The following is a 118,409-nucleotide window of genomic DNA, read 5'->3' on the forward strand; positions in this document are numbered from 1 at the left end:
ATAGCACAGAAGTTCTCAATTAACTTATTTGTGTTTCAAATTACAGTTGATAAATTAAATATTCAAATCATGATAGAAAAGTTTATAAAATTATGAGAGGCATAGATAGGGTTGATAGTCAGAATCTTTCTCCCCAGAGTTGAAATGTCTCATACTAGAATGCATGCATTTAAGGTGACAGGGGAAAGTTCAAAGGAGATGTGAGGGGCACGTTTTTTACACAGAGTGGTAGGAGTCTAGAACACACTGCTAGGAGTGGTGGTGGAGCTAGATAAGATAAGGGCATTTAAGGGGCTTTAAGATAAGCACATGAATAAGCAAGGAATAAAGGGATATGGACCATGGCCAGACAGAAGGGATTAGTTCAACTTGGTGTCGTGTTTGGCACAACATTATGGGTTAAAGGGCCTGTACCTGTGCTGTACTGTTCCTTGTTCTATGTTCTATGGATAAAGAAGCATTGGTTGAAATGGGGATTTTGACTAGGTTAAAGGTTATATCTAGTTTCATTTTGGTTAGAAAGAAGATGCAAGCCATGTCTCACTGATTACTTAAGGATTGCTGTGACATGGTTTGGAATAGCCCCGATAACTTTAGGTGATCTTTGGGTGACTTTTCTAATTTTTGCTGAGAAATGTGCAGTTTTGTACATGGACACATATTACCATTTCCTGATATGACAATCCCAGATTATTTAACATTTGACAATAAGTTGTATGTAGTGCATTGAGGCCAGGCAGCCTCATGTGCCAAGATTACCTTAATGGTTTTTATGATTTTCCATCCCTCTAAAATTAACCCATAATTCTTCTAAACATATTCCCATCAGATGGGATTTCTCCCTGAAACTGCAACTTTTTACATGACTTTTATCAACAAGAAAGCAGATTTTTAATCAGTACCATGTCCTAAAGTGTGAAACTTTACCAGAATTTACCAAAAGAGATTTACCAGAATGTTGCCAGGAATGGAGGGTTTGAGTTACGGGGAGAGACTAGAGAAGTTGGAACTTGTTTCACTGGAGCACAGGAGGTTGAGAGATGACCTTATAGAGGTTTGTAAAATCCTGAGGGGCATAATAAAGGTGAATGGCAGGTGTTGTTTCCGTAAAGTGGGAGCATATTTGAAAGTGAGAGGAGAAAGATTTAAAAAGATATAGGCGTCATTTGTTTTTTTACACAGAGTGATTCCAGAGAGGAAGTGGTGGCTGCAGGTACAGTTACAATGTTTAAAAGACATTTAGATAAGTACATGAATAAGAAATCTTTGGAAGGATATGGGCCAAATTTAGTTTGGGATAATGGTCATCATGGACTGATTGGTCCAAAGGATCTGTTTCCAAGCTGATGACTCTAAGTTATCCTTGGTACACACATGCTCACCTTGTGGATTGTCAGACTGATCCCAGGGCTGTTTTTCCAATGTGTTTCTTTTTTTTTAATATCTTGGTACACTGAAGAGAACAATGCATAGTTTTCTTCCCCTCTAAGTAGTAATGATCTCAACTTCACGCTCAAACTCCATTGATAAAAGTGCTTTTTAAATTCACTCTTGGGGTTTGGATGTCGCTGGTTGGCCAGTATTTATTGCCTATCCCTAGCTGCCCTTGAACTGAGTGGCTTGCTCGACCATTCCAGAGGGCAGTTGAGAGGCAACCAGACTGGGTGAGGATGGCAGATGTCCATCCCTGAAGGACATCTGTGAACCAGATGGTTCTTTCTGACAATCAGCAATGGTTTCATGCTCATCTGTCATGGAGGGATTTGAATTCAGATCCTCAGAACATTAGCTAAATTTCTGGATTACTAATCTAGTGATTAAAATCATTAGGCCATTGCTTTGTCAGTAGTTAACAGTTAACACATCAAGCATAGTCAGTGCTTATATAATACTAGTTTAGTTTTTGTTTTCTATGTCAAAAGGAGTAAGCGACCATAGTCTTCCAAATTTCTACATCTGAACATCGGTGGTTAACTTGGATGTGGTAATTCTGGTTGAGTCAATCTTTAATATTGCCATGTTGCTCATCTTCTGTTAATCCTTCCGAATTCAGCATTCCAACCCTTCAACACAGTTAAGTGTCCAAAAAAACTCCAACACTATTGTTTTGATATTGTCTGAATTCTTCTTTCAGCCTCATTTAGTACTTCCTTGGTAATTCTTTTCTCCACCCAGCTTACCTTCAGCTTTTTTAAAAGCATTACATTGCAAAACTGCTGATTTTCTTTTCTTCTCACTACAGGACTGTACAACTCTCAAAATTACTTCAGCTTTTGGAAATCTTGCAATTACATTTTACCTGATTTGCAAACTGAACTTTAAAAGTATTAAACATGTTCAAAATTTTCTAACTTACAAAGTGAAAAATTATAGAAAGTACTAATTTCAAGTTTTAAAAATTGTTAAAATATTTGCTAACAGAAACAACGCAAGTGCATATTAAATGACATGTCAATAATGGGCTCAGTTGGCAGTTGTGGAGCTAAGTCATGTATGCCAGAAAGATCCCAACTGTGACGGCTGGTAAAGGTACTGGTACATTAGAAAGTAGACAAGGTAACAATAAAAGATATTTAAACTGACTTCAGAGGCACCTGGTTAAGAAGGGGAGAATACTCGTGCCCATGTTGAAAAATGCACATTGCTGTGTTTGAGTAAGGATGCATTCAGACTCTGGGGTCAGCTCATCTGTTGACATTTATTTCTTCAACCTGCACATGAAAAAAAAGTGCAGGGTGACCAGTACCTGCACCACAACTCACTCCAAAATTGGCATCTTAGAGTCATATAGAAACAAAGAGTCATACAGCACAAAAACAGATACTTCAGTCCAACCAGTCCATGCTGAACATAATCCCATAAATTAGTCCCACCTGCCTACACCTGGTCCATTTCCCTCCAAACCTTTCATATTCGTGTATCCATCCAGATGTTGTTTAAATGTTATAATTGTAGCCAGATCCACCACTTCCTACAGAAGTTCATTCCACATGCGAACCACCCTCTTGAGTAAGAAATTTAATTCTCATGTCTTTATTAAATCTCTCTCTTCTCACAGGTGGATGAAACGAAATATTACAGACTGCAATCAGTGGAAAATCAGGTGGTTTCAAAATTGGTCAATACTTTCTTCATTTCAAAGTCCCCTTTAAATTTACACATTAATTATTTGATGGACGTAATATCTGTCCAAATATCTATGCTGTGGCTTTCTTAAATGGAGAATCTTGTAAACTGAATTTCAAAACTTCAGCTGTAGGTGTAAAAGGAATCCTCTGTTGGGTTACCTTCTTGCCAATTGTCTCAACCTAGAAGCAAAAAGATTCAAAAGCAAGATTCAACAACAAGATTCAGAATGATCTGCGTTCTGTTTCCTTAACATTTGAATCACTTGAGAAGTATCTAATAAACATGTCTCTATAGATACTAGAAGAATAGCTTTCCTATTAGAGGAAAAGTCAACTTCTCTTTACCTGGAATCCCAACCTCTGGAGTTTGGAATGCAAATCATCAAGAACACGTCTGCCATCAAAGATAAATGCTGGTTTTAGCATTTTCTCGTGAATACGTTTGTAATCTAGCACCTGAGAAAATGAAGATAAACAAAAAGTAGTTAAAGACTGATGGAAGGAAATTTCTGCATCTTCATACCTTTAGAAATCTCTCGCACGAGCCAATCATACTCAGACTCTGTCGATATGCTGCTCGTAAACTTTCATCCAATTCAATTAATGTTTTCTTGCTTCCTATTCCAATCATTTTGTTCTAGTATCTCACGTTTGTGCCACAAGATCACAGGCTGAGGTGATAACTGTTCCCTCCACCAATCTTTAGCATTCATGTTGTATATGTACTAGATGCAGTGGGTGTTATATTTATCTGACTTGTTCTTTCTGATCCTTGTTTCTAATGCAACCTCTCCCAAATGATTCAGCTCAGAAATTAATACATTGTTACTTGCTCTATCCTATTTCTTTGAACCATTGTGAGTTACTACAGAAACACCTAGACTATGGGGACCAAGAGAATTTATGTAATTGCAATATGTGGTTTGAAAAATATTTTTTAAACATTTTAATTTTTTTCTTTCAATAGCTAGGATAGTTTAGTGGTTCTACTGCCTTTTATCAATTAGGAACATACATGATTCACAAATTACCATTTGCTCCATTTCTCTTATGCATCTCCCAGAATTGACAACATACCTAGTCCTATGATGTGCCCCTTTCTCATCACCTTTAATATTTCTATTTTACATGTACTTATTTATGCCCTTTTTAAAAGTAATTATCAGTTCTGCTTTCATCACCATTTCAAGTACATGCATTCCACATTTTGCCTCTTTTAATGATAAGCTTATTCACAGCTCTTGTTAACTATTCAGCAACCAGAAAGATTTTCTGTACACAATTCCAGCAAGGCAGTACGGAAACTAATGCTTGTGTGTCAGCCACAAACACTACACATAATCAAACTGGACCCTAAACATTTGTTCTGTTTTCTTTCCACAGCTGCTGCCAGTCCTGCTGATATTTTCCAGCAACTTATGTTTATATGTCATGTTTTATTCTTTATTTTAAACATTGAACACCATGCTGAAGTCCTTAGGCAGGCTTTTGACCCAGCCAGCCTGGGAAGCCAACAACCAAGCCTCCTCTACTCCTCAGCTCCCAATCCAGAAACCTCCCCCACATCCAAAAAAGCCAATGCCATTTCTAAAGGTGAGTTCACTAGGAAAAAGGAGCTTGGGGCATTACTGTTTTCAAAATTTGGCTCAGTGATTCCTCGCCTCTTTCCTCATTTACACCTCTTTTTACTGATGAGTTCATAGAAACATTACCCGGAGCACTGTTTATTTCTTCTGACATTTTCTTGCTAAACCTGGCAGTTACCAGCAAGGAAGAAAACCATTCATCTTGGCCACATCAGCATTGTACCAGAACAATTCAATTGATGCCTTTTCCCTATAGCCCTGCAAATATTCCTCCTCAGGTAGAGACTGAATTTTCTTATGAAAGCAGCAGTGCATTCCAGATCCTAACCACAGGCCAGGCAAATAGTCCTTCCCCATGCTGCCTTGCTTCATTCCCCAATCATGTAAAACCAGTGCACTGTGGATCTCCATCCTGCTGACAGTGGGAACAGTTTCTTCTGATTTACCATATCCAAACCTCTCATGATTTTGAATACTTCTCTCAAATCTTCTCTATACCTTCCTTTCTCCAAGGAGAACAATCTCAACTCCTTCAGTCTATCTGCCATTCCTGAACTGTGGAGCCATTCTCAACCATTCCAAAGTCTGGTGTCCATGTCTGGACAGAATAATTCAGTAGAGATTGAACCATTGTTTTTATACAGCTTTAACATAAATTCATTGTTTTTTGGTGGAGTGTATCTAGTCTGGCCTGGGTAGCTTATGTTTTATTTCTAAAGTTTCTTAATACTTATTTCCAATATGTATTGCTGTAAGCAGGGTCTGATTACAAGATTACCTTTCTTCAGATTTTCTTACCTTAAACTCATCCCATTCAGTGCAGATGACAATGGCATGAGCTCCATCACAGGCTTCATATGCATCAGTGCAGATAGTGACTGAGGAAGGCACTGTGTGATAAAACAAAGATTCTTCTATTATGGGAAATATATATACTGCTGGACTTAGGTTTGATGGCTACTTTTCTGCATTATACGAATCTCTAACCATTCTTGAACTGCTACCTTTGTAACTTATTAGAAGTTCTAAAATGTTCAACCAAGGCAAATTTATTTTGATGAAGTTAAGTAATGCGCCAATAATGTACAGTGTGTGTGCTAAATAATGCAGAATAATGCATTCATTAAATAATGCACCCTCTGCAGCTGTCCTCTTTGGTTGACAACTCCAATGTTCCCAGCTGTGCTTGGGCTCCATTGTGGACACTACCAGGGCAGCAGGCAGATCCACAAAGGAAGCTCTATGGAAGTCTGGAGAGAAGCAAGTTAGGAGACTTGGGAGAGTGAGGTTTCCCACCTTAGGGAGCAGAGTGGGGGGTGCAGGTTTTGAAGTCTAGGCATGTAAGAAGGAAGGGGAAATAATATTCTTTGGGGGTTCTGCCAACAGGCAAATGACACCTCCCAAGATTGTACTCTTACTTGGAATTTTGAAAGGTTTTTTTTAAAAAAAACTGGGCTGCCCACTCTCATTTGATAGAAGTCTGAACGTAGAATATGAAGAAAACAGCTTTTTTTTAAACCAAAAAAAAGCCATTTGTGTCTTAATAAATGAAAGGAGAAATTTAAAAAAGAAATATGTTTGTTATTTTTACCTTCATCTGAAGCATCATGAATGATACTGGGATGTGACAGATCCTTGATGATCTGTTCTTTGGGAACTTTGGGATCATAGATCTGAAGATTTGCACCTTCATCCAGTAGGTATTTGCTGATATAGATGCTGGAAGATTCTCTAAAAGAAAATAAAATGACGTTAACAATTAAACAAACACAGAGAATGCTTGAGAAAACCAGCAGGTATGGCAGCAACTGTGGAGAGTGGAAGTGTATTTTTTTTAGCCAATAATGGGGAGGCAGTGGTGTAATGGTCATGTCACTGGACTTGACTCCCCAGGTAAATGTTCTGGGGAAATCAATTCAAATCCCACCAGTGCAGAAGGTGAAATTTGATTTCAATAAAATTCTAGAATTTTAAAAAAACTGTTGCAAAACCCCATTTGGTTTGTTAATGTCCTTTAAGGAAGGGAAATCTGCCTTCCTTACCTGGTCTGACCTATATGTGAATCCAGATCCACAGCAATATGGTTGACTCATAATTTTTCTCCAGCCAATTAGGAATGGGCAATAAATACTGGCCCAGTCAGTGACGCACACATGCCATGACTGAATAAAAACAAACTAGTGAGGAATGGGTCAAAAGGTGTTTTGTTCTTTTGAAAGAATTGCTATTGAACTAGTTCATCCACTGGAGAAATATGTTAGTGGGGAAAGCAATGGAAGTCTACTCTTTCAAAAGATAAAATCACCACAGTCTTATCACACCACAGAGTGAGAGAAAACACTAATGGTGGTTTAACCTGAGGGTCATCAAGCTTCAGGTGAGGGGAAGAGGTTGAGAAGGAGAGCACTTCATGATAACTTCAGCTAGTGCAGGAATTGAACACATGCTGTTGGCATCACACTGCATCATAAACCAGCCATCCAGTCAACTGAGCTAAGTGATGCCATCATTATAGTGAGATATAAATATGAGAAATGAAATTCCAAAGACTAACTACCCTCTGAAAGAAGAAATTCCTCTTCACCTTCATTTTAAACACAATAGGACATGCTATATTGTGAAACAATGCCCTTTAGCCCAGATTACCAAACGCAAGAGAAACATATTGTTAGTATTTAACCTGTTATGCCTCCTCAGAGTTTTATTTGTTTCAATAAGATTACCTCTTATTCTTTAAATTACAAGTAAGAAAGGCCCAAACTGCTCAAACTTTTCTCATAAGCCCTGTATCCCGGAAGTCAAGATAACAAAGTGTGATAATAAAATGTGAGGCTGGATGAACACGGCAGGCCCAGCAGCATCTCAGGAGCACAAAAGCTGACGTTTCGGGCCTAGACCCTTCATCAGAGAGGGGGATGGGGTGAGGGTTCTGGAATAAATAGGGAGAGAGGGGGAGACGGACTGAAGATGGAGAGAAAAGAAGATAGGTGGAGAGGAGAGTATAGGTGGGGAGGTAGGGAGAGGATAGGTCAGTCCAGGGAAGACGGACAGGTCAAGGAGGTGGGATGAGGTTACTAGGTAGATGGGGGTGCGGCTTGGGGTGGGAGGAAGGGATGGGTGAGAGGAAGAACAGGTTAGGGAGGCAGAGACAGGTTGGACTGGTTTTGGGATGCAGTGGGTGGAGGGGAAGAGCTGGGCTGGTTGTGTGGGGCAGTGGGGGGAGGGGACGAACTGGGCTGGTTTAGGGATGCGGTGGGGGAAGGGGAGATTTTGAAACTGGTGGACTGACCAGTGGATTCTCCAGCATCTGCAGTTCCCATTATCTCTGATAACAAAGTGTGAGGCTGGATGAGCACAGCAGGCCAAGCAATGAGATGCTGCTTGGCCTGCTGTGTTCAACCAGCTTCACACTTTGTTATCTTGGATTCTCCAGCATCTGCAGTTCCCATTATCCTGGAAATCAGCCTGGTGAACATTCCAAAGCAAATATATCATTTGCCAGCACAGTGGTTAGCACTGTTGCCTCACAGCACAGGGATGCACAGCAGGGAAGTTCAATTCCAGACTTGGGTGACTGTCTGCAGAGTTTGCACATTCTCCCTGTGTCTGCATGGGTTTCCTCCCACAGTCCAAAAATGTGCAGATTGGGTGGATTGGCCATGCTAAATTGCCCATAATGTCCAGGGATTTGCAATCTAAGTGGGTTAGCAATGGTAAGTGCAGGGCTAGAGTAGGGCAGTAGGTCTGGAATAAGATGCTCTTTGGAGAGTTGGTGTAAACTAGATGGGCCAAATGGCCTGCTTCTACACTTTAGTGGTCTATGAAAGCCAAAACTGATTACAATATACTAGGTGTGGCCTCAGCAATGCCATATGCAGTCGTAGCAAAACTCCTACTTTTACAATCATTGCCCCATTTAACAAAGCCAAAAACACAATTTACCTTCCAAATTACATGCCAAACCTATGTGCTACCTTTTTGCAATTCATGTACAAGGACACCCAAATTTCTTTGTGCTATATCATTCTGTAGTCTCTGTCCATTTAAATGATATTCCACTTTTCAAATCTTCCTTTCAAAGTGGCACCTTATATTTTCCCACATTATATTCCATCTCCCAAACGTTTGCCCACTCACTTAATCTATCTATATCACTTGCAAACTCTTCATATCCTCCTCACAGCTTTCTTTCTCCTTATATTTGGAGGTAAACAAATATGTCTACATTACAGTGAGTTCCTACATCCAAGACATTAAAATATTTCACAAATAGGGGCCCAGCACTGATCTCTGTGGTACTCCACTCATCCTCATTCGAGTTAGTATGTCACCCCCAACGCTAAGGTCTTTTGTAACAACATTTTCTGCAGCACTTTATCAAATGTTTTTTGGTAAATGCTTTTACATCACATACATCCACTCCCCTCTATCTACCATGGTTATCACATCAAAGAGTAATTTTAAGAGTGGTTTTCTAAATGACTGCTAATACTTCCTTAATAACGGATTCTAACATTTTCCCAATGAGAAATGTTTGGCTAATTGGTCTGTAGGTTGCTGCTTTCAGTTTTCCTACTATCATGAATTACAAAAAAACCCCACCTACATGGACTTTTCTTTTCCCAAAGATAATCTCACAACATGTACAGAAATAAACCTTTTTTTCAATGTTGCCATGTTAATTTCAACTTGAAGTATAAGGTCCTATTAGGTGGATAATATTTTGAGAATATATTGACATATTTTTGATAGCAAGTATTATCATCCATTTGTTTTATACATTACAATGCTGCACATGCAGCTTTAGAAATACTGAAACATATCAGAATATTAACATTACCGGGTGTCTCCCGTATCCTTTTTGAAGGCAAAGCCTAATAGCGCAATTTTTTTTCCTGTCACGGTATTGAATAGACAGCCAATAATGCGGGAAGCAAATCTCCTGCGCTGATAATCGTTCATGTCAATCACCTATATGAAATCAAAGGGACAAAATGGCAAACAAACAAGCACTGTTTCAAAACAATACATCAGACATTCTTTCAGTGCTTCTCTTTTAATATTTTAGGTTGAATATCGATGAATTAACATAACTCAACACAAAACAACCAAGAAGAGATTTGGTGAAATCACCTACTGAAATGTCAATATCAGAGAGCCATAGGTATTTGGAATATGAGTAAGTCACTTGGCCCTTCAAGCCTAAATTGTAATTCAATACTCATGGACTGGAGGCGAGGCCCCATTGCAGACTGGAGGCAAGTACCCGGCACACGGACTGGAGACAAGGCCCCATCCCACAGCCTGGAAAGGAAGCCCTGGCGGTGCTTTGAGATGAGGTTCGGTGAGGCCTGGGGAGGAAGGACTGTAAATTGAGTACTTTTTTATTTCTTTATTTTTCTATTTTGTTCCTCTGCTAGATTTTTTATTTCTTAAATTTTCTATTTTATACTAAAGAATCTATACTTAAATATCTGTACTTAGGTATTTGTGTACCTAAGATGGCACCATAATTGGCAACTTGTAGACTTGTCACTCAACTCAATAAGGCTAATTCATTGTTACCATGACTCTTGACTTTGTTGCCCATCTATAATGTATCTAACTCAGCTCGAGTATATTCAATTACCTATTCTCCGCTGTTTTCTAGGAAAGAGAATTCCGCAGACTAATGAATCTAAAATAGATTATTCTCTGACGAAGGGTCCCGACCCAAAACATCAACTTTCCTGCTCCTCTGATGCTGCCTAGCCTGCTGTGCTCCTCCAGCTCCACACTGTGTTATCTCTGACTTCAGCATCGATAGCTCTTACTATCTCAAAGATTATCCTCGTCTCTGTCTTTAAAGGGAGTATGCTAATTCTTAAACTGGTTTTAGTCTCTCCATGTGAGGAAACATTCTCCTGATATCCATTCTGTCAAGTCCCCTTAGGATCTTACACACCTCACTAAAAATCATCTCGTTTCCTCAACTCCCATGGGTAAAGGCCAAGCCGGCTCAATCTTTTTCAAAAGATCAGTTCTTTACTCCAGTTAAATGAATCCTCTCTGAACTGCTCCTAATGCAATCAAAATTGTCTCACTGAGGTCCTGCATAGCTAAATGTCCCTTCTTATTGCAGCAAACACCAACATTCCATTTGCGTGCAGTAGATATAATGTATTTGGATTTCCAAAAGTCACTTGATATGGTGCTATGTGAGATTGCTACAGAAGTTAAGAGATAGTAAAAACTGCCATTGCTGGAGGATCTGAATATACTGCAACCCTCTTGTAACAGTGTATCCCTCTCCCACTGCAACCCCCTTGTAAAGTATACTGAATCTGCTGTTCCCGTTGTGGCCTCCTCTACCTCGGGGAAACTAAGCAGCGGCTTGGGGAATGCTTTGCGCAACACCTACACTCAGTTCGCAACGAACCACTACATGTCCCAGTTGTGAACCATTGCAACTCCCCCTCCCACTCCTTGGATGAACACGTCCATCCTGGGCCTCCTACAGTGCCACAATGATGCCACCCGAAAGCTGCAGTAACAGAATCTCATATTTCACTTGGGAACCCTGCAGCCCAAGAGTATCAATGTGGACTTCACAAGCTTCAAAATCTCCCCTACCCTGACCGCATCCCAAAACCAGCCCAACTCACCCCCACTTCCCTAACCTGTTCTTACTCTCACCTATCCCCCCCTCCCACCTCAAGCCCCACCCCCATCTCCTACCCACTAACCTCATTTTGCCTCCTTAACCTGCCCGTCCTCCCTGGACCGACTTATCCCCTCCCTAACTCCCCAACTACAGTCACGTTTAGTGGCTCCATCCCCGCCTCTTTGACCTGTCTGTCTCCTCTCAACCTAGCTTCTCCTTTATCCATCTTCTATCCACCTCTCCCTATTTATTTCAGAATCCCCTCCCCCTCTTCCATTTCTGAAAAAGGGTCTTGACCCAAGACGTCAGCTTTCCTGCTTCTCTGATGCTGCTTGGCCTGCTGTGTTCATCCAGCTCCACACCTTGTTATTACAGGACAGAACAGCTCAGTCTGTGGGAGGATCTGGGTATTGGGACTTTGTGGGGCGGGGAGACATGGTGATATATTAGCATAGATGAAGTTTGGCTAATTAACAAGAAAAGAGAGTCAGGATAAATGGGTAATTTTCAACTTGGCAAAAAGTAGCTTGTGATTGCTGCATGGTGACTGCTGGGCTTTTATTATGAATTTGATTCAGTCACATCATAAAACATATAGTCACCATCTGAAAATTCACCTAAGTGAAATGTGGATATCTATTCTAACAAACAGATGGTGACCTTGTCCAGCGTGAATTTGTTTTAATGAATTTGGAAACACATTTAATTATATTCCCTCTTGAAATGAACAGGGAAATCAAAATCCTGAATAACATATCTTAGTATTGGAATAATTTGTCATATGTAATTGATGTGCACACCAAAAATAGCTGTCATGCACAAAGTTAATTTTATAATTTCTTTGATGTGTGTCAAGAATTTACCTGCTGCCAGTATTGAGCCACATCTGGCAAATTTAATGCTTCACACAAATATACAAGATTCAGGACATCTTTCTGGAAGCAGCTCCCTCCAAATCCTGTAAAAGAAGAAAGGTTTTCTTGATTAACAGCCACTTACAAATCCCAATTAAATTTTGTTAAAAAAAGATGGGTCTCTGTGTTACAAAAACAAATTACTGACCAATGCTGGCTTTGAGAAATTTGCTTCCAATTCTCTGATCCATGCCAATAGCACGCGCTACCTCCTCAACATCAGCACCAGTTGCTTCACACAAAGCACTGATTGAGTTAATACTGCTGATTCGCTGAGCAAGAAATGCGTTGGCAGCCTAATTATAAAAAAAATATGATAATTAACCTCGTGCATTTTATCAAATTGCCAGAGGTTATGCCAAGGATGTGCAGAACTGGGGACAGGTTGTATATATTTCAGTGTGGCAAGACATATAGGCCTGGGATGTAGGGAAAGTCTTACTAGGAAAGGTTGAGAGAGGTAGGGCTTTTCTCTTTAGAATGATGAAGGATGAGAGGGGACTTGATAGAGGCATAGATAGACTGGACAGCCAGAGACTTTTTCTTAGGGTGGAGGTAGATATTACAAGGGGTCATATTTTTAGAGTGAGTGGAGGTAGATATAGGGGAGATATCAGAGGTAAGTTCTTTACTCAGAGAGTGGTTGGGGCGTGGAATGCATTGCCAGAGAGGGTCGTGGAGTCGGCCTCTTTCAGGGGATTTAAGCGACTACTACATAGGCATATGGATGATAGCATAAGGTAGCAGTGGAGGTTAGAATTAGGGTAAAAGTTCGGCACAACATTGTGGGCCGAAGGGCCCGTACTGTGCTGTACTGTTCAATGTTCTATGTATAGTTTCTGAAAAAGGTACAAAATAACAATGTCCTAACTGTGTCAAAAAAAGAGACACAAAGGCTTAGTATGTTCAGGCTCTTCCTCACCAAGAAGAAGCCTAATTAGACAAAGAAGGGAACAAAAAGATTTACATCTATATTGTGCTCTTCATGCCCTTGGGATATCTCAAAACGTTTCAAACAATAAATTACTTTTGAATTGTGACTAATATTTCACAGGTAATTGCAACTCAAAGTATATCTCACAAACAGGAATGTAATTACATTTTATTGTGAACTTGAAGCATTCGGCAATCTAACATTATGCACATCAGTAAGTACATAAATAAAACTAACAAAATTAATTTCCTGAAAACGCTAATGTGTAAGTTTTTATCAATTTGGTATTTTAAAAGAAAGCAATGACCTTCAGAACAGCCACACAAACAATTCATATTTATATTATTTTTATTCATTCAGGGGATGTGGGCCTCACCAGAAGGCCAGCATATATTGCCTAAAGAGCAGTTTAATAGTCAACCACATTGCTGTGGGTCTGGAGTCACATAGAGACCAGACCAGGTAAGGACTGCAGTTTCCCTCCATAAAGGGCATTAGCGAACCCAACAATCGACAATGATTTCATGGTCATCATTCAACACTTAATTCCAGATTTTTAATGAATTCAAATTCCACTATCTCCCTGGCAGGATTCAAACCCAGGTCCCTAGGACATTACCCGGGTTAACAGACCAGCGCTAATATCACTAGGCCATCACCTAATGTGGTGTGTGTTTTTTCTTCAGCATGGGAAGCAGATGCTTCTTCAAGCATTATCAGACAAAGTTTAACAATATGTTGCGTTTAAATCAGAAATGCGTGTACCAGTTTGGAAAGCTCTGATGACCATGTGTTGGTTGTGATGATTTTGTCTTTTGGTACCCAATGCTCATACACAGCACAGAGTGCCTGAATCGCCTCCTGACCCTCTGGTGTTTCATCTCCACCAATCAACACTCGGTCTGGGTTCTTCAGGTCATTAATAGCCGTCCCTTCAGCCAGGAATTCTGGGTTTGACAGCACCTACATTGAAAATAAGTCAGTGTTCGGGTTATTTCTGAAATGTGCCAGTCAACGGTTTGAAAAGTAAATGCAAGACTGAAGACCAACTGCTTTGTTTCCATTTCTGCTTCATTTAGTAAAAATGTACACCTGCAATTTAATTTTTTTTTCTATTTCCATGTGTAGTGCTGGGAGGAAATTGCCTCCCACCATCGATGTCCATATTAGTTAATTTTATGCTTTTACCTGTGTTAAATACACTGCAAAGCTCCATCTGGTACAAATCAGCACAACAGTTATTAAGTTGCTATACAATCCATTAGAACAATGCTTGAATTCACCTGCAGGGACAAGTTTGGCTTTGTGTTTGAATGGAATATCCTGCGAATGCTCTCAGCAGCTCGCACAGGCACGGTGCTCTTTTCTGTAACTATTTTGTGTCCATTTGATACTGCCACTATTCTCCGAGCACAGGATTCGATGTATCTCAAGTCTGCAGCTCGACCTTTACCCATTCCATATGTTTTGGTGGGTGTGTTCACCTAGTACAAATTAAACAGAGCATGTGTGGTTATGGCCTTTCCTGTAATTTATAAAAGAAAAATATAAAAGTTCCTTTAATTTGAATTTTTCAAGACCACTGGGTATCTCCAAGAGCTTTATAATATTTTTAAGTCATCACTTTTGTAATATAGAAGATACAGCAGTCAATTTACACACAGCAAGCTCCTACATCAGCAATGTGAAAGAGACCAGATCATCTATTTCCTTTGTGATGTTGATTGAAGGATACAAATATTGACCGGGATACCACCTCTCTTGAAGTACTGCCCTGGGATCTTTTGCACCCACTACAGAAGAGCAAACAGTGCTTCATTTGACAGGCCACCCTAAAGGCAGCACATCCAACTGTGCAACATTTGCTCAGCACAGCATGGAAGTGTCAGCCTTGACATTTATGAAGAAGTCTTGGAGTGACACTTGGACCTGGAGTCTCGTGGCTCAAATACAAGAGTGCATTCTGAATCACGGCTAATATCAATTTACAAAAGTCAATGTGTCCACAAGTTTTCAATCAGTTTGACATGATTAAGATGTTTCTTCTTGTCACTGATGTTATTCGTATTTCATAAGTTTCATTTTATTTGTTCATGGAATGTGGACTTTGCCAGACAAGCCAGTCCCTAATGGTGATAACAAAGTGTGAAGCTGGATGAACACAGCAGGCCAAGCAGCATCTCAGGAGCACAAAAGCTGACGTTTCAGGCCTAGACCCTTCATCAGAGCTCCTAGGATGCTGCTTGGCCTGCTGTGTCCATCTAGCTTCACGATTTATTATCTCGAATTCTCCAGCATCTGCAGTTCACATTATCCCTAACAACGATGGTGAGCTGCCTTTCTGAACTGCTGAAGCCCTCAAAGTTTATGAAGATAGATTGTGCTATTAGGGAGGAAATTCCAGTACTTTGACCCAGTGACAGTAAAGGAATAGCAATGAAGGTAGAGCAGTGGATGTGGTGCATAGAGATTTTAGCAAGGCATTTGATAAGATTCCACATGGTAGGTTCATTCAGAAAGTAAGGAGGCATGGGATTCAGGGGAATTTGGCTGTTTGGATACAAAACTGGCTGTCCAATAGAAGACAGAGGGTGGTAGTAGATGGAAAGTATTCAGCCTGGAGCTCTGTGACCAGTGGTGTTCCCCAGGGATCTGTTCTGGGACCTCTGCTCTTAGTGATCTTTATAAATGACTTTGATGAGGAAGTGGAAGGGTGGGTTAGTAAGTTCGGTGATGACACAAAGGTTAGTGGAGTTGTGGACTGCGTGGAGGGCAGTTATAGGTTGCAATGGGACATGGACAGGATGCAGAGCAGGGAAAAAAAGTGACAGATGGAATTCAACCCAGAAAACTGTGAAGTGATTCATTTTGGAAGGTCAAATTTGAATGCAGAATACAGGGTTAACAGCAGGATTCTCATCAGTGTGGAGGAACAGAGGGATCTTGGGGTTCACGTCCATAGATCCCTCAAAGTTGCTACCCAAGTTGATGGGGTTGTAAAGAAAGCGTAGGGTGTGTTGGCTTTCATTGGCAGGGAAATTGAGTTTAAGAGCCGTGAGGTTATGCTGCAGCTTTATAAAATTCTGGTCAGACCACATTTGGAATACTGTGTTTAGTTCTGGTCACCTCATTATAAGAAAGACCTGGAAGCTTTAGAGAGGATGCAGAGGAGATTTACCAGGATACTGCCTGGACTGGAGGGCAGCTCTAATGAGGAAAGGTTGAGGGAGCTAGGGCTTTTTTCATTGGAGTGAAGAAGGATGAGAGGTGACTTGATAGTGGTGTACAAGATGATGAGAGGCACAGATAGAGTGGATAGTCAGAGACCTTTCCCCAGGGCGGAAATGACTGTAATGAGGGGGCATAGTTTTAAGGTGAATGGAGGAAGGTGTAGGGAGATGTCAGAGGTAAGTTCTTTATACAGAGGTGGGTGGGTGTGTGGAATGCGCTGCCAGCAGTGGTAGAGGAGTCAGATACTTTAGAGACTTTTAAGCGACTCTTGGATAGGCACATGGAGGATAGTAAAATGTATTGGGATAATTACTTTCTTAGATGACATATAATACTACTCTCAGAACAACACGGTGGTCAAACAATCCATTCTAACACCTTTGAAAACAAAACAAACTACAAATCTTAAAACAAAATAGCAGAAACTGAAAACATTCTTGCAGGAAGTAGACAAATTGACATTCTGGCTGTAGGCTTTTAAGAAAAATGGAACACTGAAACATCATCAGATTTTAAATAGGATCAGAGCATAAAAGGGAAGCACATACATAGATACCCAGGGGAGCACAAGAAAACAGAGGTGAATTGTTCCATACTGTGCTTCGAAAGAAAACAGGAGGTGGCAGAGTAGTCATTATATTATCGTGAAGCACTGCTGTGTGCATCCAGCTCCACGCTTTGTTATCTCGGACTCTCCACCATCTGCAGTTCCCATTATCTCTGATTATATTATCATGATTTTTTAACGCAGGGTGTGGTTTGCATGTGGAATGAACTTCCTGAGGAAGTAGTAGATGCGGGCACAGTTACAATATTTAAAAGACACTTAGATAAGTACATGAATAGGAAACGTTTGGTGGGATATGAGGTAGGAGCAAGCAGGTGGGACTAGTTTAGTTTTGGACTAGTTTCAGCATGGATGAGTTGGACTGAAAGGTCTGTTTCCATGCTGTATGGCTTTATGACTATCTTGAGAAGAAACAGTTTTTTTTAATAAACTATCTTCTAATCAACCTGTTCAGAGATGTTAAGCTTAACAGACAGGGTGTGGAGATGTGAATAAAACTGTTTGAAATAGGAGCTGCAGGAGGCAGCATGACCTCTCAAGTCAGCTAGAAGGCGAGTCTGAAAATGGAGCTAAATACTGCATTGTTTCTTTCTTTTGTTATTTTATCCCCCAATTTGATCTGATCATGTTTAAATATCTTTCCTTTTTCTAGCCTTGTTGAAAAGTTACACTCAAAATGGTAACACATTAGAATACAATACAGCTGAATGTGATACTGGCCATGATTATATTAGCCTGCCAGCACTCACTAGAGGAGTTAACACACGAAAGACAGCCATTTGACTTGCAGTACAACTGCAAGAATCATCACCCATCAATGAATTTTTAAGGATACATCAGTTTGCTTCACTGGTGCTTGCATATTCAGCATTTTATATTTTTGTTACTTCAAAGCCGGCTATTTGGAAGTACTGAAGAGTGGCACAATGTCATCTATACCATTGTGTATCCACTTCTGATTTATCCTGTCTTCCTGTACAGAAGTGCAAGATTTCAAACAGGGAAAAAAAAACTTCCTGGTACAATGAGAACCATGCCCCACACATTCAAACCAGACACATTTCTTCATGCTCTCTGAATTGTCTGTGTATCTTGCTGTTTACTTTCTGCTGTCCTTTCACCTACAGCATAATCCCGAAAGAAAAAAAAAATTTTCCCCTCTTTGTCCTAAACTCTAATAAAGTAGATTTGATTTTCATATCTGTACATTCCCCAGGATCTAGCACTGTAATTGCTATGGAATATTTGATTAATAGAGCCACACATCCTCCCTTTTTCCACAGTTACCACTCCTAAATATTTCACAATCTCCCTGCACGTAATCCTCAATGAGTTGAGGCTTGCATCCTTCATTGGAATCTAATAAACCCGCAAAAATGAATGGAGTGATAAATAGATGGCTGAATGTGATCCTGTCTATCTTTTTATGGCCTGCCAGCACACACTAGATGAGTTTACACACAGAGGATAGCCATTTAGGTATGGCTGCAAGAATAATTGCATTCAGGGCAGGAAGGGAGAATATTGAAAGATGAAGTTACCGAAATAAATATAAGATCAGCTTCTTGAATTGCAGCATCAATGTCAGTTAGGAAAAAAAGGTTCTTTCCTCTGCATGATTCTACCACTTCCTTCAAACCAGGCTGGAAAACAAAGAACAACTAGGATTGTATATCAACTGAAATGGCAAAAATGCAAAAGCTTTGTGAAGCAACTTTTACAATTAATTCGATAAATGTTTCGATGTTGAACCTCATAGATTGGAAGTGAGTTTGAGTTCCAGGCCTCTATTCTTGCATGGTTCATGTCTACAACTGAAACACAAATCTCAGGACACATGTAGGCAATGATACTGCATGTTGGTCCACCAACATATCCAGCACCAATGCAGCAGATCTTCTTAATTTCAAACATGATATCTGTGGGAAATAAAAAATATAGTCAGTCCAGAAATTAGAGTTTTGATTCTGTACTCAGAAATTCATCACCTTTATCCAGTGTCCAGATGTTATCTAATTTTCTCACACAATTTTACCTTATTAAAAACTGTGTTCTATACTGCATGCACTATTTGTAACATCTTGGGGATGGTAAATTTCTGCTACAACAGAACATGTAAATTTGTACTTCACCCTTTCCGCAACAATATCTTAAACTCTCAGGATTGGCACCTTCTAAACATCGCAGCAGTTTTATCTCCCTGGCGAGTTTTGAGAAGAGTTTTATCTCCCCTTCTATTCACTTTTGTGGGATGTGAGCGTCAGTGGCTGGCCAGCATTTCTTGCCCATTCCTAGTTGCCCTTGAGAAGGTGGTGATCAGTTGCGTTTTTGCACCGTTGCATTCCTCCTGCTGTGGGTTGACCCACTATGCTACTAGGGAGGGAATTCCAGGATTTTGACCCAGTAACCATGAAGGAACAGCAATACAATTCCAAGTCAGGTTGGTGACTTGGAGGGGAACTTGAATGTGGTGGTGTTCCCATATGTCTGTTGCCCCTGTCCTTCCAGATGGAAATGGTTGTGGGTTTGGAGGGTGCTGTCTGAGGATCTTTGGTGCATTTCTGCACTGCATCCTGTAGACAGGACGCACCACTGCTACTGAGCGCGGAAGGTGGGGGGAGTGGATGCTTGTGGATGTAGTGCCAAACAAACAGGCTGCATCATCCTGGATGGTGTCAAGCTTCTTGAGTGCTGTTGGAGCTGCACTGATCCAGGCAAGTGGGGAGTATTCCATCACACTCCTGACTTGTGCCTTGTAAATGGTGGACAGCTTTCAAGAGTCAGGATGTGAGTTACTCACTGCAGTATTCCCAGCTTCTGATCTGTTCTTGCAGCTGCTGTGTTTATTTGGTGTGTCCAGTTGAGTTTCTGGTCTGTTATCTACTGATTTGCTGAAACATACAGTCTAGGAAAATCCTAAATTAGTCTGACAAAAATGACACTTAACGGCAAAAATATTTTATTCCAGTATTACCGTTACAAACTTGAGGTTTGCTGTAAACATTATTTCACGTGTAAAGTTCTAATCCTGTAAATAGTTTCAGCATCTTAAGAATGAGATTTGAACATACAATCCAATATCAAACAACATCATTGCGGAAGCTAAGGCTACAACAATAGAATCTCCATGAAATCTAAACTATGTATCCATGATACAGAAATATACTTCAGCACTTTTGAAGGCTGACTGTGAAAGTTTCTTGAAACAAGGCTAAATACAAATCTTTGAGATACAGTCTTTTACATACAGCAACAGATATCAGACAATACAAGGTAACAGCCCATAATAGTACAAACTAATTAAAAAATATACATCTCTGCATCAGTAAGTTGCTTATATTCTCATTTATAAAATAACTAAATCTATTCTGCTTAGTCTAATCTTATATGTCTGTGCAACAGCTATCTCAGAATTTTCAGGGCAACCTGAACTGCTCCAGGCACCGAATGCCACAATCTGTAGTGCCATAGAAATGAAACAAAGGAACCTCCACTCACTTCAAAGACCTGTTTCGCTCAGTGCACCTGTAGTAACATACCTCCACCTATTCAACAATAGAAGCCATCACAGCTGATGAATCTGACTTCAAAATTTCAAGCCTCTTCACTTTCAAAGCGGAATTCTCAAGCAAGCCAAGCCTGCAGCGATGATGGAACTGATTTCATTTTCACCTTTGTACTTAGCATTTATCCTTATACCTGTATTATAGTGATCAAATTTATCCTGGTTACATAATTTGCAGAAATACTTCTGGAAAAAACTAACGTCTTATCTTGTTTAAAACATAAAGCTGTGCTGCTGGTTACTTTAAAAAATTCAAATAGTTGAAAATTAAAATTGAGTTGATACAAATTGTCAGTTCACAGACCACCTTTGAGGACACGCCTGGACTGTCGTCATGACAAGGCCAATTATAAACCTTAAGTTACACATTAAAATGACAGACACATCTAATATAAATCTTACAAATCAGCAATCTACGTAGCATTTCAGTTATTAAACTTAGTCACTAAAACGCTTTAAAACTCTGTCTTCCTTAAGAAGGGTTTTAGCTTCTCTCCTAAAAGTGAGCCTAATTCTTACCACAATTATGTGGTAGGCAGAGGAAGGCGCAATTCAGCCCTTGAAGCCTGCTCTACCATTTGATATGATCATGGATGATCTCACTTTCCTAACTACCCTCCATAGCCTTTCAACCCATTTCTAATTAAAAATCTGTCTATCCCTTCCTTAAATTTACTCAAGTCCCAACATTCACTGCACTCTGAGGTTGCAAAGTCCACAGGTGATTCACGACCCTTTGAAAGAAGTAATTACCTCTCAGCTCCGTTTTAATTCTGCTACCCCTTATCTTAAAACTATGACCTCTCTTTCATTCTCGTGTAGGGCAATCTAGAAAACATCCGTTCTATTTCCATCTTGTCACATTCAAGGTTGATTCCAAAATTGATCAGCACTTGTTGAAGAGTCTTGATTTTGCTAAATTGCTACATCAACCATCAATTTAAGAAAATCAAACTCATAACATGGCTCATTTATGCTTTCTGGACCCAAGATATATTCATGCGTTGGGACTCGTTCTCTGTAAACAAAGGAAATATATTTAAGCCTATAAATAAGCATTTATTGAGTTACCCTAGCACTGAGCAGTCTATGGTTGCCCTTTGCTTCTTCCATGTTAACTTACAAATCTATTGTCACCTGTCTCTCCTCCATACAAGTCATTGCAAAATCACTTGAAATTTGTCATTCTTGTATTTGTGCTGATGACTGCTTAAAAAGTACTTTCTTAACCCCAAAGTGGTGTACTGAGGTTATGAAGGGTTCTGTATATAATGCAAGTCTCTCTTTCAAGATGGGAAATGATGAGCAATTTTTCTCGTAGAAGTTATTCGATAGTACTATATCTGAAACAACGGTGGAATTGGATTGCATTGGAACTTTTAAAATGACATGTATTTAAAGGGAATTAATTTGTAGGCCTTGGAGGAGGTATGGTACTAAACCCTTCATCTCCGCTAAATTGAACAGCTCCCTGTGTACTATAAAATTCAATCAAAAAGTTCATCTATGCATGCACTGCCCTAATCTATTAGAACAGCTATCAGCAGCTGCTTCACCAGTGACAGTCGACGGCCTTTCCTCCATCATAAAGTCAGAAGTGGGGTCATTCACTCATGATTGCACAATACTCTACACCATTCCTCTGGTACTGAAGCAGTCCATGCTGACGAGCAGCAAGATCTGAACAACTAACAAGCTTGTGCTGTTAAGTGGCAAGTAATATTTATGCCTCACAAATGCCAGGCAATGAGCATCTCCAATAAGAGACAGTCTTAATTATCATTCCTTGACACTCAGTGGCATCACCAGTCTGAATCGCCCACTATTAACACCCTGGAGGTTACCATTGACCAGAGACCGAGCTAAACCAGCCACTCCAATACTGTAGCTGCAACAGCTGGTCAGAGACTAGGAATGCTGCAGTGAGTAACTCAACTTCAGTCTGCCCAAAGTCTGTTCGCCAACCACATGGTGCTAGTCAGGTGTGTAACAGAGTACTCCTCACTTGCCTAGGTAAGTGAGTTCTAACATCACTCGAGAAGCTTGATGCCATCTAGGGCAAGACAGCCTAGTTGATTGGCACCGCACTCACCATCTTCACCACCAAATGTACCATGGCAGCAATTTGTACCATGTACAAGGCAATAATTTTCAAACTCCACAACTACCACTAGAAGGAAAAGGGCAGCAGATACCTGAAACCACCACCTGCAAGTTCACCTCCAAACCACAAACTATCCTGACATGGACACATGGCACCGTTCCTTCAGTCAAAGTGTCAAAATCGTGCATCTGAAGTTTATTCCTGACCGTCATTGGTAAAGCAGCTACAGATGGTTGTTCTAGTAGATTAGGATAGCACATGCCTAAATGTTTGAGAGATAATGGGAACTGCAGATGCTGGAGAATCCCAGATAACAAAGTGTGGAGCTGGATGAACACAGCAGGCCAAGCAGCATCTCAGGAGCACAAAAGCTGACATTTCGGGCCTAGAACCTTCATCAGAACAGGGGGAGGGGGAGAGGGTTCTGAAATAAATAGGGACAGAGGGGGAGGCGGATCGAAGATGGATAGAGGAGAAGGTAGGTGGAGAGGAGACAGACAAATTAAAGGGGTGGGGATGGAGCTGTGGAGGTGAGTGTAGGTGGGGAGGTAGGGAGGGGGTAGGACAGGTCAAAGGGTTGGGATGAGGTTAGAAGGTAGGTAATGGAGGTGCAGCTTGAGGTGGGAGGAGGGGATAGCTGAGAGGAAGAACAGGTTAGGGAGGCGGAGACAAGCTGGGCTGGTTTTGGGATGCAATGGGGGAGGGGAGATTTTGAAGCCTGTGAAATCCACATTGATACCATTGGGCTGCAGGGTTCCCAAGCGGAATATGAGTTGCTGTTCCTGCAACCTTCAGGTGGCATCGTTGTGGCACTGCAGGAGGACCAGGATGGACATGTCATCTCAGGAGTGGGAGGGGGTGTTGAAATGGTTCACGACTGAGCGGAGGTGCAGTTGTTTATTGCGAACTGAGCGGAGGTGTTCTGCAAAGCAGTCCCCAAGCCTCCGCTTGGTTTCCCCGATGTAGAGGAAGCCACAACGGGTGCAATGGATACAGTGTATCACATAGGTAGATGTGCAGGTGAACATCTGCTTGATGTGGAAAGCCATCTTAGGGCCTGGGATGGGGTTGAGGGAGGAGGTGTGAGGGCAGGTGTAGCACTTCCTGCAGTTGCAGGGGAAGGTGCCGTGTGTGGTGGGGTTGGAGGGGAGTGTGGAGTGGACAAGGGAGTCACGGAGACAGTGGTCTCTCCAGAAAGCAGACAAGGGTGGGGTTGGTGGGGTCGGATTGTAGATGGTGGAAGTGTCGGAGGATGATGTGTTGGATCGGGAGGTTGTGGATCTATCCCTTCCCTACCTCCCCACCTACACTCACCTCCACAGGCTCCGTCCCCACCCCTTTAACTTGTCTGTCTCCTCTCCACCTACCTTCTCCTCCGCCCATCTTCGGTCCGCCTCCCCCTCTCTCCCTATTTATTTCAGAACCCGCTACCCATCCCCCTTTTTTGAGGAAGGATCTAGGCCCGAAACCTCAGCTTATGTGTTCCTGAGATGCTGCTTGGCCTGCTGTGTTCATCCAGCTTAACACTTTGCCTAAATGTTTGAATTTTTTGATAGAATTGTATAGTCTCCAGGACAATCAGCAATGGACCAGCAAAGCCCACAGCCCGTGGGCAAGTAAAACCGGAAAACGCGTTATATTTGCTGAACCCATAGTCTCTGCCTAAAAGAAAATGTGGACTTTGGACTTAAAGGGAACTATAACACCGAGTGCGGGGAGGGGTCTGTCCGGACTTCTCATGGAATTCCCATGGTTAGGAAGTTTCCACTCAGAGAAAGGAACACGTCTATTTAAGGGAGAGGGGAAAAAGTTTGCTCGTGAAAACGTCTCAGACTTTGAAAAACATTTTGATCAGAGGTGCGGAGATTTTGTGAACACAAGAGACAGGAGAACAGCTCGGCCCCATTCAGATGGCACAAGTAAGCAGTTTAGATCGTTATTTCCAATCTTTCTGATAGATCCAGAGACTCTCACGCGTGGGCATTAACAGACCTGAAAAGGAAGCCAATGTTATTCGGGCGAGGGGATAGTACCCGAGGATGAAAAGTTTACCTTCTGTCAGATTCAAACGGTCGGGAATAACTCGATCTGCAGTTTCTAATTCGCCTGGATGCGTCTTCCGTGTCTTACGGCGCTCGTTTGACTCTTAACCAATTGTTGGCGTATTTAAAAAGCATTCGTCAATCTGTACAGTCCAGCCCCTGGCGTGCCAAGATCAGGGCTTCTCACTGATCAAACTTGAACTCGACTGAGCAACTTTGAGATAAGTTGATTCAGCCCGAGAAAGAATGGTTTGTGATCTTGGAGTTACAGACGGTGAGGACATTGAAGTTTTGCAGTAAGTCTTTTCAGTTCTCCCGGTCTTTCCCTTAAAGCCCAATTTTCTCCAAGTATCCCCTTGTCTTTGCTTTTGTGTACATTGCTGTCGTTGGTTTCGCTCTGGACTGTTCGCCTTGATCAAGTGGATTAAGATTTGCGACAGCTGTACGAAACTCTGGTTTTACACCCCCTAGCGTACAGTGCACCGTGTACAGTTCTGGGGAAACAGATCTTTTGTATGAACTGCAGATGCTGGAGAAGCCGGGAATAACAAGGTGTGTGGAGCTGGATGAACACAGCAGGCCAAGCAGCATCTTAGGGGCAGGAAAGCTGACATTTTGGACCTAGACCCTTCTTCAGAAATGGGGGAGGGGAAGGTGTTCTGAAATAAATAGGGGGAGAGGGGGAGGCGGATGGAAGATGGAGAGAGGGGATAAGTGGAGAGGAGACAGACGGGTCAAAGAGGCAGGGATGGAGCCAGTAAAGGTGTGTGCAGGTGGGGAGTTAGGGAGGGGATAGGTCAGTCCAGGGAGGACGGACAGGTCACGGGGACGGGTGTAGACTAGTACGTAGGAGATGGGCTTGAGGTGGGAGGAGGGGATAGGTTGTAGGAAGGACAGGTTAGGGAGACGGGGGTGAGCTGGGCTGGTTTGGGGATGCGGTAGGGGGAGCAGAGATTTTGAAGCTTGTGAAATCCACATTGATACCATTGGGCTGCAGAGCTCCCAAATGGAATATGAGGTGCTGTTCCTGCAACCTTCGGGTGGCATCATTGTGGCACTGCAGGAGGCCCATGATGGACATGTCATCTAAGGAATGGGAGGGGGAGTTGAAATGGTTTGCGACTGGGAGGTGCAGTTGTTTAGTGTGAACTGAGCGTAGGTGTTCATATTAATTTTCGGAAGGAGTGTTCTGTGGCTTCGTAATGTTATCAGGAGCCCATGGACTGATGGTTAGATTGTGAAGAGAGAATATTTAAACTAGGAAAGTACCAGGATAATTATTAATTAATTAGAGTCAGAGTTGTACAGTGGGGAAACAGACCCTTTGGCTCCACTCGTACATACTGACCCAGTATCCTAAATTAATCTAGTACCATTTGCCAGCATTTGGTCCATATCCCTCTAAACCCTTCTTATTCATATACTCATTCAGATGTCTTTTAAATGTTGTTATTGTACCAGCCTACACCACACTCTGCATGAAAAAGTTGCTCCTTAGGTCTCTTTTAAATTTTTCCTCTCTCACCTTAAACTTATGCCATCTAGCTTTGGACTCCCCTACCCTAGGGAAAAGACCTTGGCTTTTCACCCTATCCATGCCCCTCATGATGACATAAATCTTTTATAAAGTCACCCCTCAGCCTCTGATACTCCTGGGAAAATAGCCTCAGCCTATTATCATCAGGGTAGGGATAAATTGTTTTGACATATTGGAAGGAATTGATAGGGTTGAGAGAGAGAGAGAGAGAGAGACACCTGTTCAGTTGATGCAGGAATCTAGAGTGGGAAGTACACAAAACCTTAAAATCAGAACCATATAAAGCATATAAATTAAAAAAATCAGCTCCATTCACCTCTGAAATGTAAATTCTGTAAATGCGTGATTGGATAATTAGAATTTAGATTTTTGGGTTTGACTTCAGTGACCAGTGAAAACATCCAGGTTTCACCAACATTTACGATGACATTGTTTATGAATGAGATACTGGGCTGATTTTATTACTGTGCATTAAGAGTTCCACAAATCTTCACTCGGCCTCTTTTCTCAAACAGATTTACATGGTGTTTTACATCTTTTTACATTGTTTTTCATTGTGTCTTAAGATTCATTGTCACAATACCTGGTGTGACTTCATCACTACCTGGACAATTCAAATCCCTGAATTTGACTAATTGGAGACTTTACTACATGAGACACAAAATGTACCTGAAATTCTCTTGGACACTTTATTCCCTGGAGCAGTGACAAACTGTGCAAGCAAAGTTGAATTCAGCAAGAACAAGGTGGTGGGTAATGGAATGGGATGTGATTCCATACCCAAATTGAGACTGTAGGCAATCTCTGACATTGTGAAAAGTGGTCAAGGAAAACATTCAAAGTGGTTACAAGTGGGAACGGGAAGAAAAATCTATGGTAGGGAATAGTCAAAGGATTGGAATGGGTCCTGGAGAGGGTCTGACTGAAGGGACAGTCTTGAGGTATTGAATAATCTATTTGTTCCCTCTTTTCCCACTTGGAGCCTTCAAAGCATTAAAAGCTTACACGTACCTGGACTTCCCCTAACCACAATGCAACTTCTTGACAGATCACAAAAGAGGAGTCACCGTCTCAATGTATCGTATGTAACTTTGACACCAGCTGTTTACGACTGCATGGGGAAGTCCTGTGTGATGCTAAGTCCAGGTGGGGCAAAGTGACCAGCACAATTCAAATTACTCCCATCTGCCATCAGACATGACCTCTCTGATTTCAGAGTTAGACAGTTGGCTTCTCCTTAAAATCACAATGGGGGCATTGAACAACAGCAGGTATATATTCACAAGGGCCTCTGCCTGCCTTTTGGTAAAGTTAATAGTTAAAAGTTGTGTGTGGACCCTGTGGAGATTGGAGAGGTGCTGAATGATTATTTCTCATCTGTTTTCACAGAGGAACAGGAGAATATTGTAGAGGAGATGACTGAGTTATGGGCTACTAGAATTGAAAGGATTAACGTTAGTAAGGAGGAGGTGTTATCAATTCTAGAAGGTGTGAAGGTAGATAAATCCCCTGGGCCAGATGGGATTTTTACGAGGATTGTCTGGGAGGCTAGGGAGGAGGTGCCGGAGCCTTTGGCCTTGATCTTTGAGTCCTCATTGTCTACAGGTTTAGTACCAGAGGAGTGGAGGATTGCAAATGTTGTGCCCTTGTTCAAGAAGGGCAGTAGGGATGACCCAGGTAATTATAGACCTGTGAGCCTTATGTCTGTTGTAGGAAAAATTTTGGAAAGAATTATAAGAGATAGGATATATATTCATCTAGCAAGCAACAATTTGATTGGAGATAGTCAGCATGGATTCGTCAAGGGCAGGTCATGTCTCACAAACCTCATTGAGCTTTTTGAGAAGGTGACCAAGCATGTGGATGAGGGTAGGGCAGTTGACGTGGTGGACATGGACTTCAGTAAAGCCTTTGATAAGGTTCCACATGGTAGGCTATTGGAGAAAATACAGAGGCACGGGATTGAGGGAGATTTAGCAGTTTGGATTACAAACTGGCTTTCTGTAAGAAGGCAATGAGTGGTGGTTGATGGAAAATATTCAGCCTGAAGTCCGGTTACTAGTGGTGTGTCTCAAGGATCTGTTTTGGGACCACTGCTGTTTGTCATTTTTATAAATGACTTGGATGCAGGCATTGGTGGATGGGTTAGTAAGTTTGCAGATGACATTAAAGTCGGTGGAGTGGTGGACAGTGTGGAAGAATGTTGCAGGTAGCAGGAAGACTTGGATAAACTGCAGAATTGGGCTGAAAGGTGACATATGGAGGTCAATGCAGATAAATGTGAGGTGATTCACTTTGGGAGGAATAATAGGGAGGCAGAATACCGGGTCAATGGAAAGATTCTTGGTAGTGTAGATATGCAGAGGGATCTTGGTGTCCATGTACGTAGATCCCTGAAAGTTGGCACCCAGGTTGATAGTGCTGTTAAGAAGGCATACGGTGTGTTAGGTTTTATTGGTAGAGGGATTGAGTTCCGGAGCTGTGATGTCATGCTGCAACTGTACAAAACGCTAGTGCGGCCTCATTTGGAATATTGCGTGCAGTTCTGGTGCCCCGTTACAGGAAGGATGTGGAAGCATTGGAAAAGGTGCAGAAGAGATTTACCAGGATGTTGCCTGGTCTGGAGCGCAGGCCGTATGAAGAAAGGCTGAGGGACTTGGGTCTCTTCTCATTGGAGAGAAAGAGGCTAAGAGGGGATTTAATAGAGATATACAAGATGATCAGAGGATTAGACAGGGTGGGCAGTGAGAGTCTTTTTCTGAGGATGATGACTTCAGCTTGTACAAGGGGGCATAGCTACAAATTGAGGGGTGATAGATTTAAGACAGATGTCAGAGGCAGGTTCTTTACTCAGAGAGTGGTAAGGGCATGGAACTCCCTGCCTGCCAATGTAGTTAACTCAGCCACATTAGAGGCATTTAAACAGTCCTTGGATAAGCATATGGATAATGATGGGATAGTGTAGGGGGAGGGACTTCGATTAGTTCACAGGTCGGCGCAACATCGAGGGCCAAAGGGCCTGTTCTGCGCTGTATTGTTCTATGTTCTATTGGATGCTGTTTTTTACATTGAGAACAAGGAAATTAATTACAGCCAATCTATCTAGTGACTCTTCATCTACTATCTAAACTGGATGTTGACATAACACATTTCGTCCACAATGGTTTTTACAGCTTACAGAGAAAGGAGACATTCGTGCTGTCACTTTGAGTTGGATTAAACACATTCCTTTATGGTTAATGCTATCCACATCATCAAGAAGGCTGCAGCTTAACCGTCTGAACTAGGAAATTAAAACTCCCATTCTGTTCCCCAATGCTGATGCTCAGAAATATCTGATCAAATCTTGTAAATGACCCTGAATCCCCTCTTTTCTGAGGTGCAGCTTAGATCATCAGTAGAATTCTCCACAGGTAAGTGGTTCTAATTATAAAGCTGCAATTTCTTTAAACAGCCATTATGCCCCAAAGACATACAGCTAGAATCTTCACACTTTCTGTGCACAGGACTTAAACCCAGTGTTTGGCCCTTAATCACTGCAGTAATTTTCCCTTTTCTCTAATTTTGATTTAATTGAATTGTGCATAGGCTGAGAATGAGGTGATTCCTGTAGGTGCACTTAAAATAAGGAGCCAATCTGATGAAGTTACAACACAGGATTGCATGTTAATCATCAGAAGTAGCATACTATGCATAAAGCTAAACTGTCCCACAGCTTATGGATCAGATAAAAATTCCAATGTCCTGTAGGGCCTGGGATAGAAAGTAGGGGATGAGTGCTACTTTTTAAAAAAAATTCATTTGTGGAATGTGGGCATCGCTGGCTGGCCAGTATCTATTGCCCATCCCTAGTTAGCCTTGAAGAGGCTTTGTAGCAACTAGTACAACTGTCTTTTAAATGTTGTAATCGTACCAGCTTCCACCACCTGGGTCCCTAGAACATTAACTGAGTTTCTGGATTAATAGTGATAATACCACTAAGCCATCGCCTTCTGACTGGAACACAGCAAGGTCTACTCAACCCAAGTACAGTGGGCACCCTAGGGCCTTGGGCCCCGCATATCAGGCCCTGATCACTACATTTTAATAAATCCCCTTCTTAGGTAAGAAAGGAATTCTGAACACACAATAATATCTACATTCCCTTGTCTGCTTTCCTTACCTGTTCTAGCCAGTTTATATGATGACAGTGAACACGTCCCTTGATTATCATCCTAGTTTGGTAGTAAAGGTAAAATTGCTATAGTCCTGAATGTGAGTTTGCTCGCTGAGCTGGAAGGTTAGTTTTCAGACGTTTCGTCACCATTCTAGGTAACATCATCAGTGAGCCTCCGACGAAGCGCTGGTGTTATGTCCCGCTTTCTATTTATATGTTTAGGTTTCCTTGGGTTGGTGATGTCATTTCCTGTTCTTTTTCTCAGGGGATGGTAGATTGACTTGGAGCCAATGTGTTTGTTGATGGAGTTCCGGTTGGAATGCCATGCTTCTAGGAATTCCTAGAAGCATGGCATTCCAACCGGAATTCCATCAACAAACACATTGACTTGGAGCCAATCTACCATCCCCTGAGAAAAAGAGCAGGAAATGACATCACCAACCCAAGGAAACCTAACCAGATAAATAGAAAGCGGGACATAACACCAGCGCTTCGTCGGAGGCTCACTGATGATGTTACCTAGAATGGTGACGAAACGTCTGAAAACTAACCTTCCAGCTCAGCGAGCAAACTCACATCCAGAACCTCAACCTGAGCTATAAATCTTCTCAAAAATTGCTATAGTCCTATTGGAGCATAAGTCTCTAATGAGAAAGAAAAAAGTGATGGTGGTTTACTCTGAGGGTCACGAGACCTCCAGCAAGGGGAGAGGTTGAGAAGTAGAATCTTCATGGTAATCTCAGCCAATGCAAGAACTGAACCCACTACCACTCCGTATTGCAAGCCAGCCATCCAGCCAACTGAGGTCACCAACCCTCCAGATGGCAGTAATGAAGATACAGCTACATAGCCACTGCTCTGAAACTGAAAGTAAAGTTTGGAGAGTGCACATGTGCAGATAAAAGTAGAAATCCTGAAACTGCTAATGGTGATTTTACACTTTCACATCATGTATGTTGTTGAAGTCCCTGCACACCTGTCAAATAGTAATCACAGAACTGATAAGAGCGTAGACCCAAAACGTCAACTTTCCTGCTCCTCTGATGCAGCTTGGCCTACTGTATTCATCTAGCTCTACACCTTGTTATCACTGAAAGGAGCTTCAATTTTTAAGCTATTAATTCCGCTGTATAGGCCCTTTAAAAAAGTTCAATAGTGTACTACTTCATAACTATGGTTTAGTAGCCTCATTAGCCCTAAAGAACTAATTTTATTTTTGGAAATGTTATTTTTTTCTGTTATGATAAACTAACATGCTTAACTTTTTAATAAAACATAATATTTCACTAGCTAGCTGAAGCCACGTGCATGTCCTGACCATTTCTTTTTCAATCTGTAATATTTAAGTTAGAGAAAACTGGTGTATTTTATTTCCTGATTTGCTGACTGTTAAAATAATACAGCATAAATGGGACACTTACTGTAATTGTTAACATCACTATTGCTGTATACTTGGAAATACCCTTGACCTGGCACAAGATTGAAACATGCCAATAAAGAGGAAATCCATTCTTTTATGTTTTCTCCATGATCAACAGTGAATGCTTGCATTTTTGCTAATGTCTGTGAAATTTGGCCTTTTTATAAGATTAGCTGTAAGTTACTCCTGTGAACATTTGATTCCTTCTTATCCTTTGTCTTAATCTGTATAGAATATGTTTCTATCTCAAAGTTTGTTGTATCCTTTTCCTTTACTATTGTATTATCTGTAATTATGACTGACTACTTCACACCTTTCATCTTTGATAAATTCATTGTATCTTGCAATAATTATTTGCCAATTCTATTCTTTTTGAGCCATCTTTCAGATATTACTATTCCTGTGTCCTTAATGAATTATGTGCCTCCTGTATATCTGTTACAGTTATGAAAACAAGTGTATTACAGTATACACAATTTGTTTTCATTAATTGTTCTGTAAAATGGAGCCTGTTTTGCACACCAGTTTTCCAACCTGAATTCACCTTTGTGGTCAGACTGTTCCTCTGGCAATTAGCATATGGCCCAGATAATCTCAACATCACCATCTCTGAGATCCTAACTTTTGATGCTCCCACAGTAGGACTTCTTCCCTTTCTTCTCTATGTCCTGCATTTCTGAGCTTCACTTTACAGTTCCAACAAGTAGGTCAAATATGTTCCTAGGCTCTTGATCAAGATTCCAGAAAGCTTTATCCCTAGATCATCAAGGACAGCATAGGGCAACATGGTGGTTCCTGGTTAGTACTGCTGCCTCACAGCACAAGCAACCTGGGTTTGATTCCACCCTCAGGTGACTGTGTGGAGTTTGCAGCTCTCCCTGTGTCTGCACATTTCCTCTGGGTGCTCTGGTTTCCTCCCACAATCCAAAGATGTGCGGGCGAGGTGGATCGGCCATGCTAAATTCCCCATAGTGTTCGGGGATGTGTAGATTAGGTGGATTACAGGGGAATGGGTGTGGGCGGGATGTTCCAAGGGTCAGCGTACACTTGTTGGGCCAAAAGGCCTGTTCCCACACTGTAGGGATTCTATGAAGTACACAATTACTACTTTTTAAAAAATTTTTCTCCTCCGACAAAGCAGGGTTGCTAGGTTTGCAGCTCATTCCGTCGCACTCCTGCCTTCCTCCAGCTGTGCTTTTCTCCGAGATGTAACTGCACTTTGAGGAACCAGCCAGAATTCCTTTTCTCCCCTGATGTGGCAGTGTTTGTTCAAATTATGCTTGAATTCAGTAACTTGCACAGACATTTCCAGCAAATGTGGCATTCTAAGACAGTTTCAATGTCCACAAATTACCAGATATCAATGTCTTGGCACAAAACCCATGTTGAGATTTCTCTTTATTTATTAATTAACAAGAATTTATATGTAGAACTAATATAATTATTTGAGGCATGCACTAATTGAAACATTAATAATCGGAGCTTGTTAGAAAAAATGGCAATCATGAGGAATTTTGAATTAATACAGACTGGAAAGATCAGGTGGGCAATGGTAGCAAGCCCATAGAATGTTTTTGGATAGTTTCATTGAACAGAATGTTCTGAAGCTAACCAGAGAGCAGGCTACTCTAGACCTAGTACTGTGCAATGAGATATTGTTAATTAATGATCTCATAGTGAAGGTGCACCTAGGTAATACTGGTCATAATAGAATTTAATTTTTAAATTCATTTTTGAGAACAGTGAGTCCAAGACAAATATTTTAAACTTAAGGGCTATCATGATGGCATGAAAGTATAGCTAGCTAAAGTGAACTGAGGAATAGGTAATAGGGTACACTGCCGGATCTTTAAGGGGGTATTTCAGAAAACATAGAATAGATACATTCTAACAAAAAGTAAAAACCCCAAAGGAAGAACTCACTATCAGTGGTTATTAAACACTGTATAAAATGTAAAGCATACAAGCTTGGATGTCATGTTGAGGTTGTGCAGGACACAAGTGAAGTCTTTTTTGGAGTAGTGTCCAGTTCTGGCTGCCCATGTATAGGAAGGACATTATTAAACTGGAGAGGATTCAGAAAAGACTTACCAGGATGTTGCTGAGAATGAAGGTTTAGAGTTATAGAATTAGGCTAAATAGACTGGGACACTTTTCACTAGAGCATAGAAGGTTAACGGGTGACCTTATAAGAAGCTTATAAAGTCATATGGTGCATAGATAAGGTGAACAGTAAAGGTCTTTTCCTAAGGTGGGGATTCAAAACAAAGGGCATATTTTTAACATGAAAATAGTTTAAAAAGAACATGAAAGACAACTTTTGTTTTTTTTTAGAAACAACAGAGTGGTTAGTGTTTGGAATGAACTACCAGAAGAGGTGGTGGATACAAGTACAGTTACAATATTTAAAAGGCATTTGGATAAGAACATGAATAGGAAAGGTTTAAAGAGATAAGGGGTAAATGCAGCCAGATGGGACGGGTGACGGGTTTAGCTTGAGAATATGGTCATCATGGACTATTTGGAACGAAGATTCTGTTTCAATACAGTATGACTGTAATTGTGCAGTGATGGATAGCCAGTCAGAAAATTGGACAGAATATTATAAAAAGAATTGACTAAAAATGATTAGAAATGGGAGGAAATTATCACACAAGATAAAGACGAGCTAGAAATTTTTTTTTAAAAACTACATTTTTTGGAACTGCAAGATGTTAACAAAAAGTGAGCATTGGTACTATGCAAAGTGGTATTTTGGTAAATATTCAGATGACAGATGAATTGAATTGGTATTTTGGATTGATCTTCACTAACATTTGAGAAATGTCTATACATGAGAAACAGAAGGGAGGGAGAAACTTAGGAAAATTATGATTTTCAGAGAAGTGGTACTTTAAGTTGCAGATTGACAAGTCCCCAGATTGTGAATGACTTCATCCTACAGTCTTAGATATGGCTAGTTTGTGTAGCAGGTTCCGTATTGGCATGGACAGAAGATTGTTTACCTTTTCTTGGCTTGGCAGAGTAGGCATAAAAGTGTCACATCCTGATTTGCAAGATGTAATGAGTGGTATTCACAGGGATCTATGCTGACACCTCCAATTTTTTACAATTATTTAAATGGCATGAACAAAAGGACCAAAGTAAGGTTGCGAAAGATTTGCTAATGGCACAAACTTAGCAAAGAAAGTAAGTTGTGAAGTGGACACAAAGTGGCTACAAAAAACGGTTTTGGTAGGTTAATAAAAGCAAAATACTGCAGATGGTGAAAATCTGCAACAAACAGAATGCTGCAGAAACTCACCAAGTTTGGTAGCATCCGTCAAAAGGGAAACAGAGTTAATATTGAGAATAACAAGGCATAGAGCTGGATGAACATAGCAGGCCAAGCAGCATCATAGGAGCAGGAAAGCTGACGTTTTGGGTCTGGGGGTTAGCATTGAGTCCTGTATGGGTCTGCTTTAGAACTGAAAGTTGTTGGAAACTTTTTTAAAAACATACCTTTGACAGAAGTAGAGGCCCAATTTAAAAGACAAAGGAGTTGTCAATTGTGAAGAATGAAAGAGATGTACATCTTATAAATTAAGGTGTGAAAAGGGAGGGAACAGATCCATTACACAGAGAAAAGTAAATAATAACCAAAAGGCTGCGTGGGGGTGGGGAAGGAATGTCAGAAAAATGAATGATAGATACAATGGAAGGCTTTTTAAAATTACAAGTTTATATCTAGTTTATAATTGAAAATAAGTACAAATACACTAATTAATAAACATTGCTGACTAATAGTAGAAGATAATAGAAAATACAAAGTTTTATTTCAAGGACATGACAGAATTGAAAATGAGAAGTAGGAAATTATGCTAAATCTGTATTGAATCCTTGTCAGACCACAGATATAGGGTGATCGGAAGTGCAGGCAGTACTCAAAAAGTATAGGTTACAAGGATACCAGAAATGCACGGAGGATCAGGTGGAATCTTTCTGCTCCAGAAAAAAGGTGGCCCTAATAGAAATCTTTAATACTACAAAAGATTTTGATAATATGGATGGAGAATGTATCCATTTGTGGACAAAAGATTAACTGAAGAATATCGATACAGGATTGTTACCAAGAAGTCCAGCAGGGAAGGGGTGCCAAACTCACAGCCTTCTGGAGCATTCCATATTGCCCAATGTCTGCTTTACTCATAGGTCCCTATAATTAATCACATAACAGGACACAAAAAGCATCAAAGAACAAGAAAGGAATGATGTAAAGGAAAAATGTCCATGTAATAAAAAAATTTGTTTTACTTCAAGCCAGAGAGTTTTGATTTAATTTGATTTATTACTGTCATGTGTACCAAGGTACAGTGAAAAGTATTGTCTTATGTGCTTTACAGGCAGATTGTACTATACAAATGCACCAGGCTAAAGAACAGAATGCAGGATACAGTGTTAAAGTTGTTGAGAAGGTGCAGAGACAGCAACATTAGAATTAGAATTACTATTGTCTCATGTAGTGACATGCAGTTAGAAGTATTGTCTTGCATGTTAACCAGGCAAATCATTCCTTATATAAACACATCAGAGTAATGGAACAGAATGCAGAATAATGTGTTACACTGCAAAGAAAGGTCAACTCTAATATACAAGAGGTCTATTCATAAGTCTGATAACAGCCAGGAAGAAGCTGTTCTTAAATCCGTTGATATGTGTTTTTGAACTTTGTCTCTTCTGCCCAATGGAAGAGAGTATAACCGGGGTGGGTGGGTTTTCATGATGGACTGGACTGTGTTCACAACTCTAATTTCTTGTGATCTTGAGCAGAACAGTTGCTATACAAAGTTGTGAGGCATCCAGATAGGAGGTCTATTGGTTAGAGGTAAAGGTGGTGGGCTGAGGAAGACTGAGGGATTGAAAGGATGGAGAGTGTGCGGGGAGAAAAAAAATAGCAAGCATTTTTTGTATCAGTGATAATGGGAGTGCAACTCCGCCGCCCCCCCCCCCCCCCAAGTGGTTGAGAACGCCCTTGACTGCGTCTCCCGCGTTTCCCCCAACACATCCCTCACACCCCGCCCCCCGCCACAACTGCCCAAGGAGGATCCCCCTCATTCTTACACACCACCCCACCTACCTCCGGATACAACACATCATCCTCTGACACTTCCGCCATCTACAATCCGACCCCGCCATCCAAGACATTTTTCCATCCCCACCCTTGTCTGCTTTCCGGAGAGACCACTCTCTCCGTGACTCCCTTGTTTGCTCCACACTGCCCTCCAACCCCACCAAACCCAGCACCTTCCCCTGCAACCACAGGAAATGCTACACTTGCCCCCACACCTCCTCCCTCACCCCTATCCCAGGCCCCAAGATGACTTTCCATATTAAGCAGAGGTTCACCTGCGCACCTGCCAATGTGGTATACTGTATCCATTGCGCCCGGTGTGGCTTCCTCTACATTGGGGAAACCAAGCGGAGGCTTGGGGACCGCTTTGCAGAACACCTCCTGGAGAATCCAAGATAATAAAATGTGAGGCTGGATGAACACAGCAGGCCAAGCAGCATCTCAGGAGCACAAAAGCTGACGTTTCGGGCCTAGACCCTTCATCAGAGAGGGGGATGGGGTGAGGGTTCTGGAATAAATAGGGAGAGAGGGGGAGGCGGACCGAAGATGGAGAGAAAAGAAGATAGGTGGGGAGGTAGGGAGGGGATAGGTCAGTCCACCAGTTTCAAAATCTCCCCTTCCCCCACCACATCCCTAAACCAGCCCAGTTCGTCCCCTCTCCCCACTGCACCACACAACCAGCCCAGCTCTTTCCCTCCACCCACTGCATCCCAAAACCAGTCCAACCTGTCTCTGCCTCCCTAACCTGTTCTTCCTTTCACCCATCCCTTCCTCCCACCCCAAGCCGCACCTCCATCTCCTACCTACTAACCTCATCCCACCTCCTTGACCTGTCCGTCTTCCCTGGACTGACCTATCCCCTCCCTACCTCCCCACCTATACTCTCCTCTCCACCTATCTTCTTTTCTCTCCATCTTCGGTCTGCCTCCCCCTCTCCCCCTATTGATTCCAGAACCCTCACCCCATCCCCCTCTCTGAAGGGTCTAGGCCCGAAACATCAGCTTTTGTGCTCCTGAGATGCTGCTGAGCCTGCTGTGTTCATCCAGCCTCACATTTTATTATCAAGCATTTTTTGTATAATTGTTATGAGACAGAATATTTCTCAAATACATTACAGACAGAAGTATAACCGCTAGTGTAGACCCTGATTTTTTGAGTTAGACGCCTTTTAAAAATACTGAGTTCAGGTGCTTCAATGGAGTATTTCAGGGTAATCTCCTATCAGTTTCACAATCTGGTTTTTTCAAGGTGAAAAGGTTTCAAGTGACTGCAGTTTCAGGTAGTGAAACTTTCAAATAAGAGGTCTGGACAGCTGACACCTCTACTGCTCTGTATTGGAGAGCTTTTTCTTAAATTAAGGAAACATGGTGGAATATTCTCTGTGACTTTAAATTTTCTTTGAAAAAAAACTTGTCATTGTATACAATGGTCCCTATAATGTGGGTGAATGGAACATGGAGATGACATAACATGGGTGTTTTGGGGAGCTGCTGCTAGACAGGACAGAGGTAGCTCAGATGATGCATGGAGAACACGAGGTCCAGAAGGCCTTTGTCCCAGTTAGAACAAAAACAAAGTCCCATTACTTGAACATCCTCTGCCTCTGAACTTTCTCCCAGGTTAGCTGGCCCAACTCGAGTTAGCAGCTGCAATGGTTCCTGCTCTCCACTGAATCAAAATTCCATCTTTCTTGGCATTTTCTCCTGGGGTGGGTTTGCCAACCTTGAATTATTTCAACTCCTGAATATCCAGGCCATGTTTATGGTTGGTTGAAACAGAAACCAATTTGTACTGAAATTTTAGAAATTGTTTGACCTTATATAGCAGAATAGGCCAAAATATGACACCAAACTAATGCATTTCTTCTGCACTGTCAAAATAGTACTTAAAAATTACGTACAAAAACAGAGGTTGCTGGAAAAGGTCAGGAGGTCTGGCAGCAGCTATGAAGAAAAAAAAAATCAGAGTTAATGTTTCAGGTCCAGTGACCCTTCCTCAGAACTGATGGCAGCTGGGAATATGTTGGTGTACATTCAAAATATAGGAAGGGGGACGGGGTAGGGTGTAAATGATAGGATAGAGCCCAAAGAAAGAGGATAGCAGTTGGATAGAGAAAGGAGTTGATAACGATCCGGCCAGGAGGGTGAATAGTTGTTAATGGGAAGTTAGTTACGAACGGTAACGGCAGGCAATGTGATGACAAGGCCTGGTGTGTGGGGTTAAAAATTACATTGTGGGTTCAAAAAATATTTAGCTTCCAGAGTTCCTGAAGTCAGATTTGATGGTTTTACATTTGTATGAACAAAATAAGACTTTATTGAAAAGAATTAAGTTATGATTAAAGTGGGAAATTGTAGCTTAATAGTCACCAAAAGAAGTCCGATTCTTTATTTCAAACCAGTACCTTCCGTTTCTATAGACAGAAAACAACAAATTTCATTTCCATGTTTATAACCATTTAATATTGAACAAAAAAGTGCATAGTAAAAGCCATCTTCCCAATAATAATGTTTAAAACTTTGAACAGCACTAATTTAGAATTAGCAGAAATCAAGGATCAAGCAGTCAATGTTAACAGGTACATGATATCACCTTTCGATAAGGTTAGAAATCTAAATTACATAATTTCAACAATGAAAGAATCAATCCTCCTGTAACAATTGATAGTAGTAAGACAATATTAGATACATTATAACATTTAATTTAGGAAGTCTTCCCCAAAGGTAATATTGCCCTACTCCCTTGTGTGGGTCTTCACATCTTGTATCTTAGAAAATGAGCAATCAAGTTGCCCATCCTCGTCTGGATATTTAGTGATATGAAAAAAAAACTAGGCTGCCCCAACCTTCCAAATTTTACCTGTCTTGTTACTGGGATAGACAAACAGGATGCTGGAAGAACACAGCAAGCCAGGCAGCATCTGGAGGAAAGCAGAAGGCAGGCAATGTTTTGGGTATAACCCTTCTCAGGACTGGATGTGGGGGGGGCGGGGGTGTAGGGGTTGCTGCAGATAAAGGAGGGGGGAAAACGGGTCGAGGCAGAATGATGGTGATAGGTCGACACTGGTAATAGGTGCGATCTGGTTCATTGATGGGCGGGATGAATCCAATTGGTGGCTGGAAGGATGGGTCAGAAGGTGGAATGGAAGGAAGTTGGACTTGCAGGGGAGAGGTGGGAAGGTTATTTGAAATTAGAGAACTCAATGTTGAGTCCTTTGGGCTGTAGGGTGCCCAGGCAGAAGATCAGGTGTTGTTCTTCAAATTTGTGTTCAGAGTTGTTGTGACACTGGAGAAGGCCAAGGACAGACATGTCGGCGGGGGGGCCTTTTCGGGCTAGGCGAAGAAGGTGTTCAGCGAAACATTCACCTAGTCTATGCTTAGTCTCACTGACATACAGAAGACCACATCAGGAGCATTGGATGCAATAGACTAGGTTGGAAGGGATGCAAGTAAAGCTCTGCCTCACTTGGAATGACTGTTCAGGGCGCTGGATGGAGGTGAGGGAGGTGGTGTGTGGGCAAGTGCTGCATCTTTAACAGTTACAGGGGAAGGTACTGGGGTGTTGGAGTGAATGTTGGGGAGTGTGGCACAAACTAAGGAATGGCCAAGGGAATGTTCCTTGCAGAAGGCAGAGAGGAGTAGGGCATGGATGATGTTCCAGGTGGTGGGGGTCTAATCAGAGTTGTAAGTGTTTGTGGATGATATGTTGGGTACGGAGGCTGGTGGGGTGGAAAGTGAGGACAAGGGGGACCCTATCTTTATTATGTTTGGAGGGGTGGTATGGTTAAAAGCTGTGGAGTGGGGGATGGAGGAGGCATGGTGGAATCCTGGCTGGAAGGCAGGGGTGGAGAATGAGCTTTGTTTGAAAAAGGTGGACATCTGGGATGCTTGGGCGTGAAATGTCTCCTCGTCAGAGCAAATGCGACAGAGATGGAGGAATTGGGAAAACGGGATGAAGTTTTTGCAGGATCCAGTGTGGTAGGAGGTGTAGTCTAGGTAGCTACAGGAGTCTGTGGGTTTATAGTAAATGTTGGTCCGTGAACTCTTGCCAGAAATGGAAATGGAGAGGTCAAGAAAAGGGAAGGAGGTGTCTGAGATAGACCAAGTGTGTTTGAGGTTGGGGTGGAAGTTGTTAGTGAAGTTGATGAACTGCTGCAGTTCAGCCTGGGAGCAAGATGCAGCAACAATGCAGTCACTGATGTAACAGAAAAATTGGTAAACAGTACTGGTATATGTACTGAAGAGGGACTATTCGACATTACTGACAAACAGGCAGGTATGGCTGGGGCCCACGCGAGTCCCCACTGCAACCCCCTGGATTTGAAGAAAGTGGGAAGAATTGAAGGAAAAGTTACTGAGGGAGAGGACTAGTTATGGACTGAGCATCCATAGTAAACATGAAGCACTGTGGGCCAGGAAACTGGATATTACCAAAAAAGTGGAGAATGTGGTTTGTGTCCCAGATGTAGGTTGGGTGTGTCTGGACCAAGGGGGAACGAGAATGGAGTCAAGGTAAGAAGAGATGAGTTTGGTGGGGGCAGGAGTACGCGAAGTGGATCTTGGGGAGCAGGTAGAACCGGACAGTGCAGGTCTGGGGGACTATAAAGCTGTAGGCGGTGGGCGTCGTGGAGTGGGGGGTGGGAAGAAGGTCACCAGAAGCAATGAGGTCATGGACAGTGTGAGAGATGGCATCTTGTTGGGCCATGGTGGGGTGGTGGTAAACGGGGGAGGTATGATGTTGCGTTGGACAGTTGGCTTTCAGCCTATGCAATATAGAGGTCCGTCCTCCAGACTACCACCGCCTTGCCTTCATCAGCGGGTTTGATAGTGAAGAAGGGATTGGTGCAGAGACAGTAGAGTGAAGCATGTTCAGGGTGGGGGGGGGGGGGGGAAAGAGAGGTTGGATTGGGTTGAGGGTGTTGGATAAATCAAGACCGTCAATGCCACGTTGGCAGTTAGCAATGAAGTCCAGGGTGGCCAAGAGCCCACCAGGAGGTGTCCAAGAGGAGGAGGAACGTTGGAGGTGGGAGAAGGGGACCCTGAAGGTCGTTGGGAGTCTTTTAATCAAAGAAGGCTGTAATTGGTTCTTGATTCTCGACCCTTGACTTCGCCTATGGAGTTATAAAAGAGATTCTTCAAATTGAATATGTACTTTCTGCTTTTTGGAGTTCCTACCGTTTAATGGTTAGTTATTAACTAAATGTTTCAGTACAAGTTTCCAGTAAAACAATAAAACAGTTCTTTGAAATCAAGTTAAGTGTTTTCCATTAAAAGTTGCCATTCAAATTTAACCAAAACAAGATACTAGAAACAAAATGACCTTCATGTTTTTAGGCAGCATCATTCTTACAGTAAAATGAAGAAACATTTGTCTCAGAAATTTATAGAAAATCATGTTAAGATAGTCTAGAGGTTTGTTCAATATCAGTCACACCATTTTGACTAATAGATAGAAACCTTTACACAAACTGAAAATTCTCTTTTCCAGCACGAACCTAAACTACACTCTGAAACAGAAGAATTCTGAGATTTCAGGTGAGAGTTCATGACTTGAACAGCTGACCCTTGCAGAAATAAGTTACTTTAAAAATAATTCAACTACAGGTTTAAAAAAAATGAAGCAGCATTAATTTGACATGTCTGGGAGAGCTGTTAAATTTGGGGGACCGAAATACAAAATAAACGGCTGGTAATGTTTTCTTAAGATACTGACACAATCAAAATGGTTTCATTTTCATAATTCAGCACCCATTCCTGTACCGGTAAATTGTAAGGTACATTTGATTTGTGCATTACACTTTGGAAACAAAGCACAGAACTGAGCACATTCAAACAGGAATTCACATCTGTTTTCAAATGCTTCAATAGAAACCAATATTGTGGATTATAATTTCACATTATAATGGTTGAAAAGTATGACTTGTTACCATATTTTCCAGAAAGTTTGATCCTCAAGATACACAATTATTTCGGTTAAAAAGAAAGTGGCCAAAGTCAATGACTCCTCACCTGTCTTTTTAAAATATTATGGCACTATGAATACAACACTGGTTTATTGGCATTGTCTTTAATTTAGAATCCACTGATTAAAAAATTACAAGTTTGTTATAAATTACAAAAGTAAATGAACTTGGACACCTCAAATGTAATTTGAGCAAATGATCCATGTATCATTAATTACTCTATTGAAGGATTTTAATAAACTGGAGATATCTCTTTGATACGAGGAAAATAATAACTGGTTATAACCAGCAGTGGGTGCAGATTATCCCATATTGATTGCTAGTAAGTGATTGTTTAATGCATTTCTACTCCTCTCTCAATCTATTTAACTCATTGTAGATTGAATACTGTTACAAAGTAATTTTGTTTCAAATAAGCTGGGTCTTCAAACAGTGGGAGAGAAAGTATGATTTTACATTTTCCTCAAGTATGATCATATATGATTGTTCTATCATTCTACATATCAAATGAACAACAGTAACCTGAACCACCACCACCAGCAGACATTTTAGCATTTCTCCAACTTCATTCTCTCGCTAAGGTTTTGATCCATCAGATTGAACATGGTTGATGTGGTGGTAATTCAATCACAAGGATCATCACAGCTAGGTTCAACAAATTCAACATCTATACACATGAAATTCCTTTAGCGAGTTCAAAATAAAAACATGCTCTTTCTTCACTTATAACAAATGTATCCAAATTTCTTGCCTAAATCAGTTATTGCAAACAGATCAAAGGGTGAACTTGGGACTTGAAAAGCTGATATTTAAAAAACGTGTGCAGGAGGTGTAATCAAAATGGAGGACAGAATTGGACACATCGTTGACTCCTGAAATATATAAAAGCGTCTAAGCAGAAAATAAGGTGCTGTCTCTTCAACGCCATGGCACTTTCCTATCCAATCATAGTTATAACACTTCTCTTTTTTTCCTTCCTTGTCACTGTCCAAGGCCCCAGAGACACCTTCCAGATGAAACAGAGACAACAGGAACTGCAGATGCTGCAGAATCCGAGAAAACAAAGTGTAGGGCTGGATGAACACTGCAGGCCGAGCAGCATCTTAGGAGAAGAAAAGCTGATGTTTCGGGAAGGGTCGAGGACCGAAAGGTCAGCTTTTCTGCTCCTAAGATGCTGCTTGACCTGCTGTGTTCATCCAGCTCTACACTTTGTTATTCCAGATGAAGCACCTTTCTTCTTGTACTTCAATCTAGTCTACTGTATTCACATCTGACAATGCAGCCTGCTCGACATTGGTATGGCCACATGCAAACTGGGAGACCACTTCGTAAAACACATCTGCTCCGTCCACGAGAATGACCCTTACCTTCTGGTTGTTTGACACTTCTATACATCATCTTGCTTGCTTTTGTTTTGCACTTACCACTTTTAGCAAAGTCTAGTGCAAGCTGGAGGTACAGCACCTCATTTTCCAATTAGGTACTTTATAGGTTTCAGGACTCAACAACTTAAGATGACAAACTCTGTCCTCCATCTACTCCCATTTCAGAGTTATGGACTTTCTCAGAACTAATCAATTTTCTGCCATTAACACCTACTATCTGTCTATATTACATCTCTACCACCATTAGCACACCTTTTGCATCTTGCTCTAGGATATCTTTACCATCTATCCTACTGAATCCTCTCTGCCCCTTTCAATAGCACAAACCCATGATATTTCCCTCACTTCTGGAGAGTCCTATTCAACTTGAAATAAGTCTGTTTCCCTCTCCATGAATGTTGCTAGATCTGCTGCATTTCTCCAGTACTTCATTTTCATTTCAAATCTCCAGGATTTGCAGTATTTTGCTTTTATTTTGTTAATCTGTCTGGCTCAGACAGGTCATATCGAGCCATCAATATAACTGAGTACCACATGTGGTAGTACCAACACTTCCCGTAAAAACTGATATTTTAAACTTGTGTCTGAAGCAGTTCAACAGAAAGTTTAAAAAAAATCATAAACGTGAAATAAAAGTAAACTATATGTAACACACAATCTGGCACCATGCTAATATGAATCTTACGATATTGGACTATGTTTGAAATAAGCTCTCTCCCAGTTGAATATTACAAGTTGACAGCACCTACTGAACAGTGTTGGCACTGGAAACGCATAGAAGGAGGTAGTGCATCCTCATGACAAAGATATTGTATAATTTTAAAAAAGTAATACATTTGCAATATATGTTGGCACGAAGATAAATTATACTGACCTCAGAATACCAGAACATTTAATTTAAGCATACTGATAAACTTGAAAAGGGGTCTGGAATGTACTGCATCATACAAGAAATCAATAAAAATATTCAAGTAGTTTGCAAGTGTAACTGTTACAAAAGGATTGTTGGATAGAGACCTGTAAGAAGTATGGATAAGATCCACCGTCATTAAAAACTTAAAGGAACAACCAAAACAAATGTTTTCGTTAGTAATGCTCAACCAGCTTACCCAAACTCCACACCCCTCTCATCCCATAACCGCTTCAATGCTGACACAACTACAAGTTAATGGTTTAGCTCTATTAGGGCCACAAACATCTGATTTGGTTGGTCCTGTTTGTGTTATGTTATGGTCCAGTGCCAGATGTGCATGTATCTCACTGTCGCTATGCAAGTTAAATGAAAAAAAAATCATCTGCAGTGTCCTCAGTTGGGTAAAAATCAACTATTCTGTCGGAATGCTGAGCCAGCATTCAATGTTGTTTTTGTAAAAGGAAAATGACTTCATTAGTTTCAAATATATACTTTTGAATTTGTTTAAGTGCTACAATTAACTAACTGTTCAACTGTAAGTTCAATATTCTATTTTTACTACTTAAGAAAATATCAGTAAAATATGAGTAAACTAAGAATTTTGAGAGTTATTCAGGCCACAATCAATGATTTGGTCATTGGTTTCTTGACTGAATCGCAAGATATGAAGAAAGTTAATCCACTGGTGGAGCAGGGGGATCTTGTCTTGGATTCTGGAAAATAAATTGAACTGTATTATTTACAAAACTCCAGCAATATTGGCTTATTTGACTATTTTAAAAGTATATACTGTTAAATGGTTCCAAATGGATATATAATCCGACAGCAAAATGTTGCAATATGAAAAAGTGGAATTAATATTCTTTATAATATCACTAGAATGCTGCAGGGCAAATAAATAGAAAACATTTGACAAGTGCTCCTAAATACCATTACAAATTTAGATTTTTGCAGTAACGTGCAACTTGATTTAATTCCGACAAAACAGTTGCAGCAGTACTGAATCAATGAAACAAGACTAATTTACAGGTCATTAAAACACACAGAAACAAGAATGTGAGCAACATGGTGGATTAAAATGCATGTTTTAAAAAAGGTGAGCTCTGACAGTGGTGGCACTTAGCAGCACTGGCCCAATTTAATTATACAAAAGAATCTTGCCCCTGTAAAAATGACTAAATTTAGGTAAAAGTGTATATAGGGACTACAGTAGTTTCCTTTGTTCATACAACGAAGAAATAGAGAGAAGAAAGACTTGCATTTATAAAAGAGCCTTCCACAACCAGAGGATGAGCCTAAACTTTTTTTTTTGACAATGAAATACATTTTGCCAGGGCTGTTGTTCAAGTAAAGTGGTAGCCGATTCTAACAGCACAATCTCCTGTAGCGATGTAATGCTATCCAGATAATCTGTTTACGTGATATTGATTGGGAGATAAATATTGCCCAAACTGTGTCGTGGGATCATCGGGGTTCAAGTGAAAGCAAAGAAGGTGTCTTAGTTTAATATGTTATCAGAACCTCTGACAGTGCTAAATCCTAAGTACTCTCTGGAATGTTCTAAATTTTTGTCCTCAAATCCTTGAAATAACAACTTTCAGACTGAAATGTGAATGTTCGTGGAAATTGATCAGAATGAGTATTAAGTAGGAGCAGCACTTGAATGAAACTTTAAATTTTTCCAGTATGCCCAAGCATCATAATTGTGGATTTTGCTTGCTCCCTCCCAGCTGGTACACTGCACCTCAAATTCTGGAACCTATTGTGAGGCATCAACGTCAATTACGTTTCATACAAATAGTTAACACTCTACTGGAAGTTTTAAATGACACAAATGGATTGTTTTTCATCCCCCTCAGACAGTTGAGTGTCTTTGGAATTCCCTTCCTCAAAACAGTGGATGCAAAGTATTTAAATATCTTTTAAGGCAGAGGTTGGTAGATATTTGATTCCCAGGAGCTTGAAAGATTATTTGAGACATGCAGGAATGTAAAGTTCAAATCAGCAACCATGTTATTGAATGGCAGAGCAGGCTGATAGGACCGAGTGGTCTACTCTTGTTCATCTATGGTAATATACAAATACCTTGCAGAATTTGTGGTTGCTGCTTCCTTCAGACCTCAGACTGGATGTGAACAAATTCCCAGACACATCTTGCCAAAGAAATCTTAATTCAACAATAACCAGTCTTTTTATTTCCCTGCAGTTTCAGAAATACTGCCATTGGAACAACTTAGATCATGAAACACTGGGTACATCCAGACAAATGTGGTGTCACACATAAGATGCAGCTGTGAATTTAGGTAATTTGTATGTCATTTATGTAGAACAAATAAAAGGTAACTTTGTGAAAAGTAATCTGAACCAACTTACATTCTGTGGGCCATGTGATTTTCCACCTGTTTGATATCCTCTCAGACTAGCAGGTCTCATCAAGAATAAAACAAGGGCAATAATCACCCAAGCCATAATAATCATAGACAATGTTATTCCACTATCATTGGAAGCATTTGGTCCAGGCACTATAGAATCAGAACAGATTAAATTACTGTACTATCAGAAATAATGGGAGAATTTGAGAGTTTATTCATCTATTTGGACGCAACAGACTTTACACCAAACTCACTATTTCTACACATTTAAGGCAAAAAACATAGATAACAAAGTGTGGAGCTGGATGAACACAGCAGGCCAAGCAGCATCTTAGGAACACAAACGCTGATGTTTCAGGCTTAGACCCCTCATCAGAAAAGGGGAATGGGGAGAGGATTCTGAAATAAATAGGGAGAGAGGGGGAGACGGATCAAAGATTGATAGAGGAGAAGACAGGTAGAGAGGAGAGTATGGGTGCGGAGGTAGGGAGGGGATAGGTCTGTCTGGGGAGGATGGACAGTTCAAGGGGGCGGGATGAGGTTAGTAGGTAGGAAATGGAGGTGCGGCTTGAGGTGGGAGGAGGGAATAGGTGGAAGTAAGAACAGGTTAGGGAGGTGGGGATGAGCTGGGCTGGTTTTGGATGCAATGGGGGGGGAGGGGAGATTTTGAAGCTGGTGAAATCCACATTGATACCATTGGGCTGCAGGGTTCCCAAGCGGAATATGAGTTGCTGTTCCTGCAACCTACGGGTGGCATCATTGTGGCACTGCAGGAGGCCCAGGATGGACATGTCATCTAAAGAATTGGAGGGGGAGTTGAAATGGTTTGCAACTGGGAGGTGTAGTTGTTCATTGCGAACCGAGCGTAGGTGTTCTGCAAAGCAGTCCCCAAGCCTCCGCTTGGCTTCCTCTACATTGGGAAAATTAGTTCTTCCAACTATTACCTTTATTACAAACAGATAAAAATTAGTTTGGCCTCCTTTGTATGCATATCAGTAAGTGCTAAGTATTTAGGATTTATTTTTACTGTCTCACTCCCATAAAATTCTAATGACCAAATAGTGCAAAAAAACTGCATTTCATACTGGGAGCCCACTGTGAACAACACCTAAAATTGCTGGCACAAGTCATTTAAATATGAATGAAAAAAAGGCATAAATACTGAAATATGAAAGAAAATAATAAATGTGAGATGATTCACTTTGGGAAGAATAATAGGAAGGCAGAATACTGGGTCAATGGAAAGATTCTTTGTAGTGTGGATGTGCAGAGGGATCTTGGTGTCCATGTACGTAGATCCTTGAAAATTGCCACCTAGGTTGATAGTGCTGTTAAGAAGGCATACGGTGTGTTAGGTTTTATTGGTAGAGGGATTGAGTTCCGGAGCCGTGATGTCATGCTGCAACTGTACAAAACGCTAGTGCGGCCTCACTTGGAATATTGCGTGCAGTTCTGGTCGCCCCATTACAGGAAGGATGTGGAAGCATTGGAAAAGGTGCAGAGGAGATTTACCAGGATGTTGCCTGATCTGGAGCGAAGGTCTTATGAAGATAGGCTGAGGGACTTACAAGGTGATCAGAGGATTAGATAGGGTGGACAGTGAGAGTCTTTTTTCCTAGGATGATGATGTCGGTTTGTACGAGGGGGCATAACTGCAAATTGAGGGGTGATAGATTTAAGACAGATGTCAGAGGCAGGTTCTTTACTCAGAGTGGTAAGGGCATGGAATACCCTGCCTGCTCTCTTTACCCTGGGGGTATTCATTGAGCTAGGGAAGTTCACATGTGCTGAAGGCCAGTGGCATTGAGCACCTGTGGCAGGATCAGTTGGGGAAAGAGCTCACCAGAATACATGACCTGAGATGAAGGTGTCTTGGCCTAAACATGAGAAGGTAAGAGAGCCCCATCATTATTGCTGAAAGTGTGGACTTGGAGAGATGTACTTTCAGCCTCTCTTCCTATATAGTCTGACCATTCTATGGTCCAAACTGGAGAATCAGATCACCTCCAGGGATGTTATTCTCAGAACTGCTGATGCTGAAGTCCGAGAAAACACAGTGTAGAGCTGGATGAACACAGCAGGCCAGGTAGCATCAGAGGAGCAGGTCAGCTGACATTTTGGGTCAGGTCCCTTCTTCAGAAAGGGGGGAGGGGAAAGGGGCCCTGAAATAAATGGGCAGGGGGGTTGGGCTGAAGGTGTCAGAGGAGACTGACAGGGTGAGAGGCCTCTTTGACCTGTCCGTCTTTTCTCCTGCCTGTCCACTCCTCCCACCTCACCTGACCAATCTCCACCACTACCTACCTGCTATCACCATCCCACCTACCTTCTTCAGCCCAACACCCCCCCACTTTAATTTCAGAGCACCTTTCCCCTCCCCCATTTATGAAGAAGGTACCCGACCCGAAACGTCAGCTTTCCTGCTCCTCTGATGCTGCCTGGCCTGCTGTGTTCATCCAGCTCTACACTGTGTTTTGACAAGAAAGTAGAGTTGAGTTCACAATTTGGCATGACCTTATCAAACACCACAGCAGGTTGATGAACCAACAAACAATAAAGAAACTGCCATGCACTCCTTTGTTACTTGGCCAGTAGAAATGATTGGTTTCACAATTCCCTAACTATCAAGGAGATAACCCAAAAATTTAAGTGTCTGGATTTCAAGGAACAAACAGAAATACAACTGCTTTCCAAGGTCTGTCTTCTTTAATTTGCTGAAATTCCTTGAATCCTGCCTCTTTGACCAAGCTGTTGGCACTAAGTAAATGTCTCAAGTCACTTCATTGCTGCAACATTGCTCTCTTTACCCTGGATTTAGATAAAGGAGAGGTCTTGCATTTTGATAACATGAACAAAGGCAACCAAATTTCTATTACGCATATTGGCATTTCACAAAATTATCGATAGATCAATTTAAATTAAAAGAAGAACTTACATTCTTGCAGACACTCATTGTCTGTGCAATAGGATTGTGACTGTCGCAGCTGAAATTCAAGAGAAAACAACAAAAGATAAAGGATTGCAGACTTGTAAACCACAAATTTGAGCGTTAATGACTTGACTATTTACTGTCTTTTCTAATACAAAGAGGTTTGCTTCTAGTTTTTCTTCAGAAACAAATCATTGTGCCAATTATAAGACGCATGCCAATGATTCTTAATGTTTTCCAGCCCAGTCAGGGTCTTATGAAATAGTATTCAAAGGAGGGGGCAAGAGGAAAACAAACACCTCACACAGCAGTCAAGGTGCACCATCACCCCCCCATTCCCCAAAAACAATTAGTACAAAAATAGATTAGAAAAATCCCAGAAAGCCAAGTTAAGAAACTGACAAATTAATTGAGAGGAAACCTGCCCCTCCTCCACCTAATAGAAATGAATACCAGAAGCCATGTCTCTAAGATCTCTACCTGCAAAAGAAATTTGAACTTTTATAAATGGCAGGTAAAATTAGGTGTTCAATTGAGTTTGTTGGATTTCTCTAACTCTAAGCATGTAGAAAATGATGTATATTACAAATGCAATCAAAAAGCATGGAGATTAACACAGTTACACTCATCTGTATTGAGAGGATAGAAAGGTAGATTGGCATTGCTTGGATTTAACATTGTGCCAACCTAACTCAGATTCTGTTAAATATCAGTACAGAAATCAATGCTTCTGCTATATTTATTTACCCAGGTTCACAGAGGAAAAAGGATTGCTCTTAGTTGTGGTTAGCCAGGCCCGCAGTTCCAATGCTAAAACTAGCAATAATGCCCAAGAATGAGAGAATGAATCAGGTGGTCTCACTTCTGGTTTTTACTCAATCATATCTTGCAAGGGAAATGAATGAGAAGGCTTGGTCTCGTGCTGTGATGCTCTCCATGTTTATGGACTCCATTGATAATGCTCAATTTCATAAAAAAGGGCCAGGTATCAAAGGACAGCCCATAGAAATCATACTCAAGCAAGATTCTGGACCTTTTGAGGAGGACGACGATTCTAAAAAGGAGAGAGGTTAGCTTAAGACACATTGCCATGGCCAGCCAGCATTGTGGTAAGGGCACAATAAAACTTCTTAAAGGAATATAATTGCTACTTTTTTTCAAAATTCAGTTATGGAATGTGAGTGTCATTGTCTGGGCCAGTGTTTATTACTCATTTGAGTTTGGCAAGGGATTTGAGCCGTCTTCTTGAACCACTGTAGCCTACTTGGTGTAATCACACCCACAATATTGTTCGAGAGAGTGTTCCAGGATTCTGACTGTTACAATGAAGGAAAAAGTGATAAATTTCCAAGTCAGTATGGCGAGTGGCGGAGGCATATTTTCAAGTGGTGCATTCCCATGTATCTGTTGCTCATTTCCTCCTGGGCTGTAGTGGTAATGGGATGGAAAGATGTTGCCTAGGAGTCCTGGTGAATTTCTGCATAGTATCTTGTAGATAGTACACTGCTATTACTATGTGATGAAGAGGGATTGAATTTGGTGCTAGTCAAGCAAGCTGCTATGTCCTGGATGGTGTTAAGCTTCTTAAGTGTTGTTGGAACTGCAGTAACCTAGGCAAGTAGGAATTTTCAATTACATTCCTGACTTTCACAAATGTTTCTTGCCACTTATCAGCCCATTTATGGATGTTTCCAAATGTGGCAAGTCATGGACAATGACCTGCTTCAGTATCTGAGTCTTAGCAAATGGTGCTGAACATCGTCCTGTCATTATCTTCGCTAAATCATCAGGTGTTTGCTCATGGACAAAGCAGCTGAAAAGATCTCAGAGGAACTCCTGTTGTGATGTCCTGGAGATGAGATGGCTGACCTCCAAACAACCACAATGATCTTCCTTTGTCTGAAGAGCAGAAAATGTTTCCTGACTCTTATTGACTTCAGCTTTGCTAGGGCTCCTCGATGTCACACTTGGTCAAATGTGGCCTTGACATGAACAGCACCTACTGTCAACTCTCCTCCATTCAGATCTTTGGTCCATTTCTGAACCACGGCTAGATTGAAGTCAGGTAAAGAATGATCCCAGCAGAACCCAAACTGAGCAGTGACCAGGCAATTACCAAGTAAGTGTTGTTTGATGGTACTGTTGATGACTCTTTCCATAATTTTATGAGGTGGTGGTTATTGGCCAGGTTAAATGTTTTCCTTTGTGTCTCCAGGATATCTGTGCAATTTTTTACATTATCAGATAGATGCTGACATTCCAGTACAACAATAACAACTTGATTGGGAGTGTGACAATTTCTGCAGCACAAGTCTTCAGTACTATTGCCAGAATGTTTTCAGGGTGTGTAGTTTGCAGTATCTCATGCCTTCAGATGTTTCTCAATACCATTTGGAGGGAATCTATTTGGCTAAAGATTGGCTTTTGACATATCAGGGACAATTGGAGGATGTCCAAAAAGTCTGTGCCCCAAGAGTTGCTTCAACCTCATCTTTTACACTGACATGCTTGTCTCCACCATTCTTGAGGATGGGGATATTTGTGGATAGTTTCTCCTCCAGTAAGTTGTTTAATTGTCCATCATTCGTGAATGGAAACAGTAAGATTGCAAAAAGAATTTCTGAAGCATTAGTTGTGAAATCACTTCATCCAGTTCATTTACTTGCTGTTTATTCTGTTACACATGCAAGTAGGCTACAGTTGTAGCTTCACAAGCCTGTCACCTCGCACGCCTTCCTGCATTTTCCATTGAATCAACATTGATCCCCATCTTGGCCATAACGGTACAGGTAGGAGGCATTTTATGGCTATGAGGTTGCAGATTGTGCTGGAGTACAATTCTGCTTCGGCTGATAGCCCATAATATCTCATGGATGCCCAGCCTTGAGTTGCTGCATCTGTTCTAAATGATTCCATTTAGCAGAGGTAACATAAGATGGAAGGTATATTTCCCTAAAGGAAAATCACCTGCAAAGATGGATCAATTTTCCCTGAAATAGCTGTGTTTCTGGTACCGTCCTAATGCCCAAAGTCCAAATGATGTCAAACTGCTTGACTAGCATCCAATCTTGTATGGGGTGCAGCTGTACATTGGGATGATCACCATTGTCACATGACAAACTCTGTTCCTTGCTAATTATTCTTCACCCAAACGCAACAAAACTAGTCACAACTGGTCACCTTTCGGCTTCCACATCCTCAATTGCAAAGACCATCAATTCCACCTCCACAACATGAACCTTCCATGTCCATTCAGTTTTTACATGTGCCTTGTCATTTCCAGCTTGGAACACTCCAGTACTTCTGATGCTTTCACCGCCCCTCACATCTTTTACAGTCTCCAACATGCGCAAATTTGATTTACACATCCCATTCCGTAGGCAGTCCAGATTGAACATTATACTTTCCCCCACTAACCCACGTTGTTTCCCCAAGCCCAAACATTAAAATTTAAAGAAAGAAAGACCAAGCACAGGTGTGGCCCAGTGACATACAGTTGGCTAGCAATTATCTGTGGAGTCTACAATATTAATTCTGGACCTTACGAAGTCTCATGATATTAGCTTAAGCATGAACAAGACTTTCCTGTTATCACATACAACATTCCCACCAACACCACCCACACCCCTTTCCCTTGACTCAATCAGTTCTCACTTAAAAGTCACTTTCAAGATGCCCCAAGAATGGCATGGGCAAAGATTGAGCTCAGAATAGGATTTCAGTAGTCCAACCTGGTAGTGATCTGAAGGAAGCTAGGAAGGGAACCAACAAGAGAGGACAAAACCTATACAACCTTTTCCTTACCAACCTCCTGGACACACAGGCACCTGTCCCTAACAGCACTAGTAGAGTGACCATTGTACAGCTCATTTAAGAGGGTGTTTTGATTAAAGATACTGACTTGCTGTAATTCTTTACCACAGAAAACTTTTGACACTGGGTCGTTAAGTATATTCAAGGCTGAGATAGACTTTTCTAACCATTATGGAAATCAAGAGTAATGGGAAACGGCAGGAAAGAGGAAGGTGATCGGATCTAAAAATTAGGGCCAGACCATTGGAGAGAGATGTTGGAAGCACTTCCACACACAAAGGTTCGTAAAAGTTTGGAACTTTCTTCCACACATGACAGTTGATGGTAGATCAGTTATTCATTTTAAATCTGAAATAGATAAACTTTGTTAAGCAAAGCTATTAAAGGATATGGGCCAAAATGCAGGTGCATAGAGGTAGGCCACAGATCACCAAATGATCTCACTGATTAGTGGAACTGGCTTGAGAGATTGAATGGCCTACTCCTGTTCCTATATAAAGCAGGCATGATCTCCTTGAATTGCAAATTGGATTCAATGGAAGGAGGCCATTTGGCTTGTCTTATGGCCTTGTACTATGCAACTATTCATCAAGGCTTCTGCAGTAACACCTTTTAAATCCACAACCTTTACCTCTAGGAAGACAAGCACATTGGAACACCACCTGCAAGTTTCCTCTAAGCTACACAATTGACTTGGGACAATTTTTGTTCTTTCACTGTTGCTGAATCCAATACTGGAACCATATTAGATAAATTGCAACAATTCAGTGAGACAGCTCACCACCTCAGAGGGCAATTAGGAATGGATAAGTGGCACCTTGCCGCTGTTACCCACAATCCATGCAAGAATAAATCAAATTTAACACTGTATAGAGTGAACAACAAATCAATTTCTTTTAAGAGACAGTAGGAACAGCAGATGCTGGAGAATCTGAGATAACAAGGTGTAGAGCTGGATGAACACAGCAGGTCAAGCAGCATCAGAGGATCAGGAAGGCTGACGTTAGGCCCAAAACATCGGCCTTTCTGCGCTCATCCAGCTCTACACCTTGTTATCTCAGATTCTTTTAATGCATTTTATGCCATTCCTTTAATTTCAACACAATGCCTGAGGGGTTCTACACAATTTGCAGTCCCCTGCTGCATTGAAGCGCTGGACAATGGCCTTTCCCAAGTCAGCATTTATCCTGTCAGTAGTAATCCTAAATTTGCAGGATGAGCCAAAGTAAGAAAACAAACATATTAAGCCTGTTCTATTGAAAGGTCAAACGTTTGGATGATGTCTTAAATTCTTCTGTGTTTTCCAGAGAGAGAGAGATGTGTATTTACATTATGTTGTAATTGGTGACAGAGTCTAGGTTATGTCTGATTTAAAAGTAATGCAGTTCACTAGACATGTGATGTACTATTTGTCAGCAAAATAAAGCTGTTGATCATGTGCTGTGCAAATATCACATGGTTGACTAAACGACAAAAGCTGCAAGGAATCGGGCTTATACGGGCAGCCTGAACAAGTTGGTCCGAGGTCAAGGTTCTTTTAAAACCGAGAGATAAGCGTCTATCCAGAGAAAACAAGCAGCTGTTTAAATGAGTGAAAGATTAACTACACATGCAAGATGTTACATATGTGATGTTTGCTGGACAGTGTTGAAGACTAATCACACAGGTTGCTTCTATGGAACAGGAGCGTAAGAAAGCATGCCTCAGAGCAGGAGCGTTCTGATCTGTGACTGGAATTTCAGACAGTGGGCTGTTTACATGTTTTGGTCAGATCCTCAGACAAGCCCACAAAATCTGAAGTGACCCAGTTTATAAGTATTGCACAGGTAAATTTCTGATGTATTACAATTTTTGAAGTATTTTTGTAATGTACCTTGCTTTGATATATCCTGTTGTTAGAACTGCCTTGGGTTATTGATACCTGGAGTAAACCTGATGGATCAGGTGAAGTCGAAGTGAAATCTTACAAAGCCTGTGCCCCAAATGGTGCTGTGTCCCTCAGCACATCACCCTAGTCCTTCCAATGTGCCAGACTGCAACACTTTGTCTTTGAACACTGAGGTTTGGCACTGTCCCACACAGAAAGCAATTAGTTGAATGATTAGTGAATCAACCTTTTGATGGGACAAGTACCAAAAACCCCATTGTGATGCCTAAAATTTACTTGGTGGATGGGTAAAGTTAAAGAACTTTAAACTTAGCAGTTTTACATTTCTAAACTTGGGAAACAGAATGGTAATTTCAGCCAATGGCTGGCCATCATTTATTGCCTGAGAAGATGGTGGTGAGCTGCCTTTTTGATCCCCTGCAATCCACCTGCTGAGGGTTGACCTACGATGCCATTAGGGAGGGTACTCCAGGATTTTGGCACAGTGACACTGAAGAAATGGTGATATATTTTGAAGTCAGGATGGTGAGTGGCTTGGAAGGGATCTGCTGCCCATGTCCTTCTAGATTGAAGTGGTCATGGGTTTGGAAGGTGCTGCTTGAGGAGCTTTGGCAAATTTGTGCAGTGCATCTTGTAGGTAGTACACAGTGCTGCTACTGAGCATCAGTGGAGTGAGCAGATGCTTGTAGTACAAATCAAGCAGGCTGCTTTGTCCTGGATGGTGTCAAGTTTCTCGAGTGTTGATGGAGCTGCACTTATCCAGACAAGTGGGGAGTATTCCATCACAGTTCTAACTTGTCTTCTAGACGGTGCACAGGCTTTGGGGATTTTATGCATTGCAGTATTGCTAGCCTCTGACCTGCTCTTGTAGCCGTTGTGTTGATGTGGTGACTCCAGATGAATTTCTGATCAATGGTAACCCCCCAGGTTGTTGGCAGTGAGAGATTCAGTGATGATAATACCATTGAATGTCAAGGGCAATGGTTAGATTCTAACTGTTGATGACCATAGCCTAACATTTGTGTGGTATGAATTTATTTGCCACTTGTCAGCCCAAGCCTGTATACTGTCCAGATTTTGTTGCGTTAGAATGTGGAATGCTCTAGTATCTGAAAGGTCATGAGTGGTGATGAACATTGTGCAGTCATCATTGAACAACCCCGTTTCTAGGGTCTCGGTTAGCACTGCTGCCTCAGTGCCAGTGGCCCAGGTTTGATTCTAGCCTCGGGCGACTGTATGTGGAGTTTGCACATTCTCCCCTTGTCTGTGTGGGTTTACTCCAGGTGGTCCAGTTTCCTCCCACAGTCCAAGGATGTGCAGGTTAGTTGGATTGGCCATGCTACATTTCCCATAGTGTCCATGAATATGCAGGTTAGGTGGATAAACCATGGGAAAATGCAGGGTACAGGGATAGGGCAGGGTGGCGAGGACTCAATGTGCCATAATGGCCTGATTCCACACTATCGGGATTCTATAATCGTCTGATGGAGGGAAGGTCATTGATGAAGCAGCTGAAGATGGTTGGGCCTAAGAGACAACCCTGGAGAAATGTGTGCAGAGATGTCCTGAAGCTGATATGACTGGCCTCCAACAACCACAACCATATTCCTATGCCTCAGGTATGACATGAACCACTGGACAGTTTGTCCCCTGGTACCCAAATGATTTCAGTTTTGCTAGGGCTCCTTGATGCCACAGTCAGTTGAATACTGCCTTGATGTCAAAGGCTGTCATTCTCACTTTACCTCAATGAAAATAAAAAATACGCAATGTTGTGTCTATAAAGTAAAAATGCTACAACCTACAGTAATAGATCATTATGAAGTCCGTTTGCAGAATAGTACTTTACCAAACTATATGTTTGTAGGAAGTTGTGCTTAATCTACAGCTCCTCTGGTGAAAGTGATGACCATTACAATCGCAGTTTTAAGTAGATGGATACTTACAAGGTACATGATAAAAGGTAATAGCTTGTTTGGACAATCCATTTCTTCAGTTTAAGTAATGCTTCCGAGTTCTTTGCTGAAATCTTTTAAATAACATTAGCTAAATGCCTCAGCAGCCATATCTTGAGTATTCTCAATACCTTATAATCAAACTCATCTTGTACATGTTCAAAGCACAGTAAAATTTTGACATTTTTCCATAGAAAGGATTTGAAATGTATTTTTTTAAACAGGTGCCATTTAAAAATACTTGCAGATGGTTTTTAAAAAGGCCAATGATGCCATAAATTAGCTAAATCTGCATTAAAAGCCAACCTATCCACAAAAATCAAAAAGGAAGTAATCAGCAGCTTCCAGAACTACCAACAAAAACTGAATATCCCCTCCAGTTGCGCTTTAAAAAGAGACAGTGCAATAATTGGCGCATAATGAGGTCTTCAAGCAGAACCCAATAAGGGAGACAGTTCAGGAACCACAAGCAAACAAAGTCTCAAAGTTGGCAGTTAAGACGTAACAACGCTACAAGGAAGATAAAACAGGTTATAGCAGGGACACAAAATTCTGTCCTAGGCTGTAAACAGAAAACCCTCTCTAATAAGTGAGACAATCCAATACAATGGCTAAGGAAATGCTTCATATTAATTTGTGTGGCATGGAACACTGAAGAGGAGGAAACAGCAAAATATTTCTCTCTGCTGGGAAAACCAGTCAATGGTGCGAGAATTTAACACAAATGCATGATAAACTTCTGCAAATGACATCACAGTGATGAGGGGTATCAAAGCAGTGTCACTGCTTAGAAAGCTCACCATTGTATCAGACTATTTGCACATTAACAGAGAAACAGAAAATTGTAGGAGGCAATTTGGCTCTTTCCAGTCTGCTCTACCTTTCAATATGATCATGGTTGATCGTCCAGTTCATACAGTATGGAAACAGACCCTTGAGACCAACTTGTCCATGCCAAACAGGTTTCCCAAATTAAACTCGTCCCATTTGCTTGCTTTTGGCCCATAACGTTCTAAACCTTTCCTATTCATATCAGTCTAAATGTTGTAATTGTACCTGCCTCTACCATTTCCTCTGACAGTTCATACACATACCACCTTCTCCGTGTGAAACTGCTGCCCCTCAGGTCTCTTATAAATCTTTCCCCTTTCACCTTAAATCTATGCACTCTAGCTTTGGATTCTCCTACCCTAGGGGAAAGGCCTTGCCTATTCATCTTATCTATGCTCCTCATGATTTCATAAACCTGTACCAAGGTCATCAACCTCTTACGGTCCAGTGAAAGAAGTCCCAGCCTATCCAGCCTCTCCTTATAACTCGAACCTTCCAGTCTCGGTATCATCCTTGTAAAACGTTTTTGCACCCTTTCCAAGTTTAATAACATCCTTCCTATAGCACAGCAATCAGAACTGTAACGAGTACTCCAAAGCAGCCTTGTTGTCCTATACAACTCCTATTGTTAATGCTCTGATCAATGAAAGCAAGTGCCTTCTTCACCACCCTGTCTACCAGTGACACCACTTTCAAGAAACTATGTATCTGCATTCCTAGATCTGTCTGTTCAACAACACTCCCCGATGCTCACCATTAACTGTGTGCAAGTCCTGCCCTAGTTTATAGAACATAGAACATAGAACAGTACAGCACAGAACAGGCCCTTCAGCCCACAATGTTGTGCCGACCATTGATCCTCATGTATGCACCCTCAAATTTCTGTGACCATATACATGTCCAGCAGTCTCTTAAATGACCCCAATGACCTTGCTTCCACAACTGCTGCTGGCAACGCATTCCATGCTCTCACAACTCTCTGCGTAAAGAACCTGCCTCTGACATCCCCTCTATACTTTCCTCCAACCAGCTTAAAACTATGACCCCTCGTGCTAGCCACTTCTGCCCTGGGAAATAGTCTCTGGCTATCAACTCTATCTATGCCTCTCATTATCTTGTATACCTCAATTAGGTCCCCTCTCCTCCTCCTTTTCTCCAATGAAAAGAGACCGAGCTCAGTCAACCTCTCTTCATAAGATAAGCCCTCCAGTCCAGGCAGCATCCTGGTAAACCTCCTCTGAACCCTCTCCAAAGCATCCACATCTTTCCTATAACAGGGCGCCCAGAACTGGACGCAGTATTCCAAGTGCGGTCTAACCAAAGTTTTATAGAGCTGCAACAAGATCTCACGACTCTTAAACTCAATCCCCCTGTTAATGAAAGCCAAAACACCATATGCTTTCTTAACAACCCTGTCCACTTGGGTGGCCATTTTAAGGGATCTATGTATCTGCACACCAAGATCCCTCTGTTCCTCCATGCTGCCAAGAATCCTATCCTTAATCCTGTACTCAGCTTTCAAATTCGACCTTCCCAAATGCATCACCTCGCATTTATCCAGGTTGAACTCCATCTGCACCTCTCAGCCCATCTCTGCATCCTGTCAATGTCCCGCTGCAGCCAACAACAGCCCTCTACATTGTCAACGACACCTCCGACCTTTGTGTCGTCTGCAAACTTGATGACCCATCCTTCAATCCCCTCATCCAAGTCATTAATAAAAATTACAAACAGTAGAGGCCCAAGGACAGAGCCCTGTGGAACCCCACTCACCACTGACTTCCAGGCAGAATATTTTCCTTTACTAATCAGAGAGGGTATCACAGCTACAGAAGCTTCCATTGTCGAGGAAGATCTGCCTACTGAGTCAGTATGGGTGGAAATTAGGAACAGCAAGGGAGTAGTCACCTCGTTAGGGGTTTACTACAGGCCCCCCAATAGCAGCAGGGAGATTGAAGAAAGCATAGGTCGACAGATTTTGGAAAAGTGTGCACACAGTAGGGTTGTTGTAATGGGTGACTTTAACTTTCCTAATATTGATTGGAACCTCCTTCGAGCAGAAGATTTGAATGGAGCTGTTTTTGTAAGGTGTGTTCAGGAGGGTTTCCTAACGCAATACGTTGACAGGCCGACGAGGGGAAGAGGCCATGCTAGACTTGGTGCTCGGAAACGAGCCGGGGCAGGTATCAGATCTTGTGGTGGGAGAGCATTTTGGTGATAGTGACCATAACTGCCTCACATTCTACATAGCTATGGAGAAGGAGAGGATTAGGCAAAATGGGAGGATATTTAATTGGGGAAGAGGAAACTATGATGCGATTAGACATGAGTTAGGAAGCATGGACTGGGAGCAGTTGTTCCATGGTAAGGGAACTATAGACATGTGGAGACTGTTTAAGGAACAGTTGTTGGGAGTGATGAGTAAATATGTCCCTCTGAGACAGGCAAGAAGGGGTAAGATAAAGGAACCTTGGATGACGAGAGCGGTGGAGCTTCTTGTGAAAAGGAAGAAGGTAGCTTACATAAGGTGGAGGAAGCTAGGGTCAAGTTCAGCTAGAGAGGATTACATGCAGGCAAGGAAGGAGCTCAAAAATGGTCTGAGGAGAGCCAGGAGGGGGCACGAGAAAGGCTTGGCAGAAGGAATCCGGGAAAACACAAAGGCATTTTACACTTACGTGAGGAATAAGAGAATGATCAAAGAAAGAGTAGGGCCGATCAGGGATAGCATAGGGAACTTGTGTGTGGAGCCTGAGGAGGTAGGGGAAGCCCTAAATGAGTTTTTTGCTTGTCTTTATGAAAGAAACGAACTTTGTAGTGAATGAAACCTTTGAAGAGCAGGTGTGCATGCTGGAATGGATAGAGATAGAGGAAGCTGATGTGCTGAAAATTTTGTCAAACATTAAGATTGACAAGTCGCCAGGCCCGGACCAGATTTGTCCTCGGCTGCTTTGGAAAGCGAGAAATGCAATTGCTTCGCCACTTGCGAAGATCTTTGCATCCTCGCTCTCCACTGGAGTCGTACCTGAGGACTGGAGAGAGGCAAATGTAATTCCTCTCTTCAAGAAAGGAAATAGGGAAATCCCCGGCAATTATAGACCGGTAAGTCTCACGTCTGTCGTCTGCAAGGTGTTAGAAAGGATTCTGAGGGATAAGATTTATGACCATCTGGAAGAGCATGGCTTGATCAAATACAGTCAACTCGGCTTTGTGAGGGGTAGGTCATGCCTTACAAACCTTATTGAGTTTTTTGAGGATGTGACTAGAAAAGTTGATGAGGGTCGAGCTGTGGATGTGGTGTATATGGACTTCAGTAAGGCATTTGATAAGGTTCCCCATGGTAGGCTCATTCAGAAGGTCAGGAGGAATGGGATACAGGGGAACTTAGCTGCTTGGATACAGAATTGGCTGGCCAACAGAAGACAGCGAGTGGTAGTAGAATTATCTTACCAAAATGCAACAACTCACATTACTCTTAGATAATCTTCACTGTCCACTGTGCAACTCAGTACCTTGTCTCTACTATTTCCCCATAACCTTTGATCCTTTTAGCCCTGAGCACCACATCCAACTCCTTGAAAACATCCCAATATTTTGAACTTGTTTCTATGGCAGAGAATTCCAAAACACACTGAACAAATTTCTCATCACCTCAGCTCTGAATGGCCTACCTATATTGTTAGACTGTGACCCTGATTCTGGACTTCCTAAACGTCAGGAACATTCATCCTGGTGTTTACCCTATCTAGTTTTGTTAAAACTTTAAGATTTCAATGAGATCCATCCTCATTCTTCAAAGCGCCAGTATATACAGTCCTAACCCATTTATATTCAGTTAATGAGTGAATAAAGTGCAGCTGATCATAACAGTTGCTCTCTAACGTTCACTTTACTGTGAAATTAAGCAGCCTGATGGTTTACAGCAACCACGGGTTCACCTCACTTTATGTGCCAGAAAGTTGAAGAAATAAGCATGTAGCACACAAGCAGCTAGTTCAAACTGCGAGGGGCTGCCACACCTCCAATGCATGTTTTGTCGGAGTCAACTGCCATAGAAGCAAGATTTTAAACTGCTTAAGGGAGTAACTGATTGACAACCTGAAAGAGGTGTGCTAGCTAGTTAAACGTTTAACACAAATTTAGCAGAATATTTGTTGAATAACCATAGCAATAGGATAAAAAAATAACATTTTTACATGAATTTTTGAATGTATTTGAAAAGAAAAAGTGTCTCAAGGGCTACTTAGAAAAATTCAGTTTGGTAAAAGAAAACATAGGAGCATAGTTATAAAGTTGATTTAAGGATAACAGAATTAGAGAAATTTAATGTGGTTAAGTGTGACCTACTACTTTGCAGATAAGGGTACAGAGGATGAGAGCAATGGCAGATGAAAGGAACTGAAGCACAGATTTGCCACAATCCAAATTAACAAAGGGCTGAAAAATCTTTTTTTGTTATGTGAGAAGAAACATACCAAAGGAACGGCAGTGAAAGATGTGGATGATGATGTACAGGGTTCAACCAAACAAAATAATCTGGAAGTGTAAGTAAGTAGCTAAACAAAGTAATGAAGAAGGTCAAAGCACATAAAAAAAAAGGAATTTTTGCTGCAAGATTAAGTAATAAGAATTTAATGAGGTAATGATAAATTTAGTAACAATAATCTTGAAAAGGATATCAGTTAATTTGACTAGGATGTGCCCAGGATAGAAAATCATAGCTGGAAGAAAAAATATTGAAATTCTAAAACTACTTCCAGAGTGGAAGGGATAAAGGAAAAAACAGTTAATTAAGTCTTTTAAAATTCTGAACCGTTTTGATAATCTTACTCTAGTTATTGATTCCCCAGTCAGAGAGATTTTGGTTCCTCACTTCTGGTCAATAACACCGAAAGGATAAGAGCAAAGCATTCAAAACACAGTCTATTTCCTGTGGCAGCAGTCTAAGGCACAGACTATTGCGTCACATAGGAAAGAAACTGGAGAACCATTTTAAAGCAGTCGAATGTCCAAGTTATGGAGAGAAAATTAGATTAACTTTAGTCAAAAAAAATGAGATTAGCTTTGCAGTAGCAGCCTCCACTTCTTTTAGAACATTAGAAAAAGAATAGTTTTGAAAGATTAAGTCACATATCATGTCAGGTTTAGTGTGATCTGTCCTTTATCTATACTAACCTTCGTTCATTGTATTGTGAAGTTGTTATAAACAATTTCTACTTTGTCATTCAATAAACTCGACATTTGAAAGAAAAATCACTCCATTCTTAACTGCACAGCATGTAATGGATAAAACTGTCAATCACATTGGGAAAACATTACTGGAAAAGGTTCCACAAACTTTTATCCTGCAATACGTGGCTTTTGTTACCTCACATCTGTTACAGAATAAACTTGTTATTATGTACCACCTACAACATTCTGGTCTGTTTGGTCAGCTTACCTCAATAGATCACTAGCTTTTCTTAAACAAAAGAGGACTGTGGGGAGAACAGGGGAAAAAAAATTGTCAGCAATACCTTGTCAAAGGATCATTTTACACGTTTCTTGATTTACTAATAAAATGAATGTACTAGCCTGAACCCCAAACATGGTCAAAAATGCTTCTGTCTTTCAGTTACTTGAAGAGGTTAGATGCAATATTGAATAAGAGTAGGCCTTTCATTTCCTTGCTCCAGGATTCAGTAGATTCGTGGTTGATCTAAATCCCAACTCCATCCTCCAACCTAGACTCCATATCCTTTAGTATTCTCAGCATAAATCCAGTAAGTATGGATTTTGAATTATTGAGCTAGTATTTACTGCTGTCTGTGGGGAAAGAGCTCCATACATCTTCTATCCTTTCTCCAACAGGTTTTCCAACTTCTCTGAATGTTCCAGCTCTGACAAGGTTGTGTCCTTTTTACCTAGAATTCCTCAATAGGGAAAACCTTTCAACTTATTCCATCAATTCCTTTCAGATCTCAAATTAAATTCCAACCTGAACCTTCTATTATAATAAGAAGCCTGGTTTACGTCAATCCTTTTCAATTTTATGATTTTTCATTCTATTTTCTCAAATAATGGGAGAGAAATTTGCAAATTTCGAAAGTGAACGGACAGTTTTGGAGGGACACTGTTATAATATGGCTTGGGGTTCAGGTCGCATCCTGGTTAACCTGCACTGCATTCCTTCTAAGGCCAATGCATATCTCCATCTATTCCCATTTATGTTTACTGTGTGACTAATCCTTGCATTAATTAACTTGGTGGGATGTTTCTGTGTCATAACTCTGACACTCTAATCCCTGGGCTGGAAGCCATCAAGTCCTGTTTATGCACTCCATGTTCCCATTTGTGAATTATGTATCTCATGGGCTTGATTAACCAGTAAGTTTAACTGTTGCCTGCCAACATCAATGATCTATGTACGCCTCTCTCCAGATATCTCAACTCCAGCATTCCTGACGGAACTGTGCCCTCTCAAATTATATTGTCTCTCAAGAAAGCAAACCAAACACCGTTTTCCTTCCCTTGAGACATGGAATTAAAGTTTGGTTAGACTACTTTCAACAGTACGGTCTGCAGCTCTGGTCACTATATTATGAAAAGAGTATGGAGATACCAGAGAGGATGCACAGAAGATTTATAAGCAAGATATCAAAAGAGTTGTGGGTTGGCACTTCAGGAAAGAATAGACAGGCAGGTCTTCTCTCTCACAAAGAAGTTTGAGTGGTGACCTAATAAAGATCATAAAAATAATGAAAAGGTTTCGTTGGTGGAGATGCAGAGCAAATGAGTTCGGTTTTACAGAGAAGTTGCAGCCTTGACTGCCAGTTGGTGTGCCAATGAGAGATACACTTTTCTTCCTTGGACAGGACCATTATATTAGGTGCCACTAGATATTTTTCCAGGGTCACGGACTCCAGGATGCCAAGATTCCGTCTAATTAAGTGACTTTCCCATTTCAAACACAGAATGGCTGTGACGTTTCACCCAAACATCTTTTTTCCACCAATATCAAATAGTCACTGTGAAATCTAACGGGGAATTAAGAATGCAGAATTTCACAGGACAATGTGCTTGAAAAGAACAATACAGATGCATTTTTAAGGAATTAGACAAACATACGAGAGAATGGAATGGATGGTTATAATGGTAGATTTAGATGTGAAACACCAACTTGTGCGGGTTGGGTAGATTGGTCCATTTCTATGGTATATAGATCAGTAATGTCATCATTATTCTTATAAAAATGCATCACATTTCTGCATTAAAACTCATCTGCAACTTGTCTACCCATTCCATCATCCTGCCTATTTCCTCTTGAAGTTTAACCACTTTCCTCAGTTTACAAAACACTCAAGTTGTTTCAGTCATAAGTTTGACACTGTGCTCTGTACACCCAAGACTAGGTCATTAAAACATATCCAGAAAAGTAATCCCTACTGCAGTCCCTGGAGAACACCTCTACACGCCTGCCTCTAGACCAAAAAGATATCATTCACCACAACTCTCATTTCCTATCAGGTGGCCAATCTTGTAACAATATGGTTCCCGTCCCTTTTTGTTCTGTACTATATCAAATATATCACTTCAATCAACCCTTAAAAAGCCCAAATTAGTTGGATGCTACTTCCCCTTAGCAATCTTTCAGTTAATCCATGTTTGTAAGAATGACTGTTATTGCTATTTGTACCACGAAATACTTTCTCATCACCCACATCAACGTGACTGGCTTGTAGTTATAGAGCTTTTTCATTGACACTTTTCAAAAATAACATGTTACATTTGCAATTCACCAATTCTCTAGCACTACCACTATATCTTGTGAGGAACAGATGTTCTGAAGAAGGATCGCTGAATTTGAAACATTAACTCTGATTTCTCTCCACAGATGCTGCTAGACCTGCTGAGCCTTTCCAGCAATTTATTTTTATTTGTGTTTGTTGTTGTTGTAAATCCCATATTCTCATTAATCTTTAGCATTCATAAGCTTATAGAAGGCTTTTGGATTTCTATTTTTAAAAATTGTACCTGCCAGTTTCTTCTTACATTCTCTCTTTGCTTCTTTTTCACTTATCCTTTGAACTTTCTATATTCAACCTGGTTATCAATGATTTTAACTCCTGGACTTCTGATATTTACACACACTTTCTGCTTCAATTCACTCCCTACCTTTCATAATCCAGGGAGCTCTGTATTTATTTGTCCCACCTTCCCTACTGTGAGCATTTACCTCAACTGAACATAATTTTTCTTTTCTTTAAAAGGTAATTACTTATTCAGTTTTTACCTGCTAATCTTTGATTCCAATTTACCTGGGTCAAACAAGCAATAGCATGATCTTATATGGATTACTTGTAACTTTGGGAGAGAAGTTCATGAGAAGATAATACATTGTGTGTATTAAGCACTGTTTTATCTGCAGAATGAGACAAGTAACTGAAACACAGAATTAACTCTACCCTGACTGGGTTCCTTTCTTCTCTCTCTATTCAGCTTCCAAGTTTCTGGATCCTGTCTACTGCATTTGACTACCTAAATGCCACAGACACATGAAAATAAACTCAACCCAATGCTGTTGTCTCAAGTAGAACTTGTAAATCATCAGTCCAAATCTTTAAGTCATCTCAATGCTCAAAGCAGCGGAACCACTGAACTCACCCTGCAGCCAGTAAACTCACCAGCCTTCAAGTGCAGCATATTGCATTAATTCAGTGGCCTCTAAACCATGTAAATTATCATCCCATTCTGTAATCTATTTGTGTTGAACTTTGGGGGAGAGAGAGTACAAGAAAGAAAACTAGGGTATTTTTATTGAATTGTTTAGCTTTCTGAATGCAATTAAAGTCACTTGAAATAAAAACTAACTTCTTTATATAAAAAAACTCAAACTTACCCGATCGTGTTATCACAGCACACAAACCAGATAAACACTCACTAAACTGGTAATTATATAGTGTCCATAAAAAACCTGCTGGGGTCAATTGAGAAGTGCAAAGAAGAGAACCACCTGACCCTCCTCACCTGATCATAACAATTAATTTACGTGTGGTATCAACAAGATGAAGATGGCTACCTTTGAGATCTTGCTAGCTGACTTCCTTCCCAATTCCCTGAACTGTGCCTCTTTCCAACTGCTTGCCTCACCATTTCAATGCACAGAATACTTTGATATTGTTGCATCTGCGCAGGAGTCAGAGATGTACAGCAAGGAAACAGACCCTTTGGTCCAACCCATCTATGCCGACCAGGTATTTATGTAGTCCCTTTGCCAGCATTTGGCCTATATCCCTCTGATCCTTCGTATTCGTATAACCATCCAGGTGCCTTTTAAATGTTGTCACTGTACCCGCCTCCAGCAATTCCGCTGGCAGCTCATTCCATACATGCACTACCTGCTGCATGAAAGAGTTGGCCCTTCGGTCCCTTTTAAATCTTTCCCCTCTCACCTTAAACTTATGCCCTCTAGCTTTGAGCTCCCCTACCCTGTGGAAGACACCTTGGGTATACATCCTATCCATGCCCCTCATGATTTTATAAGCCTCTATTAGGTTGCCCATCACCTTCCGACACTCCGGCTAAAAGAGCCCCAGTCTATTCAGCCTCTCTTTATAGCTCAAGCCTTCCAACTTGGCAACATCCTTGTAAAACTTTTCTGAACCCTTTCAAGTTTAACAACATCTTTCCTATAGGAGGGAGACCAAAATTGAATGCAGTATTCCAAAAGCGGCTAACCAATGTCCTGTTCAGACACAACATGATCTTCCAACTTCTATACTCATGGCACTGACAAACAAAGGCAAGCATACCAAACGGCTTCTTCACACCCTGTCTAACTGCGACTCCACTTTCAAGGAACTATGAACCTGCACTCCATGGTCTCTTTGTTTCGCAACATTCTCAAAGACCTTAACATTAAGGGAATAACTCTTGCCCTGATTTGACTTTCCAAAATGCAGCACCTCACATTTATCTAAATTAAGCTCCATCTGATGCTCCTCAGCCCATGTGATCAAAGTCCCAGTTTTGACCTGACTTCGCTACAGAAACTAGGCGAGATTCACTCCAATCTAAATGCCACTTTAACATACCTATAACTTTATTACTGCCAATAGAAATCAAGCAATATTGAACCTCCGTCTTTCATATTTTAATGGTTAGAGATTTACAAATAATTATTTTTCCCTTATTTCTTTTTCTGCTCATGAGTGAGAGTGTCTTTAAGGAAATAATGAGCTATTTTCTGAGGCTTATAGCAGTCTCTAGGCAACAACCATTTCATTTGGTTCAACTAGTATAACCAGAATGGATTTCTAAAGTAAAACCAGAATGTTCTCCTGAAGAACAGTCCCGATCGGCTACGTTACCTTTTCTGCACCTCTGATGCTACCTAGCCTGCGGTGTTCCTCCAGTTCCACACTGTTTTCTCTCTGGATAAGAGAGTAATTTCTCTGACAAATAAATGTTATGCTCTCAACCAAAAAATGATCTGCCTTCAAAGCAGGATCTATGTTGCATTTCAGGCATCAAAAGTTCTTAACTTTTCAATATTCCAAACATGGAGTGCTTATTTCTAGTTCCCCTCGCTCAAAGCCCTCAGAATCAAATCCTACAAATTTCAATCTGTCCGCACTGAATGGAATCTATTCAGTCCACAGGCAATCATATGAAGGAATTACTATTAATAACTATTAAGCCCAACTACTCCAGGTTAGTGTTTATCTTCTATTCAAGCAAAAATCCTAATCAAAAATTCTCATCCAATTTATGAATCTATTTGCTCTATTTTCCTTCAATGAACTGTCTAATTTGTTTATAAACACTGATTTGCTGTCTGTCCAATCATGTGCCTGATGAATTGTTTGAACAAGTCACAGCTTTGCATTCCACGGCTTCATAACCCCCATTTTCTTTCATTTTACTTACATTGCAGAAGTGACTACACTTCAATAATACTTGATTGGCTGCAGAATGTCTTGCGGTAATGAACAGCACAACATAAACATATTTTCTTTTATGTTTGTATTTCCTCATACCAGGCAGAATCCCAGTGAATCAACTTCAATCTTCCTGTATTTTGAAGCCCAGGCCTGCATATAGTACTCCAAACTGTAGCACATAGTACAGAGTCTACATAAAGGTACCTCAAGAAGATAACCTTTTCAATATATTTACTGATGAAGGGTCAGCTAATTTAAATCTGGTTGCCAGCCAAGTTATGCAAATGCAGAAAAATAGAGAGGTTACTTACAGCCTGACAACTATTGCAATCACAACAAATAATATGTGAAAAATGTGAGACAAAGAACTTGAACAATATTTGTGAAAGCAAACTAGAGACATTGCCCAAAGCAACACAGGTATCAATGCAGCTAAAGGGAAGAGCAGAGACTGAGAGTATCTACTTTCACAAAAGAGGAATTGTGCCACCTTTGAGACTTTCTCAACCAAAATTTGTATTGGACAATTGCAGGAAGTTTCTGGGATGGACACAACAGCACTCATTTTCCAAGTTCTCTATTTCTACTTCCTTCTCCAGTGACAACTTCTTGTGTATGATTATCGTAACCTTAGCACAAAAAAAGATACTATCTAGGTAGAGATAGTAAGAACTGATGCGATAGTGGGAACTGCAGATGCTGGAGAATCCAAGATAACAGTGTGGAGCTGGATGAACACAGCAGGCCAAGCAGCATCTCAGGAGCACAAAAGCTGACGTTTCGGGCCTAGACCCTTCAACAGAGAGGGGGATGGGGAGAGGGAACTGGAATAAATAAGGAGAGAGGGGGAGGCGGACCGAAGATGGACAGAAAAGAAGATAGGTAGAGAAGAGAGTATAGGTAAGAACTAGTGAGTTTTGAGAAGATTTGTAGCTCAGATTGAGTTTGTTCTCTGAGAAAAAGAACACAGGAAATAGCATCACCAACCCAAGGAAACCTAAACAGATAAATAGAAAGCGGGACATAACCCGCTTCACCGGAAGCTCACTGATGATGTTACCTAGAATGGTGACGAAACGTCTGATAGTAAGAACTGCCAATGCAAGAGTCAGAGATAACACAGTGGGGAGCAGGTGGAATACACCAGGCCAGGCAGCATCAGAGGAACAAGCAAGTTGATGTTTCAGGTCGGGACCCTTTGAAAGTTGGGCGGGGGGGGGAAGCTCTGAAATAAATAGAGAAAGGAGGGGTGGGGCTGGGAAAGGTAGGTGGTATGGTGATAGGTGAGTGCAGGTAGGCAGTGGTGGGAGGAGCGGATAGGTGCGAGAGAAGACTGACAATCCAAACAGGTGGGGATGAAAGGAAGGGTTGGTCATGGGATGAGGAGATTTTGAAACTAGTACAGTTGACGTGGTTTGCGACTGGAAGGTGTTGTCATTTGTCGTGAACAGAGCGCAGGTGCTCTACAAAGCGGTTTCTGAACCTCCACTTGGTCTCATCGATGTAGAGGAGGCCACATCAGGAGAAGCAGATGCAGTAGACTACATTAGTGGAAATGCAGGTGAACAGTGTCTGACATGCAAGGTATTTTTGGGTCCCTAGATGGAGGCGGAGGGGCAGGTGTAGTACTTCGTGCAGTTGTAGCGAAAGGTGCTGGGAGCGTGGGGCAGGCGAGGGAGCATGGGGAAAGAGCGGTTCCTACGGAAGGCAGCTAGGGATAGGGAGGGAAATATATCCTTCGAAGTGGGGTCAGATTGCAGGTGGTGGAGAATGATACGTTGAATCCAGGAGGTTAGTGGGGTGATATGCGAGGACAAGCGGGATTCTGACTTTGTTTTTGTTGAGAGGAGGGGATATAAGGGCAGAGGTGTGGGAAACGCAAGAGATGCGGTCTAGAGCATTTTTGACCTCTGAAGGGGGAGAAGTTGCGGTCCTTGAAATAAGAGAACGTCTGGGATGATCGGGAGTGGAATGTCTCATCTTGGGAGTGCTCACGGCAAATGTGGAGGAATTGGGACTAGGGGACTGCATTCTTACAGGAAAGTGGAAGAGAGGTATCTAGGTAGGTATGTTGGGGGAAAGAATCCTACAGCAGTAACCTGCTCATGCGAACAATTCGCAAAAAAGAAAATATTTGCACTAACTTCCAATAAATAGATTACCACATCAAATGGTCAGTCTCATATTACCGTTGCAGGACAATGCTGTGTGCAATTTGGTTCCTGGTTCTTCTAAATTTCTACAGTGACTACACTTGAGTGTAGGTAAGGACACTTGGACACCCTCTGAGCATGAAAGACACAGTTTCAATCAAGTTTATCTTTATGATGGGAAAGCTTTTCACACGAACATACTTTGCTCAACTAATTGCTGGGAAGGAAACTTTCAAACATCATAGACAAAGAACAAAGAAAATTTTACAGCACAGGAACAGGCCCTTCGGCCCTCCAAACCTGCACCTATCAACATCCTCTATCTAAACCTGTTGCCTATTTTCCCAAGGTTCTGTATCCCTCTGCTCCCTGCCCATTCATGTATCTGTCTAGATACATTTTAAATGATGCTATCGTGCCTGCCTCTACCACCTCGCTGGCAACGTGTTCCAGGCATCCATCACCCTCTGCATAAAGAACTTCCCACATATATCTCCCTTAAAATTTTCCCCCCTCACCTTGAAATTGTGACCCCCTAGTAACTGAGTCCCCCACTCTGGGGAAAAACTTCTTGCTATCCATCCTGTCTATACCTCTCATGATTTTCTAGGCCTCAATCAGGTGCTCCCTCAACCTCTGTCTTTCTAATGTAAATAATCCTAATCTACTCAACCTCTCTTCATAGCTAATCCGCTCCATATGAGGCAACATCCTGGTGAACCTCCTCTGCACCCTCTCCAAAGCATCCACATCGTTTTGGTAATGTGGCGACCAGAACTGTATGCAGTATTCTACAGTCCTATACAACTGTAACATGACCCGCCAACCCTTGTACTCAGTACCCTGTTCGATGAATGAAAGCATGCCATATGCCTTCTTGACCACTCTATCGACCGGCTTTGCTACCCTCAGGATACAACGGACCTGAACACCCAGATCTCTCTGTGTATCAATTTTCCCCAGGGCTTTTCCATTTACCTATAGTTTGATCTTGAATTGGATCTTCCAAGATGCATCACCTCGCATTTGCCTGGACTGAACTCCATCTGCCATTTCTCCACCCAACTCTCCAATCTATCTATCTATATTCTGCTGTATTCTCCAACAGTCCCCTTCACTATCTGCTACTCCACCAATCTTGGCGTCATCTGCAAACTTGCTAATCAGACCATCTACACCTTCCTCCAGATCATTTATGCATATCACAAACAACAGTGGTCCCAACATGGATCCCTGTGGAACACCACTGGTCACAGTTCTCCATTTTGAGAAACTCCCTTACACTACAAATCTCTGTCTCCTGTTGCCCAGCCAGTTCTCTATCCATCTAGCTAGCACACCCTGGACCCCATGCAACTTCACTTTCTCCGTCAGTCTACCATGGAGAACCTTATCAAATGCCTTACTGAAGTCCATGTACATGACATCCACGGCCCTTCCCTCATCTATCAACTTTGTCACTTCCTCAAAGAATTCAATCAAGTTGGTAAGACATGACCTTCCCTGCACAAAACCATGCTGCCTATCACTAATAAGCCCATTTTCTTCCAAAAGTAAATAGATCCTATCCCTCGTATCTTCTCCAGCAGCTTCCCCACCACTGACGTCAGACTCACCGGTCTATAATTTCCTGGATTACCCTTGCTACCCTTCTTAAACAAGGGGACAACATTAGCAATTTGCCAGTCCTCCGGGACATCGCCCATGCTCAAGGATGCTGCAAAGATATCTGTTAAGGCCCCAGCTATTTCCTCTCTTGCTTCCCTCAGGAATCTGGGATAGATCCCATCCGGACCTGTGGACTTGTCCACCCTAATGCCTTTTAGAATACTCAACATTTTCCCCCTTCCTAATGCTGACTTGACCTAGAGTAATCAAACATCTATCCCTAACCTCAACATCCGTCATGTCCCTCTCCTCAGTGAATACTGACTCAAAGTACTCATTAAGAATCTCACTCATTTTCTCTGACTCCTTGCATAACTTCCCTCCGTTGTCCTCGAGTTACCCTCTTGCTCCTTATGTATGAATAAAAGGCTTTAGGATTTTCCTTAACCCTGTTTGCTAAAGATATTTTGTGACGCCTTTTAGCCCTTTTAATTCCCTGTTTCAGATTGGTCCTACTTTTCCGATATTCTTCCAAAGCTTCGTCTGTTTTCAGTCGCCTAGACCTTACGTATGCTTCCTTTTTCCTCTTTGCTAGTCTCACAATTTCACCTGTCATCCATAGTTCCCTAATCTTGCCCTTTCTATCCCTCATCTTTACAGGGATGTTTCTGTCCTGCACTCTAATCAACCTCTCTTTAAAAGCATCCCACATATCAAATTTGGATTTACCCTCAAACAGCTGCTCCCAATCCACATTCCCAGCTCCTGTTGAATTTTGCTGTACTTGGCCTTCCCCCAATTCAGCACTCTTCCTTTAGGACCACTCTCGTCTTTGTCTAGAGTATTCTAAAACTTACGGAGTAATCCCCTACTGAAACTTCAACCACCTGGACAGGCTCATTCCCCAACACCAGGTCCAGTATGGCCCCTTCCCGAGTTGGACTATTTACACACTGCTCTAGAAACCACCACCCCCCACCATGCTCCTTACAAATTCTGCTCCATCTAAACTCCTAACACTAAGTGAATCCCAGTCAATGTTGGGAAAATTAAAATCTCCCATCACCACCACCCTGTTGCCCCTACATCTTTCCGTAATCTGTCTACATATTTGTGCCTCTAACTCACGCCCACTGTTGGGAGGCATGTAGTACAGCCCCAACGTTGTTACCGCACCCTTCCTATTACTGAGCTCTGCCGTATTGCCTCACTGCTCGAGTTCTCCACAGTGCCCTCCTTCAACATAGCTGTGGTATCCTCTTTGAAATATCTGACCTGAAGTATCACATGAATTCTATTGATCTCTCATTGCAAGTTCCATTGCAAAGCATCAGAACTGACAGGGAAGCAATGCAGATGGCCATTGAAACATCAACTGCAGTGAGATGCTAAGAGATCCATAAAAATTATGAGAAACATTTTTTGCAAGAGGATTTGAACAAAAGTTAAAAATACATCTTGCTATAATTGTAATACTGTGTTAAATTTCTGTCTTCATACCCAAGGAAGGATTATACTTGTCACAAAAAGAGTGCGACCAAAGTTCACCAGAATATCTATTGGGATGGTGGAATTATCCTCCAAGGAGGAATTGAGGAGACTGGGCATGTTTTCACAGATGGTTACAAAACTCTTGTGGGTTTGATAGGGCAGATATAAGGAAGATGTTTCCCCTGGTTTGGTCATCACAAACTTACCCAAGGCATTAAGACATATTGTAAATAAGGTGACCGCAGCACTGATCCCGGTAGCACTCCTCCAATTACGGGTTGCCATCCTAAAAATGACCCCTTTATCCAAATTCTGTCTTCTATTAACTAGCCAACTGTCAAACCATGCTAATTGGGCAGCTCAGTGTATTCAGGTACAGGTCACCCCTACGGCAAGTGAGTTAATCTTATTAATTAGGCTAATGTGAGGTCCCTTATCAAACACCTTCTGAAAGACCAAATAGATTACATCCTCTACTTCCTCTATGTATTGTCTTGTTATCTCCCCAAGGAACTGTAATAAATTTGTCAGGTGTGACCATCTTTGTGAAGTCATGCTGACTCTGCTTGATCATAAATTTCAAATTGATCTTCTCTTACATCCTTTAGAAATAGACAAATATTTTCACAGTGGCAGATGTTAAGTTAACCTGCCTATAATTACTTGATTCTTTTTATCTCCTTCTCTTCCTAAATTAAAGGTGTTACTTTGGCAGTTTTACAATTCTCTAGGCATATTCTTATATGCTTAATGTCATGCATTAATATCAGAAGCAAATGTGCTACAATAAAAATATTCCAACAGTATTTGAATATTTTCATTCTTTTAAAAGAAGTCAATTCAGCAGACAAAAGGGAGGGACACAGCAGATAAAGTCAATTAATCTATCATACTTCTGCCATTGGCCTGTTTACTTGCTGTAGGGGTGAGCTGTACCTGAACATACTAAGCTGCCCATGATAATAAAGTGTGAAGCTGGATGAACACAGCAGGCCAAGCAGCATCTCAGGAGCACAAAAGCTGACATTTCGGGCCTAGACCCTTCATCCTCTCTAATGAAGGATCTAGGCCTGAAACATCAGCTTTTGTGCTCCTGAGATGCTGCTTGGCTGGCTGTGTTCATCCAGCTTCACACTTTATTACCTTGGATTCTCCAGCATCTGCAGTTCCCATTATTTCTGATACTAAGCTGCCCATACCTGCTTACAAGATGGCAGACAGAAGCTAAGCAAAATTAAGCAGCCTGCTCACACAGTGAAATACACAATGAATTAAAAATACTCAACTCATAGAAGTTGGTTTCAATACATAACCAGGGCACAATACAAGCCTTAAAAAAAATTGAAGCTTAGATGTAAAGATTAACTAGCCTAAGAAGACACCTTCTCTTATTCCCTGAGCAAGAAGATTGATCACAACCCATAAGTTACAAAATGCCGACAGCAGAAGTAGATGTATAACATCACACTCATAACTAACTTTATAACAGAAGTTAACTTTATAGCAATTAGTTAAAACTAACTGACTTTTTATTTTTACATTATGTAATTGTCCTGCCACTTTCAATGATTTGTGCATATATACACCCAAATCCCTCCACTCCTGCGTCCTCCCCTTAGACCTGTACCCCCTATTTTATATTGTCTTTCAACATTCTTCCTCCCAGAATTCACCATCTCACATTTCTTGGCATTGGTGGCAGATGAGTTTCAATCTGCCCACTCCAACATGTCTATTACTTCTGGAATTCTATGCTGTCCTCCACAGAATTTACAATTTTTCCAAGTTTTGTGTCATCTGCAAACTTTGAAATTGACCTCTGCACGAGGATCTAGAGGAATATGAGTTATTCATTTTTTAATCCAATGACTTGTATGAAAATGATCACTTTGCTTTATAAATGAAAACGCAACAATGTATTGAAATCAGGATTCAATCTGTCTAGTCCAAAAACATGACCTGCAGCAATCTTTACAAGTAAGATGTACTGGCTCAAAAAGCTACAACTGACTGTTAACAGCTCTGTTCTGATAAAGATCCTTGGGTTAAACATCAGCCCTCTAAAAAAAAGTAAGCCTTACTATCAGGTTATACTGAAAATGTGCTGCTTCAGGAAAAATGAAAAAGTTTTGCATCAAAGACAACATTTGTCGAGGTTTTACATCTGGTACAAGCAGATATTGACCTGTTGTGGACTCAAAGTGCAGTCAGTACGGTAAAAAACACTATGTTACAAATTGAGTAATACGAAATATAAATGTCAGTGTCAGTGCGATGCCAAGTATGTAGGCTGAATGATGCACAGATTGGGAGCTCACTTCATATGGCATGTCCTCTTCAGATGTTCCAAACAGGCAAGGTACTGACTGTACCGTACCAACCTGTGCTTGTAAAACTTAAACGAGCATCAACTTTAGACGGGATTCCAAGTTTTGGCAACATTTGTTAAATATTCCTGGGGCTGCTAAGAATTAATTTACAAATAAATTAAATTAGAACTGTCAGTCTCACAGTGCGGCACATTTGCATGTTCTGGAAGCTACATATCCAAATATATAGGGCTCAATTGTTTGCGAACAGAAAGAAGATGTACACACTGCAGCTGTATCAATTCAACAAAACGGATGACAGTCATTCTGTAATTCATATCTCAGAGTAATGCCTTGGCAAAATCAGAGTCAGCCTGTCTGGTTTATAATTTAAATAAAGCTTGGCAGTTAACTGTCAGTCACAAACAAACTCGTGCATTCCCTATCGCAACGCTTCAACCAGAGTTCACTTGCCAACCAGTCAGCACTGTCCCCTCATACGTTTTTTTTCAGGTAAATGTTTTCCATTTACATTGGTATTGCCTGCAAATTAGCATTTACTTACACTTCCAAGTTAGAAGATTGTGCGAGAATTCATGCCTCAGTGCAAGAGCTAAGTACAGACTAGATGAACACTCAGAAGTATTTTTCAAATAGCTGTTAAAGTGAGTCCAATATATCTGTTCAGTTTGGTTATAGGCAAGTTAAAACAAAAAGTGTTTCCTTTGAGAAGGAACAGGGAATTCCCCCAAACACGACTTCATCTCTCAACTGACATTATGAGAAACAAAATAATTGGCCATTTCCTATCTAAAAAGGGAGAACACACTAGGAAATGGGGAGAAGGCTGGGACTGGCATGAGATAAACTGATTCTTCGACTGACAGCACAAACACAATGGACTTAATAGTCTACTTCTGTGATGCAACCATTCTGTGGTCCTATTTCATTTTCTATTTATTTGGACCTTTGTCTGAAAATTGGTTGTAGTATTTATCCTCAGAATAACAATACCAACACTGTTTAAGATACCACAGAAGTTTTTTAATGCTGAGTAAAACTGCATTAAGCTTCAAATTTAAATCCTCCTGCTGTCCTTACACTAAACTAATTTACATAGATTTTAATTAGCGGATGCAATTTCTTACCAAGTTTATCAGCCTTCTCATAGCATGTTCGTGCGAACAGATGCATTCACAAGGATCATATCCTCCTTCTGCCATGGCAGGACCACGTTCCTTCACCCAGACTCTAATATTGAAAGCAATGAGAACAATTACAATAGAAATAATACAATATAATCCAATTTTGCCAACCAGTAATGTATTATTTTAGTGATTTCAAATTTGTAATTTGTAACTTAATTATCAAATCAATAAAATAGTTCAAAAGACAGAGGCCAACAGTGCAAGTCCAAGATTTGTGAAATTACATTGCTCATTACATATGAATGCGTATCATATATAGTTTAGTTTTGAAACTGATGAGACCATATTAGGGAGTTTCATAAAAGATCTGGCACTGAAATTAAACACCAAAAATAAGCTTACGTAAAATGAGTTATGCCCAAAATGTAGTTGCCTAATTCTAATCAGACTTCGCTATGACATATGGCCATAGCAACACTTCTTAAAATAATTCATAGGATGTGGGTCACTAGCAAGGTCAGCATTTACTGACAACCCGTAGCTACCCTGGAAAAGGACAGTGAGCCGTCTTCTTGAACTGCTGCAATTTGAGTGGCAAAAACACTTCAAAAGGGAATTCTGACCTAGCAGTGCAGAAGTGGAAATATATTTCAAGTCAATATAGCATGTCACTTGGAGGAGAGTTTGAAGGCTGTGATGTTTCCATATGGCTGTCTGCCCTTCCAGATAGTCACGGGTTTGCAACGCATTACTGAAGAAGCTTTAGCATTCTATTATACTCTACCTTGTGATATTTGATACTGTAAAAGCTATGGGCATCTGGAGCTGTGTCACTTATCACAGAATACTTAGCCTTTCAACTACTCTTGAAGCACAAGTCATCCCAAAGGTTTTGAGGGGATTCAGCAATGGCCACTGAACGTCAGAAATGGTCATAGTTTGGCACAAATCTTAATTGCTGCTGTTAGTGTAGCATAGATGTTTTCCAAAGCTTGCTGCATGCAGGCATGAACTGTTTTATTACCCAAGACATTTATGAAAGAAACAGAACATTCATTTGATTAAAGTGTGAATGAACACTCTAAATTCTGAACTTACATTGGAGTGATGATAGTTGGAGATGTCTGCACCTCAAAAACTCCCTTAGGAATTGGTGCAGCAAAGTTCTGATTAAGATTACTGTTTCCCCAATAGGCATAACCATGTTTCTTATGTTGGTAATGTATTAAATTTAACCTCCTTCTCCCCTTCAACTTCAAGCTCTGCATTCCCTAAACTCATTAAATAACGTCCTCTTCTGGTCTTCACCATATGCTTCCTTACCATTCCATAAGGCACCATTTGTGTCAGCTTTCATTTATTTCAGTTCCAACATCTGGAATTCCTTCCCCAAACACACTTTTCTCTGCCCCATAAAAACTTTCTCAACATTTTTTTTGCAGCAAGATTTGGATTGGAGCTAAGCAGCTTCTAGCCATTTCCAACTATCAAGTATTTTCAGTTATTTAATCCCAGGCCTGATGTGCCTTCTTGGGACCATGTAAGAACTTCTATGGGGTCTTTTTTTTAAATCCCTTAAGCAACATAATTGAAATTGTCAGAAGACATTGGCATAGTGGTTAATATCACTGAACTATTAATCCAGGTTAATGCTCTGGGGACATGAGTTCAAACCTTACTAAAGCAGACGGTGAAACTTGAATTCAGTAAAAATCTGAAGTAAAAAGCTAACCTAATGGCAATGATGATTGTCTTTAAAACCCATCTAATCCACTAATGTCCTCCAGGGAAGGAAATCTAGTCTCGTCTAGTCTATAAGTGACTCCAGACCCACAGCAATATTGTTGACTGTCAACTGCCTTCTGGGTACTTACGGGTGCGTAATAAAATGCTGGCTTATCCAGTGACATCCACAACTCATGAATGAATTTAAAAAACGATTATCATGATTATTTATTTCATCATATGTTGTGGGAACTTGCATGCAAACTCTGCCATTCCCTGCATTTTAGTATCTTCACTTCAAAAGTATTGTACTTAGCAGCAAATGCCTTGTAATATATCAGACATTTTTTTCTGTAAAACGTTGGTGTTTAACGGAATGTTCAGCTCATTTTGTACAAAAAGAGAAAATAATTCAGAGAAACAAGTCAACCGAGGCTTTTCAAAACAGCTGCACAGTATGTAAATTTTGGGGCAGTTATTTATAAACCTCACGCCCCATCGGAAGCAAAATTTGAACAGAAACTGAAGACTTTCACCAGTTCTTCAAATCTATTTTTGAAGGTAAGAAAGATTTCGCTATTTCCTTCCATATTGCACTAATTGTTAATGGTAGTTTGAGGGTTTAAACACACGATACGATTGATACATACACAGAATAAACAGTTCGTTAAAGTGATTATACAAAATATGGACATTAAATAGCAATTTAGACTTCCCGCATACTGCTGAAATGTGTTGACTCAACACCCCTCCCTCTCCGCAAACTATAAGGAAAATATTATGCCTTGACAGTCTCCACTAGATTATAACAGAGCAACACCGTCCAGACGTAGCTTCGGTCTATCGGCATTTATTTAGAAGCTGCGAACTGACAAATCTGCACGACAGCTTTTTTAAAACTTTTACTTTCGTTCAACAAACACTACAGTGTGAACAAACTAATTTAAGTAAAGGCTTAACGATGAGAAACTAACGCAGTTGGTCAAAAACAAATAAAACTAAACATCAACTTCAGTTGCCGAGCGTGACTGCCCAATTACATTCCAGAAACATGACAACTACGCTGTTAACAACAAAAGAAATAAAATCCCGATCTGAGATATCAGCACATTGGCAACCACATCGAGCCAACCCGGGATTTGTTTTGAAAGCTCTTGTTTACAGATACATTCCTTTCCCAGAGTTGACCGATTCCCAGCATTGCCACGGGATCTCACAGTCCCTCCAAAATACAGCAGCAGCGATTCCTGCAGACGCTTGTCAGAATGCTCTGGGCTCACATTCTCTTACCGGGCTCACGTTCTCCGCCAAGACCTATCTCTACCGTCGGTAGCGATTGCTCCACTGTTTGGACACAATACCAACAGGTGCGTCACCAGGAAAGGGGCGGAGTAAAAGCAGGAACAGCAGCCGGAGCCGGATCTTCCGCCTTTCCTTCATGTACTCGCGCCCTCCGGACACGCGCGGCAGCGACGGTAAAACGGTTACGGGAACGCGCGCTTGGAGACAACCTCCTGCAATGGCCCCACTTAAAAAGAAACAGTACAGACGTTGAAACCATCATTATAATGCAGCCTATCGAATGTGAACATGATGTGCATTAAAAAGAAATCAGTGATTTAAACTATTTGGGGCGGTGTTAACTTGACATTTAAGAAGTAACTTGGAGGGCGAGACTCCACAACTAGCAAATTCCGAAGACACCTGAAGGGGGCGGAGTGCTCCGTTGTTCGGGGTCTGAAACGTGGCTGGTTTCGGTTGGTCTATGTTCCCGATACATGTTGGGAACAGTGGATGTGGCTTGCTGCGGGGTGGGCTGAAAGGGAGGGGTTAATGACGACACAAAGGGCGGGGGGGAAGGAAGTGTGTGGAATGTTGGGGTGCTGGCCGGAAGTTTGTAGAAAAGAGAATGGTTGATGTGTGGTTTGAGCTGTTATTAGCTCCCAGGATTTTACTTCCTCAATTATTTTACACTGCTTAATGGCTCGAGTGGAGTTTTCTTGGTGCGATGTGGTTGAACAACTATGTCTGTTTCTTGCCTCTCACCCCCATCTCCCAGTTTCTTCCCAAACGTCATGTGGATTAGAGCGAGGTAATGCATGCATCTATTTGGGGATGAGGAATTTAGGATCCGCCCGCTCAGTGGGAGCCCCCAGTGAGAGACCTGTAGGTTCAAAAACACAGGTCAATACCCTGGAGGTGCAGTCGTGGGTGGAGAAAGTCTTTAAAACATCAGCATTTTAAAAAAATACGAACTTGAAAGAAAAACAGAAATAGTAAGAAAAACTCGGCGGGTCTGGTAGTATCCGTGGAGAGAAAGGAGAGTTAACCTTTCGAGTCCGGTGACATTTCAGGACTGGATCTCATGCGGCGAGAAAGATGATCCAGGCATGAGTAAATTTCTTCAGTGTCTTCTCTCAAGTGTATTTTGAATTTTAAAAGCGGGAAACTTCTCTCTTCGAATTAAATATTTAATTTGGGGGTATATTTATATGATATGTAGAAATTTTCTTTAAATAAAATGTTTGGAGAAAAGCAATAGAATGTTAAAACATGACAGAGATTCATGTTTGAAAAATGAAAATCTCATACTTTAATAAGATAACAAAGTGTGGAGCTTGATGAACACAGCAGGCCAAGCAGCATCTTAGGAGCACAAGAGCTGAGGTTTCGGGAATAGAACCTTCTTCAGAAAAGGGGAATGGGGAGATGGTTCTGAAATAAATAGGGGGAGGCGGATTGAAGATGGATAGAGGAGAAGATAGGTGGAGAGGAGACAGACAATGCTCTGAAGATGCTGCTGGGCCTGCTGTGTTCACCCAGCTCCACACTTTGTTATTTCAAACTTGGATGTCTGTTCCTTCATCTAAGTTGTAGATATATGTTGAAAAGCTACCTGGCTCAGTTAGCTGAGTGTCCTGAGGTCCCACTTGTCTACTTCAGGAAATCAAGCACTTCATCTCAACTTACTGTAATGTGCTTCCAAACCAATTGCCCATACCTGCCATAAGGTTACTTGCAAGTCTACAGGGATTGATTTTAGATTATCTTTTTTGAGAACCCTTTTATCAAATATCTGTAGAAGATCATTTAGAGAAAGTAGATAGAATATTCAGGACTACCACACGTTTAAGCTACATACCAACCGAAAGTCCCCAGTGAAGGTATGCACAAGTTGGTCCCTTTAAATTACTTCCTATAGGTGCTGTTGCCAAAAAAAAGACTGCTAACTTTGTTAAGACCATATGATATGGGAGCAGAAGTAAGCTATTCATCCCTGTGAACTTCCTCCACCATTCAATGAGATCGTGGTTGATGTGATAGTGCTTGTACTTACCTGCCTTTTCCCCAAAACCCTTGATTCCCTTACTGATTAAAAATTTATTTCCGCTTTGACTGCCCAAAAGCACTGACTTCAATAATCATGAAGTGCTTTGAGAGGCTGGTCATGGCCCACATCAACTCCATTCTCCCAACTTGCCTTGATCTCCTACAGTAACCTACTGACTTAACAGATCCACAGAGCATACCATGTCCCAAACTCTGCATTCATCCCTAGGCCATCTGGATAACAAACACCTATGTCAGACTCTTGGGCATTGACTACAGCTCTGCTTTCAACACCATTTTCCCCTTCAGACTGATCTCAAAACTGCATGAACTTGGCTCTGCCCACTGCGGTTGAATCCTCAGCATTTTGACCCACAGGCCACAATCAATGAGGGTAGGTAACTGCATCTCCTCCATGATAACACTCAATATTGGAGCCCCCCCCGAGGATGTACACTCAGCCCCCTACTGAACTCCCTGAACACCTATGACGGTGTTGCCAAATTCCGAACAAATGCCATCTTCAAGTCGCTGATGACACAACCATACTGGGACAGATATATAACAATGATGAGTCACAGTACAGAAGCGAGATAAAGGGCTTAGGAATGTGGTGCAGAAAAATAATCTCTGTCTCAATGCAAAACTGAAGAACTGATCATCAACTTCAGAAAGAAAGGAGGAGAACACACCTCCATCTACATCAATGGAACTGATGTTGACAGAGTGAAGAGCATTAAGTTCCTCGGAGTGATGATAACCGACGACCTGACCTAGACTTCCCACATAAGTGTGACAGTCAAAAAGGCACAACAATGCCTCTTCCTAGGGCAGCTCTGGAAATTTGGCTGTCCATTATGTCTCTCACCAACTTCTACAGATGCACCATTGAAAGCATGCTGTCTGGATGTATAACAGCCTGGTATGGCAACTGCTCTGCCCAGGACTGTGAGAAACTACAGAAGGTTGTGTCCATAGCCCAGACCATCACAGAAGCCAACTTTCCACCCACGGACACTATTTACATGGCTTGTTGCCATGGCCAACATCATCAAAGACCCATCTCACCTTAGTAATGACCTCCAACGGCCTTTTTCGTCAGGCAGAAGATACAGAATCCTGAACATACACAAGCAGGTTCACGAACAGTTTCTTTCTGGCCTTTATATACTGTTGAATTAACTCTAGCGTCAAATAATGTAATTTACAATTAGATCTGTATGTTTCTAAATCTTTTTGATCTGTACATCCTTTGCTGGGTGTGATTTGCGTTGCCTGCTCTTAAACAAAGCTTTTCACTGTATTTTGGTACGTGACAATAAAATCAATCCTAAACACAGTGACCCAGCTCAACAGCCTTCTCTGGTAAAGAATTCCACAGATTCACAATCCTCAGAGAAGAAATTCCTCCTCATTTCTGTTTTAAATTCATTCTGATCCCAGACTCTGTCATTACAGAAAACAATCTGCATCTACTCTGTCAAGTTCTTGTAAGAATCTTGTATGTTTTAAAGAAGTTGCCTTTCATTCTTCTTATTTCAGTGGCCCAGTTATTTGATCTCTCGTCAGAAGGCAGTCCCTCTGTATCTGGTATCAGCCTAGTACTACTCAGGTCTGCCTCCAACACCAGTGTATCTCCCTTTGGATCAGGGGCCCAAGACTTCAGTTTTCCAACTGTGCTCTGATTAGTGCCTTGCACAGTTTTAGCAAAACCTCCTTTCTTCCTAATTCCATTCCCTTTGTAGTGAAGACTAACATTCCATTTGCCTTCCCAATTAGCAGCTTTGTAATTCACGGACAAGAATCTCAAATCCTACTGTAGCTTTCTGCAGTTTTTCATATTTTAAATAATATTCATCTCCTCTATTCCTACGAAAATGCATAAACTCCTATATTGTCATCTTATATGCCATCTCCTCATTCCTTTGTAATTACACTTATTTACATTTGAAATAGTTGTTTCCGACCCAAGTTCTTCCTTCTCAAATTGAATGCTAAATTCTACCATGTTTTAGATACTTTTCCTGAAGGCATCTTTTACTCTGACATCATTACATATTAGCAGATCAAAAAATAGCCTGATCCCTGGTTGGACCCACAATACATTGTTATAGAGTTATACAGCTTGGAAACAGACCTTTCAGACCAACTCAGCTCTGTCAAACAAGTTTCCCAAACTAAAATAGTCCCATTAGCTTGCATTTGGCCCATATCCCTCTAAATTTTTCCTATTCATGTACCTATCCAAATGTCTTTTAAATGTTGTAACTGTACCTGTATCAAAGACTTGCTCTGGCAGTTCATTCCTCGTATGAACCACACACTGTGGTCCCTTATAAATCTTTCTCCTCTCACCTTAAAAATATGCCCCCTAGTTTTGAACTCCCCCCCACCTTAGGGAATAGACCTTTGCTATTCACCTTATCTGTGCCCCTCATAATTTTATAACCTCTATAAGGTCACCATTCAGCCTCCTACGCCCCTGTGGAAAAAGCCCTAGCCAATCCATATAAATCAAACCCTGTGGTTCTGGCAACATCCTGGTAAAGCTTTTCTGAACCTCCTCCAATTGAATAATATCCTTCCGATAGCAGGGTGATCAGAAATACACACAGTACTCCAAAAGTGGCCTCACCAATGTCCAGTATAACCTCAACATGCTATCTTAACTCCTGTACTCAATGGTCTGAGTAATGAAGGCAAGCATGCTAAACACCTTCTTAACCATCCTGTCTACCTGTAATAATGGGAACTGCAGATGCTGGAGAATCCAAAATAATAAAATGTGAGGCTGGATGAACACAGCAGGCCCAGACGCATCTCAGGAGCACAAAAGCTGACGTTTCGGGTCTAGACCCTTCATCAGAGAGGGGATGGGGTGAGGGTTCTGGAATAAATAGGGAGAGAGGGGGAGACGGACCGAAGATGGAGAGAAAAGAAGATAGGTGGAGAGGAGAGTATAGGTGGGGAGGTAGGGAGGGGATAGGTCAGTCCAGGGAAGATGGACGGGTCAAGGAGGTGGGATGAGGTTAGTAGGTAGGAGATGGAGGTGCGGCTTGGGGTGGGAGGAAGGGATGGGTGAGAGGAAGAACAGATTAGGGAGGTAGAGACAGGTTGGACTGGTTTTGGGATGCAGTGGGTGGAGGGGAAGAGCTGGGCTGGTTGTGTGGTGCAGTGGGGGGAGGGGACGAACTGGGCTGGTTTTGGGATGCAGTGGGGAAAGGGGAGATTTTGAAGCTGGTGAAGTCCACATTGATACCATTGGGCTGCAGGGTTCCAGAGCGGAATATGAGTTGCTGTTCCTGCAACCTTCGGGTGGCATCATTGTGGCACTGCAGGAGGCCCATGATGGACATGTCATCTAAAGAATGGGAGGGGGAGTGGAAATGGTTTGCGACTGGGAGGTGCAGTTGTTTATTGCGAACCGAGCGGAGGTGTTCTCCAAAGCGGTCCCCAAGCCTCCGCTTGGTTTCCCCAATGTAGAGGAAGCCACACCGGGTACAGTGGATGCAGTATACCACATTGGCAGATGTGCAGGTGAACCTCTGCTTAATATGGAAAGTCATCTTGGGGCCTGGGATAGGGGTGAGGGAGGAGGTGTGGGGGCAAGTGTAGCATTTCCTGCGGTTGCAGGGGAAGGTGCCGGCTGTGGTGGGGTTGCAGGGCAGTGTGGAGCGAACAAGGGAGTCACGGAGAGAGTGGTCTCTCCGGAAAGCAGACAAGGGTGGGGATGGATGCAACTTTCAAAGAACTGTGTACCTGAACTACTAGGCCACTCTGTTTCACAAGGCTACCCAGGACTCGACCATTAACTGTGTAGGTCTTGCCATTGTTTATTTAACAAAAATGCGATATCCTGCATTTATCAAAATTAACGTCCGTCTGCCACTCTTCAGCCCATTGGCCCAATTCATCAAGATCCCTTTGTAATTTTCGCTGTTGACTATACCGCCAATTTTGGCATTATGCAAACTTATTAACCGTGCCTCCTAAATTCCCATCCAAATTGTTTGTATAAATTACAAACAAAATTAGACCCAGCACTAATCCCTGTGGAACACTGCTGGTCACAGGTCTCCAGTCTGAAAAACAACCTTCCAACAGCACATCTATCTCCCCCCATCAATCCAATTTTGTATCCAATTGCCAGGGTCTCCCTGAATCCCATGTGACCTAACTGGACTAATTAGTCTACCATGTGGAACCTTATCAAAGGCTTTACTAAAGCCCACATAGACAACATCTACCACTTTGCTCTCATCAATATTTTTGGTTGCTTCTTCAAAACACGCTTTCCCATCCATAAAGCTATGCTGACTACCCCCAATCAGTCCTGCCTCTCCATATGCTTGTAAATCCTACCTGTCAGAATCACCTCCACAACTTACCCACACTGGTTCAAAGCCACAGATCTACAGTTTCCAGGCTTCTCCTTACAACCTTTCTGAAATAAAGTGACAACATTTGCCACTCTCCAGTGCTCTGGCATCTCACCTGTGGTTGCAGATGTTACAAATATCCCTGTTAGGGGCCTTGCAATTTCTTCCTTAACTTCCCACAATGTCCTGGGATACACCTGATCAGGTCCCGAAGATTTATCCTCCTTTGTGTATTTTAAGTAGTTCCTCTTCTGTAATACATTGAATGAATTTTCCTCTGCCAACCTGACTATCCCAATCTACATGAGATTGAAGTCACCCATGATTAAATTACTGACCTTGTTACATGCCTTCAATTTTCTCCTGACTTTGTTCTCTCACTGTGTAGCTACTGTTTCATGGTCTGTAGACTACTATCAGCATTGTCTTGCCTTTTTTTACATCTTACATCCATATGGATTCCACATCTTTTAATTCTTAATGTTGTACTCATCTGATCCCATAACAACAATGCTACCCCAACAGCCTTTCTTTCCTGCCTGTCCTTTCGAATAGTCACATATCCTTAAATATTTCATTTACAGCTTTTATTTCTTTGCAACTATGTCTCTGTTATTGTGATAAGATTATACCTATTAACCTTTATCTGCGAAGTTAATTAATTTATTTTGTTTCAAATATTAAGTGCATTCAAACAAAGAGTCATTAATTTTGCTTATCTTTCCTGTTATTTCTCCTTTACATCCTATTGCTGCTGTTTTTCTATGTTTGTATCCTTTGTCAATTTCTGTCCTACTCTGGGTATTGTTACCAAAAAGCTGCCCTGTAATTCTGCCATATCCTGTTGCTATGGAAGTCTACATTTCCCCTCTCCAAAATCTTACTCACCACCCCACACCACCCTCCCCCTCCCCTCACCTTTCGCCGGCACTCAAAGCCACACACAATGCATCTAAAGACCCCTCTACAGCCATAATTATTCAATTCACCAGAACACTGGTCCCAGCCCAGGTCAAGTGAAGCCCATTCCGTTAGAACATCTATGCCAGTACTGATGCCAGTGGCCCACAAACTGAAAGCCATTCCACCCAGAACAATCTTTGAGCAGTCGTGCTCAGAATAAATCATCCATGTACTCCACTAAGAAATTAGAGGTCTGTTGGTCACATCTGCCTCAAAATATTCAGTGAGATTGATCAAATGTGATCTACCCATAACAAATTCACTTTGATACTTTTTCAAGTTTCCATGGCTGTGTTTTGGAATGGATTCCTGTAACTTTCCCATAACTGCTTAGTAGAAACTCATTGTTGAAAACTGTCAATGATGAAAACTCCATGACCACACTCAGCAATACTACCACCTTTGGGCAACCCCACAAATATTATCAAGAAATGCATCTGTGACGGTTGGATTCATGAAGTCAATTTTTGTTTTCCTTGGTTCTGCCACCACATGTCTCAACCTCAGCTTCACAGATACATCCATTAGGATTCCACAGGCTCAGTCAGTAGTGGGTTATTGAGCCATTCTTTGTAATGGATAAGATCCTCACTGCCAGAGTACATTCTCCCTAATACAAATCCAAAGTACTTTGAATGCTAAAAACCTGAAATAAGAACAAACAAGGTGGCAAGTACTCAACAGATGAGGCACCATATTTGAAAACATGCAGCAATGTTTCATACCACTTAACAGAACATTCTACGCCCTTGCCTCTTCCAAGTGGTTTTCAACATAGACAATAACTGACCATTAGCTGAGAGATGGATGAATGTTGTAATCAGCAGACTTCCCTGCCAATATTTATGCTGATTTCATCAGATTCAATCTGGAATCAATGTTGAAAACTCCCTTGTCTGCTCCCAACTGTACTACAATCTTTGGGCATTCTGTCCTGGAAGTAGGACAAGGCATACTAGGGATGGTGATGTAGAGACATTGGTCATAAGTTATGATTCAGTGAGTTTGATTATACATCTGGGAGTTATGCCTTGTAAACATCTCCCAATTTTGGGGGAAGTTGTCAAATCATAGAATCATCATAGAATCCCTACAGTATGGAAACAGGCCATTCGGCCCAACAAGTCCTACCAACTCTCTGAAGAGCATCCCATTCTGACTGTTCCCCCACCCTCCCACCCCAACCCTGTAACTCTGCATTTCCTATGGTTAATCCACCCAACCTACATATCACTGCACTCTATGGGCAATTTAGCATGACCAATCTGCCTAACCTGCACATCTTTAGACTGTGGGAGGAAACCCTTGCAGACATGGGGAGAATGTGCAAACTCCACACCGACAGCATGTAGAAGCTGGAATTGAACCCTGGTCCCTGGTGCTGTGAGGCAGCAGTGCACCACTGAGCTACGATGCTGCCCAAATGTTGGCAAAGAGGCCTTTTCTAAAGTTTGACTGGGCTGGAGTGCTTTTTTGTTTGGAATATCAGGGTTCATTAGAGGGGCAGGGAGGTGGTCCATCTTATATTCTTATTTCACCTTTCAGAGCAGTTTGGCACAACTGAGTGCATTGCTGGACCATTCCTCTCTGTCAACTGGAAGTGGCAGCATTGTGACAATGTCATTGGACTAGTAATCTAGAATCCAAAGCTAATTTTCTGTGGACTTAATTTGAATCCCATTGTGGCAGCTGGTTAAATTTGACTTTAGTTAAAATATGGAACAAAATGTTGGCCTAATGATAACAGGGTAACCGCTGCAACTTGTACCACAACCATACAATCAGCTGTTGCAATTATGTTACTTTATAGTTGATGAAGGAGAAAAGTGTCTTCAAATAACTATCTGCACTTCAAAAACTGAAGTGCATTTGCAAGTTTCTGGTGAGTTGTTAATTGTGAAACTCATTAAATTTAATACAAATAAAAACATCATAAAGAAAATAATGAGTCTTAAATACATCTAAATGACATTTCTACCTCAGTTACTAAAAGAAAGGAAGAAATTGCAGATGAGTTATTTCAAAACTTTATATTTGGGATTTATACCTTTAGAATGGAAAATTCTAAAATCACCCCATTATTTTAGAAGGAAGAAGGGAGAAGCTAGGAAATGACATCTGATCGTTGTAAATGTGTTGGAGACATTTCAGAGGAGCTTTCCAATATTGATACTTGGAACAACCAGGTTGTAACATGAGAAAAATTTGGACAGACTGGATAATTTTTCCCCACTGGAGTGTAGAAGAATGAAGGGTGACTTGTTTGAAAGAAAGTGAATGTAAGAATGAGTTTTCCTCTTTTGGGTGAGTTTCAGTACTAGGGAATACTATTTATAAAGTAGGTGCCATTCTTTTTGAATTGATGAGAATTTTTTTATCTCCAAAGGCTGTGCAACTTTGAAACACTCTAATTAAAGGCATTAGAGGTGGGGTTATTAATATTTTTAAAGCAAAGGTAGATTAATGTTAGTCGAGGGAGCCAAAGACTATTGGGGTAGATAGAATGTAGAATTCAAAACACTAACAATCAACCACGATCTTACTGAAGGGCACAGCAGGCTTAAGAGGTTGAATGGCTTACTTCTCCTAATTCATATGTTCATACAGTATCATGTTGTTCTGCCACGATTGTTGTCAATGCAATAGATTCAGAACACAGATAGAAGCTGTAACCAATTATCTATGAGGGGATGTGGGCCTTCAATAGCTGTTGTATTAAATTCAACCACAATCTGTTTACCTCAGGGCCCTGGGACTCTTGTAGCACAATGGTGGTCTCCTCTGAGCTGGGAATCCCTGGTTCAAGCCTCAACTGGTCCAGAGGTGTGCTATACCATCCCCGAACAGGCTGGTTAGAAAAATTGAAGACTGAGTTATTAAGGGGACTTGTGGTGCAGTGGGAGTGTCCCTCCCTCAGAACCATGAGGTATGTGATAACACTTTTGCACATGGTGATTAGAAAATAAAGAAAAGGCTGAGTTCTCCAGGTGAAAAAATACCACCAATGATTTGGTCATGGGAAAATAAAACTTGTGGTTTAAGAACACTTCCGGAAATAAGTAGAAACACCTAATGGCCCGAGTGGCTGTTATAGCACAGTGGTCATGGCCCTACATCTAATCCAGGATACTGGGTTCAAGTCCCACCTGCTTCCGAGGTGTTTAAGGACATGTTGGAGCAGGCTGATTAGAAATATTACTTTATGGTCTGAAGGTCTTTTATGTCAGTGCGATAGTATCCCTCTCTCTGAGCCAGGAGACCTTGTTTCAAGATCCACCTGCTCCAGGGGTGTCTTGTAACATCTCTGATCTAGTTGATTAGAAAATATCTATCTCATGGCCTAGCATATTTTTCATTAGACTATCAAACCAAGGGATCAAGTTCTGATCTTGACACTTCATCTATTTCTCTTCCCGCAGACGCTGCCAGATTTATTACTTCCAGCACTTTCTGTTCTTATATGATATTAAACAATGAACCAAATTTAGTTCACTGAAGAATGGAACACAGTGTGACAGGAGCAGCACCTGTCATCTAATCCAAATCTAACCCCTATTTAAAAAATGAGGTTACTGACCTGGTGAACCTATAGAACAGGATTAAAGGTAAAGCCCCAGATGACCATAGGGCTGTTCTGTCAGAGATAGGTGACTGATGGTGAGTTTAACCTGAGGGTTACCACACATGGTTGAGAAGGCAGGACCTTTATGTTGACCTCAGTCGTTCCTGTAATTAGGACAGTGCGGTTGACCTCACTGTATCACATACCAGCCAACTGAGTTAGCCAACCCCCTAGCACAGGTTTACAAACATGTTAAACATTGAATGCAGAGTACTATAGAAAAAGCTAAAAGATAGCAGAATTAAGGGATTAGATCAGAGCTCTACAACCCTACCAAATGCAATTGTGAATAATAGTGGTAGGTAAAGAACAAATGAAAGACAAGGTTCCATCAATATCTTCATTCTGAATAATTATGGAACCCAACTTGGCTTATCTACCCTGCATGTTGCGATAACATTACTAATTAATCCTCCTTCATTACTCCTTCAATAATCCTCCTTCAGTACTAGATCTGACACATCTTCATCCCTGGTTTCTCCAAGAAACTCACATTTAACAAACACATACACATTTGTTCACTGTAACTTTTCCTGCCACTATATGATCCTCCAAGATCCATGTTTGGCACTGGCCTCTGGAAATTGATGTAACTTCAGAAATAGAAAGGGGCCAAGGATAGATACTTGGACAACACCAACAGTTCCCATGGGTGTGGGAAGAGAAGCCATTGCAGTTGATTCACTGGTTATGATGAATGGCTAAGGATGAAACCAGGTAAGTGTAGTTCCACCCTACTGGTTGACCCTAGAAAGGTGTGGCTAGAGAACATTGTGAGCAACATTGTGAGCTACAAACAGGTTGTGAGGAACAAGGAGAAATAGCTTACCTTTTCCATTTGTAACTTCGGTAAATATTTTAGATTTTTAAAAAATTCCTGCAGCTTCCTATTTGGGGCTTTGGGTTATCTGTAAAAACAGCTCAGGCTGTTTCCATAGTGACATATTGTCTTGGCTATTTCACCACCTGATCATAAACATAATGATAGTGAAAGTAAATCCCTCACCTCAACCAAACTTAACAATAATTTTCGTTTAAAGATTTTGATGCACATGAAGGTATGATTTGAAAACAAAACCTTAATCTCATTGCATATTCCGTGTCAGTTGTGGTTCTGTGGTAGTGCTTTTGTCAATGAGTCAGAAGAATATGTGTTTAATTACCCTGTCTAGGAACTTGATCACAAAATCTAGCCATTAACATGTTGCTGTTTTGTGGGATCATGTGTGTAAATCAGTATCAGCAGTTCCTACAGAGATAGTAAGAACTGCTGATACTAGAGTCAGAGATAATGGTGGGGAGCTCAAGAAGGACAGCAGGCCAGGCAGCAGAGGAGCAGGAACGTTGAAAGGCAATATGACTGTAGTGTTTAGTTTGCTTCAGTATGTGGTCGAGCAATTTCAGAGCCGAAGAGATTACCAGAGGGTTGCAGTGGGAGAGAGATCCACTGAGGTCTTCCCGGTGGGAGGAGCATTACTTCTTCAAGGTGGCATCCCTAGAGATGCTTCACGGTGGGGTTATAACTCACTCAGAGATAGTGAGAACCGTAATTTCTACATGACTACTGTGACTAGTCTTAAAAGATGTGTCTCTTTAGTCATATAATGTGTTTTGGAACATCTGGAGGCTCTGAAATGCTTATATTAATGCAACATTTTTCCATAATTTTAATTGGTTTAACAGTACAGTAACACCAAAGCTAGAAGGGTTAAACTATGAAAATCATTTATGTAGATGAAGCATGCTTTTCCTCGAGCATAGAAGATGAGGGGCTCAAGTTTACACGTTTCATAAATAAGATAAGAATAGAATTAGGCCATTTGGCCATCAAATCTGCTCACCCATTCAATCATGGCTGATATGTTTCTCAACCCCATTCTCCTGCCTCCTCTGCCTAACCCATGATAAAAAACCTATCTATGTTTGTTTTAAAGACACTCAATGACTTGGCCTCTATAGCCTTCTGGATTCCACAGATTCACCTTCCTCTGGCTATTTTGAAGGTGATAGGTGTGTAAAATTCTGCCAATTTAAATTTTATCGGGATGAGGGGGAACAGTTAAGTGGCACATCTGCCTTTGGGCCAATTGACCAGCAAAGCCTTAAGGCAATACATGTCACCAAGTTAGAGTCAGATGATTTACCTTAAATCAATCAGTGATGTTGCCAGCAGTAAATTGCTGCTATGCAATATTAGGTTCATATGCAAGCTCCCCTTCCTTCGACATTTTAACTGGGAGGGGGAGGAACTAGACTGCTGCATAAAATCCACACCAGATGCATAAGCTGATTAGTGGAATTGTTAGTCAGGTAAAAATGAATTATCTCACCAAATGAAAGACTTTAGAAGAAGAAAGCATTAAATTGTATCACTTGTTACCACGCTGTATACATTATTTGCCGCAATTTAACCACACTGGTGTTATTTACTCCAGTCGAGTGTTTGTGTATACTTTATCTCAGTGGCATTGCAAAAATACTTACTAGCTGTAAAGTACTTGGAATGTCCTGAGATTATGAAAGACATGAATAAATCCAAGTCTTTTAACCTCACAGCACATCTTTCCACCTCTTTCTCTTTTATGCATTTATGTGGCTTCCTCTTGAGTTACTTACTTCAACTCACTTCTAAGTAGTGGCACAGTAATAATTTGACATAGTAATAATTCATATTTATATTCCACTTTTAATGTAGTAAAAGCATTTCATAGGAGCATTACCAAAAGAAATTTAAAACCAAAACCATAAATGCTTATTCAAAGGGTTGTTCAAAGAAAAGACAGGCAAAGAGATTTAGGGAAGAAATTCTAGAAATCAACCTTAGTTACTGAATAATTGGTCACCATAGTGCAGAAAATGCTTAAAGGCTGTTGAAATCTTGGATTGTTTTAGGCAATTGTTTCCAAACTGTGCGTCATGATGCAGCAATCCAAATTCTCAGGCTATAATGGTGGTCGTTCAGTGGAAACTTTGTTGGGAAACTCCTGAAATTGAATCCAACACCCCACAATAAGCATGCTGAACATTATAGTTGGCTTACAGTGTGCTGGAAGGCAAAGGGAGTGAATAAGCTTTGCAAACACAGGGACTGAGCAAGTTTTAAATAGGCATTTCCCGTGTCTTGCATTATCATGTCTCATTTTTATTCTGGCTCAAGTTCATTGGAGGGAGAATGAAGTAGACCTCTAAGTGACTAGGTCACAACAATCAACAGGCATTCCAATTGGGAATAAGTGGGACAGAGAGATCATGGATAATGGGAGGAGGGTAACTATACTGTATCCACTGTACCCAGTGTGGCTTCCTCTACACTGGGGAAACCAAGCAGAGGCTTGGGGACTGCTTTGCAGAACACCTCCGCTCGGTTCACAATAAACAACTACACCTCCCAGTCGCAAACCATTTTAACTCCCCCTCCCATTCCTTAGACGACATGTCCATCATGGGCCTCCTGCAGTGCCACAATGATGCCACCCAATGGTTGCAGGAACAGCAACTCATATTCCGCTAGGGAACCCTGCAGCCTAATGGTATCAATGTGGACTTCACAAGCTTTAAAATCTCCCCCTCCCCCACTGCATCCCAAAACCAGCCCAGCTCATCCCCTCCCCCCACTGCATCCCAAAACCAGCCCAGCTCGTCTCCGCCTCCCTAACCTGTTCTTCCTCTCACCTATCTCCTCCTCCCACCTTAAGCTGCAGCTCCGTTTCCCACCTACCAACCTCATCCCACCTCCTTGACCTGTCCATCCTCCCCGGACTGACCTATCCCCTCCCCACCTATACTCTCCTCTCCACCTATCTTCTCCTCTATCCATCTTTGGTCCGCCTCCCCCTCTCTCCCTATTCATTTCAGAACCCTCTCCCCATCCCCCTCTCTGATGAAGGGTCTAGGCCCGAAACATCAGCTTTTGTGCTCCTGTGATGCTGCTTGGCCTGCTGAGTTCATCCAGCTTCACACTTTGTTATCAGAGAGATCATGCTTCATTTGGGGGTTTAGAATGAGGTGGTTGGGCCAAGAAACACATTCTCTGTGCATAAAATTCCTGAACCCCTCATGGACAAGGTGTGTGTCTCATCCCATTTAGGCCAAGTGAGTACATTAATAGTTCCACAAAATACTTTTAAATTTAGAAACACGAATTTTTGTACAGTACATTTTCATTTGAAGTTGCTGTTGTGTTCCAGAAATTTGTGACTGTAAGTGAACCAAGTTCACATTGAAATCAATGTCAAATCTGAAGTTTCTTCAGACTCCTTCAGACATTTGTTTATGTGAAAAGAAAATGTACAAGTTGAAATATGGAGCATAAGCTTGCAGTACTGTGCATTTGTAGCTGAAATAACTTTCAGATTAAATAAATGACTAAATATAAAAGCAACTTTAGAACATGAAATTGAAATGTATCATTGTGATCCCAGCTGATGGTAATACTGGACAAGTCGGATTCCAGAGTGAATCCAGCTTGATAGGCTATATTTTTATATTTTGTTTACCATGGTGGTCAGTCACTGAACAAATTCATAAAAGGTTAACAATGTACTTTTAAAGAAAATCAAATTTTATTACACGCAAAAAAGGAAAAACAACACTATTTTGCACTATACAACAACAAATAGAACATAGAACATAACAGCACAGTACAGGCCCTTCGGCCCGCGATGTTGTGCCGACCTGTCATACCGATCTCAAGCCCATCTAACCTATACTATTCCATGTACGTCCATATGCTTATCCAATGACGACCTAAATGTACCTAAAGTTGGCGAACCTACTACCGTTGCAGGCAAATGGAAAATCTTATTACAAAAATCAGAAGAAAAGATTTAATACTTTTCCACTCAACAAACAGTCTTACGGATACTCAGATCTCGTAAAAGGTCATCCTGTTTTCACTTTAATGGCATAACTGTGCACGTTTCTTTCCAGTGAACCTTTGCATTCACTCACTGCTAGACTTTACAATGTTTCTTCGTGCTACCCTTAAGCTGTTGACAGCTTACTTATTTCTTTAAAGAATGCAGATGCTGGAGATCTGAAACAAGAAAAATGTTGACAAAACTCAGCAGGTCTGGCAGCATAAGTGTGAAGAAAGCAGAGTTAACATTTTGAGTCCTGTGACTCTTCTTCAGAGTTGCTGTCCCTACAGATACTGCCAGGACTGCTGAGTTTCACCAGCAATTTCTGTTTTTGTTTCACTTATTTCTTAAAGTTTGTTCCTTAAACTCTGAGCTACAGCATTCTGATTCTGGATCTTTTCTCTTACTGACTTTTAAGCCATTCTGAATTTCTTCACAGCCCAGGGCTGATTTACTAAGCTATTGTTTAAATTCATTCATGGGATGAGAGTGTAGCTGGCTAGGCCACACTTATTGTAGAAAGTCAACCACGTTGCTGTGGGTCTAGAACCACATATAGTCCAGGCCAGGTAAGGACGGCAGTTTCCTTCCCTAAATGACATTCACGAACCACATGTGATTTTCCCTAACAATATTATTCATCATCATTCAAATCTTAATTACAGATTTCTGTTGAATTCAAATGTTACCACCTGCTAGGGCAGGATTTGAACCTGAGTCCCAGAACATTAACTAGGTCTCTGGATTAACAGTCCAGCAAAAATACCATTGGGCTATTGCCATCCCTACTCAAAGCTCAATGCTGATCATCAGCTGCTGATGGTATAGGACTTTTCTCCTTTCTGAATGAATTGTTCTGAAAGAAATCTATATACTTACTGATATTCTGGATAGTTCTCTCTTTCTTAAAAGAAAATTTGTTTCTGTTTAACTACCTGTGTTGTAACCTCCTGTTGCAAGGCTGCTGCTGAATATTTTTCCCTCTCTTCTACCCTTATTTTCTAAAGCACTGAACTATTCACCTCAAGGATTTTTTAAAAGACCTCATTTGAAGGCATATGATCTAATATCCAGACAACCTTCACAGCCAATTTAAAATGAAAATAAAACGGCATCTCCGCTTCTTAATCCACAGAATACAGAAAAACATAAAAAACTTAAAGGTCCGTATGGTTGTGTCTACATTAGAAACCAGGTTTTCAATTAATAATAATACATATTATGATTCCTAATCAGTGTCCATTCTTAAATGCCTACACTCATAAATAACATAACCTTTAAAAATAAATTTAAATACTTTTTCAGTCCATTAGCTAATGTCACACCATGTAAGATATTCCAAATATAATGAATTGGACTTTTGTAATAATCAATTGTGTGGCACCTTATCAGAGTGTCTCAAAACTCTAAATACACTATGTCCTTTTATCTTATCCTTCATGACTCCACTAGATACAAGCTCCAAAAACTCCAATACATTTGCCTAAGATAATTTCCTTTCATAAATCCTTGTTGACTCTGTCCAACTATATAACAATTTTCTCATCGCTTTTTATCACCTTCTTAAAAAAAAAGCCTATACCCCTTCACCATTCAATAGCCTTTCATGTCCGCTAGAACCTCTGTGCCTATTCACCTGCCCACTACATAGAAGAAATGTATCCCATATTGACAGTTATTTGCGACAAAAAAAAGCTTTAAAAAAAAGACAACCATTAATAACTTTCCACCTTAAAAAAATTCCATTCACTGCAGACCAATGGAGTCAAGCATCCAGAACCTTTACACTTCAATGCCCTGAAATGCCAGTGCACTTGAACCACTTAAACTGTGTAAATAATAATTATGAAATTGATAACAAAGTTCAAACAGACAGAGTTGTCAATCAAACAGGTGGTCATATTTTTCACCACTCTAATGGTTATCTGGTAGTGATGATGAGGTAATGTCACTAATATTCATGTGAAAACAAAAACTATTGTTATGACCATGTGAGAAGGAGTGAGGACAGTAAGAGATCTTATCCCTATCTCTGGGACAGAGGTTCTCAGTTTAAGCCCCACCTGCAATGGCGATGCATCATAACATGTCTGAACAAGTTGAATAAAAATACTTCAGGTAAGAAAGGTGAAATGGCTGTCCTCTTTTGACTTTTTAAGACAGCAGACTTTTTAAAGCATAGTGAATGGTTAACTATTTGCATCTTGTGACTGGAAAAGATGCAGGCAGAGTTTTTAAGAAGAACATAGAACATAGAACAGTACAGCACAGAACAGGCCCTTCAGCCCACAATGTTGTGCCGAAAAGTTTTGATTCTACTGTACTTGACTCAGTCTAAGTAAAATGCTCTACCTTACATGCACACACATACCTGGGTTTATACAGACACCAAAAGGTTACCATGTATAAGTGTAGATTAAAGAATCATTTTTGAAATCTAGTATAAAGGTCAAGTGGTCCATTTCTGGTATATTGATGGCCTGGGTCAATCCAGGCACCCGCCCACGGCCGACGGAACCCCGCCCACGGCCGACGAAACCCCGCCCACGGCCGAAGACCTCATCACTCCGCCCACAACCTCCACAGCCTGCAACCCCAGAGGAGACAGCCACACTGAGCCCTGCCGCATCTTCACCATCCCCCCAGACCTCCCACTGACTGAGGACGAACGGTCAGTCCTTAGCAAGGGGCTCACCTTTGTCCCCCTACAACCACACATCAACGAATACCAGTCACGGTCGGACATAGAGCAGTTTTTCCGCCGTCTTCGCCTCCATGCCTACTTCTTCAACCGGGAACCCAACCCTCCTTTCCACTGACCCCTTCACCCGCTTCCAACACAAGTCCTCCTCCTGGACACCACCCCCAGGCCTCCTACCCTCCCTCGACCTCTTCATCTCCAACTGCCGTCGAGACATTAACCGCCTCAACCTCTCCACCCCTCTCACCCACTCCAACCTCTCCCCCGCAGAACGGGCAGCCCTCCGCTCCCTCCGCTCCAACCCCAACCTCACCATCAAACCCGCAGACAAGGGTGGCGCAGTGGTAGTATGGCGCACTGACCTCTACATCGCCGAGGCCAGACGCCAACTCTCCGACACCACCTCCTACCGCCTCCTCGATCATGACCCCACACCCGAGCACCAAACCATCATCTCCAACACCATTCACGACCTCATCACCTCAGGGGACCTCCCACCCACAGCCTCCAACCTCATTGTTCCCCAACCCCGCACGGCCCGTTTCTATCTCCTTCCCAAAATCCACAAACCTGCCTGCCCTGGTCGACCCATCGTCTCAGCCTGCTCCTGCCCCACCGAACTCATCTCCACCTATCTGGACTCCATTTTCTCCCCTTTGGTCCAGGAACTCCCCACCTACGTCCGTGACACCACTCACGCCCTCCACCTCCTCCAGGACTTCCAATTCCCTGGCCCCCAACACCTCATATTCACCATGGACGTCCAGTCCCTGTACACCTGCATTCCGCATGGAGATGGCCTCAAGGCCCTCCGCTTCTTCCTGTCCCGCAGGCCCGACCAGGCCCCCTCCACCGACACTCTCATCCGCCTAGCTGAACTCGTCCTCACACTCAACAACTTCTCTTTTGACTCCTCCCACTTCCTACAGACTAAGGGGGTGGCCATGGGCACCCGCATGGGCCCCAGCTATGCCTGCCTCTTTGTAGGTTACGTGGAACAGTCCCTCTTCCGCACCTACACAGGCCCCAAACCCCACCTCTTCCTCCGGTACATTGATGACTGTATCGGCGCCGCCTCTTGCTCCCCAGAGGAGCTCGAACAGTTCATCCACTTCACCAACACCTTCCACCCCAACCTTCAGTTCACCTGGGCCATCTCCAGCACATCCCTCGCCTTCCTGGACCTCTCAGTCTCCATCTCAGGCAACCAGCTTGTAACTGATGTCCATTTCAAGCCCACCGACTCCCACAGCTACCTAGAATACACCTCCTCCCACCCACGCTCCTGCAAAAATTCCATCCCCTATTCCCAATTCCTCCGCCTCCGCCGCATCTGCTCCCACGATAAGACATTCCACTCCCGCACATCCCAGATGTCCAAGTTCTTTAAGGACCGCAACTTTCCCCCCACGGTGATAGAGAACGCCCTTGACCGCGTCTCCCGCATTTCCCGCGACACATCCCTCACACCCCGCCCCCGCCACAACTGCCCCAAGAGGATCCCCCTCGTTCTCACACACCACCCTACCAACCTCCGGATACAACGCATTATCCTCCGACACTTCCGCCATTTACAATCCGACCCCACCACCCAAGACATTTTTCCATCCCCTCCCCTGTCTGCTTTCCGGAGAGACCACTCTCTCCGTGACTCCCTTGTTCGCTCCACACTGCCCTCCAACCCCACCACACCCGGCACCTTCCCCTGCAACCGCAGGAAATGCTACACTTGCCCCCACACCTCCTCCCTCACCCCCATCCCAGGCCCCAAGATGACATTCCACATTAAGCAGAGGTTCACCTGCACATCTGCCAATGTGGTATACTGCATCCACTGTACCCGGTGCGGCTTCCTCTACATTGGGGAAACCAAGCGGAGGCTTGGGGACCGCTTTGCAGAACACCTCCGCTCAGTTCGCAACAAACAACTGCACCTCCCAGTCGCAAACCATTTCCACTCCCCCTCCCATTCTCTTGACGACATGTCCATCATGGGCCTCCTGCACTGCCACAATGATGCCACCCGAAGGTTGCACGAACAGCAACTCATATTCCGCCTGGGAACCCTGCAGCCATATGGTATCAATGTGGACTTCACCAGTTTCAAAATCTCCCCTTCCCCTACTGCATCCCTAAACCAGCCCAGTTCATCCCCTCCCCCCACTGCACCACACAACCAGCCCAGCTCTTCCCCCCCACCCACTGCATCCCAAAACCAGTCCAACCTGTCTCTGCCTCCCTAACCGGTTCTTCCTCTCACCCATCCCTTCCTCCCACCCCAAGCCGCACCCCCAGCTACCTACTAACCTCATCCCACCTCCTTGACCTGTCCGTCTTCCCTGGACTGACCTATCCCCTCCCTACCTCCCCACCTACACTCTCTCCACCTATCTTCTTTACTCTCCATCTTCGGTCCGCCTCCCCCTCTCTCCCTATTTCTTCCAGTTCCCTCCCCCCATCCCCCTCTCTGATTAAGGGTCTAGGCCCGAAACGTCAGCTTTTGTGCTCCTGAGATGCTGCTTGGCCTGCTGTGTTCATCCAGCCTCACATTTTATTATCTTGGAATCTCCAGCATCTGCAGCTCCCATTATCTCTGATGGCTCAGTAGACCTTCTGGTTTCAGTCTCAAGGTAGTTTAAAGATGAAGATGGACAAATGTATTTGTTTGTCTGGAGATATTCTGGAGAACTGTGAGTTCAATATCCTTTCCAAAAAAGCATGTGATTTGAGTTAAATTACTAGCTAGCTACCTGGGAAGTAAAATGAATAGGTGTTTATAAGTTGTGTCTCATGATATAAGTTGTGTCTCATGACCTACAGAAAAGAAGAACTAAGAGCAGGAGTAGGCAGTTCAAACCCTTCATTACAATCTTGGCTGATCTCAAATCAGCCTCAACCTCACTTTCCTGCCTGCTTTCCACAATCCTTCAAACCATTACTAATTAAAAATATATGTCCGCTTTAAATTTAAAATGTCCCAGCATAAGGCAATGAATTCCACAGATGCACAATCCTTTGAGAAAAGTAATTTGTCCTCATCTCTGTTTTTAATCTGCTACCCCTTATTCTCATTCTAAAACAATGACCTCTTGTTCCAGAAAGAACTGTCTTTTCTACAACTACTTTGTCAATCCTTTTGGCATCTTAAATATCTCAATTAGATCTCATTTCATTCTTTTAAACTCTCAAGCATGTAACCTGCTCCATCTCTCTTCATAAGACAAACCCCTCACCTCTAGAATCAATCCAGTGAATCTCCTCTGAACTGCCTCCAATGCAACTACATCCCTCCTCAAGCAATTGCATTCCAATTTCTCTACATCTTGGTATATGTAGCATTTTTTTTAATACTGTAACCCAGGGGTAATCATGTAGGTGTGAAACTGGAAACGGCCTAAGGAGATCCTTAAAGGAAACCAGAAGTAATATGTGAGACTGGGAAGAGAAGCCATTGAATATGATATTTTGGCTATGATTTGATGCATAAAACCTGAACCAGATGTGTGCAGTTCTATCCAGCTATTAGTGAAGAGATATTGGAGAAAGATGTTGCAGTCAGCCATGTGAAAAGCTGCACATAGGTCAAGAAAGATGAGAAAGGATAGTTCAATTTTGTCAATTCCTTACAATTTAATTTGTGACTTTTACATGTACCATTTTGATGCAGCGGCAATAATTTTAACTTCACTGCGAAGCCTCTTCCAGGGATGCCTAACCTGAAGAAGTTAACCTCCTCCCTCCGGACCAACCTCAGGGAATCTCTCTCCCATTGCAACTCTCTTGTCCATCTTCGGTCCGCCTCCCCCTCTCTCCCTATTTATTCCAGAACCCTCACCCCATCCCCCTCTCTGATGAAGGGTCTAGGCCTGAAACGTCAGCTTTTGTGCTCCTGAGATGCTGCTGGGCCTGCTGTGTTCATCCTAACTCACATTTTATTATTTTGGATTCTCCAGCATCTGCAGTTCCCATTATCGCTGATACAATTTTAACCTCACTGCGAAGCCTCTTCCAGGGATGCCTAACCTGAAGAAATTACCCTCCTCCCTCCGGACGAACCTCAGGGAATCTCTCTCACACTGCAACTCTCTTGTCCATCTTTGGTCTGCCTCCCCCTCTCTCCCTATTTATTCCAGAACCCTCACCCCATCCCCCTCTCTGATTAAGGGTCTAGGCCCGAAATGTCAGCGTTTGTGCTCCTGAAATGCTGCTGGGCCTGCTGTGTTCATCCAGCCTCACATTTTATTATCTTGGATTCTCCAGCATCTGCAGTTCCCATTATCTCTGCAATAATAAAACTGTTTGAATTCAAACATAGAATTTCAAGAAATGTCAATCATCTACTGACTTTGGGTAGGAAAGTAAGATTGGAGTTTGGTGTGATTGTAGTTTAGTAAGATTAGTAAGATTAAGAGTTCACTTTTTGATAGAGAGATGATGGTAGCAGATTTAAAGGAGGGAGGGATAGCACCTTAAAGAGAGTCATTCATAATATTTGCTAACATTGGGATTAGTAGTTAAACTCAGCTGGCCAGTAGTTTAGTCCATTTGGATTGAGGGAGCAAGTCATAGATATATGGACAAAATGAGCTAAGAGGGGCCTTGAAGAGGTATTGAAGGGAGACTAGAGAAATATTCAAGTTCAGGGCTTGACCTGGGAGAGTTTTAGCTGAGTAGAATCATGAAAGGGGAGGTGACAGCAGAGGCAACCGATTGGATGTATAGATAATTCTTACCTGAAGCAGATTTCTTCACTCATAGGATACGGGTGTCACTGATTGTGACTTACTTTCCATTCCCAGTTGCCCGTGTTGATGGTGTATATTCTCTATTCCATTTTCTGCATATGGTTTGTAGATCTCTGATGTGTATTTATTTAATTTGATGTCAACCATTTGAGGTATGTCTCCTTATTTCTTCCAATTCTGTTAACAGCATAAATCTCATTTTCTGTACATTGTTTTTTCATCTTCTTTCCTATCTTCACAATTTCTCTCTAACACATTGGGCTGGAATTTATTGGAGCAGGGAATCTCAAGCCATACCCAGTTAGGTCGATACTTCCCTGTGCCCATCAGCTCAAATTTAGAAATTGCTAGAAGTAAAGACTCAGGACAACAGAGCAAGGGCAAGAAGGTATCTAGAGTATCTTGGCCAATTGTGCCTCCTTAACAAATAACATTTAATAATTTGGAAATAAACAGCATAAGTACTGAAAGGGAGTCAATTCAGAAAGTTAATTCAAAGTCAAATCAATACAGAAAATAAACATAAAGGAATACAATGATTATATTAGAAGAATGAAAAGAAAGCCAGAAAAGAAAAATTAGAAAAATGTTCAACTAAAGTTTTGCCATTTCTACACATCCAACATCAATTTCTGAATGAATAAGTCTTCACAATTTTAATTGTTCACTTGTTTAGCCAAAAATTGGCAAACGTGAACAATTATTGTTTATTGAAAAGGGTAATGACTTTTTGGTTTCTTGGCTTAACTTTCTGTGGCAATTTAAAAGGCCAAATAATGTTCAAGTTTTGTAAATTAATTCAACTCAAAGTGAGATTCAGAGAAAAATGCATTTTCATGAAGCTAACAAAGAGTTCTGATGATTCACAACCAACAGTGTATTTATTTTTATCCCTCACTCTACCATGGCACTAAAGAGGGAGCAGTAGTAGTGCTTATATTTTCCACAGATCTCCAGTGGCTGTATATAATTCTTTTTATCTACAGTGATCCAGTAAAAAGACACCATTGTGTGCATATTTTATTCTTCATTTTTTCCACGACCAGGAAAATGCTGGTGCGGCCAATTGAACATTAATATGCAAAGCTATAAAGGGCGATGCTTTCATTAAAATGCGAAGGAGGGATTAGTGTTAAAAAGAGGGGACTGAATTAAAATGGAGTTTGAGGGGGAAAGAAAACATTCTATCCCCCACAGTCCCCACCCCTTGCTAAAAGTGTCCAGAGCATTGATGAACACCATGTGCTCCCTCTCCAATGCCACCCAGGCACAAAAGTAACTGCATAGGAGGGGCAGGCATTTGGCAGAGATGACTCCCTCCATGGCCCATGGCCTGGACCTGATAATTGCCAGCATGGCCAGGCCCAGGACCAGACTCATGAAGAAGTCCTCCGATCTGCCCACACAGGGTATTTCATCTGTAGTGATTGTAACAAAGTCAGCCAGGTGGTCCTCATATAATACAAGTTCCCTGATTGAGGCTGTTAATCTGGTCCAATCAGGAAGATCTGCTTGACAGATTAAAAGAGGAGTGCCAGAGATTCTGGCACTCTGAGAGCTAGCTCTGAAGAAGTGGTACTAGAGTCAAGGAACTTTTCATGTGTGAATAAAGTGCAACGCTTGTAGATTCGCCAATTTTAGGTACATTTAAGTTGTCATTGGATGAGCATATGGACGTACATGGAATAGTATAGGTTAGATGGGCTTCAGATCGGTATGACAGGTCGGCACAACATCGAGGGCCGAAGGGCCTGTACGGTGCTGTTATGTTCTATGTTCTTAAAGGGTGACTTAGTGATGGGATACAGGACTCTGTGGAGCTAATTCCATGGCATTGAGAGTAAAGCATGTTCCTGAAGGAGCTAATTTTCAGTGAAGAAACAACTTTATTATCGCAGGTGTTCGATCACTGTGACCCTAAGCAAGATCTGGTATTGACATGCAATGCCTCCCTGTGTGAAGTTGAGTGTTATTAGCTCATAGGTGGCCCAATGGAGATGAATGCCCAATGTCATATACATCTAGGACTTTGATGAATGCAGAGCATAAATACGCCCAGGATTGGCGGTCACATTTGGAGTCAGGAAGTTCTGCCAAGACTTGTCTGGATGAAAATATATGGTAATACTGTGCCATAAACCCCTACTTGGTCTGCTTAGAGAGGATAAGGCAGTGCCACCCATAGGTTTGGGCTACACTCAATAGTGGGCTGTAATACTAAATACAAGTTAGAACATTGCCCGGGAGGCCAAGTTGTAAATGCAGATGCATTGAACTACCTCCCATTAGCAGATACACCACTAATGGTACTCCTATTGGAAGGGTCTGTAATGGTATTAAATTTTCTGGATGCACTCCCAGTCGCAGCTGACAATATAAGACTTTAGACGCAGAAAGATCCAGTCCTTTCAAAACTGAAACAACTGGTGGTTTTGGGGGAAACCAAAGGGCCATTACAACTATAACTGAAATCTTCTTGGAACCGGACAGATCAGCTCACAGTAGAGGACTGCACATTCTTATGGGGAGTAACTGTCCTGATTGAAATCCACCAGGGCCATCCAGGGGTCTCCAAATGAAGATGTTGGTGTGAAGTTATGTCAGATGGCCAGGTCTGGATGTTGACAGAACCACATTGACGGGGCAGTTCCCAGAGTGCCAACAAGGACAGAAACTACCACCAGCACATCTCCACATCTGTGGGAATGGCTGGATTACCCTTGGACTCAGTTGCACGTTGACTGTGCAGGTCCTCTCAAGGACTCACTGTTCTAAGTTATTGTAGACACCCACTTTAAGTGGTTGGATATGCATAGCAACCATTCGTCAAACATGGGAACGGCGATGGAAAAACTGTGATGGTCACAGACAATGAGCCAATGAGGGAATTTGGGTATTTCCTAAAGTCTGAAAGGTTTTGACATATAAGAATGGTTCCATACCACTCATCATCCAAAGGCCAGGCAATAAGCACATCCCAACTTTGAAGGCTAGGTTGAAGAAACAGGCTACAGCCTCACTGGATAATAACACTCTCCCACTCTCAAACAGCTGCAAATCTCTGTAACATTCTCAAGCACTTGTCAGCCTTCCTAAGTCTAATTCCACCTGTCCCTTCAATTCCCACTGACCTCATAACTTTCCACATCTGGTATAAACCTCCCCGTCTCTGTAACATCTATCCATCCCTTTAACCCTATCACTGAAACACTCCCTGCATTTGCAACAAGGCAGATGAAATGACAGCATTAACTGAAGTGCATAGATAAAAATGTTTTAACTGTCATAATGTCAGTGGATGCAGAAATGAATATTCATAGTCTGGCCCATGGTTCGCCTTGTACTAGCCTGTTCTACAGGAACCACTGATCTTTCTCAATCTCGCTCAAGTGACCTGTTCAGGTTAGGATTTGTATTTAATGCCAAAGATAAGCAGAGACAGATAAGTGGCTGCTTAAAATAACTGCAACTTGTAGGTATGTGACAGTGAGGTTTCGGTGAGAAAGGCAAATGTGTTAGACTATGAATATAAATAGATGTGTAATTTACAGCAACAAAGAAGTTGTGCTAAAACTTTATGAATTAATGGTTAGGTTTCAGTTTGACTATTGTGGGTCAAAGAAAAACATTTAATAGCAACAACTTTGGAAATAAATTGAATGAATTCTCAAAAACCAAAAAGCAGGCTAATGTGGAAAGAATAGTGAAGTGGCATTGTTTCGATTCTTTTCTTAAAGAGCAAATCCAGTAGACTCAATGGAATCATGTTATAGCCAACACATAGTTCGCATTTTAGAAATGTTATTCCCCTATTTGTCAATCACATTAGGGCCAATTTGCAGAACCCCCTGTATAAAGAGATAATAAAATGTGAGGCTGGATGAACACAGCAGGCCAAGCAGCATCTCAGGAGCACAAAAGCTGACGTTTCGGGCCTAGACCCTTCATCAGAGAGGGGGATGGGGGGAGGGAACTGGAATAAATAGGGAGAGAGGGGGAGGCGGACCGAAGATGGAGAGTAAAGAAGATAGGTGGAGAGGGTGTAGGTGGGGAGGTAGGGAGGGGATAGGTCAGTCCAGGGAAGACGGACAGGTCAAAGAGGTGGGATGAGGTTAGTAGGTAGCTGGGGGTGCGGCTTGGGGTGGGAGGAAGGGATGGGTGAGAGGAAGAACCGGTTAGGGAGGAAGAGACAGGTTGGACTGGTTTTGGGATGCAGTGGGTGGGGGGGAAGAGCTGGGCTGGTTGTGTGGTGCAGTGGGGGGAGGGGATGAACTGGGCTGGTTTAGGGATGCAGTAGGGGAAGGGGAGATTTTGAAACTGGTGAAGTCCACATTGATACCATATGGCTGCAGGGTTCCCAGGCGGAATATGAGTTGCTGTTCCTGCAACATTCGGGTGGCATCATTGTGGCAGTGCAGGAGGCCCATGATGGACATGTCATCAAGAGAATGGGAGGGGGAGTGGAAATGGTTTGCGACTGGGAGGTGCAGTTGTTTGTTGCGAACTGAGCGGAGGTGTTCTGCAAAGCGGTCCCCAAGCCTCCGCTTGGTTTCCCCAATGTAGAGGAAGCCGCACCGGGTACAGTGGATACAGTATACCACATTGGCAGATGTGCAGGTGAACCTCTGCTTAATGTGGAATGTCATCTTGGGGCCTGGGATGGGGGTGAGGGAGGAGGTGTGGGGACAAGTGTAGCATTTCCTGCGGTTGCAGGGGAAGGTGCCGGGTGTGGTGGGGTTGGAGGGCAGTGTGGAGCGAACAAGGGAGTCACGGAGAGAGTGGTCTCTCCGGAAAGCAGACAGGGGAGGGGATGGAAAAATGTCTTGGGTGGTGGGGTCGGAGTGTAAATGGTGGAAGTGTCGGAGGATAATGCGTTGTATCCGGAGGTTGGTAGGGTGGTGTGTGAGAACGAGGGGGATCATCTTGGGGCGGTTGTGGCGGGGGCGGGGTGTGAGGGATGTGTCGCGGGAAATGCGGGAGACGCGGTCAAGGGCGTTCTCGATCACCGTGGGGGGAAAGTTGCGGTCCTTAAAGAACTTGGACATCTGGGATGTGCGGGAGTGGAATGTCTTATCGTGGGAGCAGATGCGGCGGAGGCGGAGGAATTGGGAATAGGGGATGGAATTTTTGCAGGAGGGTGGGTGGGAGGAGGTGTATTCTAGGTAGCTGTGGGAGTCGGTGGGCTTGAAATGGACATCAGTTACAAGCTGGTTGCCTGAGATGGAGACTGAGAGGTCCAGGAAGGTGAGGGATGTGCTGGAGATGGCCCAGGTGAACTGAAGGTTGGGGTGGAAGGTGTTGGTGAAGTGGATGAACTGTTCGAGCTCCTCTGGGGAGCAAGAGGCGGCGCCGATACAGTCATCAATGTACCGGAGGAAGAGGTGGGGTTTGGGGCCTGTGTAGGTGCGGAAGAGGGACTGTTCCACGTAACCTACAAAGAGGCAGGCATAGCTGGGGCCCATGCGGGTGCCCATGGCCACCCCCTTAGTCTGTAGGAAGTGGGAGGAGTCAAAAGAGAAGTTGTTGAGTGTGAGGACGAGTTCAGCTAGGCGGATGAGAGTGTCGGTGGAGGGGGCCTGGTCGGGCCTGCGGGACAGGAAGAAGCGGAGGGCCTTGAGGCCATCTCCATGCGGAATGCAGGTGTACAGGGACTGGACGTCCATGGTGAATATGAGGTGTTGGGGGCCAGGGAATTGGAAGTCCTGGAGGAGGTGGAGGGCGTGAGTGGTGTCACGGACGTAGGTGGGGAGTTCCTGGACCAAAGGGGAGAAAATGGAGTCCAGATAGGTGGAGATGAGTTCGGTGGGGCAGGAGCAGGCTGAGACGATGGGTCGACCAGGGCAGGCAGGTTTGTGGATTTTGGGAAGGAGATAGAAACGGGCTGTGCGGGGTTGGGGAACAATGAGGTTGGAGGCTGTGGGTGGGAGGTCCCCTGAGGTGATGAGGTCGTGAATGGTGTTGGAGATGATGGTTTGGTGCTCGGGTGTGGGGTCATGATCGAGGAGGCGGTAGGAGGTGGTGTCGGAGAGTTGGCGTCTGGCCTCGGCGATGTAGAGGTCAGTGCGCCATACTACCACTGCGCCACCCTTGTCTGCGGGTTTGATGGTGAGGTTGGGGTTGGAGCGGAGGGAGCGGAGGGCTGCCCGTTCTGCGGGGGAGAGGTTGGAGTGGGTGAGAGGGGTGGAGAGGTTGAGGCGGTTGATGTCTCGACGGCAGTTGGAGATGAAGAGGTCGAGGGAGGGTAGGAGGCCTGGGGGTGGTGTCCAGGAGGAGGACTTGTGTTGGAAGCGGGTGAAGGGGTCAGTGGAGGGAGGGTTAGGTTCCCGGTTGAAGAAGTAGGCATGGAGGCGAAGACGGCGGAAAAACTGCTCTATGTCCGACCGTGACTGGTATTCGTTGATGTGTGGTTGTAGGGGGACAAAGGTGAGCCCCTTACTAAGGACTGACCATTCGTCCTCAGTCAGTGGGAGGTCTGGGGGGATGATGAAGATGCAGCAGGGCTCAGTGTGGCTGTCTCCTCTGGGGTTGCTGGCTGTGGAGGTTGTGGGCGGAGCGAAGAGGTCGTCGGCCGTGGGCAGGGTTCCGTCGGCGTCGGCTGTGGGCGGGGTTTCGCCGGCCGTGGGCGGGGTTCCGTCGGCGTCGGCCGTGGGCGGGGTTTCGCCGGCCGTGGGCGGGGTTCCGTCCCCTGTATAAAGCTTGGGTGGCCCTGAAAAAGCACGTAGACTATAAGAAAGCTGTGAATTTGCAAACTCTGTGGGGGCAAAATGTGCCCTACCTCGGGAACAGCTGGAAAGGCTACCAGAAGCCATGGTTTAACCTCTCCATCAACCACTGATGAGTCCTTTGAATCAGAAATGGATATGATGGATGTAACATAGATAACAAAGTGTGAAGCTGGATGAACACAGCAGGCCAAGCAGCATCTCAGGAGCACAAAAGCTGACGTTTTGGGCCTAGACCCTTCATCAGAGAGGGTGGATGTAATTATCTGCACACCTTTGCTGCTGGAATAAGAGAGTAAAATTCTACCGAGGGCACTCCTGACACAAAAGGTGAGCTGTCAGGTGTCAGAAGCTGCCAGTATTGGCTGGCGAGTCAGAGCAACCTGACCCGCTGCTAAAATGCCTCAGGAGGCTCTCCAAGAAAAAGAAGCGGCCAATGTCCTCAGATCCAGAGGGGGAGGAATGTAGTGACCGTGACGAGGTCAGCCGGGTGGACCTCATAGAATATGAATTCCCTGATTGGGGATATTAATCTGGATGAATCAGGGATCCCTGGCTGTAGATAAAAAGAGGAGTGTCAGAGATTCTGGCACACTGACAGTTAACCCTGAAGAGGCAATACATCAAGGACTCTTCATGTGTAAATAAAGGGTGACGTGGTGATAGGATTCCAGCCCCTGTGGAGTTATTTCATTTCCCTTGGCACAAGCTGGAAGACTAAACACTAGAAATGATGAGTACGTTCACATGGCAATCATTTTTTAACAAATTTCAGCCTAATATCCTAATCTGTTTATTTTTCATTTCTGTCCAGTTTGCGGCCAATTTGTGCTCCTAATATGAACCATGCAGTTTTTTAAAAAGCTCCCATTACCCCTAGTTTAATTCCAATACTTTACATTTTGCAATGTACGAATTTTAACTGTATTTTTATAACTGCCATTTTACCTATTTGGATCTTTCTTTCAATACAACATAATAACTTTTTTTTCACTAAGTTTTTTTTGCTTTTTAAGACAAATTAACTTTTGATTTGAAGGCCTTGGCTTTAACCAAAGTTATGGGCTTGGAATAATATTTTACTGAGAACTGTGCTTCTTTGGCTATAATTTGAATGGATTCAAGCATGTATTGTTACATTTTGCAGGACACATTAGTATTATTTAGTATATTGATGGAACTTTCTTATTTAGATTCCATTGATATAAGTGAGTTTTTTTTACCTGACAGCTCTGAAACACTAGTCTCTAACAAAAAACTGCTTATATTTTGGAAATCTAGATTCAAATATCTGATATTTCTCTCTCCGTTCCACAGATACCTAGAAGCAATAAGCAGACTAGCAACATGTTATTTATTATTTCTTTAGCACATGCATGACATTTCAGTGATAATATGCAATGCATTATGGCAGAGAGTACCTTGTGCTCAGCAGAAGCAGTATTAACAAAAACCAGGAATACTACTGCAACCCAAAATTTAGATGCATAACAACTTTGATAATATCAAATCAAAATGTTACATGAATCGAAGAACAGAATAAAAGAAATGAGAACTGAATTACATCCTTGCACATTGGTTCAAGCTGTTAAACACCACTTCACTACATCATTTCATTTGATCGAGATTTTCTGTGTGCAATTTATCCCATATATCTGTGTCAATAATATGACCAAGTGTCTACTGTAATTTTAAGGATCAACATTCAATGGAGTGTTCAGCCTTTTCCTCAAAAGAATAATATAAAAGAATAAGATAAACTGTGGAGTCTGTTAGGAAGGAGGTTTTAAAGTACAATTAATGAAACTAAAGAAATTGAAAATGGGCTGGATTTTCTGAAGAGAGGCAATCTCTCTCAGATTTACATTTTAAAAAAAGAATGGATCTCTGTATTTCTGAGAGGAAGCCTTGGGGCTTCGTCAATAATGCAGGGTAGTACTTCTTGTTTCTTCCATAGAGCAGAACTGTTGGAGAAAGGCAAACCATGCCCCTTTTTCTTAGCAATCAGGTGATGTGTTCTGAAACTTAAATGTATTGACAGCCACTTTGACAGCTACTGACATACCACAATTAATCAGCTAAGTGTGATGTTGGGGTTCTGGGAGGAAACAGATGAGTGGAGGGAATAACATATCAGGTATGCACAAGTGCCAGCTTGGATGACTAATGGCTGTGGAGAGGTTTGGGTGGCAATGTTAGGATGCCAAGAGTAGGAGATTTTGTTCCAAATGAGTTAGGGTTAAGGTGCCAGGTAAATAGATTGTCAGCGGGAAATGGCTAGATCACCAAGTGGGGTAGGATGACAAGTGGGAAGGGAATAGTAAGCTTTTGTGCTCCTGAGATGCTGCTTGGCCTGCTGTGTTCATCCAGCCTCACATTTTGTTGTCTTGGAATCTCCAGCATCTGCAGTTCCCATTATCTCAGGGAATAGTAAGCTAACTGGTTAGGGTGCCAGACTGGAAGGTGGTAAGGTAAGTGATGCAGATTTTGGGCTGGGTGGGAGAAACTGGATCTGGCAGGGAAAGTCTCTGATAGGCCTGAAGGGGTTCAGTTCTGGTGGCAATGGTGGGCTGGCCATGCCTAGTTTAGGGTGCATGGTATCAGGTTGGGTTCGGCATTGGTGGGTGTTTGGGCTGGATCTAGTCTGGTCCAGGACTTGTCTGGTTAGGTTCCATGAGGTAGGGGAGTATTAGGTAGATTGACTCTGGCAGCAGAGGATTAGGGGTCAAGTGGGCTCTGGCAGTGCATGGTGAGGGGTTGGGTGTGGAGCAAATTGAGGGGGAATGTGGAGTATCCTGGGAGGTTGGGTTAGATTTCTGAGGGAGGCGTCATTGGGAATGTTTGGAGTGAATGATTTATTGTCACTTGCATTTTAAAGTGAATAATATGCTAAAATAGAGTGAAAAGCTTCAACTGTCGCCGCGATGCAGTGCCATCACGAAATGTAAAGGCCTAAATGTTGTGTTAGACCCTTACTCAGGAGTGGATGGTCAATAGTAGTCCTGTAAATTTAAGGAAAAAAATTGAAATTATTGGGGTACACACACATTGTTCTGGAAACAGCTGTTGTACATGTCCTTTTGTTGGATAATCTTTGTTTTCATGAAGGAGTGTTCAAAAGACAACTGAAATAACTTGGCAGTGACTAACCTGGAAGAAGTTACGCTCTAACCGTGAGCCTAACCCTCCCTCCACTGACCCCTTCACCTGTCTCCAACACATGTCCTCCTCCTGGACACCACCCCCAGGCCTCCTACCCTCCCTCGACCTCTTCATCTCCAACTGCAGTCAAGATATCAATCGCTTCAACCTCTCCACCCCGTTTACCCAATCCCCTGCAGAATGTGCAGCCCTCCGCTCCCTCCACTCCAATCCCAACCTCACTGTCAAACCCGCAGACAAGGGAGGCGCAGTTGTAGTATGGCGCACTGACCTCTACATCGCCAAGGCCAGACTCCAACTCTCCGACACCACCTCCTACCGCCCCCTGGATCATGACCTCACCCCTGAGCACCAAACCATCATCTCCCAAACCATCCACAACCTCATCACTTCAGGTGACCTTCCACCCACAGCCTCCAACCTCATGGTTCACCAACCCCGCACGGCCCGCTTCTATCTCCTTCCCAAAATCCAAAAACCTGCCTGCCCTGGTCGACCCATTGTTTCCACCTGCTCCTGCCCCACCGAACTCATCTCCACCTATCTGGACTCCATTTTCTCCCCCTTGGTCCAGGAACTCTCTACCAACGTCCATGACACCACCCACGCCCTCCACCTCCTCCAGAACTTCCAATTCCCCAGTCCCCAACAACTCATTTTCAGATGCAGATGGCCTCAAGGCCCTCCACTTCTTCCTGTCCCGCAGACCCGACCAGCCTTACTCCACCGACACCTTCATCCGCGTAGCCGAACTCGTCCTCACCCTCAACAACTTTTCTTTCGATTCCTCCCACTTCCTACAGACAAAGGGGGTGGCCATGGGTACCTGCATGGGCCCAAGCTATGCCTGCCTCTTTGTAGGTTACGTGGAACAGTGCCTCTTCCGCACGTACACTGGCCCTAAACCCCACCTCTTCCTCCGTTACATTGATGACTGTATCGGCGCCGCCTTGTGCTCCCAAGAGGAGCTCCAACAGGTCATCCACTTCATCAACACCTTCCACCCCAACCTCAAATTCACCTGGACAATCTTCAACACATCCCTCATCTTCCTGGATCTCTCTGTCTCTATCTCAGGCAACCACCTAAACTGATGTCCATTTCAAGCCCATGACTCCCACAGCTACCTAGAATACACCTCCTCCCACGCACCTTCTTGCACAAGTTCCATCCCCATTCCCAATTCCTTCGCCTCCACCGCATCTGCTCCCAGGATGAGGCATTCCAGTCCCGCACATCTCAGATGTCCTCGTTCTTCAAGGACTGCAACTTCCACCCCCGCAGTGGTTGAGCAAACCCTCAACCGAGTCTCCCGCATTTCCCGCAACTCATCCCTCACACCGCGCCCCTGCAATAACCGCCCAAAAGAGAATCCCCCTCGATCTCACATACCACCCACCAATCTCCGCATACAATGCATCATCCTCCGACACTTCCACCATCGACAATACCCCACCACTAAAGACATTTTCCCATCCCCACCCTTGCCTGCCTTCCAGAGAGACCACTCTCTCTGGGAATCCCTTGTACACTCTACACTCCCCTCCAACCCCATCACACTCAGCACTTTCCCCTGCAACCGCAGGAAGTGCTACACTTGCCCCCACACCTCCTCACGCACCCCTATCCCAGGCCCCAAGATGATTTTCCACATCAAGAAGATGTCCACCTGCACATCCAACAATGTGGTATACTGCATCTGCTGTACACGTTGTAGCTTCCTCTACATTGGGGAAACCAAATGGAGGCTTGGGGGCCACTTTGCAGAACATCTATGCTCGGTTCACAATAAACAACTGCAACTCCCAGTCGCGAACCATTTTAACTCCCCTCTCCCATTCCTCAGACAACATGTCCAACCTGGGCCTCCTGCAGTGCCACAACAATGCCACCCGAAGGTTGCAGGAACAGCAACTCATATTCCGTTTGGGAACCTTGCAGCCCAATGGTATCAATGTAGATTTCACAAGCTTCAAAATCTCCCCTCCCCCATCGCATCCCAAAACCAGCCCAGCTCATCCCCGCCTGCCTAACCTGTTCTTCCTCTCACCCATCCCCTCCTCCCACCTCAAGCCGCACCTCTATTTCTTACCTACTAACCTCATCCCGCCTCCTTGACCCATCCGTCCTTCCCGGACTGACCTATCCCCTCCCTACCTCCCCACGTATAGTCTCCTCTCCACCTATCTTCTTTTCTCTCCATCTTCGGTCCGCATCCCCCTCTCTCCCTATTTATTCCAGTTCCCTCTCCCCATCCCCTCTCTGATGAAGGGGTCTCGGCTCAAAACGTCAGCTTTTGTGCTCCTGAGATGCTGCTGGGCCTGCTGTGTTTGTCCAGCTCCACACGTTGTTATCTCAAAATGACTTGGCCTCTGTCTTCCTGTAATTGTGTTCTTGCTGGCACACTGAAATTCTTTCTCTCTTTTTATCTTAAATCTTTCTGTTGGTTTGCAACTCTTTCATATTACACTTTTATTGACTGTGCCTTTTGCATATTTTCTCTTATTATCTCTGCATTTCATTATTTGTGCCAAACTCCTTATTCTTTCAGGTTGTTCTTTATTATTCTCATTTCCCATATTCTCTGGACCTTTGATCCATGCTGCCTCATTAATTTATTTGGACCAATTTTCCTCATATGGTGCAAGATGTATCCACAAAAATAAGAACAAGCACTGAATCTGCCTGCATAGTATTACATTAATAGCACTAGAATCCCCCTTGAGCAGTTCAGATTGATTTACTCATCTCATATTTTGGTACAGACATGAGCAAATTTTCAATTTAAATTGGTTAAATCTGTATTGAAATTGAAGATTTAGAATGTGTAAAATGAATGTGTTATTACATATTCTGCTGATATTGCTGGTAGTTGTTACATCAGTAAAGTGGTATATATTTGAATTTTACACTCATGCACTATATTTGCTCTAATGTTTATACTTTAATTTATCGCATTGGATTTGTATTATAGTTTCATTTGTTGCACAGCTATTTTTTAATTTCAATGTCATGTGCTGCATTTGTACTTTAAATTATTGTTTTATATTTCTTGTTTTAAATGTCTTCTGTTTGCATTATAATTATCCTGCGACATCTGTTCGTTTTAAAATTCACACTTCATGCAGGATCTAATCCTAGGATGGTGATGTCTGCTACAACCTTGGGCAGCTATGAGTGGATCTGGATATTGTATTTTTACATGTGGTTTCTCCATTCTCCTTAATTTGCAGTCACAGGTTGGGTCCAGAGCTGCAATCTTCGACTGAAACTAAATTAGCGTGACGGTGCAGAAATCTTGGGCTGAAATATACCAAAAATTGACAATTATGGGAAGTTTTATACAGGGTTTCTCCTTGAGCCCTTTCAGGTTTTCTCACATAATGATATGCTGCCCACCTCATTTTGTATCCCCAGTGCTCTGTGACATTGCTCTCATGTTATCTTGCACTTGCCACTGGCAAAAGAACTTGTGACTGCCAGGACCTTCTGGATCTGTCACTGGTGGCACTATATTTAAACTCCAGATGAGCACCAGGTCAATTTCTGCCAGTTAACAACTCATTCACAGTTGCAGTGTCGGAAGTGTT

General features: G+C 42.2%; 2 protein-coding genes and 1 long non-coding RNA gene across 4 annotated transcripts; 1 reads left to right on the plus strand and 2 right to left on the minus strand.

The window, feature by feature from the left end:
* Positions 1-1,881: 1,881 nt before the first annotated feature.
* Positions 1,882-25,077, minus strand: ugdh (UDP-glucose 6-dehydrogenase). Of its 2 annotated transcripts, none has more exons than XM_048530907.2 (12): positions 24,726-25,077; positions 18,757-18,923; positions 18,546-18,647; positions 14,489-14,689; positions 13,971-14,168; positions 12,420-12,567; positions 12,221-12,315; positions 9,555-9,685; positions 6,306-6,445; positions 5,513-5,604; positions 3,474-3,584; positions 1,882-3,308 (listed from the first exon to the last, which is right to left on the minus strand). In XM_048530907.2, exons 2-12 carry the CDS (start codon positions 18,916-18,918, stop codon positions 3,198-3,200), a joined length of 1,491 nt encoding a protein of 496 aa, XP_048386864.1. In that variant the 5' UTR covers positions 18,919-18,923; positions 24,726-25,077; the 3' UTR covers positions 1,882-3,197. The 2 variants fall into 2 exon arrangements, with proteins under 2 accessions (XP_048386864.1, XP_059503211.1); XM_059647228.1 differs by lacking the exon at positions 24,726-25,077 and adding an exon at positions 21,323-22,982.
* On the plus strand, positions 24,133-47,530 carry LOC125452481 (uncharacterized). Its single transcript, XR_007247556.1, has 3 exons — positions 24,133-24,592; positions 42,426-42,472; positions 47,405-47,530. It is a non-coding gene; the product is annotated as an uncharacterized LOC125452481 (long non-coding RNA).
* smim14 (small integral membrane protein 14) lies at positions 45,797-81,753 on the minus strand. Its single transcript, XM_048530944.2, has 5 exons — positions 81,627-81,753; positions 78,612-78,714; positions 50,503-50,551; positions 47,572-47,720; positions 45,797-45,911 (listed from the first exon to the last, which is right to left on the minus strand). The coding sequence occupies exons 2-5, from the start codon at positions 78,684-78,686 to the stop codon at positions 45,873-45,875; spliced, it is 312 nt and encodes a 103-aa protein (XP_048386901.1). The 5' UTR covers positions 78,687-78,714; positions 81,627-81,753; the 3' UTR covers positions 45,797-45,872.
* Positions 81,754-118,409: the final 36,656 nt, after the last annotated feature.

This window comes from Stegostoma tigrinum, chromosome 1 (genome assembly GCF_030684315.1).
Source record: "Stegostoma tigrinum isolate sSteTig4 chromosome 1, sSteTig4.hap1, whole genome shotgun sequence".
NCBI classification, from domain to species: Eukaryota; Metazoa; Chordata; class Chondrichthyes; order Orectolobiformes; family Stegostomatidae; genus Stegostoma; species Stegostoma tigrinum.

What these genes read in the sequence shown, in the direction of transcription:
- ugdh (XM_048530907.2), bottom strand. Translation starts at nt 18,918, where the DNA reads ATGTTTGAAATTAAGAAGATCTGCTGCATTGGTGCTGGATATGTTGGT. An exon ending in CATCAGAGCTTTCCAAACTG is followed by an intron (nt 12,568 to 13,970) that starts GTACACGCATTT and finishes TTTTATAATTAG; the next exon opens with GCTGCCAACGCATTTCTTGC. An exon ending in CTGAATGGGATGAGTTTAAG is followed by an intron (nt 3,585 to 5,512) that starts GTAAGAAAATCT and finishes TCATTTTCTCAG; the next exon opens with GTGCTAGATTACAAACGTAT.
- smim14 (XM_048530944.2), bottom strand. Translation starts at nt 78,686, where the DNA reads ATGGCAGAAGGAGGATATGATCCTTGTGAATGCATCTGTTCGCACGAA. An exon ending in TGAGAAGGCTGATAAACTTG is followed by an intron (nt 50,552 to 78,611) that starts GTAAGAAATTGC and finishes CTTGAATTTCAG; the next exon opens with CTGCGACAGTCACAATCCTA. An exon ending in AATCACATGGCCCACAGAAT is followed by an intron (nt 45,912 to 47,571) that starts GTAAGTTGGTTC and finishes TTTATTTTCCAG; the next exon opens with AATCCAAGACAAGATCCCCC.